General features: G+C 41.8%; 1 protein-coding gene across 1 annotated transcript; it reads right to left on the bottom strand.

Moving 5' to 3' along the window:
- Positions 1 to 85,497: 85,497 nt before the first annotated feature.
- Positions 85,498 to 86,442, bottom strand: LOC140185957 (heparan sulfate glucosamine 3-O-sulfotransferase 1-like). The gene has a single exon (XM_072239757.1). It carries the CDS (start codon positions 86,440 to 86,442, stop codon positions 85,498 to 85,500), a length of 945 nt encoding a protein of 314 aa, XP_072095858.1.
- Between the last annotated feature and the right edge of the window lie 57,737 nt (positions 86,443 to 144,179).

The raw sequence follows: 144,179 nt of genomic DNA, 5'->3' as shown, positions 1-144,179 counted from the left end.
TAATATTCTGGGCTATCTCCACTCCCTTTCTTCAATAAGGTAACAACATCCGCAACCCTCCAATCCTCTGGAACCTCTCCCATCCTCATTGATGATGCAAAGATCATTGCCAGAGGCTCAGCAATCTTCTCCCTCACCTCCCACAGTAGCTTGGGGTACATCTTGTCCATTCCCAGTGACTTATCCAACTTACTGCTTTCCAAAAGCTCCAGCACATCCTCTTTTTCAATATCTATATGCTCAAGCTTTTCAGTCTGCTGTAAGTCATCCCTACAATAGCTAAGATCCTTTTCCGTAGTGAATACTGAAGCAAAGTACTCATTAAGTACCTCTGCTATCTCCTCCGGTTTCATACACACTTTTCAACTGTCACACTTGATTGGTCCTATTCTTTCACATCTTATCCCTTTGCTCTTCACATGCTTGTAGAATGCCTTGGGGTTTTCCTCAATCCGGTCTGTCAGGGCCTTCTCATGGCCCCTTCTAACTCTCCTAATTTAATTCTTAAGCTCCTTCCTGCTAGTCTTATAATCTTCTAGATCTCTATCATTACCTAGTTTTTTGAACCTTTCATAAGCTTTTCTTTTCTTCTTGTCTAGATTTACAATAGCCTTTGTACACCACGGTTCCTGTACACTACCATCCTTTCCCAGTTTCACTGGAACATACCTATGCAAAACTCCACACAAATATCCCCTGAACATTCCACATTTCTTCCGTACATTTCCCTGAGAACATCTGTTCCCAATTTATGCTTCCAAGTTCCTGCATGATAGCCCTATATTTCCCCTTACTCCAATTAAATGCTTTCCTATCGTGTCTGTTCCTATCCCTCACCAATGCTATGGTAAAGGAGATAGAATTGTGATCATTATCTCCAAAATGCTCTCCCACTGAGAGATCTGACACCTGACCAGGTTAATTTCCCAATACAAGATCAAGTACAGCCTCTCTTCTTGTAGGCTTATCTACATATTGTGTCAAGGAGTCTTCCTGAACACACCTAACGAACTCCACCGCATCTAAACCCCTTGCTCTAGGGAGATGCCAATCAATATTTAGGAAATTACAATCTCCCACCACAACAACCCTGTTATTCTTACACTTTTCCAGAATCTGTCTCCCTATCTGCTCCTTAACGTCCCTGTTACTACTGGGTGGTGTATAAAAAACACCCAGTAGAATTGTTGACCCCTTCGTGTTCCTAACTTCCACCCATAGAGACTCCGTAGACAATCTCTCCATGACTTCCTCCTTTCTGCAGCCATGACACTATCTCTGATCAACAGTTCCACGCCCCCACCTCTTTTGCCTCCCTCCCTGTCCTTTCTGAAATATCTCAAGCCTGACACTCACAGTAACCACTCCTGCTCCTGAGCTATCCCAGTCTCTGTAATGGCCACAACATCATAGCTCCAAGTACTGATCCATGCTTTAAGCTTATCCGCTTTGTTCATAATACTCCTTGCATTAAAATAGACACATCTCAAACCATCGGTCTGAGTGCGTCCCGTCTCCATCACCTGCCTATCCTCCCTCTTGGACTGCCTCCAAGCTTTCTCTATTTGTGAGCCAACCGCCTCTTCCTCCATCTCTTCAGTTCGGTATAGCGGGGGTGTTTTGGACCAGACGGCACAGCCTCAGAAAAGAGGGATGTCCATTCAGAACAGAGATGAGGAAAAATTTCTTTAGCTAGAGGGTGGTGTGAAATTCATTGCCACGGATGGCTGTGTAGGCCAAGTCATTGTATATACCTAAGGCATAACTGCTTGATTAATTAGGGCATCAAATGTTACAGGGAGAAGACAGGAGAATGGGGTTAAGAGGGATAATAAATCAGGCATGGAATGGCGGAGCAGATTCAATGGACCAAATGGCCTAATTCTGCTCCTGTGTCTTATGGATTCATGGTCTTAATTGTGATGGTAATGCTATTGTTCTTAGTTTCCATTTTTTATCATTTTGGATGTATCTGCAGTTTCCATTATTATCTATGCCTTTATTGCAACATGGAGTATATTAAGGTGATAGAGGGTGTCCAAGCAAATGTCCGCTTTCAGCTTCCAGCCACTCAATATTATGTTTGTGTCAGTATTTGAACTTTCATTCATTAAACATTTGTTCGTTCACACTTAACCTCATCTCAACTCTTCAAATGGTTGGAGTTTTTTTTATATGTCTCGTTGCTTGCTATGGCAAAACTTATTTATTTCCAGTCAATAGGTCAGTCATCAGCAAAATGCAAGTTAGTAATAATCCTACCCCCTTATATGTAATTGTAATAATATTCCCCAGCATCCTTAAACGATATTTTACGAGAAGATGTTGAACAAAACTGTGAAGGAAGATCTCCCTGAGGGACCCCAACTAATAGAATCTATTACTTTCTCTATTCACAAACACTATACTGTTTGAAGTCATATACAATAACTGAATTAGTTTAACACTTCCTTAACTGACATTGTAATTATCTTCCAGAGAATATCATGCTGTAATTTCTCAAAGGTCTTCATAAAATTGGTAATCTGTGTTGAATTCTTTTGATATTGTGGCTGTTTGTTGTAATGATTTGGATGTTAAAGGTGAATATGACTACACATTTTTACACCGTAAATCCTGCCTGTTCATTTGCCGGAGGCCTTTCAGCTTGTCCTTTAGTTATATTCCATTTCGCCTGGACAACTCATCTTCACAGGCTGTGCTCAAGTCACTATTATTCCTTACTAAGATACAGTATATTCTCAATCATGGAAGTCCATAGGAACAGATTGCAAACTAACACTGCCTTAACCTGATATGACATTTAGACTGATGTATTTAGTGCAATTAAAGCATTTGTGAATTCACCATTCTGGAGAACCAATTTCATAAGCTGTAAAACCTGATGTGATTTATACTGCTACTTGCCGCAGAACGTGTAAGCAATTCTGTCCGATAATTTTGTTTTTATGGCTACATAGGAGATAATTGAGTTACTCACTATCTTTTATAACACCCCTTCATGAATGTCTGTATGACACCTTGTAATTACGTTTCCTTAAAACTATCAAATTAGATTATCGGTTCTACTGTAACACATACTTAAAGTCAAGACATAAATCCCTCGGTGAGATATTCATCTAGTGAAAGGTACTCCTATAGCCTGGCAACAGCTCAGGTTTAACCCTCACTAAGTGCTGATTTAACTGATGTCCAATCATTCAGGGTGACAGCAGAACTAGGCCTTTGCACTCCAGAGTCACAGAGGGGAAAATCTGCTGTGATTTTAGGTTAACATTGAGGAAAGTAGGGGCTCTTGCTGGGGTTGGGTACAAATGGGGCATGATTGTCACTTTTGTTATATATTCATTTTAGGGACGTTGGTTTTGTAGGTTGAGCCAGCTTTTCAAATGCCCTTGAGAAGCTGGTGTCCAGCTGCCTCTTTGAACTGCTGGAGTCCTTGAGATAGGAGTATACCCACAATGTTTTTAAGGAGGAAGATCTAGGAGTTTGACCCAGTGATGGTGACTAAATAGTGATGTATTTCCAATTCCGGATTGTGGTTTGGAGAGCAAATCCCAGAGGTTGTATCAGCAGTGATACTGTCTGTAGCTGAATAGCTAGTAAATACACATGGTAAGTTGAGCAATGAATAACAACGTAATTTTTTTGTCAGTGTAATTTTTTTCCTGACTATGACATGATTTTAGCTTATTTGAATGTAAATAAAAGTAAGTTCTGGGAAAATGCAAACTAGGCAAGCATTTAGCCCGTAGATGCAGTAGATTCAAATCTTACTGTAGTTGCTGTTATGCATATAGATTATGAGGACACACAGTCGTCTTTTATTGTCATTTAGTAATGCATGCATTAAGAAATGATACAATTTGTTCCTCCAGAATGATCTCACAGAAACACAAGATAAACCAAGTCTAAAAAAACTGACAAAAACCACATAATTATAACATATAGTTACAACACTACAAGCAATACTGTAATTTGATAGAACAACAGACCATGGGCGTGGTAAGAAGTCTCAAAGCCTCTCTCAAACTTGCCAATGCAACAGCCTGGAAGCAACCAACCACAGTCCGATTTTGAGTCCGTCCGAAAACTTCGAGCCTCCGACCAGCTCTCGGACACCGAGCACCGAGCACCATCTCTGCCGAGTGCTTTGACCCCGGCCTCGGCAACAGGCAATAGGCAAAGCCGAGGATTTGGGGCCTTCCCCTCCGGAGATTCTCAATCGCACAGTAGCAGCGACAGTGAAGCAGGCATTTCAGAAGTTTCTCCAGATGTTCCTCTGTGCTTCTCACGGCTGTCTCCATCAAATCAGGATTGTGCACAGCATCCTAGTTCACAAATATGATATCAATTCAGAGTGGCTACGTAGCGCCGCCATCTTCTCCTGCCCCCCTTTATATATTTGCAAGTATATTGAGATAGGAGCAGAATTGGGCCATTCGGCCCATCAAATCTGCTGATATTTATTTATTTATTGACATACAGTGAGGAGTAGGCCCTTTGAGCCGCACCATCCAGCAATCCCCCAATTTAATCCTAGCCTAGTCATGGGACAAAATACAATGACCAATTAACCTACCAACCAGTACATTTTTGGAATGTGGGAAGAAACTGGAGCACCCAGAGGAAACCCACACAGTCACAGGGAGAAGGTACAAACCTCTTACAGGCAGCGGCGGGAGTTAAACCCGGGTCACTGGTACCCGAAAGCGTGGTGCTGACCACTACTCTACCATGCAAGTTTGGAGCTGATATTACATGCGCAGCATATATGAGCAAAGAATCTATAGGAGGAGATAATTACAAAATTATACAAAACCCACTTTTTACTGTTTAGTATCAATTTACAATGGAACAATCTATTTGTCTTACACAAAATTTATCTTGCAAGTAGAATCAGCTGCTGAGGCCTGCTATCTGTGGCTTAGGGGATGCTTGGCACCAGGGGAAATGTAATAAAAGGTTGCTGTTGGTTTACTGGATACAACTTACATATGTGCCTTTGCTCACCGTGATCATGCAGGTAGGGTAAAGAAAATTATCAGGTGAGCACGGCAGTGGGTTCAAGTACAGGAGCCATGGGAGAATGGAGGTGCAATGTTTCGAAGTTGAGAGTCGGAAGAGGGTTTCACGAGTGATGGGGTCACAGATCAGACAAAACCTAGGCCAGGCTTTGAGGATACAGTAGGATCCTCAGTTAGTGTTGAGGATTAGGGATGGATATGGAATTCTTTCACTGTCAGAGCTCACATCAGGTCTCTTTGCGGATTGAGTACAGAAATCTGGGCCATAAGTGGTGGATTATTGGAGAATGGGGGAAGCTAGGGTGATAGACAGGTGAGGTGACGGAGATCTACTGGTGGTGTTTACAGTCAGGGCGTAGGAGACCGTAGATATTAGTACCATAGCCATGGATGGAGACTTGATCATTCAGAAGTGCATTGAAAGCCATATTATTCTGAGAATGCACAAGAACAGGCTTATCTCAGAAAAGCATGGGCCAATTTTCCAGGAAAAATTCTCAGGAGCATTGCTCAGGGAATTATATCATTCCTTGCGTATCAACTTGGAATTTGTGGGACCGATGCAAGCATGACTCATGACTGGAACTGTTTGGTCGAATCTTTGGAATGGTTCGTTACATTTCATCCTGGGAAAACCTGATTTTCATTTGTATAATGCTGAGTTAAAATATTTATATGCATATAAATGTATTACTATGATTCTTTACAATACAATGATGTATTTCACTTCAAAGGAGTCCTTGCATAACAGTGTCGGAGGATGATTTCTTTTCGCAAGACTACAGCTCATGAAAGAGTCACTTAATTCAAAACTTCCTCTAACTGCACTCAATCCTCTCTCCTTTAGGCTTTACTGGGTGCAAAAGCAAAACCCAGGACTGACAATTCCCAACAAACACATTTTATTCAGATCCTGGTGACTGAAGTAACAGTCTGGAACTGCAACTGTAAAAAAAAAATCCCATGATAATAAAGTGGTATATTTCAAAATAAGAATTACTTCTTAGAAATTCTTGGTGCATATTTTATCTAACAGTGATTTTCACTTCTGTGTGACTTTGTCAATCATATGAGCATACATCTTGTTGGAAAGATGATACTGTTACAGGTGGGTTTTACCTACGTTACTGTGATTTTCATCATCCATCTGGTTCCATCTTACCTGGAGACAAGTCAATATCTTTTGCCAAACAGCTACAAACAATGAATGAGACTGATTTCAGAATTTTGCATTCCTTCTTGCAAGCGCACAGTGGAGAAATGAACCCCTGAGAGTAGGCTATTGAAGAAAACATGCCTTTCCCAGTGACTGAACAGCAAGAGCCAGAGCACAATCATAATTCTGCAATAGTTTGCTTAGACCTCTCACAACTTGGAAAGAAAGTCTGCTTACAGTAATCTGGCTTTGTTCCTCATTGGCAATGGCTGGATGAGTACAGGGGCTGGGCTCAAAGTTCAAAGTGAACATTATCGAAGTATGTATATGTCACCATATACAATGCTGAGATTTATTTTCCTGCAGGTAATCACAGTAAATACATGAAACACAATAGAATCAATGAAAACCAACACACAAACAAAGGTGAACAAGCAGCCGAGAAGACAAACTGCAATTACAAAAAAATAGTAATCCATAAACAAACAAATAAATAAATGGATGGATAGATGGATCAATAGATAGGTGGATGGATGAATGGATAGGTAGATGGTTATATAGATAGATGGATAGATAGATAGATAGATAATATTGAGAACATGAGCTGTGGGTTACACATTCACCATAGTGGTGGAGCAGTACTCCCATTTAACTAAACAGTCAGTAACCCATCGAGTCTCTAATCCCTGGGTCGTCTTCTTCTACCCTTTGCAATGTCCCACAAAAAGCCACAGAAATTCACCAAGCAACTGTTGTTTGTTTAGTCGTATTTGTGTATTGAACTTATGATTATTGGATTCTAAAATCCCTTTCTATGTTTAAAATGAAACAGCAAGGAGAAATATCCTGGACCCTCAGCTGCCCCAGCAGAATCATTGTTACTTCCTGTTTATTTTGAACATTAGTGGAATCTTAACTACATCTCTGATCTATTTTCTTTTTCACAACTGTGGTCTTCTGTACTTCCCTTCAAATCCATCATTATTTTTTAGTGGTTGCTTGCAAGGGTTTGCTTAACTGCAATGTGCTTTTCAATATCATGGGTCACAACCTGGACGTGAGTGGCAAATGACCGAAGCAGCAACAACACAAAATAACTTCCTATTAGTATATAGACTTGAACACTAGTGATTTTTCATAGCTTGTTTTTATTCTGTAACTTGGTGCAAACATCTATTAGCCTTGTCATGGCCACAAACATGAAATATACATTCTGGTTCCTTTCCAAACCTATGCTCACTTCTTATGACCCCAAACTGTCAGTATTTGTACATAGTAGCTGTTAATCTAGTTTGGTTGCTGCTGGATCACCACTCTTTAGCTTGTCAAATTCTTGCTTTTGTCTCTCACGCTGGGTTATTCTTCTATCATTCATTCTCATTTAATTGTACTTCGGTACCAAATCCTTTGTCCTTATTTTGATCTCACCATGTTTTCCTTATTACATGTCAAATACTTTTGGTATGTTAGAAGCCCTTACCATTAATCAGATCTTCATTGTGTCTATTCAGCATGGTTAGACATACTTCATGCTATCAATTTTGAATAAAGAAAATATATTATTTCTAAAGTTACAAAACATCAGGGATGCCAACAGATCAATAGTGCTAGAAAAATACCATTTTAATATAAAACACCACAAAAATATCTATCTCTGATGTATACATTGATCAAATTTAATGAAATGAGGCTCTCATTTGGTTGGGGTCATTTATGGATATTGCGTCCTAGTTGTCTACATGATATGCAATCTAGGGCAGCACAATATGGAGGGCAACCCTTTGGGCTCCCCCCTCCACACAGCTGATGAATCGAAAGGAATGGCAGAGACCGATAAAGTTTGGCACCAGCAGCCTCACAGGAGTTGCCTGTCAGCATTGAAATCAACAATGGACTGCCTTAGGGACAGCAGCTTTAGATCTTTCCTTGGTGTTTATTCCTGAAACCTTCCCCACGGGTGGAATTTTCCTTCTAGATGAGCTACCACCAATAGCTGATGAGCCCCGTCTGTCTGAAGGGCAAGTAACTCACCTTTGCCCCTTTATCTGTCAATGGAAGCAGTTTCACCAGGCTTGGTAGCTAAGCCACGTGTGAAGACTAGGAGCTGGATTTGGTTGTCAGAGGCTATTTGAGACACATGGCATTGGGAGCATTTCATAGGTAGTGGGAGCTTATCTATATTACCTCCTCTGGCTAGGACAATCTTAAAGAAATGTATCATATGGATATTAAACATGTTTTCATTTAGTTTGCCCAACAAGCTTCATCCTTTCAGCTGAAGAGAAAATGGTGCACCTCAGGGATGTATGCTTAGCCCACTGCTTTACTCTCTATATACACATGACTGTGTGGTTAGGCATAGCTCAAATACCATCTATAAATTTGCTGACGATACAACCATTGTTGGTAGAATCTCAGGTGGTGATGAGAGGGTGTACAAGAGTGAGATATGCCAACTAGTGGAATGGTGCCGCAGCAACAACCTGGCACAATGTCAGTAAGATGAAAGAGCTGCTTGTGGACTTCAGGAAGGTTAAGACGAAAGAACACATACCAATCCTCATAGAGGGATTCAGAAGTGGAAAGAGTGAGCAGTTTCAAGTTCCTGGATGTCAAGATCTCTGAGGATCTAACCTGGTCCCAACTTATTGATGTAGTTATAAAGAAGGCAAGACAGTGGCTACATTAGGAGTTTGAAGAGATTTGGCATGTCAACAATACACTCAATAACTTCTATAGATGTACCGTGGAGAGCATTCTGACAGGCTGCATCACTGTCTGGTATGGAGGGGCTACTGCACAGGAACGAAAGAAGCTTCAGAGAGTTGTAAATTTAGTTGGCTCCATCTTGGGTACTAGGCTACAAAATACCCAGGGCATCTTCAGGGAGCGGTGTCTCAGAAAGGCAGCGTCCATTATTAAGGACCTCCAGCACCCAGGGCATGCCCTTTTCTCACTGTTACCATCAGGTAGGAGGTACAGAAGCCTGAAGGCACACACTCAGCGATTCAGGAACAGCTTCTTCCCCTCTGCCATCCAATTCCTAAATGGACATTGAACCCTTGGATATTACTTCACTTTTTTTAATATACAGTATTTCTGTTTTTTGCACGTATTAAAAAATCCATTCAATATACGTACACTGTAATTGATTTACTCATTTATTATTATTATTTTTATTTTATTTATTATTATTATTTTTCTTTGCTAGATTATATATTGCATTGACCTGCTGCTGCTAAGTTAACAAATTTCACATCACATGCAGGTGATAATAAACCTGATTCTGATTCTGAAATGTGAGAACTTTGTAAATTGGGAAAAAAATTGAGAGGCTGATTTTATCATCTGTGTGTTGCAGATCAATTCATTCCAAAGTCCATGTAAGCATTTAATGTCTCAAACCTCCAGTATCATTAAGTGGAATGGGGGAGGAAGAGCAGTACAAGGAGGCAAGGCCATCATTTGCTAGGATAATTGAGCGAAGTGAGCTTTGGCATTAATGAGTTATTGTAACTATTTTCTTTCACAATGTTATCTTTGTCAATCCTGGTACCAAGGTCACTGAGTTTGAATGATTAGAGACTGAGCTAATCATATCTATTCATTGTTCATTCAATTCAGCTTTATAAGAGTAAATAACAGAGGTTTACAGATAATTGCAATATTATTATTTTATGTGAACTTCCATAGGACAGCTTTTTTATAGCACCTAGAAACCATAGAAACTACAGCACAGAAACAGGCCTTTTGGCCCTTCTTGGCTGTACCGAACCATTTTCTGCCTAGTCCCACTGACCTGCACACAGACCATATCCCTCCATACACCTCCCATCCATGTATCTGTCCAATTTATTCTTAAATGTTAATAAAGAACCTGCATTTACCACCTTATCTGACAGCTCATTCCATACTCCCACCACTCCCTGTGTGAAGAAGCCCCCCCCCAATGTTCCCTTTAAACCTTTCCCCCCTCACCTTTAATCCATGTCCTCTGGTTTTTTTCTCCCCTTGCCTCAGTGGAAAAAGCCTGCTTGCATTCACTCTATTTATACCCATCATAATTTTATATACCTCTATCAAATCTCCCCTCATTCTTCTACACTCCAGGGAATAAAGTCCTAACCTATTCAACCTTTCTCTGTAACTGAGTTTCTCAAGTCCTGGCAACATCCTTGTAAACCTTCTCTGCACTCTTTCAACCTTATTTATATCCTTCCTGTAATTTGGTGACCAAAACTGAACACAATACTCCAGATTCGGCCTCACCAATGCCTTATACAACCTCATCATAATATTCCAGCTCTTATACTCAATACTTTGATTAATAAAGGCTAATGTACCAAAAGTTTTCTTTACGACCCTATCTACATGTGACGCCACTTTTAGGGAATTTTGTATCTGTATTCCCAGATCCCCCTGTTCTACTGCACTCCTCAGTGCCTTACCATTAACCCTGTATGTTCTACCTTGGTTTGTCCTTCCAATGTGCAATACCTCACACTTGTCTGTATTAAACTCCATCTGCCATTTTTCAGCCCATTTTTCCAGCTGATCCAAGTCCCTCTGCAGCTCTGAAAACCTTCCTCACTGTCTACTACACCTCCAATCTTTGTATCAGCAAATTTGCTGATCCAATTTACCACATTATCATCCAGATGATTGATATAGATGACAAATAACAATGGACCCAGCACTGATCCCTGTGGCACATCGCTAGTCACAGGCCTCCACTCAGAGAAGAAATTCTCTACCACCACTCTTTGACTTCTTCCATTGAGCCAATGTCTAATCCAATTTACCACCTCTCCATGTATACCTAGCGACTGAATTTTCCTAACTAGCCTTCCATGCGGGACCTTGTCAAAGGCCTTACTGAAATCCATGTAGACAATATCCACTGCCTTCCCTTCATCCACTTTCCTGGTAACCTCCTTGAAAAACTCCAATAGATTGGTCAAACATGACCTACCACGCACAAAGCCATGTTGACTCTCCCTAATAAGTCCCTGTCTATCCAAATGCTTGTAGATTCTGTCTCTTAGTACTCCCTCCAATAACTTAACTACTAGCGACGTTAAACTCACCGGCCTATAATTTCCCGGATTACTTTTCGATCCTTTTTTAAACAACGGAACAACATGAGCCACTCTCCAATCCTCCGGCACCTCACCCGTAGACAGTGACATTTTAAATATTTCTGCCAGGGCCCCTGCAATTTCAACATTAGGCTCCTTCAAGGTCCGAGGGAACACTCTGTCAGGTCCCGGGGATTTATCCACTTTAATTTTCCTCAAGACAGCAAGCACCTCCTCCTTTTCAATCTGTACAGTTTCCATGATCTCACTACTTGATTCCCTCAATTCCAAAGACTTCATGCCAGTTTCCTTAGTAAATACAGATGCAAAAAACCTATTTAAGATCTTCCCCATTTCCTTTGGTTCCGCACATAGCCGACCACTCTGATCTTATGTAGATAAGCCACCTTATGTAGATAATATCTATGTCTTTGTTTCTTAGTTAATTATAATATTTTCTTTTGAGTTTTAAGCTGTTTTGCTAAACTATCCATAATGGAATTGTGTGAAAAACTCTTAATTCACGGAATGACCAGGGTCACTCATGCCGTTGTACTGAGTCCTGACTATTTTTATGGTTTGAGTCTACATTGAACTGGATAGGTAAGACATAGAAACCCTACAGCACAATACAGGCCCTTCAGCCCATAAAGCTGTGCCGAACATGCCCCAACCTTAGAACTACCTAGGTTTTACCCATAGCCCTCTATTTTTCGAAGCTCCATGTAGCTATCCAGGAGCCTTTTAAAAGACCCTATCATTTCCGCCTCCACCGCCGTTGCCGGCAGCCCATTCCACGCACTCACCACTCTCCGCATAAAGAACTTATCCCTGACATCTCTTCTGTACCTACTTCCAAGCACCTTAAAACTATGCCCTCTCATGCTAGCCATTTCAACCCTGGGGAAAACCCTCTGACTATCCACACGATCAATGCCTCTCATTATCTTATGCACCTCTATCAGGTCACCTCTCATCTTCTGTTGCTCCAAGGAGAAAAGGCCGAGTTCACTCATAAGGGATGCTCCCCAATCCAGGCAACATTCTTGTAAATCTCCTCTGCACCCTTTCTATGGTTTCCACATCGCTCCTGTAGTGAGGCAACCAGAATTGAGCACAGTAGTCCAAGTGGGGTCTGACTGGGGTGCTATATAGCTGCAACATTACCTCTCGGCTCTTAAATTCAATCCCATGATTGATGAAGGCCAATGCACCATATGCCTTCTTAACCACAGAGTCAACCTGCATAGCAGTTTTGAGTGTCCTATGGACTTGGACCCTATGATCCCTCTGATCCTCCACACTGCCAGGAGCCTTACCAATAGTACTATATTCTGCCATCATATTTGACCTACCAAAATGAACCACCTCACCCTTATCTGGGTTGAACTCCATCTGCCACTTCTGAGCCCAGTTTTGCATCCTATCAATGTCCTGCTGTAACCTCTGACAGCCCTCCACACTATCCACAACACCCCCAACCTTTGTGTCATCAGCAAATTTACTAACCCATCTCTCCACTTCCTCATCCAGGTCACTTATAAAAATGACAAAGAGTAGGGGTCCCAGAACAGATCCCCAAGGCACACTACTGGTCACGGGAAGACATTGGGAGATGACAAACAACTGCAGAGCTGAGGCAGAGATTGAAGACTAAAGGGGAACAATTTGTTGAGGGGAAGAGTGGCTGCAAAGAATGACTGAGAGATGATGGGATGATATTTCAGAGTCAGAATTGGGTTGAATATCACCGGCATTTGTTGTGAAATTTGCTGTCTTTGTTGCAGCAGTACAATACAATACATAATAATAGAGAAGAAAACGTGAATTACAGTAAGTGTGTATATTAAATAGTTAAATTAAATAAGTAGTGCAAAAGTAGAAATCAAAAGAGTAGTGAGGTAGTGTTCATGGGTTCAATGTCCATTCAGAAATTGTATGGCAGAGGAGAAGAAGCTGTTCCTGAATCGCTGAGTGTGTGACTTCAGGCTTCTGTATCTCCTTCCTGATGGTAGCAATGAGAACAAGGCATGACCTGAGTGATGAGGTCCTTAATGATAGATGCTGCCATTCTAAGGCACAGCTCCTTGAAGATGTCCTGGATACTTTGGAGGCTAGTGCCCATGATGGAGCTGACTAAGATTACAACTCTCTGTAGCTTTTGATCCTGTGCCGTAGCCCTCCCCCACCCCCCCAATACCAGATGGTGATGCAGCCAGTTAGAGTGTTCTGCACGATACACCTGTAGAAATCTGTGAGTGTCTTTGGTAGCATACCAAATCTCAAATTCCTAATGAATCCTCGCTGCTGTTGTGCCTTTTTTGCAGCTGCATTGGTATGTTAGATTCTCAGAGATATTGACACCCAGGAACCTGAAGTTGCTTATTTTTCCTATTTCTGTTTCCTCTATGAGGACTGGGCTGTGTTCCCTTGTCTTACATTTTCTGAAGTCCACAATCTGTTCTTTGGTCTTAATGACGTTGAGTGCAAGGTTGTGCTGTGACACCACTCAACTAGCTGATATATCTCAGTCTTATATGCCCTCTTGCCACCATCTGAAATTCTGCCAACAGTAGTTGCCCCATGCAAGAGTTCATGTTCAGGTAGCTTATGTTCTGTAATCGGATTGGTGTCAGACAAGTACTCTCTTCCTCAATATCAACAAGACAAAGGAGATGGTTATTGACTTCAAGAAAACTTGAATCACTCCTCACATTGGTGAAAAACTGAGTCAAAACTGAGAGTAGTTTCAAACTCCTGGGAGTACACATCTTGCACAACCTCTCATGGCCCCAGAACACAGCCTCCACAGCCAAGAAACTCACCAATACCTTTACACTCTGAGGAGGCTGAAGAGAGCTGGTGCACCAATACTCATGATCTTCTGCAAGGGCGCAGTGGCGAGCATCCTAACATGCTGCATTACTCTGTGGTACGGAGCTGCACTGCTGTGGATTGGAGGGCTCTACAATGGATAGTTAAACCTGCCCAACGCATTATCAGCACTGACCTATCCACCATTAAGGACACAAATATATAGAAAAGTGCAGGAAAAAGGCCAACAATGTCATGAAGGATCCCACCCACCCTGCTTATGGACATTTTGTCCCACTCTCATCAGGGCAGAGGCGATGCAGCACCCATGCCAGGACCACTAGACTGAAAATAGTTATTTCCCCTGAGTAGTCAGGCTGATTAACACCTTCTTCCATTCACCCATCCCACCACCACTACAGATACATCACCTGGCATCACTTTATGTACCCACAAACAATCTATGTTTATGACAGTTACTTGTACATTGTGTTTTACAGAATTGTTTTCATATTTATATCTATTAGAAACATAGAACATTTACAACACATTACAGGCCCTTTAACCTGTTCTGCCGACCTTTAACCTACTCTAGAAGCTGCCTAGAATTTCCCTAATGCATAGTGCTCTATTTTTCTAAGCTCCGTGTTCCTACCTGAGAGTCTCTTAAAAGACCCTATTGTATCTAATTGTGTTCTTCCAGTTCTTTTTATTGCATTCTTTATGCTTATTGTATATTTTATGTCACATCAGATCCAAAGCAACAAACATTTAATTCCCCTTTACACTCAGGTACTGAAGGATAACAATAAATAATATTCAATCTTGAAGCTTGAAGTCCCCTCAGGAACTACTGATTAGCATTTCCATACCTGAATGTACCTGAAGCTGTTGAAAACAATATGCTCGGGAATCAAATTAGTTGGCTGATCAATGTACAGGAGGATTTACGAAAACATTTCCTACTTTGTCTTGCCCTGTGTGAAAGCAGGCAGATAAACATTTGGATGAATTTATTTTCTAAGCTGAATCCAGAGGCACACAGCATGCAAGCGTAGCAAGCAGTCAAATGCAGCAAGGCAAACACTTTTTATAGTTTACATTTTCATAGTTCAGTACAAATTAAAAACAAACAAGTATCATAATGTTGAAGTGCATTTAGAAACTCCTTATAACTTATGCAAAACAATGTTTCAGCTCATGGTCCTACTGTCACAGGCTCTGTACACAGATGTGTGAATGGAATATGGGTGTGTTTAAAGAGTTTGGCTGCATCATAGATTGTGCCTTTTCTTACCTCACTTACACACTCCAATCTGCTTTTAATGATTTCTCTCCCCTTTGATCTTCTAATTTCACCCATTTCTTCTTCTTTCCACCAATCCTATCTTTTTTCATGTTTAATATCCTGTTTTTACTCCATTCCAATCATCCACCTTTAGCTTTCCCCTGAACAATCAAGAGTCGTTCTTTAACTTTGATCTTTGTTTCCTCCTGTGCCATTTCCTTCCTGGTTACTCTTACAACTCCTCCCCCCTTGCCTCTTCATACTTTTCTTTTTCCACATCAGTCTCTTTTTTATCCCCCAATTTTCTGTCCACTCCCTCTCCTCTTCACTCTCTGTCCTCTATTCTTTCTGATCTTCTCTCACCACTATGATCTCCTATCCCTGTCTTCAGCCAATCATCTTAACTCTTCCTTGGATCTGCCATCTTCTATCCATTGTGATTCCCTGAACTTCAGCTGTGATCTTCCAACCTCTTTCCACACACCGGTCTCCTGCCACCCCTTTAAGCTCCTGTTCTCTCCCTTCTTCTAACATCTGAGGGGTAGCAAGCTGATAGAATATGTTTGGTAATGGTGCACGGGCTGCAAGCCTCATCTCAACACTGGTACAGGTTGTGGTTCGATCTTCAGTGTCCCAACATACATGGGTGAGTGCTGAAGGTCACCTTTTCAGGGAAGTGTTCGTTTATGTCACTGACAGTACAGAGACAGCAGGAGATATATTCCCGAGGTGACACGATATTTTGTGGATCAGAATGTCTGCTGGTGACAGTGTTTGCTTAAGAATATGGGGTATATTAATGGTCTAGCCCCGGAAAATGCACAACATGATGGAAATCACCCCCCAAAATGTGGTAAGTGACAACACATGAGAAAAGTTCATTGTATTTGACTCCAGTTGGTACACATGCAACACTGTATTATTATACTTTACAGTGTCTGCTAAGCAATTTAGTTATCTCAGTGTCTGGAAGGGGAGAAACAGTAGCATTGTTCTGTTCTCACCAACTCAGCTTTGTCCTTGGTGTCTGTGCCAGGCATAGCTTTATTCAAATATAAAAAAAATCGATGGGAATGGCAATAAAGATCTTTTTAAGAGGTTTGGCTATGGATTCTGTATACAAAGGGTGTTCTCATGAAATTTAATTTAATTGATCTACCTTTATAAACTGATAGTGGAGATTACTGCCAGCAACACAATGGAGTTACATTTTAAACAGTCTGCCAGATACAAACAGCAGAAAGCCTTTAAGTATCATAGAATTGGGAATTATAAGCTGTGGATAATTGGGTATCCAAACCGGGGATTTTCAATCACAGCCAGTGCTTTGCAATATCAAGGATAATTGGCTTATTCAATGTTCACACGGCAGATGTTTTGCTATAGCTGGAGCATCAACAGCATTGCTTAACTATCAGAACCAAATTTCTGTAGACCAAGACATCGGAAGGTCATTTACTCACTGGTCTGGAAATAAACAGTAGCAACAGATTTTAGTAAAAACATCTGCAGTGAAATAATGGCTTTCTGAAATCTGATGTGAGAAATAATTATTTAGATTTACAGAAAGGGAAGATCGGTAACAACTTTCTTTGTGGGTGTTTCAAGTTCAAGGATGTTGAAATTGAAGAATATTTCCCCTTTAGTTACTAATGTTAGCTTGGGTTCTGGATTGGTTATAGCATAGCCAGATGGAACCCGAAGCATTTCTATTTTGAATTATCTGCTGGGAATTATTTTATTATATCAACTTCAGAAACATTTCCTTTATACTGTATGTTAACAATTTCATTATCAATAGAGAATGAAAGAACCTTTCCCAATAAATCTTTACCCTTAACCATGCATCCTTCCCTAAATCAGTATTAATTTTTCATGCTATTTTTTCCTTGTAATTTATCACAATTTCTGTTACCCTTGATCTATTGTCACATTTACATGGTTTTTTTTTGATATCGCAAGGAAGGAACAAGCACAAAAACGATTTTCTTTTCACAATGTTTCTGATTTTACTCTAAGTTCTGTCCCAGTGATTTGCTTTATGTCTAGTCTGATCTAACACCCTAACCTTAAACAACACACCCACAAAATGCTGGAGAAACTCAGCAGGTCAGGCAGCATCTGTGGAAATGAATCAAGAGTTGATGTTTCAGGCTGACTGTCTATTCATTTGTTTCTCGAGGACTGAAAACTCCCTTAAAATCAGGTTAGTCATCAGCACCTTGCTTATTGATCTATACTGGTTCTGTGTTAGCAGTACTTTGAGTTATACATTTTTATCCTTGTTTTCAAATAACTTTAAGGTCTAGACTGCCCCAATATCTGCAAACTCCTTCAGCCCCGCAAGCATCTGAGGCATCTGAACTCCCTGACTTTTGGCCCTGTGATCAGCCTTGATTTAAATGCTTCACAAACAGCAAGCCATTTAAAACAACACACATGAAATGCTGGAGGAACCTGGCAGGTCTGGTATCATCGATGGAATGAATAAGCAGTTGACGTTTTGGACTGAGACCTTTCTTCAGGACTGAAATGGAAGGGGGAAGACGCCAGAATAATAAAAAAAGATGGGGGGAGGGGCCATCTGCCCTGTCCTGAAACTCTGGAATTCCCTCTGAGTCTCTCTAAAATCAGCCTTTAAGTTTCCCATTAAAACGTCTCTACCTTAAATTAAGGCATACTGACAGAATACTATCTCGTGTGAATGAGTATCAAATTTTGCTGCGAAGCAACTTGCTGTTCTAGAGGTACTACTTAAATGCATGTTGCTCTGAGTTTTGAAGGAAGCCCAATATTGTGAATATAGGTCTAGTTTAACCTTGTGGGAACAATTGAGTTGAATTAAAAATTGTCACACCTAAGAGTTACCTCAGTCCGCAGAGATAGTATGAAAGTGGCAGGTTTTTTAATGTGATTGCCAATTTTATGTCAGCTTGTCTAAATTATGAGAAGTGTTGCTATGGGCATAGCGAAGGAATTGGGTTAAGCCTACACAAGGTTATTTCAAACTGAAATATTGTAGCCATAAGGCAAAAAGTAATTTATCTCCCCATCTGGCCTGGATTTAAATCTAGTCTCTCCAGAGATGAACGGATTCATATGCCAACCAAGTACCTGGTGAGAATGGTTAAATATTTATTGAGTAACAGCCTCTCTGATCTCAAAATGGTTGTTTGTAAAAATTAAGTAGGTGATAACTCATTATTCAGTGTTGACAAGGCAGACAAATAGGGAATGTTAAATATCGCAAAATCATAGAGAAGCAGGCTACTCGGCCCTCAGAGACAATGCTGACCATCATGTATTCATCTATACACAAATCCTACCCTAACTAGATTAATCTCCCCACATTCCCATCAACTCTCTCAGATTCTACCACTCAGGACAATTTACAGCGGTTAACAAACCTGTAAGTCTTTGTGACGTGGGAGAAAGCCCACGTGTTCACAGGGAGAACATGCAAACTCCACACAGGGAGCACCCAACGTGAGGACTGAACCCAGGTCGCCGGAGCAGTGAGGCAGCACCTCTACTAGCTGCACTGCGAGAATCCTGCACAATCAATCACTTAAAGATTTTACAATTTGAACATATTTTAGCAGCTGTGTTGAATTGAACACTGCATGGACTGTGGCCTGACATGGATCTTTCATAATAAGTTCTGGTTGAGATATTTTAAGTACAGTATTGTTATATCTCACTACACATAAAGGATGGCCTCTGAATTTCATTCTTTAGGAAATTTATTTATTTTCTTCAAATCTACTGGTTGTGCATACCGAGAAAGACTGGCCTTGCCAAGATCAACTAAAGTGGCATCTGCCCAAGGACAAAACGGCGATAGAACATCAGCTCCCCAAAACACCATGACACCTGCTACCAAGGAGGAAAACAAATAAACATAAACTACATTGACTCAGGAAGGAAGTAAAAGAGCCTCAGGACTTTCACCACTAGGTTCAGGAACAGTTACTACCCCTCAACCATCAGCCTCTTGAACCAACGGGGATAACTTCACTCAACGTCACTTGCCCCATCTTTGAAATATCCCCACAGCCCATGGATTCACTTTCATGGACTATTTGTCTCATGTTCTCGATATTTATTGATTATTTATTTATTATTATTCTTTTTGTACTTGCACAGTTTGTTGTCTTCTGCACTTTGGTTGAACACCATTGTTGGTGATCTTTCATTGGTTCTGTTATGGTTATTATTCTATAGATTTGTTGAGTATGCTCACAAGACAGTGAATCTCAGGGCTGTATAGGCTGTATATGGCTGTATAGGCTGTATATGTACTTTGATATTAAAATTTACTTTGAACTTTGACTGAAATTAATGTAGAAGAATCAAGCAGTCGCAATAGTATTAGTGGTATTAGTTAGATTCAACTTTATTGTCATTGTGCCGAGTACAGATAAGCCAACGAAATACATTTAGCATCTGACCAGAAATGCAAAGAATAGTGTTATTTAGAAAACAACTGTGAATAAAAAAAGTGCTACAGCACACAAATATAAAAGTACTGAGACAGTATAATACGGATGCAATACTGCTTAGCGCTGTGATGAGAGGTTCAGCAGTGTCACAGCCTCAGGGAAGAAGCTCTTCCTGTGCCTGCTGGTGTGGGAGCGGAGGCTCCTGTAGTGCCTACCAGATGGGAGGAGAGTAAAAAGTCCATGGTTAGGGTAAGATGCATCCCTGATAATGCTTTTCACCCTGCCCAGGTAGCGTTTATGGTAGATGTTCTCAATGGTGGGCAATTGGGTGCCGATAATCTGCTGGTCAGTTTTCACCACATGCTGGAGTGCTTTGCGGTCCAATATGGGACAATTGCCGTACCAAACTGAGATGCAATTGGTGAGTATGCTCTCAATGGTACAGCAGTAAAAGTCCGTCAGTATCCTGGGAACAAACAAGGACTGAGCAACTGATGATGGAACACTCACAACGCGCTGGAGGAACTCAGCAGGTCAGTCAGCATCAGTTGAAAAGATTAGTCGACGTTTCAGGCCGAAACCCTTCGTCAGGACTGAAGGAAGAACTTTGGGGAGGGTTTGAAGAATGCTGGTAGTTGAAAAAAACAGTAATTTGAAAGACAAAGGGGTGGGGGAGGGAAAGCAAGGAGGTGATTGACAGGAGAACAATACGCAGTAGTAGAAGGAGGCGGAACTATGAGGGAGGTGATGTGAAATAAGGATAGAGGAAGGGAGGGGAAGGGAATTACCGGAAGTTGGAGAATTCTATGTTCATACCAAGGGGCTGGATCTAGACAGTATATGAGGTGTTGCTCCTCCAACCTGAGCTTAGCCTCATCATGGCAGCAGAGGAGGCCATGTATGGACATATCTGAATGGGAATGGGAAGCAGAGTTGAAGTGGGTGGCTACCGGGAGATCCTGTCTGCTGTGGCGGACGGAGTGGAGGTGCTCGACGAAGGGGTCCCCCAATCTGCATCGGGTTTCACCGATGTAGAGGAGGCCGCACCAGGAGCACCGGATGCAATAGATGACCCCAACAGATTTGCAAGTGAAGTGTTGCCTCACCTGGAAGGACTATTTGGGGCCCTGAATGGTGGCAAGAGAGGAGGTGTAGGGACAGGTGTAGCACTTATGCTTACAATTATGGACTATCTTCCTTTATCCATCCAGTAAAGAATTGGATACATCCGAAGGCAGGTACAGTGATATTAGTTCATCAGTTGAATGATACGAACAAGGTCACCAGTCAGAAAGGGTCTCAGGGACGTGACTGAGTGGAGGGGGTGAGTAGTAAAAAGTCTGCTATTGTTGGGGGAATCTGAGACAAAGTGGTGCTGAAGGATTGGGTATGGCTTCTAGTACAATAAGTCAGTTTAATTTACATTTCCCTCAGTGAAGATTATGCCTCATTTGTATAAGTGTCCATCTACAGCCTGGCCATAGGAGTACTACTTCAAAAAATACTTTTTCCAGACGTGCCAGGAGTCCAAAGCTCTTTGATGAAAATATTTTTTTCTGCTTTTATCAAGATGATTCAAACCGAATTGTGAAGTATCCACAGGATATAGAGATTAATTGAAATGTGTGGCTAGAAATAACAAAACTACGACTTTCATGTTTATTACATTCCCAGCAGTTAATTGTTGTCACACTGTAGGCTTGTCAAGAGCCCTGAGCATTATACTGTAGATGAAACTCATTTAACCAGCAGGACTTCATCTGGCATCTGACCACATTTCTGATCACTTATGAAGAGGAAAATATCCCTCTTCACAAAATGCACTGCTTTGTGAGTTAGGTTGTGATCTTGCATTCTAATGCCATTATCCAGTGAGAATATGTTATGATGAACATAGAATCATAGATGGGTATGGTACAGAATCAGGCCTTTCAGTCCATTTGGTCTGCAACCTTCTATGGGCTAACAACTATAATGCTCATCTTGATATTTCCCAAACTTTGTGAGTTTACCTGCCTTCACCACCCACTCAGGCAGTGTGCTCCAGGTTCCAATCGCCCTCTGGCTGGAAGTGTTTTTTCCCAGATCCCCTCTAAACCTTTGTCCCTTACCTTAAACCCATGCCTTTTAGCTTTCAAAACTTCTGCCATCCAAAATCGTTTCCTTATCTTTGCCCATCATAATTTTACATACTTTTATCACATCTCCCCTCAGCCTCCTCAGCTCCTTGGAAAAGAAACTTAGTCTATCCCATCACTCTTCGTAATTGAAACATACAACAGTGTAAATCGTGCCCTCTGAGCAGAACTATGCATGGTACACCAGCTGTGATCTCACTAATGGTTTATGAAAATGAAGCATAACCTTCCTGCTCTTACATGCTGTGCCCTGACTAATGTATTGTCTACTTTTCCTTTTTCACCTGTGCTGTCACCTTCACAATCGATCTTTTGACTTGTACGCAAGGGCCCTTCTGATTCTTAGTACCACATTAGCCCTACCATTTGTGGCTTGTATCCTACTCTTACTAGTCTTTCCAAAGTACATTACCTCACACCTGTTGGACTAAATTTCATGTGCCTTTGTTCTGCTAATCTTCCTAATCGATCAATTTCAAAGGAGCCTGCAAACATCCTCCTCTATTGATTTTATCATAAACCAGCCCATGGTGCCTTGATTATTTGAAAGTTTAAAGAACTTAACTGAAGATAGTCAGTGGTTAATATTGCCAGCTAGAATCTCTTACTCAAGAACAGAGGACAGAAACACATAGGTTCATGATACTGCCTGACTGAGCGCAAAGTGGGGATTCTGCAGTTGCCTATGCGTGGTGCTGATCTAAAGTCTAGTTAACAACTCCTTCAGTTCTTAAATGGTATACAAACATTTCATTAACAAGGTGGTGAGCCGACAGCCGGCTATGAGAATGAGGAAGTTCCTGATATGAACAGAGCAGACTTACAGTAATATAGACAGCTGTGACTGGGAACGATGAGTGGACACTGGCATAGTCCAACACTGCTTTGCAGTGCACACCGACAGCGTGTCACTTCCTGAAATATGCCATCTTGTCTCTCCCTGAGTCAAATTGTCACCGTGCACCCTTTCTCAGCGCACAGTACCTCAATGTCTCCAGCTTGCAACCAGTATCCACGTTGAGGAGAAATCACATCACTTTTTTGAAATGAAAAATATTATTTAATCTCTGCAGTTTGTTTGAGTTTATTCCAGAGCAAACCATTTGTGTTGAAGAACATTCTGAGTGGCCTTCTTCAACCAATGACACATGAGATATGCCGTGACACCTGCCCATTCTCTGACACGCGCTGTCCTTTGAGGGTGCTACATAGTGCAAAGGCTTGGCTTATATTTACTTCTGCTTTTGGATTTTGTCATACCTTTTCAAGTGGCCATTCCTGAATGGTTTAATACTGAGAGCAATAAACTTCAATTAGCAAGTGCCAAGGTGGCAGTGGTAGCAGTGGCAACATGTGATTAAAGATTATCTCTATTTTTCACATGCGCGTTGAAAGATTCAGTGAAATGTGTTGTTTGTGTAAAATCAAACCAATACAATTGTGTTGAGCAAGCGTCGTCATGCTCCGTCACCAAGATAGATCCCCACAAATTACTAACCCTAACCTGAACATCTTTTTGGAATATGTGAGGAAACTGAACCACCCAGAGGGACATCCTGTGATCATGAGAAGAATGTACAGACAGCAGTTTGGTAACCACTACACCACTGTACTGCCGCATTTGTGACTGAAAGCTCATCTTTCTGCACTCATAGAGGTAACCTTCAGGGTTCATGTACTTCCCAGTCACACTACAGCACCTACTCATTTGATTGCTGCCTTGCAAAAATTTCAATACCATGTGTGGCTGCTTAGAGCAACAGATTGCATGTGGGTTCAAGATATTTGGATTTATCATCAAGCTCTTTTCTGAGGCAGGATGAGAGTAAGTCCATCCCTCACTTACACAATAGTGATATGTCAGGGAAGTCAGCTTTCTCTGTCCTCCACATACATTTGTTCCTTGTGAATTAAGTGTCACCCAGTCCACGTTTGTCAGTGTCATTAGTTATATTCTCCAGTGGATTCTGGTAGTCGTGCTGGTGCCAGGAGAATGTGACATATTGCCTGTTGTGGAGCATCATGGTGTGCGTTACTGCTGCTTGTAGAATCATCGCTTGGGAAAAGCCTAAAGGCAGAGGGAAAGAATAATATTTCCAGGAATCTCAGGAGAATAGATTGATGCAAAGATAGGTATGGTCTTAAGACATTTTGCTGCATACAAGCTGAAGGTCGGTTGTCAATTCTTCAGAAGAAAAATAGTTTTTACTTCAGTGAATTTGGAATCCATTAACAGGAGTAACTCAAGTTAGCTGGAGGACATGACTCAAAGTTGCAGGAACTTTTTAATAATTAACTATGTGCAATAAATGATTGAGTGTTAGAGGCTACAGAATGAGATCAGGCTGAACATGAGGGTGTTTGAAAACAAGAAATACCTTGCATGAAGGTTCTTCTCTCCGCACAGATTAGTTGCTGGCTTTCAAATCTCTTACTGGTTCTTCTTTCAGTTAGTCCTGATGAAGGGTCTCGGCCCGAAACTTCGACTGTACCTCTTCCTAGAGATGCTGCCTGGCCTGCTGTGTTCACCAGCAACTTTTATGTGTTTTAGTTGCTGGCTTGTTCTATTCGGCTTGCCTTTAGAGATGCAAGACTTTAGGGAGAAGCCAGAAGACTGGGGAAGAGCAGGGGCAGATGGGAGAAAAGGAAGGAGGTAGACTCTGTGCAGGCCCTTCAGCTCTGTTCTCAAATCCTCAACACATGCATGTTATGCCCAGACTCTTTCCTAGCATCTTATTTTCCTCTTATTATGTTGATCTTATTATTATCTTGTGCCACGATGAGGCCACCCTCAGAGTGGACGGCCAACACCTTGTATTCAGTCTGGGTAGCCTTTAACCTGATGGCATTAATATCAATTTCTCCTCCTGGTAAAAAAAAATCCCTCCCCTTCCCCTCTTCTTCTATTCCCCATTTTGGTCTCTTCCCTCTTCTCACCTGCCTATCGCCTCCCCCTGGGTCCCCTCCTCCTCCCCTTCTCCTATCAGATTCCTTCCTCTCCAGTCCTTTATTTTTCCTACCAACCTGGCCTCACCTATCACCTTCTAACTGTCCTGCTTCCCCTCCTCCCACTATTTTATTCTGGCATCTTCCCTCTCTCTCTCTCTCTCTCTCTCTCCAGTCTTGGCCCGATATGTCGACTGTTTACTCATTTCCGTACATGCTGCCTGACCTGCTGAGTTCCTCCAGCATTTTGTATGTGTTGCTCCTGCTTTCTTTTTCAGTTTCCCTCTGGAAAGTTTTTATGCTTCTTCATTCTCTGTTGCACATTGAGCTGACCCTTACTGAATGCCTCATTTTGCTTCTTGATTTAAATCTGTTTTCTTTTGTCATGCAGGGTAGCCCCTGCTTTTGAAGCCCTTTCATCAAATGTGCCTTGTTTCCTCCTAACACTAACTTTTCAAAGCTTAGGTCGTTAAAACATGAGCAAAATCTAGGTGATCACCTTAAAACTTCAGTGCTTGCTTGCTTGCAGACTTGCTACTCCAGCAAAATCATCATCCTTTGAACCTTTTTGTCTCTTATTCTCATAAATATTAGTCTTCCAGAATCAGAGTTCAGAATTATTCCACAACCACTCTGTTACAAACAGGAAGAAGTAAGAGTCAACAGAAGCTGCAGTCTAGGGCAAAAAGCCAGCAGCCAGAAGAACTCAGCAGGTCAAGCATTATCTGTGAAAGGAATGAGATAGTTGATGTTTTAGGTCAAGATCCTGAAGGGATCAGGATGTTGACCATCGTTTGTCTCCACAGATACTGCTTGACCTAATGAATTCATCCAGCAGTTTAATTTCTTTGCTGTTATGAACAGACCTCGACAGCGATGAGAAAATGAAAAGTTAGTGACTGTCTGAGATACTGAACAAGATAATACATTCCAGTGACTTCTCTCTTAGGAAGCTAAATGTAGCTAAATTAATTGCTTCTTATTAGATTTCGCTACTATTTATTTGCTGTCTTTTGGACCGTGAGATAGAAGGAATTGCATAGCCCAGGGGATTAATCTTGGCATTGGTTGGATTTCCTTGAATAACATAACTATCAGTGTTATTACCATTATGGCATTGATTAATTAACACAGCCAGACTTTGACAAATGTGTAATGGGCAGTATTGAAACTAAACAGAATGATTCAGCCAGATTGTAGGATGTAATAATCTCAAAAATTCTCTGACGGGCTACATATGTCACCTTGATAATGTAATAAGGTAAGCAGACAAACGCTCTACTTGACAACATTGAAATGCTCAGGGATTTCTGAAGGGATTTATTGCATATTTAGAAGGCAGAAGTCAGGATGAACAAGGAGTATATATGTCAAATGTCCCATGATATTTTTTCAACTGTAAATGTTGAAAGCATAAAGAATGATCTAGTCATCAAATGTAAACAACAGGAATTCTGCAGATGCTGGAAATTCAAGCAACACACATCAAAGTTGCTGGTGAACGCAGCAGGCCAGGCAGCATCTGTAGGAAGAGGTGCAGTCGACGTTTCAGGCCGAGACCCTTCGTCAGGACTCGAAAGGTCTCGGCCTGAAACGTCGACTGCACCTCTTCCTACAGATGCTGCCTGGCCTGCTGCGTTCACCAGCAACTTTGATGTGTGTTGCTAGTCATCAAATGTTGCTGATTTTCTGATATTCGAAAATCAGAACCTCTACAGAGCTGTAAATTAAAAATAGAACATCAAACTGAATATTATTTTCTGTTAATCATGAGATGTGAAATAATGCCGTTTACAGGCTGTGTGGAGTATACAGAGGGGTCGCACAGTACAGATACTGTATTGTATGGTGCAGACGTTAAATGCAGAAGACAAAGTGTGAGAAAGTGAGAGATTTAGTGGAATAGAAGGTATAGAATGTGTGACCACGAAGATTTGCACTGGTCACCATATGTAACTTGATTACAAGTGTCATCAGATTTAAAGGAGGTGAAATGGGCTTCTATAAGAGTGAACTGGGAGGCGATGGGGGACAGCTGTGGGTAGTGAATGTATGTATGTGCTAGCAGAGTAATTGAACTGAGCTGAGAGTCTCAGTTTGACAGCTAAGTATTTCTGGGGCAATGCCCTTTGTCACACATGTAATGCAGTTACATTTAGTGATCAGTGTAAATCTTAGTGGTTATTGTTATGCAGATTTGGCCCAGGATCTTGCTTTTACAATTTGCTTGTCATTGTGTTTCAGTAAGCTTTTATGATGCTTTTCAGCTTGATTCTAAATATATCTAGTGGCATTTTTTTTGAATCATCTGTATTCTGCCTATTTTTGGAAATAATTCCTATATTCCTCCACCAGCTTATTGCAAAAATGATGTATTTCTTGTAACATGGCAACTAAGATGTTATTATTTTCTTTCCCCCTGTGACAATGTACCCACTCAATATAAAACCCACACTTCCCTGCAATTAGTGATTGTGTTATTCCCTGCCAAAATCCACTGGGAACTCCAGCATTAAATATTGTACATGAACAGTGTTAAATTTTGTTTCATTCACTTGGTCTTTTCACTTTTGGTTTTGCTTGAACAGATGAACCTAATCCATTCACTTGATAACCGGAATGACTGCTTAAACAGTGATGCCAACATGGTACGAGCTGTGGAGGAATATGACGATGAAAACATATTCTGCTGTTATTGAAATCATGCATATTGTTTAATGCTTCATGTAATACTCCAGAGAATTACAAGTCAGTAGCCAACTTCATGGCCATAATTCATAAAATTCAGTGTCAACTACTGAACTCTGTGGAAATCGAAGTACAATTAAAATGGTCTGGCAAGGTGGCAGAATACAATCGAATTCTATCTAAAGTCTATTTGAAAACTTTCTGGCTTCATGGCTCATGGAAAGGCAATCAACATGTTGTGACCAATTAAAGACATTCAAAGAATGAAGTGCATTTTAACCATTTTAATATAAACACCAGTGAAATGGGAAGAGTTGAAAAGGTAACCAGCAGATTTTCTAACACCAAGGAGCCATCCTTCAAAGGCAGAAAACAATCTTGCTCTGTTGATTAGTTTAGGTCCTTGAAAAATGATTTAATTCAAGGTCTTCTTCATGCTACTAAATACGTTGAAGCTCCCATCCTTGAGAATTGATGACAAACATATTTTGGACAATCTGAAAAGCTGTGTCATCTTGAAATCATGATGATTGATGTCACAGCAATCATTAACCTCAGCAAAATGGAAAATGAACAAGAAGTTGAGTTACTGTAAACACTTACCAGTATAAGAGTTTAAGGGCAAACTGAAATGGGTAGATCAGTTTGAGAAGGAAAACTGCTTGGAATAGTGCAGGCTTGGTATAGCGTGATGTATTATTCATGCTCCAGAACTCATCACAAGTTAGAAAAATACACAAATCCAGTGGTTTGCAGCAGAGATCCACAGCAGGGTGAAAGGTGCCTGCAAGATCAGGGCAATGATCTGCTGTTTCTTCCCAAATCCATGGTGAGAATTTGATCCACTGTAAAATTGTGCAGCACTGAAATCATTTTGCAAACCTCCTGGAAAATCCAAGCAACTAATTGCTCAGCTAATATTTCTGAGGATGATTTAATACTAGTTTATAACGGGTTATACCTTATACCTTTATTAATATTAAAACAATAAATACACATAGATAAACAACAAGACTTATCCTTTTTTCCTCAAAGATGTTCATTATTTTGCTACTAATTCATTAATCAATGATTATCGCTGCTCAAAATTACTATGGCACATGAATTTTTAGGTTATTGCCAATTTGGGTTTTCTGCCCCTGCCATGGACTTCTCTCCTAATGGTTTCACAGAATCACTGACGTATGTTGTGAAATTTGTTTTGTCTTTCCAGCAGTCAGAGGGGAAGAGGCTGTTCCTGAATTGTTGAGTGTGTGCCTTCAGGCTTCTGCACCTCCTTCCTGATGGTAGCAATGAGAATGGGGCATGACCTGGGTGATGGGGGTCCTTAATGATGGATGCCACCTTTTTGAGGCATCGCTCCTTGAAGGTATCCTGGATGCTATGGAGGTTATTGCCCATGATGGAGCTAAGCTTATGACGCAAACACGAGGAAATCTGCAGATGCTGGAAATTTAAGCAACACACATCGAAGTTGCTGGTGAACGCAGCAGACCAGGCAGCATCTATAGGAAGAGGTACAGTCGACGTTTCAGGCTGAGACCTTTCGTCAGGACTAACTGAAAGAAGAGATAGTGAGGGATTTGAAAGTGGGTGGGGAAGGGGGAGATCCGAAATGATAGGAGAAGACAGGAGGGGCCCCTCCCCCTCCCACTTTCAAATCTCTTACTATCTCTTCACTCAGTTAGTCCTGACGAAGGGTCTCAGCCCAAAACGTCGACTGTACCTCTTCCTATAGATGCCGCCTGGCTTGCTGCATTCACCAGCATTTTTTTTGTGTGTGTTGCTAAGTTTATGACTCTCTGCAGCTTATTTAGAGCTTGTGTAGTAGCTCTCACCCATATTAGACAGTGGTGCAGCCAGTTAGACTGCTCTTCATGGGTTATCTGAAGAAATTTATCTCATTATACATTCATAAGAAGATTTCCCATTTGGTAGGCAATATTTCCCAAACTCTACAGCTTCCATCAGTTCTTTGTATGACTGTTCACCCTATTTTAAAACATTTCATTTACACTGATCTTTGTATGAGTTGCAGTACTGTGCAAAAGTTTCAGGCACATGAATATAGCTCCGGTGCCTAAAACTTCTGTATAGTACTGAAGTAATTTTATATATTGCACTGTACTATAGCCATAAAAAAACCCACATTTCACAACATATGTGAGTGATGATAAACCTGATTCCGATACGAGTCTCTATTGTGGGTAACCCTAGCTATATGTATGTGCCTAGGACTTTTGCACAGTTCTGTATATAATTGTTGTCACTGATACAGATATCAAATTGAGTTAATATACTTTATTTTATATGTATTTCCAAACATTAAAAATAATACTACCCCATCAAGAGAATGTTATAGTCAGTGGAACTGAAGACAGAAGTAGGGACATTATGCTCCTGTCACAGAGGGCATTGTGAGACCATACGTGGATTGCAATGTGCAGTCGTTGTCTCATACTTAATGAAAGATACTAATGGTTTTGGAAGCAGTTCAGGGAAGGAGTATCTTACAAGGGAAGATTGGGCAGGCTAACCTTGAATTTAGAAGAGTGAGTAGGGCTTGACTGAAACATGGAAGAACCTGAGGAGCATTGACAAGGTGATGTCAATAGGAGAGCACTCCTTGTACAGAATCTAGAACCAGTGTTCAATGAGTTAAAATACTGGATTATCCATTTGAAACGGATTAAGTGATGCTTTTTCCTCTCAGGGTGTTGGGAGTCTTTGGAATTACTGTCCACAGTGACTGGGGAAATAGTCTCCAAGTAATATTAAAGCGAAGCTATACAGGTACTTGATAAGCAAGGGAGTGAAAAGTTACTAGGAGTTGGGGGGAGGGCATGGGGATGCAGAGTTAAGGTTGCAATCAGATCAATCCAAGAATTCATTAAATACTGATTAAACAGCCTATCAGACTTGACGGACTGAGTGGCGCATTCACACACCTCATTTGTGTGATGTTAAAAATCCTATAATTGAGTTAAGTGGTGCTCTCAGGGGAGAAGATTCACAGCACAGCAGAGCTGAGAAATAAAGATTAAGATTCAGAGGAAGAGTTGAAATCAGAATGCTTTAGGCAATAAAAATTAATTTAGGAATCTTAGAAGCATTTACATGTACTCTGGGAGATGTTTCTAATGATTACCCAGATTGACATGCCTTTTGAGAAGAACATTTGGAAGGATTTGGCTGACAGGCCTGCTGGTGCATCACTGAACAAGGGGAATGCTGGAGACATGCTGGGGCCTCAGACAGAAAAGCCTGCCATTCAACTCATTCTGGAGAGTCAGCCTAATCTAACATTGGGGAAACTCTTCCATCACATTATCACGGCCAGTTAGATTCAGATGATTGATCAAGAAATATCTTTTTGAAACAGTGTGATATATTTTTCATAATTTTTGTTTACTGGAAGGATTGCAAAGTCAGTTAAATCAAAGTGGCAGTTTTTAAAAATGGTTACTCTGCACATTCATTTTTTTGTAAGTAAAATAAACCAACTGGACAAATTAGATTCTGGCCCCATCCCAGATTAATGATTCATTCACAAGGTTTTTGGAACAAATGGGACATTTGTCATGTGATGTCCAGTGTAAACCACAAGGTGGTGCCATTGTTACACCTGAGGATGAAGTCCTGGCTTATTTAGACAGAGATATTATGGGCACATATTTGATCAGAAAGCCATTACCTAATGGTGGCTGTGGGCAACCAACTGTAGCAAGTGCACTTCCTGCCATGTCTTCTTTTGGCAGGTGTTATCTAAAGCATAAGGTACTGCCACTGGGAGTGGTATACTATCAGTAAGTTTCCAAAGAGCATTGCAGTTGGATGCAATGATTTGCCCTCAAACAGTAGAACACTGGTACTCAGGGCAACACCGTGAAGATTTGCTCTTCCAAATTTTAGGAGTGAGTTTTCATACACTGTGTTGTTAGCAATGATTTGCAATTTTTAATTATGAAATTAAAACTGCCTCCATAATCCGAAAACCCAGGAGGAATGTGTAAGGGCATGAGACTAGAAGACATAGGAGCAGAATTAGGCCACTCCATCATGCTGATCCCAGATCCCACTCAACTCCATACACCTGCCTTCTTGCCATATCCCTTGATGCCCTGACCGATCAGGAAACGATCAACTTCCACCTTAAATATACGCACGGACTTGGCCTCCACTGCAATCCGTGGCTGAGCGTTCTGTAGAGTTTCTTGGGTTTCTTTGTTTTGTGGCTGCCCGCCCTTCTGGACTAGCAACATGAAAGGTTAAGAAGATAAATCAAACTGCAAGCATTTGAAAAAGTTTTGAATAATACTTAAATACTTTCCATATGTCTTTCTAAAAAGTAATTTTAGCCTGCTTTAATTTAACACGCAAGCATAAGAGGTGAAAATATTACATGATGAGACTTCTGCCCAAACACCAGACATTGCATTGGACCAGCTAAAGGCTTTCATCAGCATTATGCATGGAAATATAAAAAAGGTTTTTCTTCAAAGGTGTAAGTGAATGGCACAAGGGAGCTACCGTTTAACAGAAGTATGTGCAGAGCATATATTGGAGTGGGGGCTGGTCAGGACCACCAGCTATGCCCAATCTCTGCATACCTGAATCATGCCAATGCTAATTATACCACCCAGCTCAGTTACAGCTACCTCAGCAATGCTGGCAGCACTGACAGATGTTGAGTTAAGCCTCTGGGGGCTGACAGCAGACTGACTGGCAGTGCAGGCCTATGTTTGCCAGAACACATCTCGGCATGGTACCACAAAATTATGTGATATGTTGACAGAATGAGGCCAGAGGAAGTCAAAGCTATAGTAAAATGTTTATGTAAATGTTCCTCCTTTCCAGCATGAAGAATTATGGAAAATAAATTCTATCTTTTAGTGTCTTTCATGGGTAATTAGATAAGTGGAGATTTCCCATGGCAATATTTCATTTTATAGTACTGTGTGTTGTGGCTTTCTACCTTGAAATTACACGTTGCATTTAATAAACTACATTTTATTACCCAAGTTACTTGTCTCTGAATTATGCTCTGGGAATTGCCTTTCTAACATAACTCATTTATTGAGATTTGCCTTTACATTGCACTTTTTACAGCTTCCTCCTGAATGCACGCCGACTATATTTGAACTGGCTTCAACTGATAACAGTGGAAAATGTTTTTTAAAAATTTTACTTGCAGCTATTCAGCTGCAAGGTATTTGTTAGAGACACACTGCTATTTGTTGATTTAAGGTTAGTTCTGCTGTTGTTCAGACCGTTTTGCCTGTGCCAATGGTTTAACAGTGCTTTTATCAGTCCCACTGCCCCATTCACACTCCATGGCCCAGCAAATCTCAAGGTGACACACATGTACTTCAATAATAAGTTTACTTTGAACTTTGAACTTAGAACATCTTCATTATTAGGCAATTGGCCTAGGCAATTTGCCGATGGACTGTTCTACCACTGTAGTAGTTACTGAAGCACCAGCTTGTATTTGTATAGAATTTCAATATGGAAAAACAATGCATAGCCCTTCATAGAAGTATTGCCAAACAATATTAACTGCTCAGCAACAGAAGGAGAAAAGCAGAAAGGTGATAAAAGACCTGGATATTTTTTAATGATGAAGGAGAGTTAGAGAGGTAGGTTTTCAGTGACAGAGTTCCAGATCTTTGGGGCTCTGGTAGCTGAAGGCACGGACGTGAATGTTTTTGCGGTACTTGGAGGCACATGATAGAATAGGCCAAAGTCAGAATGGTTTTGTTGAGGGAAAATCTTGCCTGACAAATCTGTTGGAATTCCTTAAGGAAATAACAAGTAGGATAGGCAAAGGAGAATTGGTGCATATTGTGTACTTGGATTTTCAGAAGGCCTTTGACAAGTTGCCAAAAATGAGGCTGCTTTGCAAGAGCCCACAGTATTGCAGGAAAGTTGCTAGCATCGTTACAGCATTGGCTGATTGGCAACAGGCAAGGAGTGGGAAGAAAGGCAGCCTTTTCTCATTGGCTGCCGGGGACTAGTGGTGTTCCACTGTGGTGTGTCAATGAGTTGGATGACAGAATTGATGGCATTGTGGCTAAGTTTGAGTGATGCAAAGGTAAGTGGATGCCAGGTAGTGTTGAGGAAGCAGGGAACTTGCAAAAGGACTTAGGCAGATTAGGAGGATTTGTAAAGATGTAGCAGATGGAATACAGTGTTGGAACGTGTATGGTTATGCACTTTGGTAGAAAATTTCTGTCAAGATGGTGCATGAGTACAACACTTCTTCAGCGGACATCTTCTGGATAGATCACAAAACCATACCTATCACTTCTTTTACGTCTTTTACATTTGTTTTTCATCTTGAATGTGGCTCTGAAACTGTTAGAGCCTGTGATTTGCAATTTGGAGATTGTTTGGGTGCCTGTGTGCTCTGCAGTCTCCGAGAGGATTCTGGGAGGGAAAGGCAGTGAGGCAGGAGCCTTGTGGCAAGTTGATGTTCCATTGGTTGTTGATCAAAGCAACGAAGGAGATTGAAATGTCACCTGCCTGCCTTTTTATCACTGAGGGATTGCTGTGCTGCTGGAGAGGGGAGATTGCCTTTTTATTGCAGGTGAGATTGCTTTGCCTCAGTGACGGAGAATGTTGCCCAGGTTTTCTGCATTTTGGCAGTGGCCTTGGAATGTGGACCTTTTCCTCTTCTTTTTTGGCATTCTGTGTTTTTCGCCTGATTTTCCTCTTTTTTTTGTGTGTGGGGCTGGGGAATTTGGGGGTTGATGTGTCTGGTCCATTTTTATTTGTTTTTTTTTGTCCGGGGAGGAGGGAATTGGGGGTTGATGATTGTGCTGCCATTATTTTCTTTCTTGGCGTTGTGTTGCTCTCTGGAGAAGAAGAATTTCAGAGTTGTATACTTCCATAATAAATGAACCTTGGAACCTTTGACATAAAAGGATAGACTATTTTCTAAATGGAAGGAAAATTCAAAAATCTGAGGTGCAAAGGGACTTGGGAATCCTCGTGCAGGATTCCCCAGAGGTTAATTTGCAGGTTGAGTCAGTGGTGAGGAAGGCAAATACAATGTTTACACTCATTTTGAGAGGACTAGAATATAAAAGCCAGGGTGTAGTGCTATGGGTTTATAAGACACTCGTGAGGTCTCACTTGGAGTATTGTGAGCAGTTTTGGGCCCCTTACTTAAGAAAGGATGTGCTGACGTTAGAGAGGGTTCAGAGGAGGTTCACGAGAATGATTCCAGGAATGAAAGGCTTATCGTATGGGGAGTGATTGTTGGCTCTGGGCCTTTACTCACTAGAATTTAGAAGAATAATGGAAATCTCATTGAAACCTATCAGATGTTGAAAGTCTTAGCTAGAGCGGATGTGGAAGAGGTTGTTTCCAATGGTGGGGGAGTCTAAGACCAGAGGACACAACCTTTAGATAAAAGGACGTCCATTTAGAACAGAGGTGAGGAGGAATTTCTTAAGCCAGAGGGCGGTGAATCTGTGGAATTCATTGCCATAGACTGCTGTGGAAGTCAGGTATTTGGGTGTATTTAAGGTGGAGGTTGATAGGTTCCTGATTAGTCAGGGTGTCAAAGGTTATGGGGAGAAGACAGGAGAATGGGGTTGGAGCGGGAAATGGATCAGCAATGATGAAATGGCGGAGCAGGTGTAATAGGCTGAATGGGCTAATTCTGCTCCTATGTCTTATGAAAGGTGGAATGAATGAATGTGAGGATCACACACAGACATCTCAGAGGTTTGTACGGCTGGAGGGGGTGTCATGGATAGAGAGGGTTGAAATCATGGAAAGTGAGTGGTTTCTTTAAAACAGCACATCACATAGCTGAGATTCAGTGCAGGTCACCAAGAACAAAGGTGGTGGACACACAGGATGCTGAGTGACACACACAAAAAGTTGGAGGAACTCAGCAGGTCAGATAGCATCTACAGAGAGGAATAAAGAGTTGATGTTTTGTGCCGAGACCCTTCTAAAGGAGATCAGTCTGAGACCTTCAGTCCTGATAAAGGTTCTCAGCCTGAAATGTCATCTCGTTTTTCCTCTCCATAGTTACTGTCTGACCTGCTGAGCTCCTCCTGCATTTTGTATGTGTTACCCTGGATTTCCAGCATCTGCGACATCTGTTGTGTTTGCAGGATGCTGAGAGCTGTGATACTAACAGTGGAGTTTTAGGTGAGGCTAGATTTGTGGAAAGGGTAGATTGATGGAATCTGACCTGGAATGCAATTAGAAGAGTTAAGGCTGGCTCCATCTCGGGTAGGGTGATATAGAGCAAACTGGCTTCAACATAATTTGGAAAAATGATACTGTTTCTGGATGCTGATGCTGGGGTAGGTGGTGAGGGTGAAAAACTGGATGGGGGTGAGTGGAGGGGGAGATGGTAGAATCTATGCAGTCCATTGGGTGTAACAGTGCAGTTGCAGGAAAGGATGTGCCACCTTGGCTATCTGTTGTAAAGTACCCAGCCAAAAGCAGCACATTAATCCTAAAGTGATGCAGATTGCAGCTTTTCCTTCTGAAGTGGAGCAAGATTCCACAGGTTATGACAATCCACATGCAGTATGAGGCGACATGGTAACATAGCGGCTAACATAACTCTATTACAGCGCAGTGACCAGTTCAGTTCCGCTGTCTATAAGGAGTTTGCACGTTCTCGCCATGACCATGTGGGTTTCCTCCCGGTGCTCTGGTTTCCTGTCACGTTCCAAAGATGTGTGGGTTGGTAGATTAATTGGTCGCATGGGTACGGGCCTGTTCTCTTTCACCATGCTGCACCCTTGAATCTAAATAAACATGACACCCACTGTGGGCAGTGGCAATGTTGGACTGAAGTAAAATCTCAAGTGGCTTTAAGGTCTGACTGTGCAGAGGATACCTTGTGTTTAATTGGATGGGGGATTGTCCAGAGTTTTTGAAGAAGTACTCACCAAGACAATCTAGACCTGGCTGTTAGCTGATGGAGAGATTACACTAGTTAAGGATTTGAACTTGGGCACACACAGCCTCTCCTGTTGCAGCCACCATGACTAATTACTTGGTTCCGGTTAGATTATGAGAACACTCAGTCCTCCTTTATTGTCATTTAGAAGTGCATACATGCATTAAGAAATGATACAATGTTTCTCCAGAGTGATATCACAGAAAACAGGACAAACCAAAGACTAACACTGACAGAACTACATAATTATAACATATAGTTACAGCAGTGCAAAGCAATAGCATAATTTGATGAAGAACAAATCATGGGCACGGTAAATAAAGTCTCAAAAGTCCCCGAGTCGATCGACTCCCGAGTCCCCGATAGCAGGTGTCAAAAGGGAGAAACTCCCTGCCATAAACCTCCAGGCACTGTCAACTTGCCGATGCCTTGGAAGCAGCCGACCACAGCCAACACTGAGTCTGTCCGTCTGAAAACTTCGAGCTTCTGACCAGCCCCTCCGATACAGCCTCCCGAGCGCCATCCTCTGCCGAGTGCCTTTGACCTCGCCCCGGCCGCTGAAACACGCAAAGCCAAGGATTTTGGGGCCTTCTGCTCTGGAGATTCTGGTTGCTACGCAGTAGCAGCGGCAGCGAAGTGGGCATTTTAGAAGTTTTCCAGGTGTTCCTCCGTACTCTTATGTCCGTCTCCGTCAAATCAGAATTGTGCATGGTTACTTACCAATCCATGTTGGTTCTAGTAATGTATCTGCTGGAGTGACGGTAATGCCATGGTATGTTGAGTAGATGATGCAGGTAATCATTGCCAAGCAAGAGTGTGATGTGACAATAAATTGCCACTTATGCTTTCGTTCTAAGCTATAGACCATAAAACCATAAGATTTAGGAACAGCAATAGGCCACTTCTGTCTGCTTCGCCATTCCACTATGGCTGAATTATTATTTGTTTTTACGAGATCAAATGAAAATAGGAGCAAGTGTAAGTCCCCTTGTACTTTCAGACTGCCCTGCCATTTCAAATGATCACAGGTGATCTGCCCAGGCCTCAACCCTTCCTCTGGGACACATACAAAATGCTGGAGGAACTCAGTAGGTCAGGCAGCATCTATAGAGAGGAATAAACAATCGACATTTTGGGCTGTGACCCTTCATCAGCTTTCTTCCTCTTTACTAGTTCCACATAACCCCCACTTCCTCACTGTGTCTAAAAGATTTAATAACCTTCTCATTAAAAACTCACAGGATCTAGCATCCACGGACCTCTCTGCAATGAATTTATTTATTTATTTATTGAGCTATCGCGTGGAGTGGGCCTTCCCAGCCCTTCAAGGCTGGCTGCCCAGCTATCTCCCCAATTTAACAATTTACGATGACCATTTAACCTACCAACCAGTGCATCTTTGGATTGTGGGAGAAGACTGGAGAACCCGGAGGAAATCCGTGTGGTCACAGGGATAACATACAGGCAACAGCAGGAATTGAACCCGGGTCGCTGATACTGTCAAACGTTGTGCTACCCACTACACTACTGTGGTGCTCCTTTCTATACATCCCAGTTTTAAATGACTGCTCCCTTATCTTGTAACTGTATGCCCTTGGACTGGAATTGGTATTCAAATTGGTTTATTATTGTTACATGTCCAGAGGAAACCTTTGTTCAAGAATCCTTCTTCTGCGATTCTGTCTACTGACCATGCAGGATCTTCAAGTAAACGTTGCCTGCGACAAATGTCAAAGACACGAGATTGTCCCTGAGGAGTAACACAGGCAATCTTAGATTGTCCAAGGAGCAGAATATCACCTTGAGAACTTCAGTGGCCCCTTAGCTGCCATTGCAATTTCACTCTCTAGTATAAATGGGAGTGAGGACCAGAGCAAAAAGTCAAAGGTAGTGGGGACAGCCACTGGCCACATTGAAGTGCACGATTCATATTCATAGATGTCATACACATGATTGTGGCCTATCAAGGATTGTGTTATGCATATCTAAAAGTATCTTAAATCTGAAATGTGAATTCTGCTTTTCTTCCTACAGATGTAGCCTGACCTGCTACATATTACTATCATTCTGTCTTGTCCCATTTTAAACTGTTCTCCACTTCCCTTCTCAACCCATCTTTTGTTCACCTACGTACAGGCTTTTTACAACCCCTTTTCTCTTGCATCATCGTCCCAATTGTTATGTAGCTTTTGCAGCCATCAACTTGTCCCGCGCCATCATGTTTGTCCTTCCCCAGAGTAACAGAAGTTTAGAAGCAGGAGATGGCCATTTGGACACCTGTGACTGTTTCTTGATTTAGTATTGTCACAGCTGATCTTTCACCTCAGTGTCATGCTTCTGTCCTAAACCTCCTATCTCTTGGTTCTCTGGAAATCTAACAATTTGTTAATCTTTCTCTGCATCTTGATGAAAAGTTATCAAGGTGACCATGAACTCTGTTTCTCTCTTCAAGAATGAAGGCCGAGCCATTCTCAGTTTGCAGTGTTTCCTATCTTTATTTCAGAGTTTTTAACATTTAGCTTATATTGCTATTTCTCATTCATTCTACCAAAACAAGTCATTTGCATTAAATGGCATCAGCCATGATCCAGTCAATTTCATAATTACAGATTTTCACTATCACTGAAAATAGGCCGGCTAGTTATAGAACATGCCCCCCTCCTTTTTTTCACACTTGCAATGCTTGAACTGAATTTTCCCTAAATTAAACACATGGAAAGTTTCTTTGGCCTCAGAGGAAACTCTGTTCTCCATCAAATACATTCCTCCTGCTTGTCATTGTCTGACGCCAAACCAGACAGTCCATAGTTCTAATCTTTTGACTGACCCTGAGATGATTCCCAAATCCCAAATTAATGCCATTACAAAGGTTGCCTAGTCCTGCCTCAATAGTGTTGTTTATCCCACCTCGGCTGATCCACTCCATGTTTTTGTTTTCTCCAACTGTGGCCATTTCAACACACTCCCTGCTGGGGTCCCTTCCACGATGCCATCAATCCTGCAAATTAAAATCATCAGCTATATGCTTATTTCCCTACCACAGCCTCACACCCACCAATACCTTGATTTTAAGCTTCATATCCTCATGTTCAAATCAAGTACCACTCCCTATCTCATGTGAGCTTAAAGCTTTGTGTTTTGATCAAGAATCTGTTCTCCTTTCATAGTATTCCTTTCTTTGTCTCAGCATCATATTTTTGTCTGATTACACCATTGGAACATTTTATAAATTAAAGCTGGCATATACTTTATATTTATACGTTATACTTTATTGTTGCCAAACAATTGATACTAGAATGTACAATCATCACAGCGATATTTGATTCTGCGCTTCCCACTCCCTGGATTACAAATATTAAATATTAAAGATTTAAATTATAAATCATAAATAGAAAATAGAAAAATGGAAAGTAAGGTAGTGCAAAAAAACCGAGAGGCAGGTCTGAATATTTGGAGGGTACGGCCCAGATCCAGGTCAGGATCCGTTCAGCAGTCTTATCACAGTTGGAAGGAAGCTGTTCCCAAATCTGGCCATACGAGTCTTCAAGCTGCTGAGCCTTCTCCCGGAGGGAAGAGGGACAAAAAGTGTGTTAGCTGGGTGGGTCATGTCCTTGATTATCCTGGCAGCACTGCTCCGACAGCGTGCGGTGTAAAGTGAGTCCAAGGATGGAAGATTGGTTTGTGTGATGTGCTGCGCTGTGTTCACGATCTTCTGCAGCTTCTTTCAGTATTGGACAGGACAGCTTCCATACCAGGTTGTGATGCACCCAAGAAGAATGCTTTCTACGGTGCATCTATAAAAATTAGTGAGGGTTTTAGGGGACAGGCCAAATTTCTTTAGTTTTCTGAGGAAGTAAAGGTGCTGGTGGGCCTTCTTGGCAGTGAATTCTGCTTGGTTGGACCAAGTCAGGTCATTTGTGATATTGACACCGAGGAACTTAATGCTTTTGACCTGTTCCACTTGCGTACCACCAATGTAAATTGGGTCATGCGGTTCGCTACTCCTTCTGAAGTCAACAACAAATTCCTTCATCTTGCTGACGTTGAGGAATAGGTTATTGCCTTCGCACCATGCCACCAGGTTCTTAATTTCCTCTCTGTACTCAAACTCATCATTACCCAAGATACGGCCTACAATTGTTGTGTCATCAGCAAACTTGTATATTGAGTTTGATGGAAACTTGGCTACACAATCATGGATGTACAGTGAGTACATCAGGGGGCTGGGTACACAGCCTTGTGGGGCTCCGGTGCTCAGAGTGATTGTAGGGGAGAGCTTGTCCCCTATTTTTACAGCCTGGGTCCTGTCTTTGAGGAAGTTGAAGATCCAGCTGCAGATCTGAGTGCTAAGGCCCAGGTCCTAAGGAACTTAGGAATCAGTTTATTTGGAATGATGGTATTAAAGGCAGAGCTGTAGTCAATGAAAAGGAGCCTTGTGTATGCGTCTTTATTCTCCAGGTGTTCTAAGGAGGAATGTAGGGCCAGAGAGATGGCATCTGCCGTTGACCTGTTGCTCTGGTAGGCGAATTGCAAAGCGTTGAGGTTGACCGGTAGGCTGTGGTTGATGTGTGCCATAACCAATCTCTCGAAGCCCTGCATAGCAATTGATGTCAGAGCCACAGGTCGATAGTCATTCAGGCATGCCACCTTGCTCTTCTTCGGCACTGGGATTATCGTTCCCTTCTTAAAACACGAGGGGATCTTAGACTGAAGCAAAGAGCAGTTGAAGATCTCAGCAAACACTCCAGCTAGCTCGCTTGCACAGGCCCGGAGAACCCGTCCTGGGACGCCATCTGGGCCCGTCGCCTTCCTTGGATTTATCTTCAGGAAGGCCCTTCTAACGTCCTCCTCGGTGACAATGAATCTCGATGCCACCAGGTCCAGTTCATCCAGAGGGAGCGGGACGCTCCTCTTCTGTTCGAAACTTGTGTAGAATACGTTAAGTTAGTCAGGAAGAGAAGCGCCGCAGTTATTGATATTCCCAGCCTTTTCTTTGTGCCCAGTGATCTCATTTAGACCCTGCCATAGTCTACTGGCATCCCTCTGGTTAGCCTGGGCTTCCAACTTGGCTCGATATTGCCTCTTAGCGCCCTTAATGGCTTTCCGGAGTCCACATCTGGATTCCGTGTAGCGACTGGTATCCCCGGATCAAAAGCCACAGCTTTAGCCTTTAAAAGGGACTTGACCTCATAATTCATCCAAGGTTTCCAGTTAGGGAATATCCGGATCGTCTTGCAAGACACACAGTCCTCGCGCATTTCCAAATAAAGTCCATGACAGCTGAGGCATACTCATTGAGATTAGCTGCCGAGTCCTTGAATGCTAACCAGTCCACTGATTCAAAGTGGTTACAGAGGACCTCATCAGTTTCCTCCGTCCAACGTGACACTACTTTTGACACCGTGACCTCCCGCTTCAGTTTCTGTTGGTAAGCCGGGAGGAGGAGTACAGCCTGATGGTTCAATTTTCCGAAGTGAGGTTGGGGGACGGAACAGTAGGCATCCTTGACTGCTGTGTAGCTGTGGTCAAGTGTATTCGGGCCTCTAGTGGGGCAGGAGACATGTTGGTATAATTTTGGCAGTGCCTTTCTGAGGTTGGCCTGGTTAAAGTCCCCGGCTGTAATGAGCAAAGCCTCCGGATGTAGGTGTAACCTATTGTGATTTTTTTTTTTGACATTAGTATTATTGAATCCAAACTGGAAGATTTTAGTAAATGGAACGCAGCAGGCCAGACAGCATCCATAGGAAGAAATACATTCGACGTTCCGGGCCGAGACCCTTCGTCACATCTCAGCCTGAAACGTCGACTGTACTTCTTCCTATGGATGCTGTCTGGCCTGCTGCGTTCACCAGCATTTTGTGTGTGTTGCTTGAATTTCCAGCATCTGCAGATTTCCTCGTGTTTGAGATTTTAGTAAACGCCACTTTAAGTTCAAGGGAATTCTGTGCTTAAAAATAGTCATTGAAGCTTAAATTGGTCTTCACCATCTGAGTGAGAATCTGCTGCATTGTCCATCCTCTGTACAACCCATCCAATTGGCATTTCAATGAAACTGGTTCTGGGAGTAATTTACAATTGTCTGGAGCCAGGGTGCAAAGATATTTTTCAGTCATTTGCCTGATGAAGTTACAAATCTGCAATTCCTCAGATTAAGCAAGAGAAAAATCGTGAACATTGTTATTCCATGAGAACATCACAAGCTAGGGTTTGTACTTTGTTTCAAAGTCTGCTTTACCGGGATATTTTAAAGTGCTACTTTGCTGCCATTAGAACTGAGGCTTGCAAGGATTTGTTGTGAGTCTTTGTTTAGTAATCTTATTTTCCAACACATTATCAGCTTCTGGCAGAAGGTAGTAAGTTTGCAACTTGCTGTTTAATTTGTTCACTGCTGGATGTGTCATCGAGCACTTTGGCAGTGCTGTGACATTCAGCTCTCAAGATGGATTAGATGTTGCCTTATGCAGCTACACAAGTTGTTTCCAACAAGAGACTAGGTAATACAAATAGCTGTGCTTTGAGGAATTAAATTGATACCGTGTATTTTTTGCAACAAACCTTTAAGTCTACACAACTCAACGTGTATAATATTAATTTGTCTTAGTTCATGAAGAATAGCAAGCCTACATCCAGATGTACACCAAATGCAAACCAAAAGTAAGAGCATAATTTGAAGAAAACCTGAAAAAAAAATAGAATTGGCATAATCCCTGCCTTAGTAAGGGCAGTATTATATGGGGAGCAAGCTGCTGCCCATGTAGCAGGCTGTCTTTCTCCATGCAGCTGTTGAACCCAAAGGAACATAGAGACCAATACAGTTTGGCACTTGCAGTATTGTGGGAGTTGCCAGTCGCCATTGAACTCAATGTAGGACTGCCCAGGGGCTCCATCTCTGGAATTTTTCTTGAGGTTTGCTCCCAAAGCCTTCTCCATGAGTGGGTATAACCGCAAGGCATTGGAGGTTTCATATCAGAGACTTCCTTCTCCTAGATGAGCTGCCAACCACGGCTGATGAGCCCCATCTGCCTGAAGCAACTAGTTTTAAGGCTCTAGTAACCTGCCTTTACTCTTTCTTCTGTCAGTAGAAGCAGTTCAGCTCAGTAACTAAGCCGCATGTGAAGGTCGGGAGCTGGTCTTAGTTGTCAGAGGGTATTTGAGACTTGCACGATTGGGAGCATTTAGTAGGTAGTGGGAGCACATCCTCACTATTCCCCTTCACCTCCACCGAACAACAATTATCAATGTTGAAAAGCAACAAATTCAGGATTAGACTTGGGAAGACTTTTCTATATTAGTTTAGTGTTTATTTCCATTGAAGTAAGCTTGTCTGAAGAGTAAGGCAGTTAGTTTCTGCTCTGCCTGGATGAATAACTGGCACCACAAGTTCCATTCTGTTCTCTTCATTCATGAAGTGCTCGATGCAAGGCTGAACATGAAAATTCTGCACAGTAGTTCCAAAATACTTTCAAAGCAAATTGTTCTTAATTCAGGGTTTGCTATCAGAAAAGTTTCAAGATAGGGCACAAGATGTTCTATGAGTTTAAAAATACCTGAATGCATAGCTGGGTTATATATTGGATTTATTAATATTGTCAGTGTTTCCTTATCACCTCAAACTGCCAACATTATCCATCCTTCCTGAAAATACTCCCCAAAAAAGGGCAACAAGTAAACTGTTGGAGGAATTCAGAGGGCTGAGCAGCATCTGTGTGAGCAAAAGGCATTTCAGGTCAAAACCCTGCATCAGTTTGTCTCATTTACCCTCTGTTTAATTTGTGGCTTCACTTTATTGGAGAGAGAAACTGGACAAATGAAATCAGGTATTATATTCAGTCTTGATACTTTAGGTTAAGAGAAAGACTGATTATTTTAGTACTACAGTGAATGGTTTGCAGTGGGAATTTACTTTTGTGAATCTTCTAAAGTCTTCACCTACTAGTGATGATTTTATCTTCAAGTGTCTAAATTTTAGTTTTCTACCTTAAAGCAATCTGCTACATCCACCTTTCACCCTCTAAGACGACTGAACATCTTTTAAAACAAGATTTTGGTAACATATCTGAAGACTTGTCTCAATGTCTTTGGTTGGATTACTTTAATGTGTGATATCTTGGAATGTTTTATTATGCTAATTGAAATGCTAGATTCTGTTTACTAATTCCAAGATATGCACCGCAGACTGGTGTGCTAAACACTCACCATAGTGGTGGTGATGCTTTCTAGTCCAAACAAGAGGAATTCTGCAGATGCTGGAAATTCAAGCAACACACATCAAAGTTGCTGGTGAATGCAGCAGGCCAGGCAGCACCTCCAGGAAGAGGTACAGTCGATGTTTCAGGCCGAGACCCCTCGTCAGGACTAACTGAAGGAAGAGTTAGTAAGAGATTAGAAAGTGGGAGGGGGAGGGGGAGATCCAAAATGATAGGAGAAGACAGGAGGGGGAGGGATGCAGCCAAGAGCTGGACAGGTGATTGGCAAAGGGGATATGAGAGGATCATGGGATGATCCTCTCATATGAAACCTCCCTTGACCTGGAATGATGTCCTCCTTTTTTAAAGAAAGGGGCTTCCCTTCCTCCACCATCAACTCTGCTCTCAAACGCATCTCCCCCACTTCATGCACATCTGCTCTCACTCCTTCCTCCCGCCACCCCACTAGGAATAGAGTCCCCCTGGTCCTCACCTACCACCCCACCAGCCTCCGGGTCCAACATATTATTCTCCGTAACTTCCGCCATCTCCAACGGGATCCCACCACTAAGCACATATTTCCCTCCCCACCTCTCTCTGCTTTCCGCAGGGATCGCTCCCTACGCAACTCCCTTGTCCATTCGTCCCCTCCATCACTCCTCACTGATCTCCCTCTTGGCACTTATCCTTGTAAGCGGAACAAGTGCTACACGTGCCCTTACACTTCCTCCCTTACCACCATTCAGGGCCCCAGACAGTCCTTCCAGGTGAGGCGACTCTTTACCTGTGAGTCGGCTGGGGTCATATACTGCGTTCGGTGCTCCCGATGTGGCCTTCTATATATTGGTGAGACCCGATGCAGACTGGGAGACCGTTTTGCTGAACACCTACGCTCTGTCCACCAGAGAAAGCAGGATCTCCCAGTGGCCACACATTTTAATTCCACATCCCATTCCCATTCTGACATGTCTATCCACGGCCTCCTCTACTGTAAAGATGAAGCCACACTCGGGTTGGAGGAACAACATCTTATATTCCAACTGGGTAGCCTCCAACCTGATGGCATGAACTTTGACTTCTTTAACTTCCGCTAATGCCCCTTCCCCTCGCACCTCATCCGTTATTTATTTTTTACACACATTATTTCTCTCACTCTCTTTTTTCTCCCTCTGTCCCTCTGACTATACCCCTTGCCCATCCTCTGGGTTCCCCCCCCCCCGCCTTTTCCTTCTCCCTGGGCCTCCTGTCCCATGATCCTCTCATATCCCCTTTGCCAATCAACTGTCCAGCTCTTGGCTCCCCCTCCTGTCTTCTCCTATCATTTTGGATCTCCGCCTCCCCCTCCCACTTTCAAATCTCTTACTAACTCTTCCTTCAGTTAGTCCTGATGAAGGGTCTCGACCTGAAATGTCGACCGTACCTCTTCCTAGAGATGCTGCCTGGCCTGCTTTCTAGTCCAGTTTGGTTCAATTGAAGTTAATTTTGGAAAGCTGAACACCTGTTGTAGAACATTCAGTATTACCAACTGAAAGCCAATTGAAAGCGTACTTTTGTAAAATGTAAATCTTTATGTAGATTAATGATTGAACGTACAGCAAATGGATGAGAATTGTCATATGGTAGTGAGGTTGTAGGTCAAAATACAAGTGCATACTCCGAGGAAATCTCCCAGGGTGGCAGGGGAAACTATCATAACAGGTTTAAGAAACTCCAAGGATTTGAGAGTGTTGGAATAGTGGGACGAACCACACGGGGAAGTTTTCCTGTTTTAGTAGAATATGTAATGTATTGAAAATGCAATCATTTTGCAAAGAAATTCATTGGAAGAGAACCTGACATAGTCAGACAACCAGAACAACTGATGAGGAACCAAAAACAACAATCCTTGTTGTCAGTGAATTCGAAGGCTTTTGGTTGGGATAATGACAATTGTTTTACACTTATAACCAGGCAATTGCCTGAGTTTTCAAATACCCACAGGAGGCCAAGAGTGATGTAATTTTGTTTCACATATTTATTAAAAGCAGCGAATATTTTATTGTTTATGATTGTACCATTTGGACAGAATCACAGGAAGTGCATGCCATTGGAGATCAGCTCTGTATCGGAAGTTTCTCAAAGGGAAATAGGGAACTGACTTCAGGGAACGAAAATTGTTGCTGATCTGGCTGTATGTTTTGGAGGAAGACTGGAAGAAGTAATTCTAGAGCCTGATAAAAATCAAGGTACATCTATTTGAAAGAGCAGCAAGGATGGAGCAGTTCTAAATAAAGATATAATGAAACATCAGAGAAATGACGTTCCTTTCACTGGACATTTTGCTGTGTGCGAGGTCTTTGTGTGGAACCTGCATTTTCACAGATGCTGATATTGACATATGTATCAGGCATCCAATGCTTTTGGGGACTTGCTCAATAGTGGAATTTTAAAAATCTATCAAACAGGTGGAGCTTGCTCAGAGATTTAGCATTGAAGAATGCCAAGCAGGTATGCAGCCATAGGGTCATACAGCACAGAATTAGTCCATGCAGACCATTAATTACTTATCTATACTAATCCTATTTACTTACCCTTGATTCATAACCTTGTATGCTTTGTTAATTCAAATGTTTGTCTAGATACTTACTAAATGCTGTGAGAGTACCTGCCTCCACTATTAGCTTGTGAAGTATCACGCCACCTTGGACAATGTTTCCCATCCACTGCATAATGTACTGTTTGGGCACAGGAGTACTTTCAGCCAGAGACTCATTCCACCGAGATGCAACACAGAGTGTCATAGGAAGTCATTCCTGCCTGTGGCCATCAAACTTTACAGCTCCTCTCTTGGAGGGTCAGACGCCCTGAGCCAATAGGCTGGTCCTGGACTTATTTCATAATTTACTGGCAGAATTTACATATTACTATTTAACTATTTTTATTTATGGTTTTATTACTATTTAATTATTTATGGTGCAACTGTAACGAAAACCAATTTCCCCAGGGATCAATAAAGTATGACTATGACTATATGCACTTCCCAGGAGGCATACTGCTAACTTGGGCTTTCTAACACAGCAGCATGACCTTTCCAAAGTGTCAAGGTGTTTGTGACAAACTTCTAACCAATATTCCTTGCTCAGCCTCTTGTTGTAAAGAAGTAAATAATGAGGTCTTGTAGGCTGATACTTAATCAATGTAAGACAATAGGGTAATGTTAATCGGCCTGCACCTAACCAGACACCACTGGCCAATTTGTTTGCACCATTGTGACAGAGTTCAAGGAAGTTTGCAGACCAGACTGATTTTGTTGATTAGCATAACAAACATGGTCACAGGTATAACTGATCAATCAATAGCTGGGATATTTGTGTATCCAGAGAGTCCACTCTCACAGCATTCCGTCTGGGAATCTGGGATATCTGTCCACAGAAGCTTTTAGATCATCTGTGTGGATTACTTTATTACAGCAAAGGTATCTGTAAAATATTACATACAGATAATGTCAACTAGTAGTAAAACAGTATAAACGTTAAAGAAAGCATTGGGGATTGTTGGGAATGACAAAGAGAATGACAGAAAGAAGAAACAGAATTCATTCCAAAATCTTCATTTTCTGTGATGGTTGACACACTTGTCAGCAACTTGTTGTTATGTATTTTTAGTTCATAAGAATTGTACTTGTGTTTGGAAATGTTTTGTAGTTTATAAATCTTTTGTAATTTTGAAATCTTTTATAAATCAGAAATCCTCTGTGAGTTTTAAATGTGTGTTGAGAACTATTTGCCTAAATTTAAATGAGTATCATCAAAAATAAAATAAACTGTGTTTAAACTACTTCATTAGCTGGAAGTATCTCCTTCTTGGTAGGGAGTGAGAAGCTAGCAATCAAATAGTGGGCATTGGCAACTAGACCTTGCTGCAGAGACTAGATAGCTAGTCTTTGAAGAGTCGGATTATACAGTATAACCAGTCTATAGTGGGGGTACCTGCAGATACTTATCTTCAAAGTTCAAAGTCAACTTATTACCAAAGTACATAAATGTCATCATATACAACCTCGAGGATCATTTTCTTGCAAGCATATTCAATGTATCCAATAATTATAATAGGTTCAATGAAAGACCACACTAACAGGGCAGACAACCAGTGCCAAAAGACAAAAAAAAAACTGTACAACTACAAAAAGAAAGAAGAAAAAAAGAAAGAATAATAAATAGATAGATAGATAAATAAATAAATAAATATTGACAACATGAAGTTGAAGATGAATGACGTTATCCCCTCTGGTTCAAGACCCTGATGGTCGAGGGATAAATAACTGTTCTGAACCTGGTGGTGTGGGTCCTGAGGCTCTTGTACCACCTTCCTGATGGAAACAGCAAGAAGAGAGCACGTCCTGGGTGGTGGGGGTCACTGATAATGGATGCTGCTTTCCTTTGAAAATGCTCCATTTGGATAAGCTCAATGCTCACCTGTGATGGGCCTGGCTGTATCCACTTCTACTCTGATGAAATTTCATACAAGGGCAAGCAAGAGAAAATCAGCAGATGCTAGATATCCAAGCAACACACACAAAACGCTGGAGGAACTCAGCAGGCCAGGCAGTGTCTATGGAATAGAGTACAGTCGACATTTCGGGCGCAGACTCTTTCAGCAGGACTGGAGCAAAGAAGATGAGGAGTAGAGTTAAAATGTGGGGGTGGGGGGAGGCGTCGACTGTACTCATACAAGGGCATTAGTGTTTCCATACCAGGCTGTGATGCAGCTGGTCAATATACTCTCCACCACACATCTATAGAAGTTTGTCAAGGCTTTAGATGTCATACTGAATCTTTGCAAGCTTCTAAGGAAATAGAAGACCTGCTATGCTTTTTTTCATAATTGCACTTATGTGCTCGGCCCAGGCCAGGTCCTCTAAAATGATAACATCGAGAAATTTAAAATTGATGACCTTCACCACCCCTGATCTCCCAATGAGGAGTTTGATCTTCTTTTGAGTTTAGAACTTTGCGGACAAACAGGGAGACCAATAGCATCACATCTTTTTCACTACTTCTTCTACCCATGCTGCCAGCTTCAGGGATACTGGGACTTACATATCAGCATTCTTCTGTTCCACAATACTCCCATGGACCCGACTGATGATTGTCTAGGTCCTAACCTTCCTGGTCCTCACAGAATATCACAGAATTAAATTCCATTTGCCCTTCCTGTGCCCATTAGACCTCTTGCTGTAGCCTAAGACTATCTTCCTCACTATCAGCAACAGCCACTAACCTTTTAGTCATCTACAATCCTGCTAATCGTGCTTCATACACTCATATCAAAATTGTTAACATACATAACAAATATTCAGGGTCTATTTCCCTGGGTATCTGTTTGACCTTAATATACTTATAATAATCTTCCTGATTATCCTAAATCCTACACAGTAGTGTGCTTTACATTTGCTCTTTCCGTTTGCTAAAACTTCTCCTATCCACCTTCTTTATACCTGAAGAGCCTTCTCTGTTCCCAGTCCTCTGTACCTCTCAGGTACTAATCAGCTCCTGTTATCTCTTGATATCCAGGATTCTCTGGACTTGCTGTCACTTTTCTTTCACCCCTGTGAACATATATTGGCCTTAAACTGTCTGTTTTTAACACTCTCATGCTTCCTACTTTTCAGTTGTAGACTGACGTGCAAGTAACTGTTTACCTTTGCCAGGTCCTGTATTATGATATTGAAATTGGCCTGCTCCTATTTCAGGACCTTAATTTTCAGACTATCAATTTCCATGAGCTCAAACCTTACAGAGTTTGAGTTTCTCCAAAATGCTCTCCCACCAACACACCCATCACTTGTCCGGCTGCGTTCCTTACGATCAGGACGAATATGCTGCCTCTTTTTCTTTAGAATACTTGCCTCCACGTTGTCCAGACACAAAGTATCTTTCTTTTCAGGGAGATGCAAGGCTGGTTTTATCCAGGTTTTCCCAATTGTGATATTTCCACCTAATGGAGCATTCAGCAGCCTATTAACCAAATCATTTTAATTAGCACACAGGATAAAGTTGGCAGCTACAAGTGTGAGTTAATTCCTCATCATGAACCACTTTTGGAGTCTACTGAAATTAGTAGAATGATTAAATTTGCTGTGACATTATGATTTAAATGAAATCTCTGTCCTGAATATTGTGATAACAATTCAGAACAATAGGAACCTGTATTATTTTAAAAAATAATAAAAGTGGAAAAAAACTAATGTATCGATAATTGAGATGCTAAGTCATAAATATATCATGAATATGGAAATCAGATCAAAGGCAGAAGTGGATGACAGAATTTAATTTTTTCTCTTGCTGAAAGACAGTTAACTTCAACTTCCTAAGTATGAATTATTTTCAAACAAATGGAATTTGAATTACGGGGCTGTGGAAAAACAAAACTTTTTATTTTTTTCTCCTGTGAGATTTTACACTATGTTGAGCAAGCAGCGGTAACAGAGAGACAGCACTTTACACTAATCTCATGAATAAAGAGTGTGTGGGATGCATAGTAAAATAAGCAGTCAGTAGTGCAAGTTTCAAAACAATTAGTATTTGAATAGATCTATTTCCATGAGGTAATGTCTTATGGTGACTGCGGTTTAATAGGCTCAGTGTTGCTGACTATTTTATGGCCTTATCCATAATTTTATCATGCGTAGTTAGGCGCACTTTATAAAATTTCTTTAGAAATTTGAAGATGAGCAATAAGCATAACAGAAGATAAAGATAGTAATTCCCTTCTTAATGATTTTTTTTCCAACTACATCAGCTTGTTTTCAAATGCATTTTGTTAACTGTTGTATGTATTTCCGGGATTAACCATAGCAAGTTGTAGGAACAATACTGAAAATGAATTATTTGTGATGCTTAAAATAATCATAATAATATTTTAACCATTGTATGATCTATAGCAGTGTAATATCATCAGCTGTTTGACCCCCTCAAGCCTATTAAATTAACTGTCTTGTGTTTATAAATTTCAAATATAGCTGCATGTTTAATTTAGATTTTTAAAATGTAATTTTTCAAAAATAATTACTGGAATATTGAATTACTTCTTGTTACATCTTTTTGTGCCATGTTTGCTGTGGCTAAAAATTCTTTTAGTACTTTGCATATAAAGCTCTTTTGCTTGACAGATGACTGAAGTATGATCTAACTATCACAGTAAGGGAATCAGGGGATCTAGGACCAAAGTGAACAAGAAATGGAACTGCGGATTTCCTGAACTAGTCAAGGATTGAGAAGTAAACAGCACAAGCACTGAGTAAGAAATGCCAACTGACATGGCTTGATTCAATGTCAGATCAGAGGTAGAGAAAGAAATAAAGAGGAAGAAAACCTTGGTGAAAGAATGAGAGAGAAATCTGAGACAGAAAAGATACAGGTTATTAATATTTTTAAAACACTGAATGCAATTGAAACCTAAAGGAACGAGATTGCATACCTGCAAAGGTTAATCTGCACTGCCACAACGATTGGCAAAACATCACACTTACCACATTTGTAAATGGGAATTTAGACTAAGATTAATGTAGGATTTTTTTCTGCCAACTGCCTGGACTAATAAAACAACTTCTTTCCATTCAATAGCGATCTGTGCATTGACAGGTTGCATTCATGAAGTCAAGTGCAGAATAATACTTCGGAGCGTAGCTTTGTGATATTGAGTCTAACTGCACATCCAGCAAAAACATCCTTTATGACTTCTGTCATTTCAGTATTCAAAGTAGTCACATCTCTCATATTTGAGCTTCCAAAAATTCTTGTGGCAATGAGGCTGAAGATCAACGCAGTGATGTGGCAGCTACCACAATTGGATATGAACTTCCTCTTTAATTCCTTGTCAAACCATCATAAGTTCCTGCTCACTGATAAATCAGAAGCCTATTGATCAATATTGGAATTCTTTCAGATTATGAAAGGGTTTGATATCACATCTTTAGATAAAACTTTTCCACTTGTTAAGGAAAGGCAAAGTAGCGGCCATTTATATATACCGTGTGTGAAAGTAAGTCAAAACAGCAGATGATGGAAATCTAAAACACAAAACAATGAAAATACTCAGCAGATTAGTCCATTTTTTTGGGAAGTGAAGCAGAGCTAATATTTCAGATTGAAGCTCTGTATTCCAAATAACATTCATAACATGGCCATTAATAACTTGTTAGGGGATTTAAGAAAATTTTGTCAACTCACAAGATTGGCAAGAACATGACAGCATAAAGAGTAGTTAATGGCAATGGTGCATTTAGAACTGGGGTTCACATCCTGGTGTCCATAGACCCCTCGATTAATGTTATTGATCCAAGGCATAACAAGGGTTGGGAACCCCTGATTAGGAGGAAAGTGAACTGGGTTAAAATAGGTGGAATGCAGAAAGACTAAAACACTGGATCAGCAGGAGAAATATAGGAGTGTAGGAGCTGTTACGTATGTGGGGCACAAGAGCGTCAATGGAGCAGTGGGATTAAACCTTTTTACTGAGTCAGGTTTGTCATGGTACATGTCGGGGAGCAGACAGTATGGCAGTGACCAACTGGGCCTGCTGAAACAGAAAACTATGTGCAGCTGAAAACCCGTGCAACATGGGGCAGCCTTCCACACGGAGGAGGCCTGTCGATTCATAGCGCGGTCAATTGGCCGCATGCGCAGTGGCCACATTCTTGCAATCGATTCTGTGTGGTTCAGGAAGTGGTTCCTGTGGAGCGTGAACACTACCATGGATCAGCTGACCTGTCCTCGTGCTGTATCCTGCATCATCTGTGCATATTAGATCAAATATATTTCCCTTCTTAAATATTTGCATTCCTATCAGGTATAGTACTGTCCCTAAAAAATTGACAGAGTAATGCAATCCAATTCATCTTGGTAGATCAAATTTGAAGACAGAATATAGTATTAAATGTAACACACTGTAAGGTTTCACTGCTATGGTAATGGTTTTTCTGTAGCAGCAATGTTTAGGTTATGACTAGAGATAATGGGGCATGTTAGTCAATGAGTGGGCGGTTGTTCTTTCTTGAGTGTCTGGGAGCCGGATTTTGCGGTCTTTTGCTGGGGAGAGATGAGGAGAGAAGACGCGAATGGAAAGAGTTGGTAGACCGCCAGACGGAATGGACTTGGAGCGAGGATCCTAAGGTCAGCGACGATTGCAGGAGGTCGATGGTGGGCGAATGGCCTTATCAGTGAGCTCCAACGTTGCGCATTAGACTGTTTCATGAAAATGGGCTCTTTTCTTTTTTTTGTTTCTTTACTAACCATACAGCCAAATTAAGAATTATGAAGCTCAATTGTTTAATTGCATATTGTGTACTGTTTGTTATTTCGGGGTACTGATTTGTAACAGGGGACACATCGTGCAGCATCCACCCAAATGAGATTCTTAAGTTTGGCTGGGCCGAGGGCTATCATCCCCTATGTTAAGCTGCTAGCTGAACCAAGAGTCACATAAAGGTAAGACTCTTTCTTGGCAGTGTGGAAGATCAGAGAGATCTTTGGGTCTGTGGCCATAGGACACTCAAAGCTGCTGCACAGGTTGACAGTGTTGTTAAGAAGGTGTATGGTGTGTTGGCATTCGTCAACTGTGGGACTGAGTTCAAGAGCCATGAGGTAATGTTACAACTATATAAGACCTTGGTCAGACCCCACTTGGAGTACTGTGTTCATTTCTGGTCACCTCACTATAGGAAGAATGTGGATACTATAGAAAGAGTGCAGAGGAGATTTACAAGGATGTTGCCTGGATTGGGGAGCACGTCTTCTGAGAATAGGTTGAGTGAGCTTGGCCTTTTCTCCTTGGAGCGACGGAGGATGAGAGGTGACCAGATAGAAGTGTATAAGTTGATGAGAGGCATTGATTGTGTGGATAGCCTGAGGCTTTTTCCCAGGGCTAAAATGGCTAACACAAGGGGGCATAGTTTTAAGGTCTTTTACATAGCTTTACAGCCAGACCTTCAGTTGAATTCAATTAAATTGAGGCTTCATTTGGTGACAATATCTAAGGTACCTGTTACTACAGTACATAGTACTCCAGTAAAATGCAGATACTGCTGCATCGCATTGTTCAGATGTTCTGATGGTTCAGCATTTGGCTCACTCATTAATTTGGATTTGCCCAGGATCCAGAGTGAAGGTGTGGCAGACAGCAAGTTCAGGGAGTCCTGAAGGAGGCCAGGGCTCTGGCTCAGACTGTGGGTAAGGTGCAGCCCGATACGGGATTGGGGCCCAGACAGCATGAGTTAGAAATGTGGGTAAATTCAACGTTCAAAGTTCAGAATAAAAATTTATTATCAGAATACATACATGACACCACATACAACCCTGAGATTCTTTTTCTGTGGGCACACTTAGCAAATCTATAGAACAGTAACTGTAAACAACTGCAAACACAGATGTAAATAAATAGCAATAAATAATGAGCATGAAATAACAATATAACAGAGTCCTTAAATGAGTGTAGATATCCCCTTTTGTTCAAAAGCCTGATGGTTGAGGGGTAGTAACTGTTCTTGAACCTGGTGGTGCGAGTCCTGAGGCACAGTTCTTTCTAGCTGATGGCAGCAGTGAGGAAAGAGCATGATCTGGGTGGTGAGGATCTTTGACGATGGTAGTTTTCCAGTCAGAGCCAGGGTCCAGTGTAAATGAATATTTCCTGCTCTCTTTAGACTCACTGGGTTCACTGGAAAATTTATTAACTTGCAAAAAGAATGAAGTAAAAAGGTGTTGAGGTATTGTCCAGAAATCTGCTAGTTTGGTACTGCCAATGTTCTGTGGGAGCAGGATTATCAGAGTTTTATGTTCTTCCCTCAAGCAACTGCACCAAAAACACACTAACCACTGTAATATTTCTATCATTGTTCGTAGAATATGGTTGTACATTTGTCGATGTCTGGTAAATGAGGTGTCAAATAATATGGCATAAATAGAAATAGATATTTTATTTGATGATGTTCAAATTCTTCTAAGATAAATCAGGCATCAATTTCATTTTAATTATTTTACAGATCTTTGAAAATAATCTGATTTTGCTTAAGAATAAACTGAATTTTCAAAAAACATTCGTTCATCAGAAATTATGCTTTATCAGAATAAATCTTCTCACTGTGGGAAATAGTATGGATTGTTGATAATTAAATACTTCATAAATGAACTTGATAGCAAAATACATTATGAAGAAACATATGATAAATTTTTATACAGTATATTGCATTACAATCTGTTTTCCTACTCTCTTTCATTTTAGTAATGTAACCCTCGGGTTCGAACAGCGGCGTTAGTCAAGGGAAAGACACTCTCCGGCCCACCAAACTTGAGAAATCTCGTTTGTGTGGATGCTGCATGATATTTTCCCCTGTTACAAATCAGTACCACGAAATAACAAACAGTACACCATATGCAATTAAACGATTTAGCTTTATAATTCTTAATTTGACTAGAGGGTTAGTAAAGAAAACAAAAAGAAAAGGGCCCATTTTAATGAAACAGTTTAATGCGCACGTTGGTGCTCATGGTTTTCCAGCCCGTTCAATCTCCATTGATTTCCCCTGGGCATCGTCGACTCCTGACCCCATTCCACGTCCACTTAGTCCTGCAGTCTACAACCTCTCTGTTCTGGCATCTTCTCTCTCCAACTTCCGCTGAACAAAAGCCCGCGAATCCCTCACTCTTGGTACACAAGAAAGAAAAACATTCCCCTCATTGGACGCCACACATTCCAAAGCTCCTGTTATCTCTAGTCATAATCCAAACACTGCTGCTACAGAGAAACCATTACATTAGCAGTGAAACCTTTCCCAGGGCGTTACACTCTCTCCCCCACCAAATTTAGTCATGTTGTCATGACTTTGAGATAATTTCCCAACCCTTCCTGCAGAACACAAAGTCTAATCCAGGTTTAAAAGGCAGTGACATAGCTCCCCAAAATGGTAGGGGCCACACTCTGTTCCCCCAGTGCTACATAGACCAGCCTATCTGGTGGTTTCCTGATTCTGTGAACCCTCCGTACCCCCGCATCTACCTCTTTATGTTCTGACACTACTGGGGATACTTCTAGTCTACCTGGCAAGGCCTTCCCTGGCCTGTCACTTGTTCCCACCTACAACTTGGACCCCTCTGTCCCTTGGCTGAGCCCCACTTTATCCTTTTCAGGGTCCCGCTGAAACCCAGGCTGTTCACAGATAACCCCCTTGATTTCACCTGACTCAGTGTGAGAAGGGTTGGGAGTCTCTTCCCCAATCAGTGGGAGTTAGCAAAAGGCAACATATACCACACCCCCACGTTCTCATCCTCTGAATCAGTACCCCACTCAGGGGAGGGGGCTGGTCCAATCTCTTCTGCTGTTGGTCCTGCACTCACCCTGCTTTTCTGCAGAGTCCTCTTATTAGGTGTAGGCTCCAGATCGGGCTCTGGGTCAACCTGCACCTCTTGTCCCAGAGGGAGAAGGTGATTCCGACAGACAATCTCTCCTCTGGTTTCACCTGGAAAACTGGTACCTTTGGCATCTGACTCTCCACCACATAGGGCGTATCTGCCCAGTGGTCAGCCAACTTATGCTTCCTGGGTGGCCCCAAATTCTCCTGGCATGAGTTAGGAGAACCTAACCTTTTGATCATACCTCTTCTTATTTCCTTGACTCTGCTTGACAGCCACAACCTCTGCTAATTCCTAAGCCTTTTTCAGCTCCCTTCTCATATCAGACACAAACTTCAGATGAGTCTTCAGTGGTAGGTCGTCCTCGTCAGTCCCAAACCAAAGGTCAATGGGCAACTTCGCTTCGCGCTCAAACATCAGATAGTATGGCGAGTACCCGGCAGCTTCATTTTGGGTACAGTTATATCATTGGACCAGATGTCCAATATGTTGACTCCACCTGCTCTTTTTGCTGATCTCCAAGGTTCCGAGCATGTTTAGCAAGGTCTGAGTAAACCTCTCAGACTGGGGATCACCCGGCAGATGATAAGGAGTGGTTCTCGACTTCTCGACTCCAAGCATGGCAGTAACATAATGGATGAGCCTACTCTCGAAATCCCGTCCCTGATCACTATGTGTCTGCCTGGTGAGGCCATAATAAATTAAATTCTTATCCTATAACACTTTGGCCACCGTGGATGCCCTCTGGTCCTTGGTAGGAAAAGCCTGTGCATATCTGGTGTGGTGATCCATGGTGACTAAGACATTCGCCATGTTTCTGGCACCTGGCTCGATTGACAGGAAATCCATACACACCAGGTCCAGGGGCCCTGCAGTCTGCAAGTTGGACAAGGGAGCTGCCCACGTAGGCAGTGTCTTCCGCTGTATGCCTCAAATACACGGCTTGCAGTATTCTTTGACCTCCAGCTTCATTCGGGGCCGGTAGGACCGATCTCTGAGCAATCCATAGGTCTTTTCAACACCCAAATGTCCAGAATCATCATGAAGTGACTTCAACACAATCCTCTTATACTTTTCAGGCAGAACCAGCTGGGAACGCTGAGGCTGGTCCAGAGGTGACGTGACCCGGTATAGGATCTGGTTCCTCAACTCTAACTTGGGCCGTTCTCTCAGTAATGGAGGTACTGCAACATGTTTCATTTTCTCCACCTGAGCCGTACCTCCCTTTTTGACCACTGACCAATGCTACTGATGCCCGGGTCATCTCGCTGAGCAGCTGCCACTTCCCCAGAACTCAATTCTGATAACTTGTTTGTCTTCAGAGCAGTCAGGTTAGAGTAAATTGTGGAATGGCGTAATCAGAAGCTCCCAGTTGATCTACCACTCAATCCTGCCCTTGCCTTCCGTCTGCCTTCACTGGAATGGCAAACTGACACTAGGCTTTCACCCCTGGGGCAGGACCGCTACCCCACTCCTCGTCCCTGTCCAGCCCCTCATGCACCCGTCAGGTCAAAGTATCAGCATCAATGTTTCTGCTTCCCGGCTGGTACTTCAGGCTGAACTCATAGGCAGACAACGCTGCCAACCACCAATGGTCTGTGGCATCCATTTCCGCTGAGGTCAGGATATTAGTTAAAAGATTGTTGTCCGTCCTCAACTCAAACTTGGCACCATAGAGGGAGTCACTTAGCTTATCCACCGCAGTCCATTTCAATGCCAGAAACTCCAACTTGTGCGTGGAATAGTTTTTCTCAGAGGGTGACAGACTCAAGCTGACAAATGCAACAGGTCTTAACCCAGTGCTCTGATCCTGGTAAACGACACCCCCTAAGCCCTCTTTGCTGGCATCTGTATGCAGTACAAATGGCAATCAGGGGTCTGCAAAAGCTAGAACAGGTGCCTGTGTCAGCAGCTCCTTCATTGACTGAAAGGCCTCTTCACATTTCGCATCCCACCTTGGTCCAAAAGGCTCCAAAGGGCTAAGGTACTCTTTACCCTCCTTTCCTTTTATCCTCCTCCCTTCCTTCCCCAAGGGAGGGTAACCACACAGAAACTGATTCAATGGGTGACTCACTTTTGTGTAGCCATTCACAAACCTCCGATAGTAACTACAAAACCCGAGGAACGAGCTCAGAGTGCTCACAGACTGGGACCTTGACAGGTGGTCGCCGCTTCTATCTTAGACGGATCTTTAGCTACTCCATTCCGTGAAACTATGTGCCCAACATAGCTAACAGGCATTTTGCAGAACTGGCACTTGTCCAGGGAAAGTTTTAACCCTTCAGCTTTCAGGCAGCCCAGCAGCCTCACATCATGTTCTTCCAAAGTGGACCCAAACACTATGAGGTCATTCGGATACACCAACACCTCAAGCAAATTCATATCCCCGCCATTTTCTCCATTTCCCGCTGGAAGGTTGCAGGGGCTCCTGATGTGCCCTGAGGCATCTTTTTGAACTGGAAGAATCCCAGTGGATATATAAATACTGTCTTCTCTTTGTCAGCCTCACTCATGGGGGTCTGGTAATATTCACTCCTCAAGTCCAGCACACATGACCACTTCGCGCCACTCAGACAGGCCAGTGCATCTTTGATCTTGGGACTGTATACTGGTCAAGTACAATACACCTGTTCAGAGTCCTATAGTCCACACACTCCCATACCTTCCCATTCTTCTACTATTGGGGATGTATAGGAGCTTCTGGACTCAGTGATGATACCTATTTCCTTCAACTTACAAAAATGCTGCCGAGCGTCTTCCACCCCAGCAGTGGCCGGTCGCCATGACCTCTCTTTGAACGGGGTGCCCTCAGTCACCCAGATAGTGTGATGAGTGCTCTTGGAACAACCCACATCAAACTTGTCATTGGAAAAGACACCTACAGCTTCTGGTAGCATCTTCTCTACCAAACTCCTCTTCCAACCTGCAGGTACCGGGGAGACCCCGAAGTTGAATGACTCAGCAGTCAACTTTCCTCCTGTAAGGGGTTTCTTCTTTTATGTTACTGCTAAGGCTAATGAAAATGGCTTCTTTGTTATGTTAGAATAAAATAGCTTCTTTGTTATGTTAACTGCTGAGAAAGTGCTTCTCTCTCGCAGTTTATTTGGGTTATATTATTGATAAGAGGAAGAACGAACCAATTGGGATAGATGTTATTCTTTCTTGTGTGTCTGTATGCTATTGTTTTTTGCGGGCTTTGGGGAAGAAGGCGCGATGGGGACAGGGAGAGGAGATGCGATGCTGTAAGCTGGGTGGTGGAACGGACCCCGAGCGGGAGTCCGAGGCCCATGGTCCTCGGTGAGGAGAGGAGATGAGGACAGACTCATGTGGAGCATCTGGTCGACCACCGTGGTTGGTCCCAGGCAGCGGGTCGAGGAGGTCGGAGGGGATCGAATGGTGGAAAGAAGACTCTGTTAATTGAGCTCCAACTGTGTGCACGAAGTGGTTGAAATTTGATAAGTTTGTTGCCTTTTACTTTCTTTTTATATTTTATCTCTATTAATTACATAGTTCCAGTAATATCTATAAAGTGTAATCATTTAATCACATATGGTGTATTGTCTGTTATTTAGCGGTGTGGGGTACATCACACAGCATCCACACAAACTTGATTACCCAGTTTGGCGGGGCCAAAGGCTGCTCCCCCTAGACGGAAGTGAGCTGAGCGAGCCTGAGGCTTACCAGGGGCCTACACCCCCTTTTCCAGTAGTTCCTCCTCGGCTTGTCTCACAGGGACACTAGACATTACCATCACTGGAACAGATATGCCAGGGGCTTTCCCCGCTTGAAGGTGACTTCCATCTTTGTAGTGTTCCTGATGATCACTGCAATCCTGTTTGCCTGTACAACCAAGGGCTTCTGCAGTTCGGGCCTCACCAGTACCCCAGCATGAAATCCCAACTCCTCTTCATGGTCTTCCGGAGCATCCACAAAGAGGGACTCGCCCTCGGGCATTCCGAGAAATTCAGGGGTTTCCATTACTCTCGCTACCTCCCTGGGCCATAACATGATTGGCTTGGACTGGGTGAAACACACAGTCCATCATCTAAATTCGTTATCTGGCCCAATGCAGCCACACATGTCCTCAAAAGAGCCTCGAAACACCGGGTGAACGGACAATGTTCTCAGGAAGCTCCCTCTAGCTTTCTCCTTGCAGGCCCCCATGAGCCTCCTCACAACAGGAGTGTTGGTCCCCACAAGAACAGAAATGCCGCCCTTCTCAAAGGGGTTCAGATAAGCTAGCGCTAATGTATCAAGCACCTCAGCCACTCCCACATCATTGACAAGTAACCATCATACAGATAATCATCCGCACTCAGACCCCAGACCTCTCGTGCACTGAATGGCGTCAATGGTAAATGCGTCAAATACCAGTTGTAAAATTAATGGTACAGCAAAGTGACCTGCAACCCCGTGGTCAAGTATGGCTCTAGCACAAATATCCTCTATCTGTAGTGATACATTGGAGTTTGGCCCCACTAAGCCTTCAGGAATATGGTTCTTTGCTTTAGGGTGTTCCTTGATATATTGCTGGGAACGTGTCCCCTCCAGTATGCCAGGTCATCCCCTCACTGGGTCTCTTCTAAGTTTTCCCAACGACTCCCACTGCTTAGGTACCCGGGGGCTCACTCTCTGAAGGGTTTCCTGTCATTCACACTCCCGCCTGAAGTGTCCCTCTTCACCACAGTTATAACAGGCAATATCGGCTGCTCTCCTTCTTGTGTGACACCTGCTGCCAGCTGTTAGTAGCCCTCCGCATAATCTGTCCCCTTCGAGGATCCGCCTCCCTATCAGCTCCATCGTATGTAGGGGTCACGCCTGCTGATAACAACCAGGACATCTCAGTTCTCAACTCTGCCACAACCTCCTCTACCACTCCCCGGGACAGGCTATCTGTGGTCACTTCACCACAGGGGACCACAACCGAGGATGGTACTCTGCTGACGGAGGCCTCCTGCACCTCTGACACATTCTCCTCCTCTCATACTTCTCTGCTCAGCTCAACAAACGAGGAGGGGGCGTGTCTTAGGAGACAGTCGGAGACCCCAAGCAATCAGGTCCTGGAAATGGGCACCCTTAGCTATCTGGTTTATTCGTAACTGATCCACCTCAGCCATCTGAATGGCCCCTCTGTGCCGCAAGCAATTTAGCTGCCTCTCTAGCTGGAAGATGTAGGCAGGAAACTTGTCCCCCTTCTCCTGATGCAGGTTCTGAAACCCCACCTTGAGCTCCATCGGGCTCCCTGTCATGCCAAATGCATTTTCCAGTGCTGCCATGTAATCGACAGCTTTAGCTAGGGGGTACCAGAACTTCATGGCTCTCACCACATCAGCAGCCCGCCCACTCAAACTTTCAACCAATCTCTGTCGCTTTAGGTCATCAGAGCACTGCCACTCATCCAACAACTGAGAGGTCTGCTTCGTCCAAGTCTTATACTCCTCTTCCCCTTTAGGTGTGGGTGCTATTCCAGAGAATAGGCAGAGCCTACCATAGGAGGGATTTTGGACCTGGGTATTTTTCCATTTATTTGCCCAAGAGGTAAGACAGAATACTAACTCAGAATTCTCACTCTTCCCTGGGGGACGGGGACTAATTAAATGTTCCAAATCTGACCACTTCTTCCCCTCACTCTTCAAAAACGATAGAACCCTGTCTTTGAAGTCTTTGTCGCCAGCTACAGGAAACTTGACTTGTGATTCGGCCTGCTTCACTGCCGTTACGTCAGCACTGGTCTGCAGTAAAACGAGGGCTGTGCCCGCCATTTTATCAAACCTCCGCCCTGCAATCGTAACTTTGCCGACAACTTTAATAGTACTTAACAGGCAAATTAACAATTCATCCTGAGTGTGAAAATCTACCTCACTCAACATGCACGCATTAGTTACCAGTAACTCCGTGGATGAACACCACTACTCCACTCCAGCAGCACCCGTACAAGCACAGATTTAAAACACACGACCCACCGGTTCAATGCTCAGGGCAATCACACAGCATCCAATGAAATCAAACAGTACACCATATGCAATTAAATGATTTAGCTTTAAAATTCTTAATTTGACAAGAAAACAAAAAGAAAAGGGCCCATTTTAACAAAACAGTCTAATGTGCACGTTGGAGCTCATGATTTTCCCGTCCGTTCGTTCTCCATCAATTTCCCCTGGGCATCGTCGACTCCTGACCCAATTCCACGCCCACTCAGTCCTGTAGTCTACGACCTCTCCGTTCTGGCATCTTCTCTCTCCACCTTCCACCGAACAAAAGCCCGCGAATCCTTCACTCTCGGCACACAAGGAAGAAAAACATTCCTTTCAATGGATGGTGTACATTCCAAAGCCCCCATTATCTCTAGTCATTAACCAAACACTGCTGCTACAGAGAAACCATTAAATTAACAGTGAAACCTTTCCCAGGGCAATACAGTAACATTTATGCTGTGCTAACACATAGTAACAATACAGTTTTGCTTTACTTTATTTCTTAAAATTTATTGGAGGAAACAACTAAAATTCACATATTCACATATTATAAGTAATGATGATCTATTTACACTGCCAAGCAGCTTAGTAATTGGTATAAAAAAACAAAACAATGATTTATTCAGCTGTACCATGCATGACATTTGTAAAATCACTGTGTACAAAAATCATTCAAACTTATTTGCCCTAATGGACCCAATTGTGAAAAAATGGCAGGAATATTTAAAGCATCATGACTCTCAACATTAAACTGTGAAGGGGCATACTGACAAAGCAGGACTCATATGCTTCTTGCCTTCGGAGTAAAGTAACTTTGACAGTTTTACTCCAAGTTTTTTCCCGTAGCTTCCAGGCTTGGTTTTCAGGACTGCTTGTTAAGCTATTTTGAGAAGCTTAAAAGCCTTTACCAACAGGGGAAAACAAAAATACTTTTACTGATTTCCAGAAATGGTCTGGAAATGCTTAACTCTGGAAAAAGTCCAGCCAAGTACATTGATGAATCAGTCACAAGTCTTTCTACTGCTATGACTGACAATATTGAACCAACAAGCAAGCACAAATTAGGCCCAACAATATTGATTTTCAATGATTTTGTCTTTTACTCAGATAAGAACAGTGGAAGAAGATTGGATTATTATGGAGTGAATTTGTGTCACCTGCACATGCAGGCTCCTCCCAGTCTCCACCAAGTTAACAGGAGCCAATTGCCACTCATTTCCAGATCATCACCTGCAGCCAATTTAAATCCAGCTCTCATCCATAGTCCTTGTTCACTCATATGAATGACTCAGTCTCAACCAGTTGTTCCTAGCCTTGTTGCCTGGTGCTTTAGCATCTGTTCTCTCTTATTTTGTGGCCCCTTGTGGTTTGGTATTTCGCAGCTGATGATTAAAGTTATTGCTCATCACTAAAAATAGTGCTGAATTTGAGGTAGTTTACAAACAGAGGCAATGTATAGTGAGGAGAGGCTGTTGATAGGGAAGATTGCAGTCAACAGGATGAGTTGCAATGTAAAAGGCAGCCAAAATCAAAAAGAGTGAATACAAGACTAAAGGTGTTATATCTGAATGTGTGCAGTATATGGAATAAGGTAGATGAACTTGTAGCGCAGTTACAGGTTGGCAGGTATGATGTTGTAGACATCACTGAATAATGGCTGAAAGAAGATTATATCTGGGAGCTTATGTCTAAGGATACACATTGTATCAAAAGGACAGGCAGGAAGGTGGAGGGTGTGGTGTTGCTCTGTTGGTAACAAATAAATAAAATCATTAGAAAGCATTTAATGCAATCACTTACCATCTCCACTTGTCACCATCCCTTAGGATCACACCTACCTTCCATGAGTCCATCCTCAAGCCTTTTGCCCATGGAACACACAATCCACCTGAGCCTGCAGCTCCGGAGCCAAGATGGTGGAGGGTGGTCCAGTGTACATGGTTGCAGGTTGTTGGATTCACATTGTTGAGGATGGGATGTGCAGCACCTGGTCAACTGGGAAGGGTATGGAACAGATGAAAGATCTTGGGTGCCATCCAGTTACATCTTGGATCCATCGCTCATTGACGCGTTCCACTGGACCCATCCTGATCGTCCACGGCCATCAGGTCCCTACTGTGGGGGTGGGGTCCTGTCAGGCCTGCAGATATAGTCTCCTCCCAGTCTCAACCCAGCTAACAGAAGTCATCTGCCACTTGTTTCTAACTCATCACCTGCAACCTATTTAAACCGAGCTCTTATCCACAATTCTTGTTCAGTCATTGAACCAGCCAGCCTAAACCAGTTGCTCCTAGCCTTCAGTTACCTTGTTGCGTGTGTTTAGTATCCGTTCACCACTATTTTACAGCTTCTTGTCACTTGGTATTTTGCAGTGGATTATTAAAGTTGCTTAAGGTTGTTATAGCTGGGAGTGGCAATGAGGACAAGCTCCCACTACCTATTAAATGTTCCAAATGGCATGCACCTCAAATAGCTTCTGACGACCAAGTCCAGTTCCTGGTCTTCATGTGTGGCTTAGCTACTAAGCTCGGTGGAACCATTTCCACTGACAGAAGAAGAGGAAAAGGCAGGTTACTGGCACCTTAAAACCAGTCCCTTTGGGCACATGGGGTTCATTAGCCGTGGCTGGCAGCTCATCTAGGAGAAGGAAAACTCTGACCTCTGCTGCCTTGCAGCTATACCCACTCATTGGGAAGGCTTCGGGAGTAAACCCTGAGGGAAAAATACGGAGCTGGAGTCCTTAAGGCAGTCCTATATTGCTGACTGGCAATTCCGGTGATGCTGCTGCTACCAAACTGTATCAGTCTCTGCCATTCCTTTGAGTTCCTTTGAGTCTCCATATCGTACTGCCCAGGCTTGCATATCTAGACAGCTAGAACACAATATCCATGGACAACTCTGACAGAGAGAGGCCTCGGCGATTAAAGTTATTGCTCACCACTAAATCGGTTCCACTGCTCTGCTTTTGGGTCAAGCCTCCTCTAGAACTATGAGGCAAAAGTACTTTGACCAGGTCGGATTTAAGGTCAACCCGTAACTTCTTGATTACCATGTCTTTACCAGCCACAACACTGTGAGACCATCAAGAAAGGATTTCTGTCATCTTTACTCAGTCTGACCAATATGCACCTTCAAGCTGTCAGCAGTCTGATTGACTTTTATCTACCTTTAAACATGCTTCAACAAGCCATTCACTTTATGGGAAATTATGAATTAGCAATAAGTTGCATTGACCAATTTGGAAACAATTTATATAGTCTTAAAAAGAACATGCCATTTTGGAATTCAATTAAAAATATTTTCTTTTAAACCAAGAAGTAGGAATTTGAAATATCTGTGATAAAAGGCTACGAGTGCCAGACTGAATGAACAATTCCATACTGAAAGTGCATTAGTGCAGATCACAAATTTTTAAAAGGATCTCAGGATGTGCTCTATGCAACAGGACAGTCACAGTGAAGGGTTGCTACAACTGCAATATACCAGAAAAGTGAAGGAATCTCTTTTCAGGACCTTCCTCCAAACAGCAGTGCGATAAGTAACCAGATAATAGTAACCAGATTCATACTTGCGTTTTGCTGCCATTGCAGAGTGGATTTTGCTGGAGGTTACATTCCTCTGAATTTGGTTCCCTGCTGCCCTGGCAGCATTCAGCAGCAGCGCACAGAAATCCTCAGCTGAGTGGCCAGATGCACATGATAACTAACCCATAAACTTTACTGAGGCCAAGCTGGCACACTCAGTGCCTATAAAAAGTATTCACACTCCTTGGAAGATTTCATGTTTTATTGTTTTACAACTTTGAATCACAGTGGAGTTAATTTGGCTTTTCTTGACATTGATCAACAGAAAAAGACTCTTTCATGTTAAAGTGAAAACAAATCTCTACAAAGTAAGCTTAATTAAATACAAATATAAACCACATAACAATTAATTGCATAAGTATTCAACCCCCCCCCCCCCTTAATATGACAGACCAAATCATCACTGGTGCAGCCAATTGGTTTTAGAAGTCACATAATTGAGCTAAATGGAGATCACCATGTGCAGTCAAGGTCTTTGAATTGATCATAGTAAAAATACACCTGTATCTGGAAGGTCCAACTGCTGGTGAATCAGTATCTTGGCAAAAACTACACCATGAAGACAAAAAAAATACTCCAAGCAGCTGCACGAATAGATTATTGAAGCACAAATCAGGAGGAGATGGATACAAGAAAATTTCCAAGTCACAGAATACCCTTGAAGTACCCTTGGAGAAATGGAAAGAATATGACACTGACCAACACTAAACTAGGCATGACAACCTGCCTCAGAGTACTGAAATGTTACGTTTATCCAGTTATGTTATATGGATCAGAATGTTGGACAATATCTAGTAACATGAGGAAATGAATTGAAGCAACAGAGATGTGGTTTTTGAGGAGGATGCAAGGAACATCATGGATGAAACAAATATCTAATGAGGATGTAATGAACAGAGCAAGCATAGAAAGAGAAATAAAGAATGAGATCATGAAAAGCAAAGTAACTTCATGTGATTAGGAAAGAGGAGGTAGAATGCACAGTGATTATGGGAAAGATTGAAGGGAAGAAAGCAAAAGGAAGGCAAAGACAAATGATGATGGAGACAGCATCCAGAGAACTGGAAATGAATACCAATGAATTGATCCACTTGACCCGAAACAGGAGTGTGTGGGCCACAGCAGTCAAAGCTCAATCTGGGCATGGCACCTGATGATGATGTTGGCACGGCTGTAAATCTGCCTAGAGCAGGCTCTCAAAAACTGAGTGACCGTGCAAGAAGGGCAATAGCGAGGGAGTCCACCAAGAGACCAATCACAACTCTGGAGCAGTTTAAAAACGCAAACACGAGGAATTCTCCAGATGCTGGAAATTCAAGCAACACACATCAAAGATGCTGGTGAACGCAGCAGGCCAGGCAGCATCTGTAGGAGGAGGTACAGTCGACATTTCGGACCAAGACCCTTCGTCAGGATGGAGGAGTTTTAAACTTCAGTAGCTGAAGTGGGAGTAACTACGCATACAACTGTTGCCTGGGTGCTTCACCATTTGCAGCTTTATGGGAGTGTGGCAAAGAGAAAGCCACTGCTGAAAAAACCTCACATGAAATTTTGGCTAGAGTTTATCAGAAGATATACGGGAGACTCTGAAGTCAGCTTGAAGAAGGTTCTATGGTCTGATTAAATCAAGATTGAGCTTTTTGGCCATCGGTCTAAATGCTGTTTGACATAAGCCAAATATCGCACGTCATCAAAACTGTGAAGCATGGTGGTAGCTGTACCATGCTGTGGGGATGCTTCACTGCAGCAGCCCCTGGAAGGCTTGTGACGGTAGAGAGTAAAATGAATGCAGCAAAATACAGGGAAATCCTGGAGGAATACCTGATGCAGTCTGCAAGAGATCTGCGACTTGGGAGAAGATTTGTTTTCCAGCAAGACAATGGCCCTAAGCATAAAGCCAAAGCTACACAAGAATGGCTTAAGAACAACAAAGTTATTGTCCTGGAGTGGCCAAGTCAGAGTCCAGACCTCAATCCAATTGAGAATTTGTGGCTGGGCTTGAAAAGGACTGTTCACTCACAATCCCCATGCAATCTGACAGAGCTTGAGCAGGTTTGTAAAGAAGAATGGGGAAAGATTGCAGTGTCCAGATGTGTAAAGCTGCTAGAGACCTATCCACACAGACTCATGGCTGTAATTGCTACCAATGGAGCAGCGACTAAATACTGACTTGAGGGGAAACGAATACTTTTTATAGGCATTGCACATCAAAACCCTTTCATATGAATTGTGTCATTGACCTGAATGGAAAAAGCAACTGTAAATAATTGTAAGTTTAAATTATTGTTATTAATTCTTCTGCTTCATTGTGGCGGCAGGGATTGTGGAAGGACAAACAAGAGGCAGGAGCCAGCATGGCCCATCCATTCTACTTAGCTGGTGTTGGCCTCAAACTCCATTCTCACATCATCTTTTGCAGGGTACAGAAACTTTGAAACAAGTGCTCTTGTTATTTGTCTGAAGGCTTCTGCCATGCTGTGGTCAGCAAGCTGTCAAGAGGGCATTGTTTGTAGAGATGGCCAATCTGATTACCCGACCCAGAAACGCAGGAGCAAGTGTACGTGGTTTTGGGACAATTGTGGAGATTGATAGTGAAGCTTTATTTACTGGGCTCATTTAGGGGGAAAGGGATCAAAAGAGCAAAGGAGACAGAATGTTATGGCAAGAAGATTGGTCCAGTATGAAACATGAAACAGAAGTTCAAAGTAAATTTATTATCAAAGTACATATAAGTCACCATATACAGCACTGAGATTGATTTTCTTCTGGGCATTCACAATCTGATCACCTGGCTGTACTTCCACTGCTCGAGTATAGGCAGAGACTTGTAACACGCTCTAAGATTTCACTGCTGATGTAATAGCTTCTCTGTTATGTTCCACTGCTGAGGTAATGGTTTCTCTGTAGCAGCAATGCTTGGGATATGACCAAAGATAACGGAGCATGCTAGCCAATGAGCGGGATGTTGTTCTTTCTTGTGTGTCTGGGAGCGGGGAATTCGTGGTCTCTTGCTGGGGAGAGATGAGGAGAGGAAGACGCAAATGGAGAAAGTTGGTAGACCTCGGATGGAGTAGACTTGGGGCGAGGGTCCGAAGGTCAGCGACGATCGGAGGAGGTTGATGGTGAACGAGCGGCCTTATCGGTGAGCTCTAACATTGCGCATTAGGCTGTTTCATGAATAGGCCCTTTTTCTTTTTTTGTTTTCTTAACTAACCATATAGTCAAATTAAGAATTATAAAGCTGAATCGTTTAATCGCATATTGTGTACTGTTTGTTATTTTGTCATACTGATTTGTAACAGGGGACACATCGTGCAACATCCACCCAAACAAGATTTCTTAAGTTTGGCCGGGTCGGCGGTTATCACCCCCTATATTAAGCTGCTAGCTGAACCGAGAGTTACAATTGTGGAGGCTACATTCGGGGTTGATTCCATTGGATGCTGTGTGATTACCCTGAGTGAGGTAGATATTCGTACTCTGGATGAATTGTTAATTCGTCTGTTTAAGTACTGTTAAAGTTGTGATTGTGGGCAGAAGTTTGATAAAATGGCAGGCGCAGCTCTTGTTTTAATGCAGACCAGCCCTGACATAGTGGTAGCTGCGGGCCGAGATTTCAAAGACATGGTTCTATCGTTTTTGAAGAAGTGCATGGCTGCATTAGGCCGGATACCAAATTTAGACAAGGGACTGTGTAGTTCACCCAGTCGAGGCCAATGGTAGTACGGCCGGGGGAAGTAGTGAGAGTGGTGGGGACACCCAAATTTCCCTGATGGCGAGGCCCTCTTAGTGGATGCTCCGGAAGACCATGAGGGGGAGTCAGGATTTCCTGCCAGGGTACTGGTGAGGCCTGAACTGCAGAAGCCCTTGGTTGTACAGGCGAGCAGGATGGCAGCGATTGTCAGGAACACTACGAAGATGGAGGTCACCTTCAAGTGGGGGATGCCCCTGGCGCACCTGTTCCCAATGGCGGTAATGTCTAGTGTCCCTGTGAGACAAGCCATGGAAAAACTATTGGAAAAAGGGTGATAGTTAACTGCTGAGTTATTCAACTTTGGGTTCCTGTGGGTTGGAAGAGGAGGTTGGTAGAGAAGATGTTGAAGCTGGAAGGTGCCTTTTCCACTGATAAGTTTGATGTGGGTTGTTCCAAGAGCACGCGTCACACTATCCGTGTGACTGAGGACACCTCGTTCAGAGAAAGTTCGCGGTGACTGGCCCCTGCAGAGGTGGAGGATGTTCGGCAACATTTGTGTAAGTTGAAGGAAGCTAGGATCATCACCAAGTCCCGAAGCCCCTATGCGTCCCCAATAGTAGTGGCCCGAAAGAAGAATGGGAGGGCATGGATATGTGTAGACTATAGGACTCTGAACAGGTGCACGGTCCCTGACCAGTATACTGTCCCGAGGATTGAAGACGTGCTGGACTGCCTGAATGATGTGAAGTGGTTCAGTGTGCTGGACTTGAGGAATGGATTTTACCAGATCCTCATGAGTGAGGTTGACAAAGAGAAAACGACATTTATATGTCCCCTGGGATTTTTCCAGTTCGAAGGGATGCCCCGGGCATCTCTGGCGCTCCTGCAACATTCCGGCGGGTCATGAAGAGGACGGTGGGGGATATGAACTTGCTTGATGTATTGGTATATCTGGATGACATCACAGTGTTTGGATTCACCTTGGAAGAACATGAAGCGAGGTTGCTGAAGGTGCTGGGCTGCCTGAAAGCTGAAGGGTTAAAACTCTCCCTGGACAAGTGCCAGTTCTGCCAAACGTCTGTTAGCTATGTTGGGCACATAGTCTCATGGGATGGAGAAGCTACAGATCTGGCTAAGATAGAGGCGGTGACCACTTGGCCAAGACCCCAGACTGTGAGTGCTCTGCGCTCGTTCCTCGGGTTCTGTGGTTACTATCGGAGGTTTGTGAAACGCTACACGAAAGTGAGTCACCTGTTGAATCAGCTTCTGTGTGGTTACCCAACCTTGGGGAAATAAGGGAGGGGAAGAAAAGGACAGGAAGGTGGAGAGTATCTTAGCTTATTGGAGCCCTTTGGACTGAGGTGGGATGCAAAATGTGAGGATGCCTTTCAGTTGCTGAAGGAGCCGATGACCCAGGCGTTGGTGCCGGATTTTGCGGACCCCAGATTGCCGTATGTACTGCACACGGATGCCAGCAAGAGGGTTTAGTTGGCGTCCTGAATTGACATCAGGGCATTGGGTTGAGGCCTATTGCATTTGTCAGCTGGAGCCTGTCGCCCTCCAAGAAAAACTATCCCATGCACAAGTTGGAATATCTGGCGTTGAAATGGGCGGTGGTGGATGAGCTGAGTGACTACCTCTATGGGGCCAAGTTTGAGGTGAGGGTAGACAACAACCCCCTAACGTATATCCTGATCTGGGCCACAGGCCATCGGTGGTTGGCGGCGTTGTCTGCCTATGATTTCAGCCTGAAGTACCGGCTGGGAAGCAGGAACATTGATGCTGATGCTTTGTCCCGACGGGCGCATGAGGGACTGGTCAGGGACGAGGCGTAGGAGAGCGTTCCTTCCCCTGGGGTGAAGGCCATGTGTCAGTTTGCCATCACTGTGAAGGCAGAGGGAAAGGAGGGGCAGGATCGAGCGGTGGATAAATTGGGAGCTTCTGATGACACCATTCCACAAGTTTACTGTAACCTGACTGCCCTGAAGACAAATCAACTGCCGGAACTGAGTTCTGGGGAAGTGGCAGCTGCTCAGCGAGTTGATCCGGGCATTGGTACCATTTAGGCAGAGGACAAAAAGGGAGACATGGCTCAGGTGGAGAAGACAAAACATGCATCGGTGCCTCGGTTGGAGTTGAAGAACCTGATCTTATACTGGGCAATGTCACCCCCAGACTGACCTCGGCATTGCCAGCTGTTTCTGCCCAAGAAATATCGGAGGATTGTGTTGAAGTCACTTCATGATGATTCTGGACATTTGAGGGTGGAAAAGACCTATGGATTGCTCAGAGACTGGTTTTATTGGCCCCGGATGAAATCAGAGGTCGAAGAATACTGCAAGTCATGCATTCGATGCATACGGCAGAAGACACTGCCTACGCAGGCAGCACCCACTTGCAGAGTGCGGGGCCTCTGGACCTGGTGTGTATGGATTTCCTGTCAATAGAACCCAGTGCCAGCAACATGGCGAATGTCTTAGTCATCACCGACCACTACACCAGATATGCTCAGGCTTTTCCTACCAAGGACCAGAGGGCGTCTATGGTGGCAAAAGTTTTATGGGGAAGGTATTTCATCTATTATGGCCTTCCCAGGTGGATACATAGTGATCAGGGACGGGATTTTGAGAGCAGACTCATCCATGAGTTATTGGGCGTGCTTGGAGTTGCGAAGTTGAGGGCTATGCCTTATCACCCACAGGGTGATCCCCAACCAGAGAGGTTCAATTCGACCTTGTTAGACACGCTCGGGACCCTGGAGATCAGTAAGAAGAGCAAGTGGAGTCAACATTTTGGGCATCTGGTTCACAGTTACAACAGTACACAAAATGAAGCTACTGGGTACTCGCCGTATTATCTGATGTTTGGGCGCGAGGCGAGGTTGCCCATTGACCTTTGTTTTGGGACTGACGAGGGTGACTTACCCCTGAAGACTTATCTGAAGTATGTGTCTGATATGAGAAGAGAGCTGAAACGGGCTTATGAATTAGCTGGGATCATTGCTGCCAAGCAGAATCAAGGAAATAAGAGGAGGTACGATCAAAAGGTTAGGTTCTTCCTACTCCTGCCGGGAGACCGAGTCCTCAAAAAGAATTTGGGGCTACCTGGAAAGCATGACCGCTGGGTGACTACGCCGTATGTGGTGTAGAGTCAGATGCCAAACTTACCAGTTTTCCGAGTGAACCCAGAGGATGGAAATGGGCCTGTCAAGATTCTCCATCTGCTGCCCCTGGGACAAGAGGTGCAGGTAGACCCAGAGTCCGACTTGGAGCCTCCACCTAGTAAGAGGAGTCTGCAGAAGCGCTGGGTGACTGCAGGAGCCACAGCAGGCGAGGTTAGGCCAGCCCCCACCCCTGAGAGGGATATTGATTCGGAGGATGAGGACCTGGATATGTGGTATATGCTGCCTTTCGCTAACTCCCCATTGATTGAGGAAGAGACTTTCAGCCCTTCTCGAGCTGAGTCAGGTGAAGTATAAGGGCTATCTGTGGGCAGCCTGGGTTGCAGTGGGACTCTGCAGGGGAGGGAGCTGGTATTGGCTACGGGACAGAAGCCTCTGAGTTGCAGGTGGGCACGGGTGATAGGTCGGGGGAGGCCTTGCCAGATAGACTGGAAGTATCCCCAGTAGTGTCTGTACCTGAGGAGTTAGGTGAAGGGGTGCGGAGGTCTCAGAGAATTAGGAGACCACTGGATAGGCTGGCCTACGTAGCACCAGGGGAGCGGAATGTTGACCCCTACTGTTTTTGAGAGCTATGTTGTTGCCTTGTGCACCTAGATTGGACTTTCTGTTTTGCAGGAAGAGTTGGCAAATTATCTCAATGTCATGACGACATGACTAAATTTGGTTGGGAGAGAATGTAACACACTGCAAGGTTTCACTGCTAATGTAATGGCTTCTCTGTAATGTTCCACTGCTGAGGTAATGGTTTCTCTGTAGCAGCAATGTTTGGGTTATGACTAGAGATAACGGGGCATGTTAGCCAATGAGCAGGATGCTGTTCTTTCTTGTGTGTCTGGGAGCCAGGAATTCACAGTCCTTTGCCAGGGAGAGATGAGGAGAAAAGATGCAAATGGAGAGAGTTGGTAGACCTTGGAGCGAGGGTCCAAAGGTCAGTGACGATTGGAGGAGGTCAATGGTGGACGGATGGCTTTATCAGTGAGCTTCATCGTTGCGCATTAGACTGTTTCATGAGAATGGGTCCTTCTCCTTTTTTGTTTTCTTTACTAACCATATAAAGCTCAATCATTTAATCACATATTGTGTACTATTTGTTCTGTTTGTTATTTCATGGTACTGCTTTGTAACAGGGGACTCATCACGCAGCATCCACCCAAACGAGATTTCTTAAATTTGGCTGGATTGAGGGGAGTGCTATCATCCCCTATATTAAGCCGCTAGATGAACCGAGAGTTACAGACTGAGAACTGCAGCACCAGTAGTGAGGACCAAGAAGGTATGGACCAGGGAGGCACAGGAGCGTTTTTACAGGACTGCTTTGAGTCGGTGGACTGGACTGTGTTCAGGGAGTCACCTTCAAGCCGGATGAGTATGCAACAGTTGCCACTGACTTCATTAATATCTAGATGGATGAGTGTGTGCCTATGAAAACTTATTGTACACTTCCAAACCAAAAGCCGTGGATGAACCAGGAGGTTCGTAGTCTGCTGAGGGCTAGATCTGTGGCATTTAAGTCCGGTGACCCAGGTCTGTACAAGAAAACCAGGTATGCCTTGTGGAGGGCTATTTTAAAAGCCAGGAAACAATGCTGGGAGAAGTTGGAAGTGACATCGGATGCATGTCAACTCTGGCAGGGTTTGCAAGACGTTACTTCCTACAAAGCAAAACCCAATATCATGAATGGCAGCGGTGGTTCACTACCAGACGAGCTCAATGCCTTTTATGCTCACTTTGAAAGGGAGAGTAAATGCACAGTTATGACGATCCCTGCAGCATCCAATGACCCTGTGATTCCTGTCTCGGAGGCCAGCGTCAGGTTGTCTTTCAAAAGGCAGCAGAGTCTGATGGAGTACCTGGTAAGGCTCTGAAAACCTGTGCCAACCAACTGGCGAGAGTATTCAAAGACATTTTCAACCTCTCACTGGTAGTCGGAAGTACCACCCTGCTTCAAAAGGGCAACAATTCCACCAGAGTGCAAGAAGAGCAGTGTGAGCTGCCTCACTGACTACCACCTGGTAGTGCTCACACCTACGGTGATGAAAAGCATTGAGAGTTTGGTCATGGCTAGAATCAACACCTGTCTCAGGAGGGACTTTGATGCACTGCAGTTTGCCTATCGCCACAATAGGCCTACAGCAGGTGCAATCTCAATGGCTCTCCACACGGCTTTGGATCACCTGGACAATGCAAGTACCTATGTCAGGGTGTTGTGTATTGACTCTCGTTCAGCATTTAACACCATCTTTCCTACAGTCCTGATTGAAAAGCTATAGAATCTATGCCTCTGTACCTCCCTCTGCAACTGGATTCTCGACTTCCTGACCAGAAGTGCACAATCTGTGTAGATTGGAAATAACATCTCCCCCTTGCTGACAATTAACACTGGCACTCCACAGTGTGAGCCCACTGCTCTACTCTCTACTCTACTCCCTCTATACTCATGATTGTGTGGCTAGGCATAGCTCAAATGCCATCTATAAATTTGCTGATGATGCAACCATTGTTGGTAAAATCTTAGATAGAGATGAGAAGGCGTACAGGAGTGAGATATTCCAGGTAGTTGAGTGGTGTTGCAGCAAGAACCTCGCACTCAACACCAGTGAGACCAAAGAGTTGATTGTGGACTTCGGGAAGGGTAAGATGAGGGAACACAAAACAATCCTCATAGAGGGATTAGAAGTGGAGAGAGTGAGCAATTTCAAGTTCCTGGCTGTCAAGATCTCTGAAGAACTGACCTGGACACAATATATTGATGCAGCTATAACGAAGGCAAGATAACAGCAAGATTTCATTAGGAGTTTGAGGAAATTTGGTTTGTCAACTAAAACACTCAAAAACTTCTACAAATGTACCATGGAGAGCATTCTAATTGGCTGCATCACTGTCTGGTATGGGGCGGTGGGGGGGGGGGGGAGTGGAGAGAAGCTTCTGTACAAGATCGAAATAAGTTGCAGAAAGTTATAAAATTAGTCAGCTCCATCATGGGTACCCGTCTCTGTGTTATCCAAGACGTCTTCAAGGAGGGGTGCTTTAGGAAGGCAGCATCCATTATTAAGGATCTCCACAGCCCAGGACATGCTGACTTCACACCGTTACTATTGGGAAAAGGTACAGAAGCCTGAAGGAACAAACTATGCGATACAGGAACAGCTTCTTCCCCTCTGCCATCCGATATGTAAATGGACATTGAACCCATGAACACTACCTCGCTACTTTTTTATTTCTCTTATTTTGCCATTTAATAGATATATATATTTACTGTAGGTCAGTTTTTTCTCTATATTTATTTATCATATATCTCATTGTACTGCTGCCATGAAATCAACAAATTTCATATGCTGGTGATATTAAATCCGATTCCGATTCTGAAAAACGAGAAGCATAATACTACTACTACTACTATTACTACGTCAACTCAGGCCTAGGGTTCCGGCGTCGGGCACGATGATTATTATTATTATTATTAGGCATTAAGAAACATAATAGAATCAGTGAAAGACTACACCCAACAGGATGGGCAAACTACTACTGTGCAAAAAGACACCAAACTGCAAATACAAAAACAGAGAAAAGCTAAATAATAATAGTAGCAAAAAAATTGGGAAAATGTGACGAAGAGTCCTTGAAAGTGAGAAAGCAGGATCTTCCAGTGGCCACACATTTTAATTCCACATCCCATTCCCATTCTGATATGTCTATCCACGGCCTCCTCTACTGTAAAGATGAAGCCACACTCAGGTTGGAGGAACAACACCTTATATTTCATCTGGGTAGCCTCCAACCTGATGGCATGAACATTGACTTCTCAAATTTCCACTAATGCCCCACCTCCCCCTCGTACCCCATTCGTTATTTACTTATATACACACATTCTTTTTCCCTTGCTCCTTTTTCTCCCTCTGTCCCCCTCACTATACCCTTTGCTCATCCTCTGTTTTTTTCCCGCCCTCCCCCTTTTCTTTCTCCCTGGGCCTCCTGTCCCATGATCCTCTCATATCCCTTTTGCCCATCAACTGTCCAGCTCTTGGCTCCATTCCTCCCCCTCCTGTCATCTCCTATCATTTTGGATCTCCCCCTCCCCCTCCCACTTTCAAATCTCTTACTAGCTCTTCCTTCAGTTAGTCCTGATGAAGGGTCTCGGCCCGAAACATCGACTGTACCTCTTCCTAGAGATGCTGCCTGGCCTGCTGCGTTCACCAGCAACTTTTATGTGTGTTCCTTGAAAGTGAGTCCATTGTTTGTGGAACAGTTCAGTGATGGGACGAATGAAGTTAACCTTTCTGATTCAAGAACCTAATGGTTTAGGGGTAATATCTGTTCCTAGTGATCTGGGTCCTGAGGCTCCCTGATCTTCTTCCTGATGGCCGCAAGGAGAAGAGAACATGGCCTGGATGGTGGGGGAGTCCCAGATAATGGATGCAGCTTTCCAATGACAGTGCTCCATGTAGATGTGCTCAGTGGTGGGGAGGACTTTACTCGTGATGGACTGGGCCGTATCCGCTACTTCTTGTAGGCTTTTCTGTTCAAGGACACTGGTTGTTCCATACCAGGCTGTGATGCAGTCAATATACTCTTCACTACACATCTATAGAGGTTTGTTAGAGTTTTAGATGACATGCCAAATCTTCTCCAACTTCTAAGATAATAGAGGCACAGCCACACTTCCTTCATAATGGCACTTCTGTGCTGAACCCAGGACACATCTTCTGAAGTGCTACACTGAGGAATTTATAGTTGCTGATCTTCTTTAACTCTGATCTCTCCAGTGAGGACTGGCTCATGGATATTCAGTTTCCTCTGCCTGATGACAAAAATCAGGTCTTTGGTCTTGCTGACATTTTGTGAGAGGTTGCTGTTGTGGCACCACTCAGCCAGATTTTCAATCTCCCTCTATATATGCTGATCTGTCACCACCTTTGATACAGCTGACAACAGTGGAGTTGCCTGCAAACTCAAATATGGCAATGGAGCTGTACTTAGCCTCACGGTCATAAGTAAAAAGTGAATAGAGAAGGGGGCTAAGCACACAGCGGTGTGGCGCAACGGTACTGATGGAGATTGTTGTTGTTGCCAATTTAAACCGACTGAGGTCTGCAAGTGAAGAAACCGAGGATCTAGTTGTACAAGGAGGTATTGAGGCCTAAGTCTCGACTCTATTCTATCCCCCTTGGTTCAGTCACTTCCCACCTACATCAGTGTCTCTTCTCATTCTCTCGATTTCCTCACTAACTCTCAATTCTGTGGCCCTGACTATCTTATTTTTACCATGGATGTCCAATCCCTATACACTTCTATCCTCCATCAAGAAAGCCTTGAAGCTGTCCACTTCTTCCTCTTTTTTTTGGCGTATGCCTGCATGCATCTGCGTGTGTGCGTGTGCGTGCATCTGTGTGCACGATGATGTCTTTTTCAAGCCTTTACAAGGCGCAGCGAGAGAGAGAGAGAGAGAGAGAGAGAGAGAGATTGTGTGGCGTGCCACTCCTCACACAGACATTTCCGCAGTATTTTTCCCTTTTATTTTACGAGGTTGAGTTGCGATCTCGTCACTCAACCTGGCATGGATAGAAAGCGTACTTGGGAGCAGCCCGGACTGGATTCGAACCCGGGAACCTCTGTTCCAGAGTCCGGTGCTGATGTCATTGTGCCACCAGCCGGTTCGTCCACTTCTTTCTCAATGAAAGAAAGAACGAATTCCCCTCCAGCTGGCAGAACTGGTCCTCACCCTCAACAATTTTTCCTTCGGCTCCTCCCTCTTTCTTTCCCCAGATTTGGGGGGAAGCCATGGGCACCCGCAAGGGCCCCAGCTATGTCTGGATTTGCGTTGGCTATCTAGAACAGTCCATGTTCCAAGCCTTCCCTGGTAAGGCTCTGCAACTCTTTCTTTGCTACATTGTCAACTGCTTTGGTGCTGCTTCATGCACCCAATGCCGAGCTCTTCAAATTCATCCACTCTGCCTCCAACTTCCACCTTGCCCTTAAATTCACTTGGTCCATTTCTGACACCTCCCTTCCCTTTCTCGACCTCTCCATCACTGACAACTGGCATCTTTTATAAGCCTACAGATTCTCACCATTATCTTGACTATATCTCCTCCCACCCTGTCTCCTGTAAAAACGCTATTCCTTTTTTCCCTCAGTTCCTTCGTCTTCACCACATCTGTTCCCAGGATGAAGCTTTCCTATCCAGGACATCAGGGATGTCCTCCTTTTTTAAAGAATGGGGTTTCCATCTCTCTACCATTGATGCTGTCCTCACCCACATCTCCTCCATTTCCCAAACATCCGTGCTCAACCCTTCTTCCCACTGCCTTAACAATGACAGAGTTCCTCTTGTTCTCACCTACCACCCCATGAGCCTCCATATCTAACATATCATCGCAACTTCTGCTGTCTCCAAAGGGATCCTGCACCAACCAAATCTTAACCTCCCCCCTCTCCGTTTTCTTCAGGGTTCCATAATTCCCTTGTCCTTTCATCTCTCCCCACTATTCGCTATCCAGGCACTTATCCCTGCATGCAGCCTAAGTGCTACACCTGTCCATACAACACCTCCCTCACCTCCATTCAGGGCCCCAAACAGTCCTACAGCTGAGGGAACACTTCATCCGCAAATCTGCTGGGGTCATTTATTGTGTCGGGTGCTCCTGATACAGCCTCCTCTATATTGGTGAGACCCGTCATCAATTGGGCACCTCAGCACCATCCGCCAAAAGCAGAACTTCCTGGTGGCCAAACATTTTAATTCCAATTCCCATTCCCATTACAACAGGTTGGTCGATGGCCTCCACTTGTACCATGATGAGGCCACCCTCAGGGTAGAGGAGCAATACCTTATATTCTGTCTGGTTGTCTTCCAAAACTGATGGCATAAATATTTATTTCTCCTTCCATTTGAAAAACTTTTCCCTTCCCTTTCTCTTCTTCTATTCCCCGCTCTGACCTCTTCACAGCTGCCTATCACCTCCCCTGGGTCACGGCCTCCTTTCCTTTCTCCTATGTTCCACTCTCCTCTCCTATCAGATTCATTCCACTCCAGCCCTTTACCTTTTCTACTTGCCTGGCTTCACCTATCATCTCCTTCCCCTCCCCTCACCTTTCTATTCTGGCATCTTCTCCTGTCTGTCCAGTCCTGAAGAAGGGTCTCAGCCTGAAAAGTTGACTGTTTACTCATTTGCTGAGTTCCTCCAGCATTTTCTGTGTGTTGTCTTGAAGCTTATTCATTAGCTTTGAGGTGATGATGGTACTAAATGAGGAGCTATCGCTAGTTTAGGGCATCGTGATGCATGCCTCTTCCAGTTAGTGGAAAAGCAATGCATTCCAGTAGTTTGCAGATAAAACTGGAATTTTGCTTTTATTTTTCTCCATTCAAATATGCAACAGAAACAACTGATAAGTTAGAATACACTGCTGCTAATAAGAATTACAACCAGCTTTAAATAAACTGAAATTGGTTGTTCCACAAGCCAAATCCATGAATTGCCAGTCAGAGGTGTGAATATAGCTTGATAATGCAGTTTGAAGTGAGATATGGACATTAAATGGTGTCATCAATGAGTAATGCAACCACCCACCTAATGTAAACAATACATCAAAATTTAACTTAGCTGTTTGCATGAATTTTTATTTTACATTTGTTCTTTTGCCTTTTATTGGCCATTGAATTGTGGCATCTGCAATGTTATCTTCAATAACAAGATCCACGGCGAGGAAAACATCACCTGAGAATGGCTTTCTTCTTAAAATTAGATTTATCACACATATTCTCCTTGAGTGATTCACAAAATCCTGAATGATAGCAGACTTGATCATCCAGTTCTTGACTTACATTCCAGTTTTCAGGAAAAGATATATTGTATATATGGCAGTCAGGTTATCTGAGTATTTTAACCAGGTTCATCACTTCTTGATGCCAATGATCTAACAGCAAATGCTGATAAAATTTGTTGCTATGGATGACTTGAAATCTGAATTCCAAAATGGTAGCCATGCTTGGACTTGACTGCATTGGAAAACATTTAAAAAGTATTTCAAACTGGGTGCTTAAGGCATTTGGTGATCATTGGCATCAAGAAAGGACGAACCTGGTTTAGTACTCAGATGCCTGCCTGCTATAAATACAAAATATAATTTCCGGAAAACTGGAATGTAAATCAATAAGTGCATGATCGAGTCTGCCATCATAATGGATTTTGTGAATCAGTCAAGGAGAATAAGTGTGATTAATCTAATTTTAAGAAGAATTTAATTCTCGTGACATTTTTCAACCATATAGAAAGGAAATTGCAGTTAGAGAGACTATTTGCCATCTTCACTTGGATGATGCCAAAGAGAGTGAGAGAGTGAGAGAACTATATTTATGGGGAGAGATTTGGAATTGTTTCTACTGCAATGTTGAAAATCAACAGAACATTTAATGAAGAATTTTGTTATTTTTTCAGTACTAATTCGATAATCCAGCAACCCTAGGGACTTTGGGGGCACTGGTCTGGTGAACCAATCTAGTGAAGTTTATTCCTCTTCATATTTCAAAACACTTTCAATTCACTTTTTGAAAAATGTTTCAATTGCTGTAATAAATACCAGTGAACCAGTGAGTTTAAAGGGAGTGTGAATAACAGGGCGCAGGTGAGTTTAAAAACAACGTGAGAACTATTACATTGGTAAATTTAAAATCAGTACAGGAGGCAGGTTGCTTGTAAATTTAAATGAAACTCAGGAAATGGGGCCTCAGTGAGTTTAAATTGGGAAACAGCACCCGATGGGACAGATGCTGAACTATTGGGATTTCCAAACAATCATAGATAATTGGAGTTTTATTTTGTAGCGTTTCAATGGGGTGAGAGACGCAATTTAGTTTTTGATTAGTTCTTAATCCTGGTGAATAATCTTGGCTGGAAAATTGATTGTTTATTCATTTCCATTGATGCTGCCTGACCTGCTGAGTCCTCCAGCATTTTGTGTGGATTTCCAGCATCTACAGAATGTCTCATGTTTTAGATTCTACATGTTGGAGAATTACATTAAAATCTTCATATTAAAGTGCCTTAAAGTAAAATAATAGTTTGAAGAAACATCTTAAAAGGAGTTGACAGGGCATGAAATGCTTACTCCACATGAGAAAGTTGAAATGGAATTATGCATATTTTTTAAGGGAAAATTATAAATATTTGATTTAGGAATTAATATGGGACAATCATAAAAGACAAATGAGCAAGTGAATAGGCTAACTTTGGACTGCTCCCACAAAATGGTCAACAGAAATAAGACTGGCCAGATGATAGCTTCTGGGAGACTCATGGCAATGGCAATCACAATTCTAGACGTTCATGTTGTCCTGTATATGAAGCAATTTCAGGCATTGCTTTTGAAAGCTGTAGTCCCATAGTGTCTTCTGAAAATGAAGATTCTGGTAATATGATAGGTCATGTAGCATAACAAGCTGATACATTGACCATCCCTTTGCCCGCCCAGATGCTGCTTGACCTGCCGATTTCCTCCAGCAGTTTGATTTCTGGAAGTATTTAAACAGCTGTATGAGCAGTTCCTCATGTCTGGTAGCCCAAGGCAATACTTAGCCATTGTAAATGAGTCCAGGACTCACAACAGGTAAAATGCCACAAGAAGATTCAGGATAAACATATGTACCTTCTGCAATAAAGAATGTATAATCCAATTCAAATGACGGGAAAAGTTGACTTCCGTGCTTACCTGAAGGAAAATATTCTGCAGAGTGATATATTAGAAACATAGAAAACTTACAGCACACAATGCTGTGCTGAACATGTACTTACCTTAGAAATTACCCAAGGTTACCCATTGCCCTCTATTTTTCTAAACTCCATGTACCTATCCAGGAGTCTCTTAAAAGGCCCTATTGTATACACCTCCACCATAGTCGCTGGCAGCCCATTCCACGCACTCACCACTCTCTGTGTAAAAAACTTACTCCTGACATCTCCTCTGTACCTACTTCCAAGCACCTTAAAACTGTGCCCTCTCGTGTTAGCAAATTGTATCACTGTGCAAACTATATTCTTAGCAGAAGTGTTTGGAAAGAGCACAGGCTCTCCAAACTAAGTGAGTGTGCACACTTTTATAATAGTTACGTTCATAAATTGACTAAGAGGGAAATAAAAACAAAATTGAACCAGACAAAATTCTAAATTATTTTGCATATAATAGATAGCAATTCAGTCAATAAAACTAAATGTACTGTAGCACCTGCAAAATGCAGATTATAATGATCATTCTGGAGTAATTAAAAGATATATGCTTCTTGATCCATTCTCGCTGAAGATTGGAGAACAGGATATGGTAGTGGGAGCGAAGGGAGGTGATAAAAAACCTGAAACCCAACAACTGGAACAACCACAGAGAGCTCAGAATAGAAATGTGGCCAGTGAGAATTTATACAATATTAGTGATGTCCCTGTAATATTATAAACTGGGAATTAACAGCTGGTTTGAACTAGTTTTTGGGTTTATAATTTAATGCATTGAGTGAAGGTTGCAATGATCTATCAGGAGAAAAGAGGGTATAAATTCAGCTGTCAGACAGGCTATGAAGTCCTTGCGAGTTGAGTAGATAAATGAGTTACACTATGTGATTACAAGTGACAGAAGGTGAAACCACTGGAACAGATTTACGTGCAGCTCAACCTTTAACCTGATGGGATTGCAATGGCATTTCTGTACATAAATGAAATGAGATTGAATTTCTTCAATTTTTGACAAGGAACCTGAATTAAAGATGGTTTTATGAACGTACTTTGTGCCCTTTTTAATTTTCACTCCACTTATATATTTTGAACTTTGCAGTGGAGCAAAGTTCATGTTGTATGAGAAAATTCCAAATAGTGTGAAAACCTCAAAAGCAGTTTTTCGGTGCTATTCACAAAGAAATCAATGTCCATGATCCAGCAACATTAAACTGTATCTAAGTTGAGTCAAAGACTTGTATTGAAATATAAGTAGTTGGCATTGAAAGCTTTTGTTAGTATATTAATGGTTAATGCCATTATTGTATTAAAATTTAAAAAAGTGTTTACATATTGGCAGTTTAAATTAAGATGCTGATGATAGGCAAGCCTATCAACATTTCTTAACTCTCCTGCAGAATCCATCCCCAAAAACTAAATGGGAACATGGAGATACAACAACTTAGTTCCTTTTTCATCACCTGAATATTGAGAGTAAGCAGCACACACAGTTAGCAATTACATTATGAAACAACAAATATTTAAAAAAATATTATTTATTTTAATATAAATAGCACAATGAAAGCAGAGAAAAAGATATACATTGGAGCTTTGATAGTTTAAAGCAATTATGAGTAATAAGATCACAAATCATAATATTATTGAACAGTTTACAATATATCATGAATTTGTTGAATATAGTATCACAACCATTTGTCACTTTTCTTTCTGAAATATTACATTTGAATATTTTAAATAGAAACAATATCATGCATCTTCAAACATGCAAAATACCTTTATTTGAGAAGGTTGGTCATGTTCATTTACATATTCTATGTAAAACGGATATGCAATTTTAGGCCTTCTGGTTAGGCAAACAACAATCAGCAGAACATAAAAAGTTATTAGCCAATTAAGCAAAGGATAGTTGACATGAGCTGTCAATATTTCTCATCTATATCCATACGATAGGGACAAACCAGTAGCATCATTATCTATGAAATATATTGTATATTATTGTCTCCTATTTCCATCAAGGAATATTTCATCACTGAATAGGTCTTTATTTTTCTTTACATGAGTAGTCTTAGGTTTGCTCACTCCAATATCGCATCGCTATTGATGTCCAGCATTTGTGTGGAGATTTGTTGCCCAGCTCATCTACTATGGCAGAAGATCACAAGTTTCTTTAATTTTTCCATGAATTAAAAAGGATGTCATTACAAAATCACAAAACGGTTTTGATTACTTTAACCCGAGCTGAATTAACTTTCATCTTCCACATGTTTTAATGCCAATCGAAGGACTGTTTGACCATCCTGAAAAACCTCTCGTTGTGTTCTCTAAAGTAAGCATGTAGCTCCTTCAGTACAGTACTATTCACAACTGGATGGGGGCGACCCTTGGATTCATGTAAACATCTTTCTTTGCCATCGCTTCGAAGACAATAGAAACCCTTGGTTTGATTAAAGTAGAAATTTGATGTCATTATCTTAGCAGGAATGTTAAGAAATATTTCAACTTTCTGCAATTCCTCCAGTGGATCCTTTATAAGAGCACCACCGTCAACTATATGTATTTGGTTCAGTGGGAAATATCTTAGCCAGTTACCCATGTGAATGTCATATAGACTTCTCTGAATGGCCTTGTATTTAGTATTGAGTTCTCCATTTTTAATGACCATTTCTTCGATGGGTTGCACAGGCTTGTGGTTTTCCAGCCGATTGTAGTAGACTTGAGTGTAGTCCGATATCACTCTCTCTGTCGGGTCTCTCAGAATCAACAGCAACTTGGTAGAACTGTTCATATCATGGATCCTTTTTGGAGCCTTAATAGATGTGAAATAGCCTGGGGTTTTCTCTATTGTGGTTTGGTGTGGATAAGAGAAAGGCATCAGCTTCCTGTACCATTCTAAACCTTTTACATAGTTTTCATCCCAATCAAAAAAGTGGACTTCAGTGGCAGCAACCACAATATCTGGGTGAATGTCCAACATCTCCAGAAGAGCCCTCGTTCCTCCTTTGCGAACACCTATAATTATGGTTTGTGGAATCATTTGGCTTGTAATGGAATTTTGTGGCTGTGGTGACTTATATTCAGTTTCATTTCCTTCCAGTCCACCATGGTATCTTAGTGACTGAAGCAGTGTTCCTTCTTTCCACTGAGAACTTCCAGGTTGCACCGAGCTTGTTTGGGCTACCAGAAGGAGAGCCCCCACCAGTAGGCAGGCCATGGGGAGAAAATGTGCCCAGTTAGCAGTAAAGTCTGAAGTCTATCGTTGTCACTTAAATGCCAGTCAGCACTTTCAGGTGAAGTGACGTGAATAGAAACACACGAGGATGAATTTGGAATGTTGCCTTAAGCTGCATCTGCCAAAGAAACCCAATAGAATGAGTGACATTCAAACATGTAAAACTATGTTAACACAAAACAGTTGTTTTTAGAATCTTAATCTCTTTTTCCACATTAATTATGCATCATTGCTTTCTCATTGCACATTCAACAACCTCAACATTTTTACAATTGTAGTCGTCTACAAGATATTGGTCGCGAAACCTCACAGTGCTGAAAAATTTGAATCACAATATGAGCAGCACCCACGTTGGTTTGCCCTGATACAGCCTGCACTTGAAATTCATTGAAGCACCTGACTGAGATGATTACTGCAATGAGCTAGAGCCAAGTGTGCAGCTTATTGCAATTACACTTGTTCAGGCCCGTTATTATAGGATTGTCTAACACCAGCTGTACGCAAGTGGTGTTGATCTTAATCTTGTCTGAATGCCTTAAAGATGTAGTTCTCATTGACTCCAACTGCTGCTGAAATGATTATACAGAGCTGAATAATTTGATGTAAGATATCAGACTATGGACAAGAGGAGTACCTCAATTTTCTGATGCTGCTTTCAAGATTTTAGTCAAAGAGCTGGACTGGAGAAAAAAGAATCTCTAAGTTAAGGAGCTCAGGATTTCGCGCAATCTATTGCTGAACGTTTGAGTGTGGCAAGGTGCGTAACCATTAGTGGAATGCTATTGCACTGCCAGTGACTCAGGTTCTATCCCTGCCGCTGTCTGTGAAGAGTGTGACCACAGGGGTTTCTTCCAGGTGCTACGCCTTCCCCTCACTTTCCAGAGACGTGCGGTTCTGTAGATTAATGGGTTGTGTGGGTGCAATTGGACGGCGTGGACTCATTGGGCCGGGAGGACCTGTTACTGTGCTGTATCACTAAACAAAATTTAAAAACTACAGAGGTATAGTCGAGGAGATCCAAGCCAGGAGCAAGGCAATATGTGCTTGAGTATACTTTAATGATCTTGCAGGAAGAGTGAAAATGGTGGGTGAACATATTACAAATTGTATTTCTCCAACTCTAGCAATACATTGATGCACGGCTCCATGTTATGTACCATATTCAATCGGCTAAAACATTCCTCAGATTTCTTATGTAATATTTGTGCCACCACACAATGATAAATTTATCACTATTCCTACGCATACATCTCACAGGTTACCTTTTCACATTGATAGATATATCATGCAGGCATACTAGTCGACATATATTCTTCTTTCTGGCAGTGGAAGGTGTTACATTGCTCTCGCTATCAACAACAGACTTCTGGCTGACATTACTGGTGCAAAAAATTTAGTAGTCTGGAGAACAGATTTATAAGTACGAATGCTTGCTAAAGAATCCTTGATTGGTAGAGGTGCAGAGGTGATTGAAGAAGGGGTCCCATATTTAGGACTCCTCTTATTGCACTCTCCACAGCCTTTCCACAATCTCTTCTTATTTGCAAGATGCAAATACTTTGAGTGATTTCTTTGTCTTTCTGATTACAGAATGCATAGCATTTCCCAGGAATTGTTAAGGAAGACTTGGAGAATCACAGTACTTGTTTGGCACTGCAGCCACCGTGATTCTGGTTACAGAATGCATGGCATTTCCCAGGAATTGTCAAAGAAGACCTGAAGAGTTGCAGTACTCGTTATGCACTGCAGACATCATGAATCATTAGTGGCTGCAGTGAATGTTCAGAATGGCTGATGGCAACCAAGTAGGTTGATTATCCAGAGGCAAGCATGGAGACGCACTTAAAATGACAGATAAGGAAGATTCTTTCACCGTCCTAACATACTGTATGTCTTGCGGTTTTGTTGGTCATAAGTTCAACTGGCAAATACACACCTTATTTCTATGCTCTTGCTGCCACAATAATACATTGCCTGAGGCAGAGCAGTTTCTGGTTGATGGTAATCCCTTGAATGGGTACTAGGCAACGGGAATGTTGTTGAAATTGAAGGGGAAATACTTGGGCTTCACCTGAATGCAGGTTCCATTGTCTTGCGCTAACACCACTCATCAACCCAAGGAAAAATATTATTCAAATTTTGCTGGTCGAAGCATGTTCTGTCTTATGTCTAGGACATGTGATATCTTAAGCTATTAAAAAGGCCAATTAATAATACTCTGTTAGCTCATACAGAGAGCATCTGTCAGCACCATCTCCTTGGCTTACATTTCCTCCTGATCCTCCTCCTTGTTCAACAGTTAGTATGCCACACACAAAGTTGAGTCTGAATGAAAGCCAGATGATGGAAAATATAGGAGGTGAGCATCAACTGGGATACTCTTCCCAGAACATAATGGGGAGTATCCTGACCTGTCTAGGCACCTGAGGTGCTGGCTTTGGGACCTTAAAGGCTGTTTCCACAAGTATCCCTAGAAAGAGATGTGGAAAGGGAAGCCGAGTTAACATTTCAGGTTGTAGGCTATTTACCAGAACTTCTACTGAAAGGTCTTTGACCCAAAACATTAATTCTGCTTCTTTATCCACAGATGCTGTCTGACCTGCTGACTCCATTCTCCTTTTATTTCTATTTACAGCATGCACATTAAAAAAAGTAATATTTACTGCAGATTCTTTGTGGTTGAAATATAGCAGGAACAACTGACTAACCAAGGAGGAATGAATCTTGGAGAGTGGGGTTGCGGGGGAGTGGAGGATAGGATTTTCTGGTCTGAGGCATTGACGATCATAATCATCTGTCAGTGATCATGTATAACAGTGGAATTAGGGAATGAAAATGTGTTCTGTTCAGAAACAGGTTGCGGGAGCCCTTAATGGCACACAGCTCAGTCTGTCACTTTTTCAATTATGGAGAAGCCCGCTGTCTCGGCATATGTAGGTATGTGAACTGCCTTCTGGTCTCGGATGGATTTTCCTTTTCCTATGTAGAAAACTTTGTTGAAGACTTTTATGCAACAGTGGAAGATGTGGCAGATATCAGGCATTGAAATCCATTGAAAGCCGTCGGAAACTGTGGCACACAAAATGTGCCGGCTGCCCCCGCTTGCTTCTTTTAAACTCACACTCCCCCTACACAATCCAGTGTCTCCTTGAGAACTGTGACACGCCAACTGTGCCAAATACCCCTGCTCGCTTCCTTTAAACACTCTCTCCCACTACACAATCCAATGCCTCCTCAGTAAGTCAGGAGATTAGGAGATCAGGAGATAAATCAGTTTACATTATCTCTTCAAACTGCAAAAACCATCTTAAAAGCAAACAAGAGTGAATCAATTATTCATTAATTTTAACTTCCTATGATATTAGGGCTTTGAGAAAAGTCTATAGTTTGTGAGGGGGACCACAATCTGTGTGGATTGGTAATAACATCTCTTCCTCTCTGACGATCAACACTGGCACACCTCATGGATGTGTGTTTAGCCCACTATTCTACTCTCTCTATACCCATGGCTATGTGGCTAGGCATAGCTCAAATACCATCTATGACTTTGCTGACGATACAACCATTGTTGTCAGAATCTCACAGGGAGACAAAAGGGTGTACAGGAGCAAGATATACCAGCTAGTTGAGTAGTGTCACACAACAATCTTGCATTCAACGTCAGTAAGACCAAAGAGCTGATTGTGGACTTCAGAAAGGGTAAGATGAGGGAACACAAACAAGTCCTCATAGAGAGATCAGAAGTGGTGAGAGTGAACAATTTCAAGTCCCTGTGTGTCAATCTCTTTGAGGAACTAACCTGGTCCCAACATACTGATGCAGCTGTAAAGAAGGCAAGACATCGGCTATATTACATTAGGAGTTTGAGGAGATTTGGTTTGTCAATTAAAACACTTGAATACTTCCACAGGTACACCATGGAGAGTGTTCTGACAGGCTGCACCACTGTCTGGTATGGAGGGTGGGGGAAGCGACAGCACAGGATCAAAAGAGGCTACAAAAAAATTGTAAAATTAATCAGCTCCATCTTGGTTATTAGCCTCCGTAGTATCCAGGACATTTTCCAAGAATGGTGCCCAGCACAGCTTCTTCCCCTCTGCCATTCAATTCCTAAATGCACATTGAACCCATAAACACTACCTCACTACTATTATTTCCGTTTTTGCACTACTATTTTAAATTTAACTATTTAGTATACACATATATACCTAGTGCAATTTATTTATTTATTTTTCTATACTTATCATGTATTGCATTGCTTAGCTGCTGCCTAGCTAACAACTTTCAGGACATATACAGGTGATATTAAACATGATTCTGATTTCCCTTTTGCACACTCCAACATACATTGAGATGGTACGTATGCGAGATCTGCAGCTATCTTTACTACATGACCTCAAAGATACAACATGAAATATTGATGGATCTTATCAATACAGCAGGGGCAAAGACCAAAACACAGGCCATGGTGCAACATAAATCAACTTGACTACAAGACGGGGTTGGCATCTGATACTACTACCTGTCAACTTGTACTCCTTCCCCCTCCCCACTCTCTTATTCTGACCTCTTCTCTTTCCCTTTTCAGTCCTGATGAAGGGTCTCAGTGTAAAACATCATCTGTTTATTCCCCTCTATAGATGCTGCCTGAATTTTGTGGCCTGCTCTGAATTTCCAACATCTGCCTAATCTTTTGTATTTATAATGGGTATCAGAGAACAACTTACTGGTTAAGGGAAGTCCATGCTGCTGCCTATTTTCCTAAAAATGGAGAAGTACAATCGGGTCATGGATTGATTATGGGTCTTCCCTGCCCCTAAACTCAACCATAAAGAACAGCCAGCACAGAGTAGCATTGAGGAGGAGAGAGAGCTTTCTCAGATGGAAGCATTCACTTGCCTCGATTCACTGAAGAACATGACCATGGAAAAGAAGATCAGGCCATGAATTGGCATGATTGAGATGATCCACTGCTCACTTACAGCCTTGTTCCAATTTGTTTGGATAATTTGTCTGTTTTCATGTATTTCAATACTTCTGGTATTTTGAACAATTTCTTTTCTTCGGTATTCACTAAGGAGAAGGACATTGAATTATGTAAGGTAAAGGAATCGAGAAGGGTAGTTATGGAAAGTAAGACGATTAAAGAAGAGGACGTGCTGGAGCTTTTAAGGAATATAAAAGTGGATAAATCTCCGGGTCCGGACAAGATATTCCCTAGGACCTTGAGGGAAGTTAGTGTGGAAACAGCAGGGGCTCTGACAGAAATATTTCAACTGTCATTAGAAATGGAGTTGGGGCTGGAGGATTGACGTATTGCTCATGTGGTTCCATTGTTTAAAAAGGGTTCTAAGAGTAAACCTAGCAATTATTGGCCTGTAAGTTTGACGTCAGTGGTGGGTAAATTGATGGAAAGTATTCTTAGAGATGGTATATATAATAATCTGGATAGACAGGGTCTGATTCGGAACAGTCAACATGGATTTGTGCGTGGAAGGTCATGTTTGACAAATCTTATTGAATTTTTTTTATGAGATTACTAGGAAAGTTGACGAGGGTAAAGTGGTGGATGTTGTCTATATGGACTTCAGTAAGGCCTTTGACAAGGTTCCACTTGGAAGGTTAGTTAGGAAGGTTCAATTGTTAGGCATTAATATCAAAGTAGTAAAATGGATTCAGCAGTGGCTGGATGGGAGATGCCAGAGAGAAGTGGTGGATAACTGTGTGTCAGATTGGAGGACGGTGTCTAGCGGTGTGCCTCAGGGATCTGTATTGGGTGCAATGTTGTTTGTCATATATATTAATGATCTGGATGATGGGCTGGTAAATTGGATTAGTAAGTATGCAGATGATACTAAGATAGGTGGCATTGTGGATAATGAAGTAGGCTTTCAAAGCTTGCAGACAGATTTAGGCCAGTTAGAAGAGTGGGCTGAAAGATGGCAGATGGAGTTTAATGCTGAAAAATGTGAGGTGCTACATTTTAGAAGGACTAATCAAAATAGGACATACATGGTAAATGGTAGGGCATTGAAGAATGCAGTAGAACAGAGGGATCTAGGAATAATGGTGCATAGTTCCCTGAAGGTGGAATCTCATGTGGATATGGTGGTGGAGAAAGCTTTTGGTATGTTGGCCTTTATAAATCAGAGCATTGAGTATAGGAGTTGGGATGTGATGTTGAAATTGTATAAGGCATTGGTGAAGTCAGATTTGGAGTATTGTGTACAGTTCTGGTCACTGAATTATAGGAAAGATGTCAATAAAACTGAGAGAGTACAGAGGAGATTTACTAAAATATTGCCTGGGTTTCATCTCCCAAGTTACAGAGAAAGGTTGAACAAGTTGGGTCTTTATTCTTTGGAGCATAGATGGTTGGGGGGGGACTGTATAGAGGTATTTAAAATTATGAGGGGGATGGATAGAGTTGACGTGGATAGGCTTTTTCCATTGAGAGTGGGGGAGATTCAAACAAGAGGACTTGAGTTGAGAGTTAAAGGGCAAAAGTTTAGGGGTAACATGAGGGGAAACTTCTTTACTCAGAGAGTGGTAGCTGTGTGGAACGAGCTTCCAGCAGAAGTGGTTGAGGTAGGTTCGATGTTGTCGTTTAAAGTTAAATTGGACAGCTATATGGACAGGAAAGGAATGGAGAGTTATGGGCTGAGTGCAGGTCGGTGGGACTAGGTGAGAGTAGGAGTTCAGCATGGACTAGAAGGGCTGAGATGGCCTGTTTCCGTGCTGTAATAGTTATATAGCTATATATGGTTATATCTCTTGGTGAACCAATAAACTGCACAAATCTGCAGCACTGTCCAAGCAACCTGAATCTCATGGACTTGACTTCAGATTGAGAAGTACTATTCCAAGTCATTTAATCAGCATTCCTTTGATGTTTAAGAATGGCTCTGCTGAAAGACTACTTTGATGAACAATTTAGAGACAGCAAAGAAATCATCAATTTTACATTCAGAATGTACATTATACTAAGTCATAATTAAATTTTCAAATGCCAATTTCCAAGTGTATTTACTTTTGCTAAAGGAATAAATGAATGAAGCCAACGTTGAAGACTATCAAACACTTCAAAATGAATCTCATTTATCTTTATAAATAATGAATGACTTAAGCTCAGTTATTGTCTCCAACCAGATGTGCGACAGCTCTGGAAGCACGATGGATCAGGATTGCAAGTCTTCTGGAGTACAAGTGTACATTATTATTCAGATTCGACTGGGTATATTCATGTTTCTTCATAATTTAAAAGGAGGCCATTTGGCCCATTGAATCTATCTGGCTCTCAGAGAAATCGCATTCCTCTACTTGTCTCAGTGTAACTTATTAGCTTACACATGCCTATCAACATTCCCTGCTTCTTCTAGCCGCCTACACGAAGGACAATTTATACTCACTAATTAAGTTAACAACCAACAAATCTTTGGGGACATGGAGGAAAGCTGAGCATTCAGGGAAACACATACTCATTTGTAGGGAGTTCAAATGCCAATTTCCAAGCATATTTACTTTTGCTAAAGGAAGAAATGAATGAAGCCAACTTTGCAAACGATCAAACACTTCAAAGTGTGTATATGTCATCATATACTACCCTGAGATTCATTTTCTTGCAGGCATTTGCAGGAAAATAAAGATTTACGATAGAATGTATGAAAAACAATTCTTATCAAAAACTGACAACCATCCAAAGAGGACAAATCATACAAATAATAAATAAAATAAAACTACAGTACTTAGTTATAGAGTCCTTGAAAGAGAGCCTATAGGTTGTGTCACACATCAAAGTTGCTGGTGAACGCAGCAGGCCAGGCAGCATCTGTAGGAAGAGGTGCAGTCAACGTCTATAGGTTGTGTAGTCAGTTCAGCATTGAGGTGAGTGAAATTTCAAACTCTATACAGACATCACCAATCGAACGTGGATTGTGAGAGCTATGAGTTAGGTGCACTACCTGCAGTAACACTGTGCCAACCCTATATAGATTATTAACCAGTTAGACTTTGTTTGGTTACTCAACAACTAGTATAAAATGAAAAAGTGTCAAGCATTTCAAATAAAATCAGAAACTTGTGTCTTTCAAGTCAGCGTTTCATGGATTCTCACTGAACATTAGCTGCATTAGCTTTATTCACTGTAACTTTGTATGCTTCAGATACAATGTCAATACATAATGGTGACACTACCACTGTGCAAATTCATGTTAATGTTAGTGATTTTGGTTATGACAATGCTACACCATTCTGACCAAGAAGTGGAAATATTATGAAATGAGTCACTGGCCCTCAGTGTCAGTTGAGAAGTGATAATGTTGATATGTTTGTTAAAATTTCAATGGCTTTCAAAAGCAATGGGTCATTTAGCTGGTGTACAATTCGGAGATAAGGGGTTGGGAATCAGAGTTTATTTTGGTTTATTATGGTTCTCTGGTTGGAATGGAAATAAACTTTTCCTGGAGTGAAACATGAAAGCAATTAATCCTAGGTCCTTTTGTGTCTTTCTACCAGACACACTTTCTGGCTTGATTCAGGCTTGCATGTCTGGTTTTAGCATCGCTGACACGCTTCAGTAGAGTTGTTCCTGTTCGGTGCTCTTCATGGAGCACTGAGAAGGAATTAGTGCACTTTATCCAGGACATCATGGTGTTGGAGTGGAACCCCTCTAAAGTAAGTCCATCCCGTCCATCTATCTTTCCCACTCCCTGCTGATTCTCTATTTTGTGTAGGCCCAACCCCACCACTCTTCAGTCCTTGGTCAGAACTCACCCCTCCCCCCAATCTGGCCCCTTTATGATTGCTCAGCAAAGTGCTGGATCTCAGCCTTGAGCTCAATATCCAACATGCACATATTTCAACATCCATAGTCTCTGTAATTTCTGGTTGGGAATAGACAGTGTTGATGTATGCTCATAGGCCTTTTATCTGGTGCCAACTCCATCTCTTATGTGGCAGCGAGCCCAGAATGAAATGCCACTCAGTGTGACAGGAAGCAGAGCAGTGGAACTGACTTACAGTAATTCAACTTTGTGTTAAAACCAATGTTAATTCCGAACCAAACTATAACCATAACAGCACAAAAGTCAAGTTGATTGACAATGATGGTTGCTACCCATGGTTTTGGCGTAGGTGCTTGTGACTGCTCAGTCTCAAACAGATAAGTCGGGTTTATTCTTGCTGATTCGAATGGAGGTACAACTCTATTCATCTACCCCCTTGTTCATGCTCAAAGTCAGCAGGACTGGCAAATGGATAAGTTTAAAATCAATGTTCCATTAACTGCTTGAATGCCTCTGAATCAATCTTTTAGCAAGGCTCGAATGAAGTGGAAAAGATGTTTGGCCACAATCAACAGACATTTTATTTTAATGTTATAATTTTGATCTTGCACTGGTTTTACATCACTGGTTTCATCTGTTACAGGATGCATCAAAACAAGATACACTCACTGTTACAGGAATCTGATTGGATTAATTAATAGTCCCAAAAGTTCCTTTCTGAAGCAATTAACTTCCAGAAAGAAAAGTTGATCTTTGTGAGTCAGGAGCAGTATTAATCAAAACCAAATCTTTTACCTTTCCTAGAATGGTTTCCATTAAACCTCAGCCCTCTTGTATTTGACATTTCTCTCCTGGGGAAAATTGGTTCTGATCATCTATCCTGTCTATACTTCATGATTTTTTATCTCCTGTCAGGTCACCTCTCAGCCTTCTGCACACCACAGAGAACAATCCAAGTTTGTACAATTTTTCCTTATAGCTAAATCTTTCCAGTCCAGGGAACATCCTGATGAACCTTCTCTGCACCCTATCCAAAGCCTCTACATCCTTACTGAAACTGCGGTGACTGGAACTGCATGCGATGATTTTCCAAATCCTTACCTTCTGCTACTTGTTTTAATGTTGTGATTAAATCTGTCTTTCCACATTCCCCTGGAAGCACTTTTTTGAATCTAACAACTTCCTGTGTAAATTTTCCTTCTAGGCCCCCTTCTAGTTCCTTTGCCGATCAAGCAACACACATAAAAATTGCTGGTGAACGCAGCAGGCTGGGCAGCATCTATGGGAAGAGGTACAGTCAATGTTTCGGGCCGAGACCCTTCGTCAGGACTAACTGAAAGAAGAGATAGTAAGAGATTTGAAAGTGGGAGGGGGAGGGGGAGATCCGAAATGATAGGAGAAGACAGGAGGGGGAGGGATGGAGCCAAGAGCTGGAAAGTTGATTGGCAAAAGGGAGATAAGAGGATCATGGGATGGGAGGCCAAGGGAGAAAGAAAGGGGGAGGGGGTAAGCCCAGAGGATGGGCAAGGAGTATAGTGAGAGGGACAGAGGGAGAAAAAGGAGAGAGAGAGAGAAAAAAATTAATAATAATAAATAAATAAATATGGATGGGGTACGAAGGGGAGGTGGAGCATTAACGGAAGTTAGTGAAGTCAATGTTCATGCCATCAGGTTGGAGGCTACCCAGACGGAATATAAGGTGTTGTTCCTCCAACCTGAATGTGGCTTCATCTTGACAGTAGAGGAGGCCGTGGATGGACATATCAGAATGGGAATGGGATGTGGAATTAAAATGTGTGGCCACTGGGAGATTTATTATTATTATTAATTTTTTTTTCTCTCTCTCCTTTTTCTCCCTCTGTCCCTCTCACTATATTCCTTGCCCATCCTCTGGGCTTCCCCCTCCCCCTTTTCTTTCTCCCTAGGCCTCCTGTCCCATGATCCTCTCATATCCCTTTTGCCAATCACCTGTCCAGCTCTTAGCTCCATCCCTCCCCCTCCTGCCTTCTCCTATCATTTCGGATCTCCCCCTCTCCCTCCCACTTTCAACTCTCTTACTATGTTTTCTTTCAGTTAGTCCTGACAAAGGGTCTCAGCCCGAAACAGCGACTGTACCTCTTCCTGTAGATACTACCTGGCCTGCTGTGTTCATCAGCAATTTTTATGTGTGTTGCTTGAATTTCTAGCATCTGCAGATTTCCTCGTGTTTGCCTTTGCCAATCAACATGGTTCTATGTCTTCTTGTTCTTGATCCATCACACTCTTATCAAACTACACAATTTCGGCATCACTTTGTAATCAATCTGCTCATTTTATTTCCTCACTACAGCAATAGGCCAGAATTGAATTGATTGGGATGTGCCAAGCATAGGGTGAAAAAGAATTATATATCAAGAAGTTCACAAACCAAAAGGAATCAGTAAGTGAGAAAAAACGATGATTAGGTTGCAAAAAGTTTGTTGAGAATCGTTTATTGTGCCACATTACTTTCAAGCAGAGCATTTAATACCAGAAGTTCATATACTGATTTTAACCCTTTAACCCACACTCAGCTTTTGATGGGAGAAGCTGAGAGACCTTAGTGTTAAATGTGCAGCTTTTTGAATCAGCCAAGGCAGGCAGAATCTGTCTGTTAAGTAGAGATAATAAGGTGCAGCAACGGCAGTTCGTAGCCATGCATTCTCATTATACCTGATCCTTTTATCTTATGCATTCCATCTGCTTGTATATTGTTGATGCATGTAATAATTCTAAACACGTGTTAGACTTCTGCTGCCGTGAGCGCAAGCCTAAAGCACAAAATCTACTTTCTCAGCTGTGCACAGGACGTCATCCCTACAGTGCACTTTTGCATGCAGAAGGGTCAGAATTCTAATCAATGCTCAATTGATGTTTCGTCAAAATCTTGAACAGCCAAGGTGAGCTGCTTCCTGGATGGTTTGACTAGTATGGTTTAATCGAGCTATTTGCAAATTAAACAGTCTGGAGTTGACCATCCATTCAGGAAACTGCTTACCTTGGCTCCAAGCACCTGACAATGATCGTGAACCATTAGAAACTGGTCAATAATTTTTAGGGCCTTGTCGATCACTGCACCCGATATGCTGACTTTCTTTAAGAATACTGACATATCACTGATCCTGATATGAATTTCTGATATCCCTATGATGCACTGAAGGTTGAAGTGAAATGTTAATAGGTGGCTTATTCCAGGGAGAATAGAGCTTCACAAAAAGATGACAAATAATTGAAGCCCTACGAACCATCAATTGTAGATTAAAGCTGGGGTTCCCAAGCCTTTTTAAGCCATGGACCATTAGGAGAGGGGTTCATGGTCCACAGGTGGGAATCTCTGCATTAAAGGTTTCTCAAAAAAGAAAGAAAAGTAAGTGTCTAATATTGTCCATGCACATGTAATCTGCTTACTCCATTAATTACTATTTCATTGCATTTGTGTTGAGGTAAAATGGTGGCATTACATATTGAGAAATATTAAATATATGCTGTAACTCTACTAAAGAACACCAAAATGCCATATAACCCACCAATATGACTTGGCTTATTCTAGATCTGTGTGAATCATAGAACGAGGTATTAGTGAACCTTCTAATTAGCTAGAGTATATCCTTGATTTTGGATGGTTTTATTTTCTAATCATGCTACCTAGAGAGCTGGATTATGTCTTAGTTATCATATTTTTAGATTTTAAAAAGAGAAGAAGAGCACACTGAGTGGAAAATATGAAGTTTAATTTCAGTATGTAATACGATTTTAAAGGGGTTGCAAGCTGAGAGAGACTTAGAGGTGTATAAGTATAGGATAACTAGGCAAATCGTGATTTCATTGGTAGAAAAGCAGAGCCAAAGGAAGGAAATATTGCCCAAAATTTATAAAAGGTTAACCAGGTATCTTTTGTTGCATTACGTTTCATTCCAGGCAAAAGAACTGAAGAAGGATGTCAAAGTCCCCAAGTAATTCAGAAGAGATTTATTGCAAAATCTCCAGAGGGGTTTCAGTACATGGGGGAAGCTCAGGAAATTGAAATAGTTATGCAGAGAACAGGGAAAGTTAATGGGCTGCTTAACAGAAGTGGTAGAATCATGAATGAGCTTAATACAGAAGGAAAAGCTGTGCCCACTGACAGAGGGAGCAACAGAAATTTCTCATTGATTAGTAAAAGATTTTTGTTGGTTCTGTGTCATTTTGTCATCTAGATTGTACTATCTGAAAGGCTGGTAGATAGCAGATATACAGTAATAATAACTTCCATAAGTGAGATAGATAAACATATCCCACTTGAGATCTGATGAAGAGATTTGGCTTGTAATGTCAGCTGTTTACTTTTTTCCATAGATGCTGCCTGGCCTGCTGAGTTCCTCCAGCATTTTGTGTGTGTTACTTGGATTTACAGCATCTGCAGATTTTCTCTTCTTTGGATAAGTACATGACAGGGGAAAAACTTATAATATTGCAGGCAACATGTAGGGGTGTTGAAGAATTTACACAGCTCAGCCAAAAAGCTGGCTGAACCATGATGGGACACATAGCCTGTCTGTGCCTTTTTGACTATGCAAGGAAATTAAGGTCAGAGTCCCACTTGGAAAAAACGAATCTCAGAAGCCCCATGCAATATAAAGGAGATAAAAATTGTGAAATGGGACTTCCATTTTCTTTTGCACTTGTGAATCTGCAATTACTAGGATTAAAATAAAGAAAATTATCAATATCTTTAAAATATACGTCTCAAGATATTGCATTGTGTGGAGTGGTAGGTTTCTGTGTGCAATGGAAATTTACTTCCAAAGAAAATTCACAATAGAAAATCAAGGTTTCTTATTTTCCTTTTGTTTTCTCCATGAGATTGTGGCCAGTACTAAGGGGTGAGCTCAGAAGACACTTCGAGGATTTTGGGTTGCATATGTGACCAAAGAATGGTTCAGGCCACTCAACTGAATGTGGGACTTCACAGCACACGTAGGGTTTTGTTTCATCTTAATTTAGAAGGAACCTGTCCTAAGCTGTACCAAGCCTGTAGGTCTATTATGGACAGTCACTTCAGATAAGTTCCCTTTAAGTAATGTACATACCTAGTGTCACAGATCAAAGTTCAAAGTAAATTTATTATCAAAGTACATTCATGTCACCATATACTGTACAGCCCTGATATGCATTTTCCTGTAGGCATGCTCAATAAATCCATCACAGAATAATAACCACAATAGAAACAATGAAAGACCACACTGTAGGCATTCAACCAGTGTGCAAAAGACAACAAATTGTGCAAATACAAAAAGAAAGAAATAATAAATAAATAAATAAACAAGATAAGCATTACATATCCCTGATGATCACTGATGATAGATGCTGCTTTCCTGTGACAACACTCTGTGTGGATGTACTTAATGGTGGGGAGGGCTTTACCCATAATGCAGTAGGCTATACACTACTTTTTGTAGGAGTTTCCATTCAAAGGCATTGGTGTTTCCATACCAGGCTGGTCAATGTACTGTCCATCACACAGATATTAAAGCTTGTCAAAGTTTTAGATGTCATGCTGAATCTTCGCAAATTCCTAAGGTCTCTTAGCTTCTCCAATTTATACTTCGTCCTGATACCAACTACTTTCTACTTATGATTGTTTCCTGGTAAACCCCTCCCCACCACCCACCCATATGTAGATACGTAGATCCAATTAGACAGCACGCCTGATGAGAAAAGGCTGCGTAAGCTGCGGCTTTTCTCTTTCAAGCGTAGAAGGATGAGAGGTGACTTGATATACAAAGTACAAAGTAAATTTATTATCAAAGTACATTTATGTCACCATATACAACCATGGATTCATTTTCTTCTGGGCATACTCTGCAAATCAGGGTGTTCAGGGTGTCAGATGTGGGAATCCTGGAAGACTTCCAGCCTCCCTGATGGCCACATCTGCGCCAGGTGCACCGAGTTGCAGCTCCTCAGAGACCGTGTTAGGGATCTGCAGCTGCAGCTTGATGACCTAGTGCTTATCAGGGAAAGTAAAGAGGTGATAGACAGGAGTTACAGGGAGGTAGTCATCCCTAAACTACAGGAGTCAGTAGTCATCCCTAGGCTACAGGAGTCAGAACACTGGGTCACTGTCAAGAGAGGGAAGGGAAATGCCCGGATAGTGGAGAGCACCCCTGTGGCTGTCCCCCTCAGCAACAAATATCTTGTTCTGGATGCTGTTGAGGGGGATGACCTGACGGGGGACGCCCATGGTGACTGGGTCTCTGGCACTGAGCCTGGCGCTGTTGTGCAGGAGAGAAGGAGGGTGAAGAGAAATGCGGTAGTCGTGGGGGATTCCATAGTCAGGGGAACAGACAGGAGATTCTGTGAGCCTGACAGAGATACCCGCATGGTGTGTTGCCTCCCAGGTGCCAGGGTACGGGATGTCTCGGATCGGGTCCTGAATATTCTAAAGGGGGAAGGTGAGCAGCCAATTGTCTTGGTACATGTTGGTACCAATGACATAGATAGGACAAAGGAGGAGGTCCTGAAGAGAGATTTCCAGGAGTTAGGAAGGAAGCTGAGAAGCAGGACCTCCAGGGTAGTAATCTCGGGATTGCTACCTGTGCCACGTGCTAGCGAGGGCAAGAGTAGTCGGATCAGGCAGATGAATGCCTGACTGAGAGACTGGTGTAGGGGGCAGGGCTTCAGATTCTTGGATAATTGGGATCTCTTCTGGGGGAAGTATGACCTGTTCAAAAAGGACAGGTTACACCTGACCCGAAGGGGACCAATATCCTGGCGGGAAAGTTTAATAGAGCTGTTAGGGAGGGTTTAAACTAATTTGGCAGGGGGATGGGAACCGGAATGATAGAGCGGAGGAAGGGGAAAACAGAAATAAATCTAAGATAGTGAGCAGTAAAGATGTCAGGAAAGACAGGCAGGTGATGGAGCAAATGTGTAGCCATTGGGATGAGTTGCAGTGCAATAAAGTTGCAGCGAAATCAAAGCAAAAAGTATCAAATACTGGTCTTAAGGTGTTGTACTTAAATGCACGCAGCATAAGAAATAAGGTGGATGATCTTGTTGTACAGCTACAGATTGGCAGGTATGATATTGTGGCCATCACTGAGACCTGGCTAAAGGATGCATGTCTCTGGGAGCTGAACGTCCAAGAATATACGGTGTATCGGAAGGATAGGAAGGTAGGCAGAGCGGGAGGCGTGGCTTTATTGGTAAGAAATGATATTAAATCATTAGAAAGAGGTGATATAGGATCGGAAGGTGCAGAATCTTTATGGGTTGAGCTAAGGAATAGCAAGGGTAAAAGGACTCTGATGGCAGTTATTTATAGGCCTCCAAACAGCTGCAGGGATGTGGACTACAAATTACAACTGGAAATAGAAAGGCTTGTCAGAAGGGCAGTGTTATGATAATTGTGGGGGATTTTAACATGCGAGTGGAAAAATCAGGTCGGCACTGGATCTCAAGAGAGAGAATTTGTAGAATGTCTGCGAAATGGCTTTTTAGAACAGCTTGCTGTTGAGCCCATTAGGGGATCGGCTGTACTGGATTGGATATTGTGTAATGAACCGGAGGTGATTAGAGAGATTGAGGTGAAGGAACCCTTAGGAGGCAGTGATCATAACATGATTGAGTTCACTGTGAAATTTGACAAAGAGAAGCCGAAATCTGATGTGTTGGTGTTTCGGTGGAGTAAAGGAAACTACAGTGGCATGAGAGAGGAACTGGCCAAAGTTGACTGGAAAGAGACACTGGCGGGAAAGACGGCAGAGCAGCAGAGGCTGGAGCTTATGTGAGAAATGAGGAATGTGCAAGACAGGTATATTCCAAAAAAGAAGAAATTTTCGAGTGGAAAAAGGATGCAACCGTGGTTGACAAGAGAAGTCAAAGCCAAAGTTAAAGCTAAGGAGAGGGCATACAAGGAAGCAAAAGTTAGTGGGAAGACAGAGGATTGGGAAGTCCTTAAAACCTTACAAAAGGAAACCAAGAAGGTCATTAAGAGAGAAAAGATTAACTATGAAAGGAAGCTAGCAAATAATATCGAAGAGGATCCTAAAAGCTTTTTCAAGTATATAAAGAGTAAAAGACAGGTGAGAGTACATATAGGACCGATAGAAAATGATACTGGAGAAATTGTAATGGGAGATGAGGAGATGGCAGAGGAACTGAACAAGTATTTTGCATCAGTCTTCACTGAGGAAGACAGCAGGATACCGGACACTCAAGGGTGGCAGGGAAGAGAAGTGTGCTCAGTGACAATTACGACAGAGAAAGTACTCAGGAAGCTGAATAGGCTAAAGATCGATAAATCTCCCGGACCAGATGGAATGTACCCTTGTGTTCTGAAGGAAGTAGCTGTGGAGATTGCGGAGGCATTAGCGATGATCTTTCAAAAGTCAATAGATTCTGGCATGGTTCCGGAGGACTGGAAGATTGCAAATGTCACTCCACTATTTAAGAAGGGGGCAAGGAAGCAAAAAGGAAATTATAGACCTGTTAGCTTGACGTCGGTGGTTGGGAAGTTGTTGGAGTCGATTGTCAAGGATGAGGTTACAGAGTACCTGGAGGCATATGACAAGATAGGCAGAACTCAGCATGGATTCCTTAAAGGAAAATCCTGCCTGACAAACCTATTACAATTTTTTGAGGAAATTACCAGTAGGCTAGACAAGGGAGATGCAGTGGATGTTGTATATTTGGATTTTCAGAAGGCCTTTGACAAGGTGCCACACATGAGGCTGCTTAACAAGATAAGAGCCCATGGAATTACAGGAAAGTTACATACGTGGATAGAGCGTTGGCTGATTGGCAGGAAACAGAGAGTGGGAATAGAGGGATCCTATTCTGGTTGGCTGCCGGTTACCAGTGGTGTTCCACAAGGATCAGTGTTGGGGCCGCTTCTTTTTACATTGTACATCAACGATTTGGATTATGGAATAGAGGGCTTTGTGGCTAAGTTTGCTGACGATATGAAGATAGGTGGAGGGGCCGGTAGTGCTGAGGAAACGGAGAATCTGCAGAGAGACTTGGATAGATTGGAAGAATGGGCAGAGAAGTGGCAAATGAAGTACAATGTTGGAAAGTGTATGGTTATGCACTTTGGCAGAAAAAATAAACAGGCAGACTATTATTTAAATGGGGAAAGAATTCAAAGTTCTGAGATGCAACAGGACTTGGAAGTCCTCGTACAGGATTCCCTTAAAGTTAACCTCCAGGTTGAGTCGGTAGTGAAGAAGGCAAATGCAATGTTGGCATTCATTTCTAGAGGAATAGAATATAGGAGCAGGGATGTGATGTTGAGGCTCTATAAGGCGCTGGTGAGACCTCACTTGGAGTACTGTGGGCAGTTTTGGTCTCCTTATTTAAGAAAGGATGTGCTGACGTTGGAGAGGGTACAGAGAAGATTCACTAGAATGATTCCGGGAGTGAGAGGGTTAACATATGAGGAACGTTTGTCCGCTCTTGGACTGTATTCCTTGGAGTTTAGAAGAATGAGGGGAGACCTCATAGAAACATTTCCAATGTTAAAAGGCATGGACAGAGTGGATGTGGCAAAGTTGTTTCCCATGATGGGGGAGTCTAGTACGAGAGGGCATGACTTCAGGATTGAAAGGCGCCCTTTCAGAACAGAAATGCGAAAAAATTTTTTTAGTCAGAGGGTGGTGAATCTATGGAATTTGTTGCCATGGGCAGCAGTGGAGGCCAAGTCATCGGGTGTCTTTAAGGCAGAGATTGATAGGTATCTGAGTAGCCAGGGCATCAAAAGTTATGGTGAGAAGGCGGGGCAGTGGGACTAAATAGGATAAAATGGATCAACTCATGATAAAATGGTGCAGCAGACTCGATGGGCCGAATGGCTGACTTCTGCTCCTTTGTCTTATGGTCTAAATCCAAGAAACATAATAGAAACTGTAAAACACTGTACCCAACAGGAGGGATGGACAACAAACTGCAAATACAAAAGATAAAAATGATATAATAATAAACAAGCAATAAATATTGAGAACATGAGATAAAGAGTCCTTGAAAGTAAGTCCATAGGTTGTGGGAACAGTTCAGTGATGGGGCGAGTGAAGTTGAGTGGAGCTATCCCACAGGTTCAAGAGCCTAATGGTTGATGATAATAACTGTTCCTGAACCTGGTGGTGTGAATCCTGAGGCTTCTGAACCTTCTTTCTGATGGTGAGAAAAGGGCATGACCTGGATGGTGGGGATTCCTGATGACAGATGTTACTTTCCTGCGACAGCACAGGAATAATGTAACAATAAGATGATAAAAGGTATAGATAGAGTGGACAATTCGGCTCCTTTTTTTCACAGGACGGCAATGGCTAATATGAAAGAGCATAATTTTAAGGTAATTGGAGGAAGGTATAAGGGGATGTCAAAGGTAGGATTTTTTTTACACAGAAAGTGAGAAGTGCATGGAACATCCTTCTGGGGATTGTGATAGCGGCAGATACAATAGGAACATAAAAGACTCTTGACTCTTAGATAGGCACATGAATCAATGAAAAATAGAACACTACTTGGAGGGGAAGGGTTCGATTGATCTTGGAGTAGATTAAAAGGTCTGCACAACATCGTAGGACAAAGGGCCTATGCTGCTCTATGTTCCGTGTTCCACATCCCACCTCCTTTCATTCTTAAATACTAGCCCCCTGCAAATCTTGGTTGCTAGTGTCATACTTTGCCAGGCCATATACTATGCTTTGGCCACTTTCTCTGACCTCTGTGCCAGTTCCTTCATCCACCGAGCTCCCTTTATTCTTTCTGCACCCTTAACTCTCTACCAAGGCTCTGAATCCATGACTTTTCCCTTCATCCATCTTCTGACTCTAGGATTTGATCTGTCAACAATAGTAGAGCATACAACCTTTCCCTTTGTAAGAACTGTTGAATCCTAAAATATGGAACCATTTTGTGCTGCCTCATTAATAGCTTGTCATCAGAGACATTCAGTGACCTAGTTGCTTTGTGCACTCTTCACACATTTTTATAGAGCAAGCATGTGTTCAATACTGGGAATGATGAAGGCTTAAGATTTTTAAAGTAGGTGATTTGAAAGATGATGCTTTTATAATAGTCTTCTGGACTTTGGTTGCTCACCAGAATTTCAATAAATGATATCCTGGGAACTCCTTGGACAATTTAAATGGTTTATAGATAAATTTATGAAAATTAACTTTTACATCAATTATATTTTTGATAGCCAGAGGCAGGTAAAGTAATTTATTCTTGAGTTTTGATTAACACAAATCCACAAACAATTTCAATTAAAATGTTGTGGCTAAAAGTCACTTGTTAAGTGTTAATCTATGGGAAATAAGCTGATAATGAATATAACAAACCAGCTCAGGTTTCAACTAATTCCACAATTTATTCAATTGAAAGAATGAATGAATTGTTAATAGTCACTATTGTTGAGAATTTATTTACGTGTAGAATTATAAAATTAAGCTTTTTAAAGGTGTATAATTGCTCTACATACTTTAAAAATAAAAGGCTCTCTATCAGAATATAAACACAAGAGATTGTTCAGATGCTGGAAATGCAGAACAACACACACAAAATGCTGGAAGAACTCTGCAGGTTAGGCCGGATGCATGGAAATGAATACATTTTCAGTGTTTTGAACTGAAACCCTTCTTCAGGACTGGAAAGGAAGACAGAAGATGCCAGAATAAAAAAAAAGGTGAGGGGAGGGGAAGGTGGACTATCTAGAAGGTGATTGGGTGAAGCTAGGTGGGTGGGAAAGGTAGAGGGTTGGAAAATGAAAAATCTGATAGGAGTGGGGATTGAACTATAGGAGAAAGGGAAGAAGGAGATGCACCAGGGGGAGGTGATAGACAGGTGAGGAGAAGAGGAAAGAGGCTAGAGTGGGGAATAGAAGAAGAGAGAAGGAGGAAGGAAGAAAAATTACTGGAAGGAAAAACCTAAGTTCATGCCAGTAGAATGGTGGTTGCCTAGACAGAAGATGAAGTGTTGCTCCTCTACCCTCAGAGTGGCCTTATCATGACAGAAGAGGAGGCTATGGAATGAAATGTCAGATCAGGAATAGGTATAAACATTAAAATAGCTGTCCACTGGGAAATATCGCTCTTGGCAGTTGGAGTGGAGGTAAGAGACCAAAAGGTCTAAGTCCTTCTGCAGCCTACCTGTTTCCTCGACACTACCTGCCCCTCCACCAATCTTCGTATCATCTGCAAACTTAGTAACAAAGCCATCTATTCCATCATCTAAATCATTTATATACAGCATTAAAAGAAGTGGTCCCAACACCGACCCCTGCAGAACACCACTAGTCACTGGCAGCCAACTAGGAAAGGATCCTTTTATTCCCACTCACTGCCGCCTTCCAATCAGCCAATGCTATAGCCATGTTAGTAACTTTCCTGTCATACCATGGGCTCTTAATTTGGTAAGCAGCCTCATGTGCAGCACCTTGTCAAAGGCCTTCTGAAAGTCCAAATATACAACATCCACTGCATCCCCTTTATCTATCCTACTTGTGATCTCCTCAAAGAACTCCAACAGGTTTGTCAGGCAGGATTTTCCCTGAAGGTAACCCTGCTGAATTTGTACTATCTTGTCCTGTGACACCAAGTACTCCATCACTTCATCCTTTAATAATTGATTCTTGCATCTTCCCAGCCACTGAAGTCAGGCTAACTGGTTGATAATTTCCTTTCTGCTACTTTCCTCCTTTCTTAAAGAGTGGAGTGACATTTGCAATTTTCCAGTACATTGCAATACATAATCAACCAGTTAGCCTGACCTCAGTGGCTGGGAAGATGTAAGAATCAATTATTAAAGGATGAAGTGATGGAGTACTTGGTGTCACAGGACAAGATAGTACAAATTCAGCAGGGTTACCTTCAGGGAAAATCCTGCCTGACAAACCTGTTGGAGTTCTTTGAGGAGATCACAAGTAGGATAGATAAAGGGGATGCAGTGGATGTTGTATATTTGGACTTTCAGAAGGCCTTTGACAAGGTGCTGCACATGAGGCTGCTTACCAAATTAAGAGCCCATGGTATGACAGGAAAGTTACTAACATGGCTATAGCATTGGCTGATTGGAAGGAGGCAGTGAGTGGGAATAAAAGGATCCTTTCCTAGTTGGCTGCCAGTGACTAGTGGTGTTCTGCAGGGGTCGGTGTTGGGACCACTTCTTTTAATGCTGTATATAAATGATTTAGATGATGGAATAGATGGCTTTGTTACTAAGTTTGCAGATGATACGAAGATTGGTGGAGGGGCAGGTAGTGTCGAGGAAATAGGTAGGCTGCAGAAGGACTTAGACCTTTTGGTCTCTTACCTCCACTCCAACTGCCAAGAGCGTTATTTCCCAGTGGACAGCTATTTTAATGTTCATACATATTCCTGATCCGACATTTCATTCCATAGCCTCCTCTTCTGTCATGATAAGGCCACTCTGAGGGTAGAGGAGCAACACTTCATCTTCTGTCTAGGCAACCACCATTCTACTGGCATGAACTTAGGTTTTTCCTTCCAGTAATTTTTCTTCCTTCCTCCTTCTCTCTTCTTCTATTCCCCACTCTAGCCTCTTTCCTCTTCTTCTCACCTGTCTATCCAGGAATATCCTTGCTGTCTATCACAGGCTAGATCTTGATCAGGCTTCTTCTCAACTGTCTCACATCACACCTTTAATATGGACTCCTACCAGAGAACCAATGTAGATTCCAGAAAGAGCATGAGCTATCGAGATGATATTTGCTACAAGGCAGCTGCAAGAAAATTATCAAGATCAAAATATTGACCTGTTTCCTAGTATGACTATCCGACTAAGGACTTTGATGGCATGCAAGCTTGAGTTCAGGACAATGATGAGACATCCAAACCTTTCCCTGTCTCAAACGATGTCAAGCAGGGACTGCTTTTCAGTCTAGTGTTTTCCGTCATGTTGACTGATGCCTTCAGAGATGATGACGTAGGCATCGGCATCAGATTCCACACTGATAGGAAACTGTTCAACCTCTCAGGAGGTTCCAAGCAAAAAACGAACGTTATGACAGACATGATTAGATACTTCCTCTTTGCTGCTGACACTGCCCTCAATGCTGGTTCCAAAGATGATGAACAGCACTGCGTGGACGACTTTTCAAATGCGTGTACTTCGGGCTGACCATGAACACCAAGAAGACTGAAGTAATGCATCAACCGTTTCCAGGGAAATCATGCGTTGAGCCAACCATCACTATTAGTGCTCAAAGACTCAACCTAGTGAACAGATTCATGTATCTTGGCAGCACACTGTCCCTGAACATCGTCAGTGATGATGCAGTAAACTCCAGGGACTGCGAAAGCAAATGTAGCGTCCAGCAGACTTTATAGCAACACCTGGAACAGAAGAGGCATAAATCTACAGGTGAAACAGAAGGCCATTGTACTTACCACTTGACTTTATGTCTGTGAGACATGGATAGTGTACCAGCGGCATGTGAAGGAACTGAACCATTTCTACTACAGTCTCCCTCAGAAGGTTCCTCAACATTCCGTGGCCAGGCAGAATCCCTGACACTGAGGTACTTACCAAGGCAGGCCTGCCCAGTGTCTGCACCATCCTGATGCAGGCCCAGCTCGCCGGGCAGGCCGCGTAGCTCGCATGCCAGACTGCTTTATGACAAACTACAGAAAGGAAAGCATTCCTGTGGAGGCCAAAGGAAATGCTATAAAATCTTCATTAAAAGCCTTTAGCATCAACCCGGACACATAGGGACAAATGGCCCAGGATTCACTAAGTGATGCTCCTCCCTCCATAAGGGTGAAGTGACACATGAGGCAGAAAAGATAATTGTAGCAGAGAGACGTAGTCGGGTCAGAAAGGCCTGAGCCAGTGACCATCCCCCCCCACCCAATATGGCTGCCATCCATAGTCCACACTGTCAAAGAAATTTCTTGAGTGTGGTTTCATCTCTCCAGCCATCTGTGTACCCACAGACCAGTCGAGCCTCTCCAAATTGTGGATGACTAGAATGGTTCTCCTCATTGCCTGATGGACAAATGGAACATTAAATCAAATGTGTATCTAATTAGTCAGATCTCCTTGGATTCCAAGCGATCTAACCCCTCCAGATCAGCCTAACAGACCTAAACCTATCAAAGACTTGCGACATGAGAGACTGCAGATGTTGGAATCTGGAACAACAAATAATCCGACTAAGTAACATAAGAAAAAAAAATAACTGAGGTTGTATTAGCCTTGTAGTGTATCCTCAACCTGATATTTCAGATTGTAGGAAGAAGATTACATTTATCCTAACAGGAAATATTTTTGCAGAGACTAGGGAGATCTTACAATTCGATTCTGCAAGATCACTTCACAGCTAGAAATTCGGATGCACAAAATACATGTGCCAAGCTGGTACTGTATTGGGGTCCAGTCTGAGCTATTTTACAATGCATAAGACACAAGGCCATGTATACAGTAGAACAGGCTTCATGCTTAGTGAGGCCTATGCCTAAGGGAATTTGTGCAGTAGAATAGGTTTTAGAAGCAAATAGGCATATAGGCTACCACTGCCTGATTTCCTATAAGTGAGGAGAGTGGAGAATGTGAACAACATGCATTGGGAAGTGCTCCACACAGCTTGTTTAAGGCCGTAACCGATCTTCCATTGATTTCTCCTTCATTTTACATTCCCATCTTGCAAATTTTCATCTGGAGGTGATATCTTCCTCCAATCATTGTTACAAATACAGCAGGTTCAAAAAGTAAATAAGAACATGTACATCTAAATAGAGTAAAGATGGGAAGTTGCAGCCTTTACCAGATGAATGTCTTGATGAATGAAAGAGTCACAGCTCATAGATAAAAGTGATCCTAGTAACAATGTGAATTATAATGAGGTTACAAATTTTCTCTTAACAATATGGACACTCTATGTGTTGGCAGAACCTATAGGATAGCTGCCTCTAAATATCCAATCCATTAGTTCTTTATTTCTTCATGATGATATAGATTTCTCTGAATAATTATATAGCTTGGACCATAACTCTAAAATGTGCACATTATGATACAAGACACTTCCAACATGATTATCTTGCCTCCATTATAAACTAAGTGTGAACTCAGTAGTTTCTTCTTTTCTTAATTTGATTCAGCAGGTTTCTTCTGAAACAAAGTAATGAATGACCCTGCAGGTCCTAGTGATGTGTGTGTCTTACAAAGGTTCAGAATATGCTGCCAGATTTATAAATGAACAGAGGCCCTTAATTATTGAGAAGGAATGCGAGTCTACTTGATCACCGTACCTTCCAGTTTAAACAACTGACTGATGGCATTGGTGTCAAGGAATCCGGAGCAAGCTGGTCAATCTTTCAAAGCTGCAGAACCTGGAAAAGTAATTGCATGTAAAGAATTATTTGCTGCCGTTGATTCTAAGGAAACCAGGTCATTGGTATTCAGTGATGTAGGAAATATCTGGCTGCAGTCTGTGACATAGTATCCAGATTAAAACATTTCTAATTTCTTCGCCCATGATACAGATTTTTAGAGACAGGCAGCTCTGGCCAATTTGATGTTTTCCCCTCATTTCTTTTCCCAGTGAAGCTTACTGTGTAATTCCCTATAGTTCATGTCATTGAAGCTGTCACAGTGAGGGAGGAAATCTATTATGTTTCATGTTAGCAGTGAAATAGAACTCTTTATCAGAAGAACAAAATGAACTATTGACGTGGATAACCTATACGCAGTCTTACATTCAGGCAATGTGAACATTTGCTGCATTTGCTCTGAGGTTTATCTCTTTACTTCCTGAACATAATTCCCAACAAAACATTCAATATATCTTTAGTTTATATCCAACTCAATACGTTTTTTTTTACTCCTGTTGACTGAAATATTCAGGTCCTTTCTCACTCTTTAAGGGAGCCATTTCCTATCACCCCTGATTCCTTATGCTCTCATTATAGATCAACTATTTAGCCAATTATCTAAATTTAGCCAATTGTGTAATAAATGGCATTGGCAGTAGATGGTAACTTTTTGTGGGCAGCACACAGAAATTCGATTGGATATACATCTTCTAAACTGTTATCGTTGCAATTTGAAGACTGTAATTTCCCTTTAAGAAACTGACTTTTGAATGCACCATTGATCTTCCAGTCTCCTAATGAACCTGAAGGACTTAGTGAACTTGACTCTCAGGAATGTAGGTACAGAACCTAGAAGGGTCAGGATTGCTACCAGTTAGCTTCATGCTCCAGAAAGTGTTTCAGGGTGGGTGGGGAGCACAGTGGAGGTAGATTGGAGAGAGGAAGATGGAGGTTATCTCTAATATGTTGAGATTAGAGTAGACTCACCATACAAGTTATTGATGAAGCCATCTGGTTGATGGATTCATGTCAGTTTTATATGGGGGGGGGGAAGCAAAATCTGTGATGCTCAGATCAGAAGTGAAGAAGATGTCCAGTGGACCAGTCAGTGTCAGTGGAGAGAGAAAGGCAGATGGAATCGTATGGCAGGTGGATAACCTACATGGGACTGGCCTGTTCTGATACAAACAGACAAAGTGAGTCTTTTGAAATTGTTAACCTCATAGTGAATCTTGCAGTTTATTGTGTACCCAGACAGAACGTGAAGTGCTTACCTTGCGTCTCATTCTAACTCTGCCAGTGGCCATAGTCAGATATGTCAGAATGGGAGTGGTATGGAGAAATAACACAATAGGCTACTGGGAGCTCAGGGACAATGGACATGCCTACACCTTGAGAAAAGCCAATCAAATCTTGCGATCTATAAGCACACGAGCTTTTGCAAATGCTGGGAATCCAGAGTGACATACATAAAATTCTGGAGGAAATCAGCAGGACAGCCAGCATTTATTGAGAGGAAAAAAGAACTGACATTTCGCTCTGAGACCCAGGATGGTCCTGATGAAAGATCTTGGACTGAATCATTGGCTCTTTGTTCCTTTCTGTAGATGGTACCAGACCTGCTGAGTTCCTCCAGCATTTTGTGTATGTTGTCACATATATGGTCACATTGCTCATTATCACAGTGTTTCAGCGTTACTATTTTACATTATATGTAGAATTATACAAGATGTATAGAATAATAGAACAATACAATTGTTATAGCACAGAAGGACATCATTCAGTCCATGAGCCCATGTGATTTCAGTTCCATTCTCCTGCTTTTTCTTATAGTCTTGCAAATTACTTATCTGGAAATGGCTGGAAAATTCCCCGCTGAGAGCCCCTGATTGTCTCCGTTTCCTCCACCCTCACTGGGAGTGGGTTCCAGATCATCACCATTAGATTTTTCTCACATTTTCCCTACATTTTCTGTCCTTCCCTTTAAGTCTCTGTCAATCGTGCTTGAAGCATTCAGGAATGGAAAACACTCAAAGTATCTTCCATAATTTTATGCACCTCTATCAATTGTCCTTTCAACTTTCTTTATTCCAAAGAGAAAAATTGTCCAACCAAGATCCGTAATCCCTGGAACTGTTCTAGGAAATCTCTTATAACCATATAACCATATAACAATTACAGCATGGAAACAGGCCATCTCAGCCATTCTACTCCGTGCCGAGTGCTTACTCTCACTTCGTCCCACCGACCTGCACTCAGCCCAAAACCCTCCATTCTTTTCCTGTCCATATAGCTATCCACTTTTACCTTAAATGACAATATTGAGCCTGCCTCTACCACTTTTACTGGAAGCTCATTCCTCACAACTACCACTCTCTGAGTAAAGAAGTTCCCCCTCGTGTTACCCCTAAACTTTTGCTCCCTAACTCTCAACTCATGTCCTCTTGTTTGAATCTCCCCTACTCTCAATGGAAAAAGCCTATCCACGTCAACTCTATCTACCCCCTCATAATTTTAAATACCTCTATACAGTCCCCTCTCAACCTTCTACGCTCCAAAGAATAAAGATCCAACTTGTTCAACCTTTCTCTGTAACTTAGGTGCTAAAATCCAGGTAATATTCTAGTAAATCTTCTCTCTACTCTCTCTATTTTGTTGACATCTTTCCTATAATTCGGTGACCAGAACTGTACACAATACTCCAAATTTGTCCTTACCAATGTCTTGTACAATTTTAACATTACATCCCAACTCCTATACTCAATGCTCTGATTTAAAAAGGCCAGCAAACCAAAAGTTTTCTTCACCACCCTATCCACATGAGATTCCACCTTCAGGGAACTATGCACCATTATTCCTAGATCCTTCTGCTCTACTGCATTCATCAATGCCCTATCATTTACCATGTATGTCCTATTTTGATTAGTCCTACCAAAATGTAGCACCTCAAACTTATCATCATTAAACTCCATTTGCCATCTTTCAGCCCAATCTTCTAACTGGCCTAAATCTCTCTGCAAGCTTTGAAAACCTACTTCATTATCCACAATGCCACCTATCTTAATATCATCTGCATACTTACTAATCCAATTTACCACCTCATCATCCAGATCATTAATGTATATGACAACCAACATTGGACCCAGTACAGATCCCTGAGGCACACCACTAGTCACCGGCCTCCAACCTGACAAACAGTTATCCACCAGTACTTTCTGGCGTCTCCCATCCAGCCACAGTTGAGTTCATTTTACTACTTCAATATTAATACCTAAAGAATGAACCTTCCTCACTAATCTTCCCTGTGGAAGACCTTACTGAAGTCCATATAGACAACATCCACCCCTTTACCCTCGTCAACTTTCCTAGTAACCTCTTCAAAAAATTCAATAAGATTTGTCAAACATGACCTCCCATGCACAAATCCATGTTGACTGTTCCTAATCAGACCCTGTCTATCCAGATAATTATATATACCATATCTAAGAATACTTTCCATTAATTTATCCACCACTGACGTCAAACTCACAGGCCAATAATTGCTAGGTTTACTCTTAGAACCCTTTTTAAACAATGGAACCACATGATCAATACACCAATCCTCCGGCACCATCCCCGTTTCTAATGACATTTGAAATATTTCTGTCAGAGCCTCTGCTATTTCTACACTAACTTCCCTCAAGGTCCTAGGGAATATCTTGTCTGGACCTGGAGACTTATCCACTTTTATATTCCTTAAAAGTGCAATACTTCCTCTTCTTTAATCATCATAGTTTCCATAACTTCCCTACCTGTTTCCCATATCTTACACAATTCAATATCCTTCTCCTTAGTGAATACCGAAGAAAAGAAATTGTTCAAAATCTCCCCCATCTCTTTTGGTTCCACACATAGCCGTCCACTCTGATTCTCTAAGGGACAAATTTTATCCCTCATTATCCTTTTGCCATTAATATAACTGTAAAAATCCTTTGGATTTATTTCCACCTTACTTGCCAAAGCAACCTCGTATCTTCTTTTAGCTTTTCTAATTTCTTTCTTAAGATTCTTTTTACATTCTTTATATTCTTTGAGCACCTCATTTACTCCATGCTGCCTATATTTATTGTAGCTATCCTCTCTTTTTCTGAACCAAGTTTCCAATATCCCTTGAAAACCATGGCTCTCTCAAACTTTTAACCTTTCCTAACAGGAACATAAAGATTCTGTACCCTCAAAATTTCACCTTTAAATCTCCTCCATTTCTCTATTACATCCTTCCCATAAAACAATTTGCCCCAATCCACTCCTTCTAAATCCTTTCGCATCTCCTTAAAGTTAGCCTTCCTCCAATCAAAAATCCCAACCCTGGGTCAAAACCTAATGAAACTAATGGCAGTGTGATCACTGGACCCGAAGTCGTCCCCAACACATACCTCCGTCACCTGACCTATCTCATTCCCTAACAGGAGATCCAACACTGCCCCTTTTCTAGTTGGTACCTCTATGTATTGCTGCAAAAAACTATCTTGCACACATTTTACAAACTCCAAACCATCCAGCCTTTTTACAGTATGGGCTTCCTAGTCTATGTGTGGAAAATTAAAATCTCCCACAATCACAACATTGTGCTTACTACAAATATCTGCTATCTCCCTACAAATTTGCTCCTCCAATTCTCGCTCTCCATTAGGTGGTCTATAATACTTATACTTTATTGTCGCCAAACAATTAATACTAGAATGTACAATCATCACAACGATATCTGATTCTGCGCTTCCTGCTCCGTGGATTACAAGTATTAAATATTAAAAAATATTAAAATAGTAAAAATTAGTAAATATTAAAAATTTAAATTATAAATCATAAATAGAAAATAGAAAAACGGAAAGTAAGGTAGTGCAAAAAAAAACCCGAGAGGCAGGTTCGGATATTTGGAGGGGACGGCCCAGATCCGGGTCAGGATCCCGTTCCGCAGTCTTATCACAGTTGGAAAGAAGTTGTTTCCAAATCTGGCCGTAGGAGTCTTCAAGCTCCTAAGCCTTCTCCCGGATGGAAGAGGGACGAAAAGTGTGTTGGCTGGTTGGGTCATGTCCTTGATTATCCTGGCAGCACTGCTCCAACAGCATGCACTGTAAAGTGAGTCCAAGGATGGAAGATTGGTTTGTGTGATGTGCTGCGCTGTGTTCACGATCTTCTGCAGCTTCTTTCGGTCTTGGACAAGACAACTTCCATACCAGGTTGTGATGCACCCTAGAAGAATGCTTTCTACGGTGCATCTATGAAAATTAGTGAGTATTAAAAATTAATACACCCCTATAAGTGTTACTACACCTTTCCCATTCCTCAATTCCACCCAAATAGCCTACCTAGACGAGCCCTGTAATCTATCCTGCCAGAGCACCCCTGTAATATTTTCTCTGACAAGCAATGCAACACCTCCCCCTCTTGTCCCTCCAATTCTATCACACCTGAAGCAATGAAATCCAGGAATATTTAGTTGCGAATCACACCCCTCCTGCAACCATGTTTCTCTAAACGCTACAACATCATACTTCCAGGTATCAATCCATGTTCTAAGCTCATCCACCTTTCTTACAATGCTCCTAGCATTAACATAAATGCATTTAAGAAATTTTCCACCTCTTACTCTCTGTTTATCACTAACAGTGCAAACAACTTTACTATCTCCGTTTTCTTCCTTCTCCCCTACATCTGTTCCTACACTCTGGTTCCCCTCCCCCCTTGTATCTAGTTTAAATCCACTGGAGCCTCTCTAGCAAACCTACCTGCAAGAATACTTGTGCCCCTCCAGTTCAGATGTAAACTGTCCCACTGGAACAGGTCCTACTTTCCTGGAAAACTGCCCGATTATCTATAAATCTGAAGATATAAATCTATAAATCCCTCCCTCCTACACCATGTCTTCAGCCACGTGTTGATCTGCGCTATCTTACTATTTCTAAACCTGCCTGCATGTGGTACTGGTAGCAATCCTGAGATTGCTATCCTGGAGGTCCTGTACTTTAACTTGGCCATGTTCATATCTTCGTATACAAATTTGGAAGTTTATAATCAAATCTATAAATGTATGAATTAGCAGCGTGTATTGGCTACCTATCCACATGAGTCTGCTCCACAATTCTGTGAGATTCATGGATATCATCTTATAATGCTACTTCTGCATTCTTGTTGACCTGTGGTAAATTTTCACCCCTTACATATCAAGAACTTATTTAACCCTGAAAATATTAGTTTTCCACTGTCCTTTGAAGAAAAGTCTTCCAAAGATTCATGACCTTATGAGAGAAAAAAAGTCCTTCATCTACAAATTAAATAGTTGACACTCTGTAATAGATTGTCCCACATCCTTTCCACATCCATCCTGTCTTTAGCATTCTTTATGTTCTAATCCTTCTCAGATTGTGTTGACTGAAAATGAATACAATATTCCATAAGCCCAGTCTGTGTAATGTTTTAACGTAACCTCCCTGCTCTGTCTTTCAGTGTCTCTAATTTACAGAACAGAAGCAGGCAATTTTATTTGGCTTATCCAGCCTGTACCAGTATTTGCTTTGCACATTAGCCTCTTTCTACATTACTTCACCTAAGCATATCTATATATCCTTCCATTTTTCCCCTCTTTCTCTGTGCATTGGGTGTTGGTCTTTTTTTTAAATAGGGTACTTTTGTGTTTCTTGCTTGGTGGCTGCCTGTAAGCAGACAAATCTCAAGGTTGTGTAATTTATACATATGTTGATAATAAACATACTTTGAATCCTTTGAATTCATTTATCCTTCAACTACACTTCCCCTTAAACATATCTGTGCTAAGATGAGCTTTATTTGTCACACGTACATCGAACTGTATGGTGAAGTGCTTCGTTTAAGACATCAATAGTTTTTGCCATGTGTTGGGAGCTGCTTGCAAGAGCCACCATGCTCCCAGCACTAACGTAACATGCTCAAAACTCACTAATCCTAACCACAGATCTTGTTGGAATGTGGGAGGAAACTGGGGCACCTGGAGGAAACTCACACAGTCATGGGGAGAACACTTAGAGGCAGTGGCAGGAGTTGAACCTCGATCTGTATTGTAAAATAATTACACTATCTTCTAAGATAGTGTGCTGCCCCTGACTACGATATTGGAGGAAAACAAGCATATAACTATAAATACAAGATGCTTGTGGAGTTCACTGACTTAGACAGCACCTATGTAGGGAAGTAGATAGTCGAATTGTTTTGAATTGAGAGTCTTCATCTGGATAGCGGGGAGAGAGCCAGTATAAAAAGGTGAGGAAGCATCAGCTGTCCATCTGACTCATAAATATTGCATGGCCAACTGAATTCCTCCTCCATCTTGTGTTCCTCCAGATTCCAGCATCTGCAGTCATTTGCATCTCCAGACAACTGAAAATGCTTGATTAGTATTAAGATTGTATTTAGCAAAAAGAATGAAATAGTTGTAAGCCAATAGCAATTTGATATAGGGACTTTATTAGTTGAAAATTTATTCTTTGTTACTGAATATAATCCCAAAATAAGCAAGGCTTTAAACAGCTCAGCTTATCATTTCATGCAAGGATAAATTTTATGAATGATAATGGGTGGAAAATTAGAGAGATATGTGCTGAATTCCAAAATGTGTTTCTGGAGGCCAAGTTTCTGCTCCTTTGTATTTCAAGCAGATAAATGTGGAACCTCACATTGTCCTAGAATACATTTATCCTCTGATATTAATATGCAAATGTGGTTAAGCAATGTTATTATATTGCAATCCTAAAATATTCTGATGATAATCATGGTTTGACTCCCCTTGAACAGCAGTCAGTTTATAGTATGTCACCTTTATGCTAGAAGAATATACCTAGGGACAAGAATTGGCAATGTTTGACAGAAGTAATTTTTTTGGGACAAGTGGTCCAACATTTCATCACAGAGATCTATTATAAGGTGTGTGGGGGGGAACTGTGGTATTTATGGAGAAATTTCCAGAGCACAGAACCTGCAAGGTTGTTGGAGTGGTGGGACTGGATTCAAAGATTCAAAGTACATTTATTGTTGAAGTATGGATGCAGTATATAGCCCTGAGATTCATCTTCCTGCAGACAGGCATAAAACAAAGAAACACGATGGAACCCGCTCAAAGAAAAATACAAATACCCAACGTGAAAAAAAGAACAAATCATGCAAACAGCAAAAAACGAGTGAATAACACACAATATTAAACATCAAACCACAGAGTCCTTGAAACAGTCTAGGGATGCTCAGTTTAGTTTAGTTCAGTTCGATTTAGTGCTGTGTTGTCTGTTGACTGCAAGCCGCAGAACCCCTCCACCCCAATCAAAATCGTATTAAGTGAGATTTGGTGAAAGATTTCTGGTTGTAGGGTAGATTTGGTGGAGGTTATTGAAATAGGATGAGACATGATTATTAGGGAATTTGAACAAGTGGTTGAGAAATCTAACTTAAGGACAATTAGTCATGTCAATATAGATCAGTAAGGAAAAGATAGCAGGTTGGAGGATGGTATAAAAGGGAAAGCAATATGAAATGGATCTGTGTAAAATGATGTCAGATTGACATATATAAGGAATGCACAGTGAAACCAAAGCAAAGAAAAATCAGAAACATATTACACTACAGTGAGCGTTGTGGAGGAGTTTTGATGGACAGGATTTGTGATTGGGAACTTAGTTCAAGCCTGAAATGGGCGTTGTTTGTTAACCTGTTTCGATCTAAGATTGTAGCTAGAATATGAATTGGTGGCAAGGGAACAGAGATGTGCCGGAGGCTTTGACCTTCCCATTGTTTAACTGTAAGCAGTTGTAGCTCAACCATGCCTAGGTAGCAGACTGTTTCGTTTTTCTATTTTTATGCCAGCTCCAAGTGTTCTAAATTACAGTATCTTTCAAGCACCAAAATATACCACTGAGGATTTGCATTGAAGACTGCCCTTTTGTACTCTTATGCAAACCATGACTTTGATTGTTATTATGTATATATCAGAATAGAGTTATTTAATCTCTTTTGTTTGTAAATGTGCAAGATACAGAGGAAATAATAAAGAAGATTTTCATGGATGCATATAAGGATTCAGCATCTAGCTGTATTGGGGACTGAATGAATTGTACTGTGTGCTAGGGTGTGTGTGTGTGTGTGTGTGTGTGTGTGTGTGTGTGTGTGTGTGTGCTCAGAACCTTTGGATAGAGCTGTAGTATGTGGGTGTATTGTGAAGAAAAGATTTATAGATGTGAGAAAGTAGATACAGGAGAAACAAGATTCTGGGAGCATTGCGGAAGCAATTGCCAGCTGTTGCTGAGTAAAACACAACGGATGTGATGTTCTGGGCAGTTTGCCAGTGACAGAGGCAGGCATGGCAGCTGGAAGGATGCACTGTTCGCTCTATATTTATGCACAAGATAGACTTTTGTATCCCTGTATGTTGATTTATAAAACATGATTTTTCATTGTGGGCAACAATCTGTCTTTATGTTAGATTAAGAATTGAATAGAATTGACTTTATTTCTTACATCCTTTACATACATGTGGAGTAAAAATCTTTACGTTACGTCTCCAACTAAATGTGCAATTTACAATCATAGTAATTGATAATAATTTATAATAAATAGAACAGTCAATGTAATATAGAGTATACTCAAGTCAGCGTGAGTTCATCAGTCTGATAGCCTGGTGGAAGAAGCTGTCCTGGAGCCTGTTGGTCCTGGCTTGTATGCTGCAGTACTGTTTCCCGGATGGTGGCAGCTGGAATAGATTGTGGTTAGGATGGCTTGGGTCCCCATTGATCCTATGGGCCCTTTTTACACACCTGTCCTTGTAAATGTACTGAATCATGGGAAGTTCACAACTACAGATGCACTGGGCTGTCAGCACCACTCTCTGCAGAGTCCTGTGATTAAGGGAGGTACAGTTCCCATACCAGGCAGTGATGTAGCCAGTCAGGATGCTCTCAAATGTGCACGTGTAGTAAGTTCTTAGGATTTTGGGGGCTCATACCAAACTTCTTCAACCATCTGAGGCGAAAGAGGTGCTGTTGTGCCTTTTTCACCGCACAGCTGGTGTGAACAGATCATGTGTGGTTCTTGGTGATGTGGATGCCAAGGAACTTGAAGTTGTTTACCCTCTCAACCCCAGATCCATTGATGTCAATAGGGGTTAGCCCGTCAGACTATTCAGCCAGACATAATTGAAATGAAACAATAAGTGAAAAGCCATAGTTTAGGATTGTACCAGATAAGTGCGAATAATGGAGTCAGGATTGATTATGGAAGGGATTCACTGCAAAACCAGAACACTGCAGGCTGCAATTCAGAGAACAGTTTCCCATTGGAAACAGCAAAAGCCAGCCAGGTCTCTTGAAAGAAAATGAGGCTAATTTGTAAATAAATAGAAGAAGTAGAAAAGCCAACGAAGATGCATCTCATAGCTGAAAATTCAATAATATGAAGCAAAAAAGGCTTTTAATTAGAACATTGCTCAATATGGTTTGATGAAGCTGCAAAACAGAACTATTTGCATATTTGATAAGTATTCTTTCAATGATGAAGAACTCATACTGGATTTTCTGCCCTATAGCCTTGCTCTCAATTGCTGTCTTCATAATGTTTTTGAACAAAAATGGGAAGTAAAGAACCTTTGAAAATGCAAAACTTTATCATAGTTTATCCATGCATATCTACTTCCTGACATTTAGAATGACAAACTGCCTGTAGTTGATAAATATCTAACTGGCACAGACTATGCAATTAAGTACTGTATTTAAATCTGTCAACTCATATGTACATCAATGAGAGAGGCATTTCAATGATTTGATACACAGTGAGGTTCTTTGAAAATGATGTGTGCTTGTGTTTTTGGAAAAATCCAGCTTATGCTATTAGAGGCAGAATTACTGGATGAAGCCATAATCACATTCCCGTTAAATGCAAACAAACTTTATCTTAATGTTGCAGCTTTTCATTTGCAGCGCTTACTTGTTACATTGAGGTTGTAGGCAAATAGATCATTTGCAGAATTTAGCAATGTAATACTGTTGCTAATGCTAAACTCTATTGAAAAACACTAAACTCGCATTGATTGTCTAATGCTTTACGGCAAGACTGGTAATTTGATTAATATACGGTTGTACAGTGTTAATGAAGTATAGATTGCTATGCAATCGTATTTGCTGATTTTAATTCTTTGCAGCTCTTGAATCCCCAATTATATATCGACATAGAAATAACAAGGTAAGTTAATGACAAAAATGTTTACTTGTCAGTGCTTGGTTGATGCCTGCGTGCACTTGTCTGGCCAGTGACATGAATTATTAAAATTCATAAAGCACAGGTACAGAATCACTTGGTAGCCTTGGCCACAAAAGGATATACAAGTGCAGGCTTCACTGCTACCTGATACAGACAGTGAATTTTCTACTTGGTCGGAGATCTTTATCTTCAAATATCATTTTCTTCCATCAACCAGGAGCCATTTTGGTAGTCAATGCTCGCTCCTGAGGTAACGGGAAGTGGTCTTGTTTTGCTGTGTCTCATCGGTTATTGCTGGAGAGCAGGTTGGCAGTGGAGCTTTGTCTTGTGGATGTCTGGATTAAGATCCATCCTCTCACATGTTTGAATGAAAATGCTAATGGAGCTTGGTCTCTTGCCTGTGTGCAAGTGCAAGCATTGTCTGCATAGGGTAGCTCTACTGCTGGGTCACAGAGTCATGGAGTCACAGAGCACCACAGGACAGAAGCAGGCCCTTCAGACCACCTAGTCCAAGCTGAACTATTAATCTGCCTCATCCCATTGGCTCGCAACTGGACCATAGCGCTCCATACCCCTTCCATCCATGTACCTATCCAAATTTCTCTTAAATGTTGAAAGTGAAACCAAATCAAACACTTCCACTTGCGGCATGTTCCTCACTCTCATCACCATCTGACTGAAGAGTTGCCTCCTCATGTTCTCCTCAAACAGTTCATCTTTCACTCTTAACCTATGATATCTAGTGCTAGTCTCAACTCAACCTGTTGAGACAGCCTGCTTCTATTCACCATATCAATATCCCTCACAATTCTGTATACCTGTATCTAACCTCCCCTCATTCTCCTAAATTCTAGCGAATAAAGTCCAAACCTATTCAACTTTTCCCTATAACAGAGTCCAAGAGGGCAATAACCTTGTCGTGCTATGGAGGCTTGTGTGCCTCAATGATCTGGAGGGCTATGTTGGCTGGAGTCAGGGCTTTATGCTTTGGCTCTTGGTAAGGGCACCCATGCCAAACAGGCAAAGGGTAGAGGCCAGACTAATAGCGGTCTCCTGGTCCTCCAGGTTTGAGGGTTCAGCTCAGGGCTTAGAACCCTGACTGGTAAAACGAAATTGTTACAGAACCAGCAATGAAGAATTCTGAGTGTGATGGCATTCCTGAGTATCCATCTGGGACTTGCATGACTGACAGTAGTGAAAACTGCGAGGAACCTACTAACATGATGAAGGAAGCCCTGAACACTGCCAGAGAAGGAAGCCCTGAGCACCTTCATTGCTACCCTAAATGCCAGTGTTGTAGCTGAACTTGTTGCTTCTATATCGATACATTTTTCTTCTGTCTGTTACACCACTGGTGTTTAGGGCAGCAATGAAGCACTTCTGGCTGTGTTCCTGGATTCCCTCATTGTGTCAGTAGCGTCAGTTTTTTTGTCACTACTGTCAGTCAGGCAAATTCCTGCTGGAGACTCAAAAATAGTCATTCTGAGATGTAGAAGGATTCTTCATTGCTGATTTTGTTTTACCAGTCAGGGTTGTTAGCCCTGAGCTGACCCCTTGAACCTGGAGGATTGATGGACTACTCTTAATCTGGCCTCTACCCTTTGACCTGTTTGGCATGGGTGACCCTACCAAGAGCCAAAGCATGAAGTTTTGACTCCAGCCAACATAGCTCTCTGGGTCATTGATGCATGCAAACCTCCAGTTTACGACAAGGTCGTGGTCCTCTTGGAAATACAGATTCATAGTTGGGATTTAAAGCTGTAAATATTGTTCCAATAGCAATCCATATTTCACTAAAATATCTGATCAAGAGAGATTGTGGAACACTGTACTCAGATTCTACAGCACATGAAGATTTGTCTCTATTTTCCATATAAGAACATAAGAAATAGAAGCAGAAGCAGGCCTTCCAGCCCATTGAGCCTGCTCCACCATTCAATAAGATCATGGCTGATCTGACCATGGACTCATCTCCACCCATCTGCCTTATCCTCATAACCCTTAATTCCCTTACTACGCAAAAATCTATCCAACCTTGTCTTAAATATGTTTACTGAGGTAGCCTCCACTGCTTCATTGGGCAAGGAATTCCACAGATAGCTCTTTGTTAGCACGCAAGCCACAATATTAACTCATGATTCTACACGAGAGTCACTTTCAGCAGTGACAGCTGTCAGGACTGCATCATGCTCCATGCTTTTCCCATTCTTTCTTGATGTAGAAATGCATCTCACCTCAAAAAAACCCTTCTTTCATAGTGAAACCAACTTCATGTACCTCTCCCTGTTTTCCCCAGAGACTGAAGAACTGCGAAAAAAAACTCAAGAGATTAATCATTTTGATCTTTCTTGGATGGGATTGAGTAACTGAAGAGGGGTTTGGAAAGGTTGTCACTTTGGCTCAGAGGAATTAGTATAGGACACATAAGTGATTGTTTCTGGATGGGTTGGTAGGTGGAGTCACTGTAACCTGGCTTGTGAGGGGTTAGCAGGTGGGACACATGAGAATGTAGGTTGGGAAAGGTTATCAGTCCTGACCGAGGGTCTTGGCCAGAAATATCTACTCTTTATTCCTTTCCATAGATGCTGCCTGACCTCAGCATTTTGTGTGTGCTACTCTGCAGAATCTCTTGTGCTTTGAGAGACTCTGTCACCTGGTTTGTGAGGGCTTAACAGGAGAACTTAGGTTGGGAGAGGTTACCAGAGGGAGACATACAGACCCATAGTTTGGGAGGGGATCAGTAAGGAAAGCAGTTGATTCAGGAGAACACTTGAAGAGATCACAGCACTTGAGTTGGGAGATCAGTGGGAGACAAGCACTTGGTCTATAAATGGAACTAGGGGTGGAAAATCATAAACACAACGGAGGGCAGCATCTATGGAGGGGAATTACACTATCCATGCTTAGGTTGTGAGGACTCAGCAGGGGACATACCACCACAGCGTTTGTGAGGTGATTAAAGGTTGCATATAGCCCACCAGTAATACCAAACATAAAGCATCACAGCACATTCTAGGCTCCCCGGTCCACATTGTTGTGCCGACATTTTAACGTACTCTAAGATCAATCTACCCCTTCCCTCATACATATCCTTCCATTTTTCTACCATCCATGTGCCTATATAAGAGTTTTTTAAATGCTCCTAATGTATCTGCTCTATCACCACCCCTGGCAGGCATTCCACAAGCCCAACACTCTCTGTGTAGAGAACTTACCTCAGACATCAGGACTATGCTTTTTCTATTCACCTTAAAATTATGGCCTCTTGTATTGTAACCCTATATTCTACATTCTGTCTTCTTCTAAGCATGCAAAAGAAAGGCTTTTTACTCTATTTCTGCACAGAATAATAAACTAACCCCTGTCATAAACCAATATAATTTCCTATTGGTTTGCAAGGGGCTTGAGAAAGAAACTGATGTTTAGGATGGAATGGAAAAATGTTGTAAGGCAGAGACCAAGTCTGGATGAAATAGTTTTGTACATTAAATAATGCTGGGTTGTGGGCCGGTTCTGTATGGAATGGTAAAGGATGCCTTAGCTGTACGTTTGGTGATAAAGTTTGATAATTCTGGCAAAACACAACAGGACAATATGTACAAAGTTCCCTTACAATCCTCCTTCCAAGAAGACCACAAACTTGTCATAGGGTTTGGAGGCTTGTGTGCCTCAATGACCTGGAGGGCTATGTTGGCTGGAGTCAGGGCTTTATGCTTTGGCTCTTGGTAGGGTCACCCATGCCAAACAAGTCAAAGGGTGGAGGCCAGACTAATAGTAGTCCAGTGGTTCTCCAGGTTCGGACATTCAGCCCTGACTGGTAAAACAACATTGTTACTGAAACAGCAATGAAGATTCCTGGGTGTGATGGTTTTCCTGAGTCTCCACCCAGAATTTACATGGCTGACAGCAGGGAAAATTAAAAGAAGCTACTGACTCAATGATGGAAGCATTGAATACCACCAGAGATGGAGGACCTTCATTGTTGCCCTAAATAGCAGCAGTGTAATGAGCAGGAAGTACCCTACTGTGCTCTAAAAGAGTGCTGAATATGAAATGATATCATTCCTTGACATGGGGTGATAAGGCAGACTCACACTAGGAAATATCCAGCTCAATTTCCAGAGACATAAAAAGGACTCAGAAAAGGTATTATCCTGTTTCATTGGAAAATTAAAACGTCCTTAACCAATTGAACTTTGAACTAAAATGAGCAGTTTTCTTTTTAATATATGTCCTTTCAACATTCTGCAGGCTGGAACGGACTTTCCAATCTTTATTTCATGTGTCCTTTTCTCTTCTGCAAGTGTTAACTTCATATTGATTATTACAAAATCTGGCATGGAGTGTACATCGGGTGAGGATGAAGTGGTTAGGAACTGATTTTGAGAATAAATTTAGTCATAGGTTTACAAAGATTACACGTATGTGACAATTTCAACCTGAGAAGCTTCATGTTTTTAAATCAATGTTAGCTGCGTCATATATACTTAATGCTGTTAGCCTTTCTGATTTGTAGTACACCACACCTTGTCTTGGCCAGCTATTTCACTACTGAAGAACCACTGCTGGGCCTAATCCTTCCCTCATCACAAGTCTTTGACTGCACTCTAAATTGGGGTCACTGGGTACCAATTATGTGCAGGAAATATCTAACTTTCTCTTTCCCAACCCAGGGGCGTGAAGGGCAATTACAGGGCTTACATGATCGCGGGTGAGAATAGGGATATCAGCATCAATTTACTGGTCTGTATGATCAGCTACTCACTGGATAAACTTAATGAACCATCAAGAGAGTAGCATAAATATTAAATAAGGACAAACCTAGAGTTTCTCCTTTCATTATTACAAAGATATATTTGTTATTTGCCATGAAATAATGGCATGTCAGAAGTAGCAACCAATATCCAAAATTTAAAAGTAATACTTAAAACATAGAGGTTTTTCCATCCTGTTGTTCAAAATTCAAGTGCACATATTTGTTCCCCTGTGATTTTCACAAAGAAAAAGCTAGGTATAGAATCTTATCAATAAATGCCCTTTGCAGTGAATCAGAGGGTAGAGCTCCACCGATAAGAAGGGATTACCTTCTTTAATATTTCATTTTTAGTTCCTTTTCAATCCTGTTTTGAATTTGCTGCAATAAATTGCACTTCCAGAGAGCAACCTTTATTGTATTTTCGAAGTAAGAACACAAAATAGTAGATTTTTGACATTCCATGGAACGTTTGGTCAGAGATCCTGCAGAATAAACTTGATCATGTTGTGATTGGGATCAGATCTTTCATGTCTGAAAGTAACACTAACAGGGCTATGGTTTCATAATATTTTGGCTTCTTTAAAGTTGGAAGTGTTAAACTTTAACCTTTGTAGTAACAGAAATTATCTTTTTCACTGAAAAGCTGGAGCCTTGTTTTTCCTAATTGTTGATAAATACAAATTATATCTATGATTAACTTTTTCATTCTCTCTATATGATCTCAGTGTAATCTGTTAGTCTTTGTGCAAGGGAGGGGTTGGGGGAGTGGTCTGAAGTTTGCGAGATTTTATTTCTTTTTCTTGTCATGCAGGTGGGTTTAATGTCTTTCTTTCAACTACTTATATGGTTTTCTGTATTCTATGGCTATCTGGAGAAGACAAATTTCAGAGTTGTATTCTGCATACGTACTTCTATTAATAAAATTAACCTTTTATTAGACAAACTAGTGAATGTCTATCTATGGTCCCACTGCCATGGATCTCCAAAACTGTAAACAATGGCTTGGGAGCAAGAAAGATTAAATATCACAGATATCACAGAAAAATGCGGCATGAAAATGAGTCCTTTGGATAGCAGAATCTCTGCCAAATATCAACCACTGATCCATACTTAATCCTACATTCTCATCATCTGCCCCAAGATTTTGTCACACTCGGGGCAACTTACAGTAGCCAATTAATCTACTTGACAACACCATTTTGGGATGTGGAAGGAAACTAGAGTACCAAAATGAAAATCATGTAGTCACTGGGAGACCATACAAACTCCAAACGGAGAGCACTGAGGTCAGGATTGAATCTGGGCCTTTGGTACCATGAGGCAATGGTGCCACAAGCTGATCATTGTGCCACCTATGATTTAATCTAATCTCTGCACCACCATGTTAGGAGATTACTCTTTTATATTCTTTCCAATGTGAAAACTTAAACAAGTTCTGTCCACTGAGAGAAGGCTTTCTATCCTGCGGTTATGCAGTTTAACTCCAAGGTCAGAGGTTAGGTTTGATGTGCGATATGATCAAATTGTTCTTGCCAGTAGCAGGCATCGAGTGGGAATGTAGGAATCTGTGTTAAGCCAAGAATCATGCCATGATGGAATGATTTATTTAATTGTGCAGCACAATAGGAAAATATCCAGGGTCTTGAAGAGATATTTATTAAGCTACCCTTCTGTTTTCCTCCCCAAACACCAAAATGAATATTCAATGTTATGAGCAACATCTGCTGAGTTCCTCTGGCATTTTGGGTGTTCTTCCAGATTCCAGCATCTGCAGTCTCTTGTGTCTTAATTGGATGACAGAGTTGAGACTTGATGTGTGGGGACTGGTAACTGGTGGAGTTGAGAGAGGTTCATCCAGAACACTCGCTCAGACTTACTGATGAAGCCACAGACAAAACAGTTCTGAGTTAAGTCTGTGCCCATTTAGAACCAACCCTGACCCTTTCCAATCCCACTGACTTTCCACTCGTATTATTTGCATAAGTTATGAGGAATTACCACATATAACTATAAATTATATCATAATTTATATCATAAATTATATCATAAGGCGGGAGGAGAGAGAAGCAGCGCTCCGTGTGTGCGCAGCCCTCCGATGAAAAATAATATCATATCTGTTAAATAAGGGCCGTGGACAATTCTGATTTGACGAAGATGGACGTGAAAGCACAGAGGAGCATCTGGAAAAATTTCTGAAACGCTTGTTCGCTGCTGTCGTTACTGCGCGATCAGGAATCTTTTGGAGGGAAGGTCTCAAAATCCCCGGCTTTGCCTGCTGTTGGCGACCGAGAAGGAGGTTGAATCGTTCGGATAGAGATGGCGTTCAGCACTCGGTGTCGGAGAGCTGATCAGAGCTCGAAGTTTTCCGATAACTCAGAGTCGGACCGTGGTTGGGTATGGCAGGGAGAATTTTTCTTCCTTCTCCTGTCTGCGTGAGATGTGGGACATTTGAGAGACTTTGAACTTTTACTGTGCTCATGGACTTCTTCATCAAGTTATGGTATTGTTGCACTGTTGTAACTATATGTTATAATTATGTGGTTTTGTTAGTTTTTTTTCAGTCTTGGTCTGTCCGGTGTTTTGTGATATCACACCGGAGGAAATATTGTATCATTTCTTAATGCACGCATTACTAAATGACAATAAAAGAGGACTGCGTTTCTTCATAATCTAAAAAAAATTATAAATTATATGTAATGTCTTCTAAATATAAATATTCATGGAATTATGGTGAAAAAGATCAAGATTGTTTGAAAACAGATTGGCAGATTGTTATTTAGAAAGAAAAGCTTGTCATTTACCTACCTTTATTTAGTTCTGATAAAAAAAAATCACCAACCTGGCATATTGTTATTCTTATTCTAGCTTCTGCCCTCTTTCTTTCCAGTCCTAATGAAGGGTAGTGGCCCAAAACATCAGAAGTTTATTTCCCTTCATAGATGCTGCCTGGCCTTCTGAATTCCTCCAGCATTTTATATATGTTGGTCAGGTTCTGTACGATCTCTTGTGTTCCTGGTACATTAATTTTGCTTCTCTCTCCTTAGATACTACCTGACTGGTCGAGTATTTCTGGCATTTCCCATTTTCATTATTGACAACCTCTGACTAGTGTAGTACAATGGAGATCATTTTATGGCTCTCAGTTATTTACAATTTATACTAATCACTTAGATGAAAATAATTGAGTTTTACCATCTATGATGATGATAATGAGAAAACAGTGTAAGGTGGAGATAAAGTCTGCAAACCTTTGGAGTCAGTTTAAGTGAGTGAGAAAGAGAGTGATTGATGGAGTAATTTGGGAAAATATGGTAGAATTCTCTTTGGTAGAAGCAAAGGTAATCAGGTATTTTAACTGATAAGAAACTCGAAATTTTGGTTTGCAGATACATTGCAGAACAGGGTTTGCAATTGCCATTATAAAAAGAGGATCAGAACCTGACCTCATGAATCCTTGAAAGTGAACTGACATTCAGCAAGATCTTGCTTGATTTTGATCCCCATAATCCTGAGCCTTTGGCATCCATCAATACAGCATATAAAGCAATTCTACATTGTCCTTAATCAGAATGGAATTGGAGTACAAAAGAAATTATGCAGAGATTTAAAGAATTTTGGGAAGACCAAACCAGGTTTTACAACTAAGAAAGGATCTACCTGGCTTTGGCTATGTTTGGTTATATGTCATGAATGTTTATAGAGTTGACCAGATTGAGATATACTATATCCTTAAAGAAATGAAGAGGGAAATTGTTGATAGGTCTGTTATTGATTAAGCATGGAATCTCTGGTTGATTGTAGAATTTATTTGGCTAATTCACACACTGTGGACATAGAGATTTGAAGATATAATCAAGTTCAGTCCAGCTTGATGTTTTATGATCTTCTACACCTGTTTTATAAGCAAATTGCTAGAATCTGATCTTGCTACTAAACTGTCCAAATGCTAGGGATAATTAATCACCATAAGGAATTCCTACTAATTGAACCTGACTGCAGGCCTTTGAGAAAGCTTCAAGAAGTATATTTTGAGAAATATTAAATTATACTTTACAATCAAAATTGTCTGTACTAACTGCTATCATCCCATCTAAGAAGCACATGGTTTTGCTTTCTTTAGCATGTAATTTTCAAGGAATTATTTTCAGATTGTGGATTAATTCTGCAATTAAGAAAGTTTAAAAAAATTATAAGCACATTTTCCAGTGTATTAATTACATTTTAGCAAGTAAGATTGGTAAGTATGTCAAAGGATATTTAAAATTAAATTACAAAAGATATATTTTAAAAAAAGTTGTTGATGGCAGATATTAAGTCTGTTGATATGACAGCAAGGAGAAAAAAAATCAAAACAGATGTTATTTTAGGTACACCTTGTCATAGAAACAATGATTGATCAAAGGTGGGACTAACTCAGTTTTAATCAAGAGATTCTTTGCATTTTTGTAAAATACAAATAATGTGCTTTCCTCCTAAAGGACCCCCAATTGAGATATTTATTAACAATGAATCAAGCATTATTGTTACAATCAGGAACAAATTTAGTTTTGAGGGCAGTCAATTTAGCATTAATAGCATCCTTCATATGCCTGAGTATCCTTGCTGTAGAACACGTGTTACACTCATGAGCTTAATCCACCATCCCCACCTCTGAATAAGGAGAAAGAAGCCACCCAAGAAACTTGAAGACCAACCTTCTTTTCAAGAAATGGAAGAACCACATGCTTTCACAGAGGGTTATACAAGTGAAACCCTGCTCATGGTAGCAGGTATTGGTGCAGAGCCACACTCAATAAAGACTCATACAAGTTCTGTCAAAGTTGCCTGCATCCCTGTATGTTCACCATTAGTCAGTACATGCTGGAACCAAGCCACTGAAAGAAAAATTGTAGGAGGTATGGAAATGGGCATGTCCCTTTCATTAGTAGGCAATTACGTTGGCATAGCCAGAAATAGAGGAATTTTCTTGTTACTGGGACTGCCTTTTGGAAAAAAATGAAAAGATCACACTTACTTCTTAAGCACAAGAAGTACTCTAAGTATGGCTTCAGAAATATTACACAGACAAGCAGGGAGAATAGATTGGATTGGGCATGTTCCAGCCAACATCACAGCACATAGTATTCCCTGTTGGTGGAGGACAACTAATGAGGCAGCTCAGCTGGATACTACACTGTGCATTTTTAATATGTTTTCTTCCAAAAAAAAAGAGCCATTTGGCCCATTGAGTCTATGTTGAATCTTAGAGCAAACCCATTAATTCCACTGCCCCATTATTTTGTTGTGGCCCATTCTCTCTCCCACCACCTGCTATACCGAGATTAATTTATAGTGGCCTATTAACTAGCAGTCAGCATGTCGTTGAGAACTAGGGGGAAACTGGAGCAGGGTATCTCAACAGTTACAAGGGGACCAAGCAAGTCCACATGGACTTGACTGGAAGCCAGGATTAAATGCAGGAGCCGTGGGACAGCAGAACTGTCTGCAGAGACTCTGTGCCATCAGAATTGGATGATGATTGTCAAAGATACTCATGAAAGCTTCTAGTGTTGTGCTGTTAGACTTCAGGCATCATGAGTACCTGTTGTTTCATTTCCTATACCAGTTAAGAGAGAAAAAAATCTCATGACTACATACTATGCAAGACCTTAAAGTTTTTTCGAGCTGTGGTAACCCACGTGGCACCTGCATTTCAGCCTTACAGTGCTAACTGCTCCCTTAGGAGAAAGGAACGGGAAAAATGAAGAATGGAGTAATATTCAAAAAGCCTTGCAACTTAATTTGCCTCAATTTGCTGATGAATTGGCATCTGGTCCAAGAGAATTGTGTGTGAAAGCTGCTGCAGTTTCTTTGTGTTCTAAGAGTTCTTTGGATCACACTTTGATGATTGCCTTTATTCAATTTCTAAGACAGAAAAGATGCCTTGATTGCCTCTTGTATCAAATGTCCAAAAGAACGATGGGAAAGTATTGCCACTGTAATCAATATTACAGCTGGACAAGCGTTACTGCCTGCAAAATGTCAGGGAGAAGTGAAAGGAACACTTAATCCACTCGTTGCCCTTACATAGATATAGAAATAAAGGTCAAGTCGACACTGTCCTCCCTCCTGCTAGAAATCCCCAGATCCTGGGAATAAATTTTTTAAAATGCTGTCGTAATAAACTGACAAATTGTAATTCATAATGAGAAATTATCATGCCAGGTTGTTCACACTAGAACTGCTGGCTTCTCTTCTTTGTAAAACCTTTACTATCAGTAAGCTTTGCTTCACCCTGCACTATTTCACCATAGCTCTTGGATTTTTTTTTGTCAGAATGTTGTGCTTAGAGAGCTTCAGTGAATGATCATATGAAGTCACTCTCCACAACATTGGCTTCCCACTTGTCTAAAAGTATGTACCTTATATTCCATCTGAGTAACATCCAACTGATGGCCAATCAACACCTTATATTCTGTCCGGGTACTCTTCAATCTGGTGGTATGAATATCGATTTTTCCTACTGATGAACAGAATTTCACCTTTCCCCCCCTTCCTCCCACTCTGACCTTTTACTTCTTCCCACATGTGACCCTCCCCCTTCCCTTCCTCCTATTGTCCACTCTCCTCTTCTATCAGGTTCTTTCATCTCCAGCCCTTGACCTCTCCCACCCACCTGGCTTCACCTATCACCCTCCAGCTAGCCTCTTTCCAATACATTTTAATTCAGGCCTCTTTCCCCTTCCCTCTCAATTCCTGAAGAAGGGTCTTGGCCTGAAACTTTGACTGTGTACTCTTTTCCATAGATGCTGCCTGACTGCTGAGTTCCTCCAGCATTTTGTGTGTGTTGCATTAAAAATACTGAGGACCACATTCTACATCTCTGATTGATATTGTTTTAGTAATGTATTAAGCATGAAGCTTCCCTGTATAATTAGCATGCCAGGCTATTTATTGGGTATTGCGTTTTTGTTACATAAATTATGAAGTATTTGTTTATCGACATGTTAATGTGACATATGGTGCACAGGAAAGAATGCAAGATTGAAAGATGTGCAGCCCGAGCATTGTCAACTTCCTCTCCTGGTTCAGTGCCACCACCTGTTCTTCTCCCAGCCCTCCTGTTTGGCTGTAGTTTTGGCTTTGAACTAAGCATGGTGAGAAGGTAAAGAAGGCAGCAGGATTTCTACCATTACGCTTGTAAATCTTTCAGGATTCAGATCTTTCTGAAGACAATGGATGCAGATTTGTGCTCTGCATTAAAGGATACACTTATTTTTCCTTGATTGGCCGAGGAATTTCTTTGCTCGTTTTTAATAGGCTTAAAACAATGTTGCATGTTATCTGAACACTATCTCTAAATGCTCCAGAAAGATAGCAATCTTGAATTGTGAAGTGTATAGAGCAGCATTATTAGACTTCTCTGTATAATACCCCTCTATATTAGTTTCACAGTGCCACACTCTATTAATCTATTGCAATCTCTGCAGCTGACAGCATTTTGCTCAGCAGCATCAACTCTGCATCTGGTGCTTAAAGGCACACTTCTGGTGGTGGTGCTTAACATACTGATGACACGATAACCGCAGGCTGTGATGAAGGACAGGTGGTGAGTGATGGGGGAATGAGGGAGTCACTGTAGTGGGGGAGTGCTCCTGAGGGCTAAGTTGGTGAAGAAGATTAGCTAGCAGAGGCATGTTCTTGAGCAAAGGTTAGAACATAGAACAGCACAATATAGTACAGGCCCTTTGCTGTTGTACTGACCCTCTAACCTACTCTATGATCAACCTAACCCTTCTCTTTCACATAACCCTCTGTTTTCTTTCATGCATGTGGCAGTCTAAGAGTCCCTTAAATGTCCCTAATGTAGCTGCCTTTATTGCCTCCTCTTCTCCAAGGACCTTATTAAATATACACAAGACACAGGTTCTACCCAACCAGTCATTTATCCAGTCCTCCATAAAGGTTGACAATACAGGTGTCCCCCGCTTTTTGAACGTTCGCTTTACGAAACCTCACTGTTACGAAAGACCTATATTAGTACCCTGTTTTCGCTAACAGGTGTTTTCACTGTTACGAAAAAAGGCAGCATCCGATAAAAAATCAGCGCACGAGAAAAAGCAGCGCACTGTGCGCCTCGAGCAGCCGCTCTCCCCCGGATTCGGAACATCATTCTTGCTGGCATTGCTTAAATGCGTGCCTGTGAGCAGCTATTTGCAAGATGAGTTCTAAGGTATCGGAAAAGCCTGAAAGAGCTCGTATGGGTGTTACACTTAGCGTAAAACTAGACATAATTAAGCGTTTTGATCGTGGTGAACGAAGTAAGGATAAAGTGAGTTTGGCTTGTGGAAGTTAACGAAGATGATATTGAAGAGGTTTTGGCATCCCATGACCAAGAACTGATAGATGAAGGGCTGATGCAATTGGAAGAGGAAAGGATAATAATCGAAACCGAATGCGGTAGTGAACTGAAAGTGAAGCAACTGCGTGAGATTTTCGCTGCAATGATAAAGTATGACTTCAATTTTGAAAGGGTACGTAGGTTTAGGGGATATTTGCAGGATGGTTTGAGTGCTTACAAAGAAATGTATGATAGAAAAATGCGCGAGGCTCAGCAGTCAAGCAAGCCTTTCACATCAGCCACAGCAGATGACAAACCTCGACCTTTGACATCGAGGCAAGCAGACATACGAGGAGATGAGCTGCCTGCCCTAATGGAAACAGATGACGATGAGATGACACCTCAGTGTCCCACCACCCCAACCCCCAGGCTGCGGACAGATACCGATCCGCGGAGAATGCAGCAGTAGCCGGGAGACACACAGCACATCTTTAAGAAACAAGCCGAAATAAACATGCTAATTAATTAGGTGCTGCCCAGCACGTAATTGTCGGCCCAGATCAGAGGCGACGCAATCGGCAATCGCTTCTGATCTGGGCCGACACTTACATGCCGGGTGGCACCTAATTAATTAGCTTTTTTCTTGAAGATGTGCTGTGTGCCTCCCGGCTACCACTGCATTCCTGCATGCTTTGCGGCAATGTATCGGTTGGCGGCCTGGAGGGTGGGGGCCACTGCACCACCCCAACCTGCGACGACTCAGTCTAACACACCATCATCAGTGTGCTCGGCACTGTCCCAATTCCGGTAAGTGATACTACACTGTACATACATTATTTCTACTTTACATTGGCTGTGTATTTTTACGTGTTATTTGGTATGATTTGGCAGCTTCATAGCTTAAAGGTTACTGGAGACAGTGTTTTTGCCAAGGGCGCTTGTGTGAGATTTTTGCTACGGACAACAGTGCAGGCAATGATTGTGGAAAAGTATTTCTACTTCATATAGGCTGTGTATTTATCATACCATTCCTGCTTTTACTATATGTTACTGTTATTTTAGGTTTTATGTGTTATTTGGCATGATTGGGTAGGTTATTTCTGGGTCTGCGAACGCTCACAAAATTTTCCTATGTAAATAAATGGTCATTTCTTCTTCGCTTTATGACATTCCAGCTTACGAACCATTTCATAGGAACGCTCTACCTTCGGATGGCGGGGGAAACCTGTATTGCCTTTGAAAATGTAGACCGCTTTCCCTACCTTAGCAGCAAAAGCAGACATCAACTCAGAGATCAATCACTGTCTGAGTACTGGTAGTGGAGCCTATGCAAGATTAAGGAAAGGAATCTTTGATGACCATGACCTACAGATACAAGTAAAACTTTTGGTCTGTGGAGCAGTCATCCTTCCTACATTACTCTATGAATCTGAATAATGGACCACCTACAGTAGGCATCTGAAAGCCCTGGAACGAAACTACCAAGGATCCTTACAAAGGATTTTGAGGAGCAGCTGGAAAGGCAGACGGACTAACACCAGCATACTGAAGGAGGACAAAAAGAGCAGTATCTTCACCATGATAAAGCAATACCAACTCTGATGGATAGGTTATGTCATCCAGATGCCTAACTCATGTCTCATCAAACAGATCCTTTACGTCCAGTTGAAGTAAGGTGAGTGAGCACCTGGTGGGCAAAAGGAAAGGTTCAAAGATAGCATTAAAATCAGGCTGAGGAAATTCGACATGACAGCTAAAAACTGGGAAGATATTGCAGTCAATAGATACATCTGGAGGAAATCTGTTCAAGAGGGAGCTGCGCTACATGACAACACAGCTGCAAAAGAAGAGATCAAGCAACCAAAAGACCCAATCATTAACCACTGCCAGGTGTATTCTGGAGTTAGGGTAAAAGGCAAACATTAATTTCAACAGCAATCAATCTTCAGATTTGAATGTGAATTGCGGATTGAATTTAAAACTCAGCTCAGAACAATGGGCTTCCTGGTGCTGCAAGTTGGGGTCAATCGCAAACAAAGAAACACTCCATTTAGACCTCAGGTGCCTGCATATGCACGAATGCAGCCTGGAGTCAGTGGAGATTAACATTCATTTTTGTGTCTGGAGTTTGGGTGCAATAAAGGAGGTGTTTGAAAACAATATGTAATTCAATGGAAGCATTGGAGATCATTGAAACTAAAGAATTGCCCTGCTGTTACCTTTGATCTTTAGCATATAAAAATGTCATGTAATATTGGGTCGAGCAGGCCTCTTCTCACAAGAATGGTTTGAATTATGATGCCGGCTGCTCGTTTTTTTCTAATTGAACGCTTCTATATCCACTAGCTTCAGTGTCTCTCTGGTGACTTTGTTCATGTGACAACAGCCACCACGTACTCTTGTCCATCCTGTCGCAGTATTTGTGGATCCTGGATTGGCCTCTGCAGTCAGCTGAGACCCACCAGTAGACAACTACTAAGGAGAACATCTTACCTGACTCGAGTGATTGCACTACTACCAAGACTACCCAAGATGTGAATTTTATGTTTTTAGAACTAATTTTAATCTACCTGTAATACAAAAGCAACAAAATAAAAGGTTATCGGTTTTACACCCTGCCTTATTTTTTTCCAGGCACTAAAGAAAATTCCTGTACTTTGGATTAAATTCTACTTTCTACTGGAGTTGTTCAGATCAGCTCCCGAGTCATTTATTGAGGCTATAGAATATTTTTTAACTTTTCATATTGCTGATACTACTTCATTTGATTTGGATTTAATGAGGGAGTAGAGTGATTGAAATCCCAGAATAGAAACTTAATACAAGTAAAACAAAGGGCATCTGTCAGTGAGGTTGTCAAATGCTTCTCCTCAGTGTAAGGTTATGTCTGATGAATCAATCCTGTGTAGTGTTATTCTGAAGCATTACCATGAGATCAGGCAAATCATATTAACAATGTAGATCTATTTAGAACTGCCAATATTAACTGCAGGTATGTTCTTTTCTCTGACAAGGTCTTTCCTTTTTAAATATTTAGCCAATTCCCCAGTAGATGATGTGATAGTTTCTGCCTCAATAACCAGCTACCAAAGCATTCCATATTTAAATGACCTTCTAATGAAATTTTCTTCCAGCTTCCTCCTTCATTTTTCCAGTAATAAACCAAATTATCTGCCTGCTCAGTCCATTTCAACCACATCACTGCCACTCTCCCGAAACCTTCATAAATTCTATTCCCAGTTAAGCTTGATATAAAAGTAGCCAGTCATAATTGAGGGTGTCTGACTTGAATTGATTGCATCAAAACTCTAATTAATCATGAATTGAATAGTCATGGAAAAAGTAACTCATAATATCCAATGTAAACAATTCCCAGATTTTGATAGCTTTTTACACAAGTATCATTTTTGCAAGATTTCATATTAACATTTTCATTGGTCTGATGCTTATTGTATAATTCTGTGTTCGAATGGTACGCAGGAATCTAAACTTCCAGCATTACTGTATTTCAGGGTTGTCCTCCATTCTACTCCTGTTTAATGATTAAATGCTTCCTTAAGTACAAAGACACTCAAAAGTAATTAATCCCAAGCCCCCAGAAAATTTTCAAAATAAATAATGTGCGCAGTAGCCTAGTGGTTAGTTCATCGCTTTATGTCACCAACAATCACCAGTCAGGTTTCAATTCCTGTCGCTGCCTATAAGGAGCTTGTATGCTCTCCCCATGACCGCATGGGTTTTCTCAGGGTGCTCTGGTATCCTCCCACATTCCAAGAGTCCAGTTAGGTTTAGTGAGTCATGGGCATGCTCTATTGGTGCTGCAAGCACAGCAACACTTGTGGGCTGCCCAACACAATCATCGCTGATTTAATTTGATGCATTTTACTGGGTGCTTTGATGTACTGTACATATGACAAATAAAACTAACCTCTAATCACTTTAAAGTAACCTATTACCTGTAATAAAGGTTTTTAAATCAATTTTTAATTAAGATGCTGATACAATCAATCATTCAGATATGTTCCTTTGCTTTGATTGGCTATCAAGTTCCTTATGTCTGAAACCATTATCCAATGGGCCTCTTCCCAATGTACAGATCTCTGTACCCAATTTTATTAGCCATATTTAATACCTATCAAAAGTCATGTGAAAAGATAAACCAAAAATATCTTTGGATGCAATAGGTTCTTTCAACAGCCTCTTAGATAGGTACATGGAACTTAGAAAAATAGAGGGCTATGTGCTAGGGAAATTCTAGGCAGTTTCTAGAGTAGGCCACATGGTCGGCACAACATCGTGGGCCGAAAGGCCTGTAAGGTGTTGTAAATTTCTATGTTCTATGTTCTATTTAAGTCCCATCGTTCTGGGATTCTGAGCAATTAAAAAAAAAAGTCCATTGAGAAAATGAATATTTAGAGATGTATCCCTTGGCAGTGTTTCAATATGCACCAGGGAAGAGTTAATTTCTGTGAATTTTGCTGGAACAACTTAAAAGCATAAAAAGGAAAGAACTATACCCACTTTATGAATAATACTCAGAACAATGCTAACTTGCAGTCCCTCCATGTTAAGACATAGCACCAACCAAGTGAGCTAGACATTTCTGGCTGTGCTCATAGTTACCTTCAGATGGCTGTTTTTGAGGCATTTGCACCTTGTGAGTGGCGCCAGATTTATTGGTTTATTTGTACTCCATAACATTTTGAAGGTCTTTACTTTCTTCATCTGGAAACATCCGGATACAAATAAAAACAAATATCAGGATACAGTGAATGCTCCAGTGTAGCAATGTTATATCAATAACGCCCCAGTGAAGCCTCTTGCAACATTTTAACTGCATCAAGAAGCCTCTGCAAAACACAGAATTTCTACCAGAAGAAACACAAAGGCAGCAGGTGCATGGAAACACCATCACTGGAAGGCACCCCTTCAAGTCACACAGCTTTTGACTAGAAAATGTACCACCCATCTTTCATTAGGACTGGGTTTCTATCCATCAATCCTTTTGGGAGTACTATCATGAGAAGGACTGAAGTGTTTCAGTCAGATTTGCGCCATTTCTCTTCCTTTTGCGTTCTTACCTATACAAACCTTATCTTGCAAAACTGTCTAGTTAGTTACTCATCAAATTTGGTTGTCCGGATTTAATTCTGTAATGAATAATTCATTTCATTTTAAATTGTGGTAAATACTGAAACTGAGAATGCAGAGAGGCAAAATATTTTTCCTATTGTCAGGAAAGTAAACCCAGTGCATCAGAAATAATGCACTCACGCTTAAACGGACTTAGTTTTGTTATATAAAGTTTAAAAAAAATACTAGGACAGTAATAACTTGCACTGATATGGAGACTTTAACTTGTAAATAACTCTTAATATTCAAACTGGATTAAGACAAATCCAAACCTGTGCAACGTTTTCTCAACACATTCTTATAAGTAAATTGTAACTTGCAAATGACCTTGGCAATGATTCATCACGAAACCTCTTTTTTGGTACATTAATGATTAGTATCAAAAAAGAGATTTATTTAGAGGTTGTCAAAATCTGTAGGTTGTAAGTAATTTAACCATAATCAGGATCTCAATGATGTTTAATAGTTATATGGAGACAGTGAATTTTTGATAACACTGGTTTGATTGAATACATCAGAACAATTACAAAATATATTTGTAGATAACTGAGAAAAACTCATGCATATAAAGAATACTATTCAACTACCAACAATGCATTAAAAATGGAACAGTATTTTAGGCTTAAGAACTTAAATTTCTGAGTATTAGACCATCAAATCCTATAATGGCTGGCCAATTCTCATCATTTACTTGTCTGATTTGCTTTGTTCCGCTGAATAAACTGCTTCTCCAAAATTTTAATGACTTACTCATTGAACATGGTGTTTCTTCTCCTTTTGAACTTTATTAGCCTTTGGGAATTCCTAGTTTCTGCTTCCTGAATGATAGAAAAGGCTGCTCCCTCGGTGATCTACCTACACATACCATAGAGGAGTAGCTTTTCTACAATCCATTGCATAGCAGCTAATCGAGCCATCGGTTATCAGGGCAGCCATTTATTTGTGACAACTCTTAAAAAAACAATGTAATGCCCTGGTTAAGATTTCTTCTGCCATGCCGTAGATATTTTCATTTTAGCTGTTTCTGCAAAAGCAGTGTGTCCTTCTGTTGGAAAGTTTTGGTTTCGGCTAGAGATGAAAAGCCCTACTGTTCAGCATAGCAGTGTTGTGCCAGCCCATCAGGATGGTGGAATCAGGAGAAGGTTCTTGGGAGAGCAGGGTGGAGAGAGATTTGTGACAGATAGCAGTCAGGTTCAGGGTTGATTGTTGGTGGGAGCTGTGGAGAGGACAGGGGGCACGGAAACCAGAGTGAAGAGTTAAATTGTACCACAGATGCAAAATTCAAAAGGGTGAAGAATGCAGGACTGAAAGTGCAGTATTTAAATGCACATAACATTCAGAATACCCATGGTACAATCAGAGATTGGTCAGTGTGACGTTGTGGGCATCAATGAGTTGTGGCTGAAAGAAGGCAATAGTAGCAGCTTAACATCAAAAGCTATATATTGTATTGAAAAGACAGGCAGGAAGGCATAAGTGACATTGTGGTTCTTTTGGTAAGAGGTGGAATTACATCTTTAGAAAGAGATGACATAGGCCCAGAGAATGTCAAATCTTTGTGGATGGATTTAAGAAACTGAAAGAGTAAGAAGAACATCATGGGAACCATATATAGGCCTCCAAATAGTAGCCAAGATGTGGGGTTAAGACTGAAGAGGGAGCTGGAAAAGGCATGTAATAAGGGTAATGACACAATTGTAATGGGGCACTTCAACATGCAAGGGGATTAGGTGTCAGATCGAAAAGAGGGCATTTGTTGAAAGCCCATGAGATGGCTTTTTAGACCAGCTTGTGCTTGAGTCTGCTCAGGGAAAGGCTATCTTATATTGAGTATTGTATAATAACCCAGATCTTATCAGGGAGCTTAACGTAAAGGAATGATTGAATTCATACTGCTATTTGAGAGGGAGAAGCATAAGTCACATGTGTCAGTACTGCAATGGAATAAAGGGAATTACAGACGCATGATTGAGGAGCTTGGCTAGGTGGATTTGAGGAGGATACTGGCGGGGATGATGGCAGAGCAGAGATGGCTGAAGTTTCTGGGAATAGTTCACAAGGTGCAGGATAGATATGTCCCGCAGAAGAACTTCTCAAATGTCAGGGGTAGGCAACTGTGGCTGACAAGAGAAGTTAAAGATTGCATAAAAGCCAAGGAAAGGGCATATAAGGTAGCAAAAGTGAGTGGAGAGTTGGACAATTGGGAAGCTTTTAAAATCCAACAAAAGGCAACAAAAAAGCTATACATAAGAGGAGAAAAATGAAATATGAGAGCAAACTAGTCAATAATATAAAGCAGGATATTAAAAGTTTTTTTTGAGTTATATAAAGAGTAAAAAGGAGGTGAGAATTGATATGGATCACTGGAAAATGATGCTGGTGAAGTAGTAATGGGGGACGAAGAAATGGAGGATGAAATTATTAGATACTTTGCATCTGTCTTCACTGTGGAAGACACAAGCAGTGTGCCAGAAGTCTGTGAGTGTCAGGGAGCAGGAGTGAGTGCCATTGCTATTGAAAGGAAAAACTGCTCAGGCAAACTGAAAGATCTTAAGGTGGATAAGTCACCTGGACCAGATGGACAACATCCCAGAGTCCTGAGAGAGTTTGCTGAAGAGGTAACAGATGCATTGATCATGATCTTTCAAGAATCGCTTGATTCTGGCATGGTCCTGGAGTACTGGAAGATTGCAAATGTCAGAACACTCTTTAAGAAAGGAGGAAAGCAAAAGAAAGGAAATTATAGGCCAGTTAGCCTTAACTAATGATAAAATAGGTCAAAGTTTGTATGTTTTCTGTAAAGGGAAATCTTGTCTGACAAATCTATTAGAGTTCTTTGAGGATATAACAAGGAGTACAGACAAAGGTGAGGCAATGGATGTCATTTATTTGGATTTTCAGAAGGCATATGGCAAGGTGCCACACATGAGGCTGCTTAACAAGATAAATTCCTGTGGCATTACAGAAATGATACTGACATGGATAGTGGAATGGCTGACAGGCAGGAGGTAGTGACTGGGAATAAAATGGGCCTTTTTTGGTTGGCTGCCAGTGACTAATGGTGTTCCTTAGGGGTCAGTATTGGGACCGCGACTTTTCACATTGTTTGTCAATGATTTGGACAATGGAATTGATGGTTTTGT

The sequence above is a fragment of the Mobula birostris genome, chromosome 21 (assembly GCF_030028105.1).
Source record: "Mobula birostris isolate sMobBir1 chromosome 21, sMobBir1.hap1, whole genome shotgun sequence".
Classification (NCBI taxonomy): domain Eukaryota; kingdom Metazoa; phylum Chordata; class Chondrichthyes; order Myliobatiformes; family Myliobatidae; genus Mobula; species Mobula birostris.
Note: the sequence above shows the minus strand (reverse complement) of the source record. Positions and strands in the feature narration are given on the sequence as shown.

Excerpts from the sequence above, each read along its gene's own strand:
- LOC140185957 (XM_072239757.1), bottom strand. The coding sequence starts at position 86,442 with ATGGCCTGCCTACTGGTGGGGGCTCTCCTTCTGGTAGCCCAAACAAGC.